General features: G+C 42.3%; 8 protein-coding genes and 1 long non-coding RNA gene across 21 annotated transcripts; 8 read left to right on the top strand and 1 right to left on the bottom strand.

The window, feature by feature from the left end:
- Positions 1-8,511: 8,511 nt before the first annotated feature.
- On the top strand, positions 8,512-17,466 carry hoxb9a (homeobox B9a). Its single transcript, XM_029507920.1, has 2 exons — positions 8,512-9,124; positions 17,231-17,466. Exons 1-2 carry the CDS (start codon positions 8,512-8,514, stop codon positions 17,464-17,466), a joined length of 849 nt encoding a protein of 282 aa, XP_029363780.1.
- Positions 17,467-29,478: 12,012 nt separating this feature from the next.
- On the top strand, positions 29,479-34,757 carry hoxb8a (homeobox B8a). Of its 2 annotated transcripts, none has more exons than XM_029507666.1 (2): positions 29,479-29,911; positions 34,351-34,757. In XM_029507666.1, exons 1-2 carry the CDS (start codon positions 29,479-29,481, stop codon positions 34,755-34,757), a joined length of 840 nt encoding a protein of 279 aa, XP_029363526.1. The 2 variants fall into 2 exon arrangements, with proteins under 2 accessions (XP_029363526.1, XP_029363525.1); XM_029507665.1 differs by having other exon boundaries at positions 34,348-34,757.
- Positions 34,758-39,156: 4,399 nt separating this feature from the next.
- On the top strand, positions 39,157-45,509 carry LOC115047029 (homeobox protein Hox-B7a-like). The gene is made up of 2 exons (XM_029507664.1): positions 39,157-39,724; positions 45,247-45,509. Exons 1-2 carry the CDS (start codon positions 39,157-39,159, stop codon positions 45,507-45,509), a joined length of 831 nt encoding a protein of 276 aa, XP_029363524.1.
- Positions 45,510-53,438: 7,929 nt separating this feature from the next.
- Positions 53,439-61,533, bottom strand: LOC115047031 (uncharacterized). The gene is made up of 4 exons (XR_003840996.1): positions 61,462-61,533; positions 56,352-56,429; positions 54,815-55,038; positions 53,439-53,805 (listed from the first exon to the last, which is right to left on the bottom strand). It is a non-coding gene; the product is annotated as an uncharacterized LOC115047031 (long non-coding RNA).
- LOC115047028 (homeobox protein Hox-B6a-like) lies at positions 59,785-63,550 on the top strand. 2 transcript variants are annotated; one of them, XM_029507663.1, is made up of 3 exons: positions 59,785-60,645; positions 60,876-61,013; positions 62,443-62,574. In XM_029507663.1, exons 1-2 carry the CDS (start codon positions 60,075-60,077, stop codon positions 60,995-60,997), a joined length of 693 nt encoding a protein of 230 aa, XP_029363523.1. In that variant the 5' UTR covers positions 59,785-60,074; the 3' UTR covers positions 60,998-61,013; positions 62,443-62,574. The 2 variants fall into 2 exon arrangements, with proteins under 2 accessions (XP_029363523.1, XP_029363522.1); XM_029507662.1 differs by lacking the exon at positions 60,876-61,013 and having other exon boundaries at positions 62,443-63,550.
- Positions 63,551-67,250: 3,700 nt separating this feature from the next.
- hoxb5a (homeobox B5a) lies at positions 67,251-69,785 on the top strand. The gene is made up of 2 exons (XM_029507661.1): positions 67,251-68,111; positions 69,294-69,785. Exons 1-2 carry the CDS (start codon positions 67,406-67,408, stop codon positions 69,536-69,538), a joined length of 951 nt encoding a protein of 316 aa, XP_029363521.1. The 5' UTR covers positions 67,251-67,405; the 3' UTR covers positions 69,539-69,785.
- A 10,174-nt stretch (positions 69,786-79,959) lies between these two features.
- On the top strand, positions 79,960-132,631 carry hoxb3a (homeobox B3a). Of its 11 annotated transcripts, XR_003841003.1 has the most exons (7): positions 79,960-80,467; positions 91,302-91,644; positions 114,079-114,148; positions 121,393-122,087; positions 125,419-126,293; positions 129,575-129,738; positions 130,339-132,631. XR_003841003.1 is itself a non-coding variant. In XM_029507849.1 (5 exons), the coding sequence occupies exons 4-5, from the start codon at positions 121,514-121,516 to the stop codon at positions 126,288-126,290; spliced, it is 1,446 nt and encodes a 481-aa protein (XP_029363709.1). In that variant the 5' UTR covers positions 79,963-80,467; positions 91,302-91,644; positions 114,079-114,148; positions 121,393-121,513; the 3' UTR covers positions 126,291-128,907. The 11 variants fall into 11 exon arrangements, 10 of the variants coding, with proteins under 10 accessions (XP_029363709.1, XP_029363718.1, XP_029363713.1 ...); XM_029507849.1 differs by lacking the exons at positions 129,575-129,738; positions 130,339-132,631 and having other exon boundaries at positions 79,963-80,467; positions 125,419-128,907; XM_029507858.1 differs by lacking the exons at positions 114,079-114,148; positions 129,575-129,738; positions 130,339-132,631 and having other exon boundaries at positions 79,963-80,467; positions 125,419-128,907.
- hoxb4a (homeobox B4a) lies at positions 85,421-89,622 on the top strand. Its single transcript, XM_029507861.1, has 2 exons — positions 85,421-86,353; positions 87,682-89,622. Exons 1-2 carry the CDS (start codon positions 85,894-85,896, stop codon positions 87,981-87,983), a joined length of 762 nt encoding a protein of 253 aa, XP_029363721.1. The 5' UTR covers positions 85,421-85,893; the 3' UTR covers positions 87,984-89,622.
- A 138-nt stretch (positions 132,632-132,769) lies between the features above and the next one.
- Positions 132,770-137,054, top strand: hoxb2a (homeobox B2a). The gene is made up of 2 exons (XM_029507860.1): positions 132,770-134,036; positions 135,587-137,054. The coding sequence occupies exons 1-2, from the start codon at positions 133,553-133,555 to the stop codon at positions 136,408-136,410; spliced, it is 1,308 nt and encodes a 435-aa protein (XP_029363720.1). The 5' UTR covers positions 132,770-133,552; the 3' UTR covers positions 136,411-137,054.
- The last annotated feature ends 7,125 nt before the right edge of the window (positions 137,055-144,179 follow it).

Raw genomic sequence — 144,179 nt, 5'->3', positions numbered from 1 at the left:
GACGAAGAGTGAGGGGTGGCTCTAGCTTGCTATGTACTTTATTGGGAAGATACTGTTTATGGTAAAGCCTGTTAATCATGTGGTTGCCACATCCTGATGCAAAATCTGTTTTATTGTCTATTTTTATTTTAAAGTAAACATCTAGAGAAACCAAATCCATCAAGATTGGATGGTGGAAATGCACATTTACATCTATATACAGAGTTTTAATATAATTGTCTGGAGTACAGATTGGAAATGTTTAATTTGTTTTCACAGGTTTTGTCCCTAAAATAAAACCTTGGTCATCATAAATTTTAATAAATGGTTAAGTGTGTGTCAGAGAGGGGTCAGATGGAATTTTTCTTCCCTGTTCATCCTGCAACCACTGTAGAGCTGTGATGATGAACCCTGGCCATTCATTTTCAAACATAATATATTTTATGAAGTTCAGCGTGCTGCCATCAAGCTGTAAATCTGTTCTCCTGCTTTCTCTCCTGTGTCAGTGGTGGAGGGTCTCTCTATAATTTGCAGTGCATTTAATAGCACATTAACATTTAACAACCACGGTTCACTGTCTGACTGTGCACTGGTAAAAGTGCAGCCGCCTGTAGAAAGTCTCCACTTTCTCAGCATTACATCTAGCACAAGATGTGGGTTGTTATTGCCATACAGACTGTAAATGAAGCAGTTCACTGTAAAATGTCATTGTGCATTTTATTAAAATTCACAATGGTTAATTATTAGCATTTATAAGTATGTTAGTTTCAACATCAAAGTTGTAATCATGACTTCCAGTGTCACCAGTTGAATGAATGACACTGAATTATCATTTCAACTTACAGAACATAAAGAATTCTATACTGTACCATCATATCACATATATATTATGACATTTTGTGTTATAAGGTCATTAGCATGCTCCATAGGGTTGTAATGTCATTTCAGATCTTATTTGATTACATCCTCGATGCAGTCACTGTAGTCTGAGTAGTTCACAACTTTAGGGGACATTACCAAATATATTAGAATTGTATTGCCTGTGAAATCAGAAGATGGAAATGATCAGGTTAAGGACATCTAAATGTCTTAAGTATACTAGTGTTTAAGAACTTAAAGTTTAGTTGAGTTCAGGTGAGAAATACATTTATTCAAAACTTTGTCATGTTTCACCAAGTCAAGACCAAGTCATTGGTCATCTTGTCTGTGTGCTTACAGTCACAGATGCACTGGTTCTGTTCTCATTTGTATGACTATCTCCAAATGACCGTTCATAGTTCATTGTTCTTTATCGTAGGGAACCCTTTGTTTTAAAAACGGTTTCTACGTAACCCACAAACATGTTTTGTTGGACACTGTTTTAAATGTTTATTAACATGAGATGGATGGTAAACTGAAATATTTAGCAGGTTGAAAACTTCTCATGCTTCTGTGCAGACCTTTGCTGCTCTTGGTTCAGGTTCTCTGGTTAATGCAAAAAATGTATCGTAGTCTTCAAACACAACCTTTGTATTTACATATTTTTAATTTTCTGTAACTTTAACTTAAGTGCTCTAAAACATAGACAACGCCTGCTCTGTGTTTGTCTATCATCCACCATACAGCTAATGTTCATAGGTAACATCTTCGATGATATGCCCAAACTTACAACCAACAGCAAAAACAGTCGTTGCCAGGAACAAGCTGCTTGACAACACAGAGTAGGTGATCTGCTGTCATCAACAAACCATTTTCTCCTCGCGAGGCAGTGCATCAGGCAGAGATTCGGTGACAGCTGAGGAAGTAAACTTACCCCTCCACAGCATTTTTAGTGGCCCTATCAGAGACCAAGACCTAATGAACTTTGGGGTCATTATCAGACTACCAAAACTAGCAAAAACTCAAGGTCTGAGTGAGCAACTTTTGTAGTCCAGCAGGGTCCAGATAAGCATCGGTACCAAGAAAAAAATTGTATTTGGTGTACAAGCACTGCCTCAAGCTGTTTTTCCAGCTATGGAGGATCATCTGGAGAAGGAGTGAAACAGCTCATCAGAGGCAGTTTGTGCAAGGCACTAAGTGGACTCTGGCTATTTAGAATGATCTCATTCATTAATACGGGTAACAAGTTTTCATCATTGCAGCTAAGGGAGAGACTGGTGAAAGTAAATCAGTGTCTGTGTGGTCACGAAATGAAAAGCCCTACAGCTTGAGGCTCTACAAGCTGGTATTGGAGATATTGGAGAGGCATTATGTTCCAGTCTCAGTAAGAAACTTTATATTGGATTAGTAGAGTAATTTTTCCATCTTGACAAAGCCTGCAAAATGCCTGAGGACAATTCTTGACAGTAGCCAGGCAAACAGCAGTGGCATATTATGAGTTTTAAGCAAGAAGCCAATGCTAAAAGCTCTCTTAAATTTAGAACTTAACAACAGCACAGAATATAGGATGCATTTTCTTTCCCCACTACTGTCAGCCTTTGCTGGTTCATCATCTGAACTGTAGTTGGGAAGCAGAGGGGAGATGAGGGAACTTGTCTCTCGAGGAGTCAGAGCCTTGCTTTACTGACCAACAGTCTAAAGTGCAGACATCACATTGCAATGCATGTTCACAGCTATACTGGCAACTTATAACCAACTCTCTCGTTTTGTCTCAATTGCCTACTTTGCACACAACCTATGTACTGTACTTGCTTGTTTTCTTGTTAGTTTTATCTTAACAAATACATATATATCTCAGAACATTTAAAGCGGTAAGGAGATCACCTTGACAAGTCCACTGTGGCTATAGCAATCCCACAATTATCTCCTATGTGCATAATATCTACAAAATTTTGTTGTTGTCTCTGTTGCCAAGCTACAGCTAACACAGAAATTAAAAACAAACTGGTATAAGTAAGGCTAGCTACTGGAGACGATATCCTGCTACTACCACTAGAGGGCAGGAAATTAATGAATGCAAACATGACAAATGTAAAGTCAGTGGATTAATGGGAAAGCTGATTTGAGATCAGATGCACAAAAAGATATTGTTCCCAACACAGTCTGTCTGTAGCTTGTGTCCGTTTTAGCTGTAAATGGACAAACACCTTGTCTTGACTTAATGACACTAGGATAAAACTTGCATTACGATCGTCTTGCTATAATTATGGGTCTTTCAGGGAAATTCAAGGTGTGGGTTTACAAACACTGTTTCCCAATTTAGACTCAATCAAAAAGAATCCCTTTCAGGCATTAAGGCTAATGCATACAATTTCAACTGGTACCCAACTTTTGTTACTTGTTTGGAAACCTTCTGTCTCTGTAAAGGCAGAATAAATTGCATTACTTCCATGTGATGCATTATTAGGACCATACTGCAGGAAGTAGTACTGCATATTAATATCAGATTACAGTGAGGAAGAGACTTTTTCAGGGCTTAGTTCTACAACAGGATAATGACCCATAACTTTACAACAGAGAGAGTGGAAGGCAGCTTCAGATGATGGAAGAGCAGAACAGTCTCCAGACCTAAAAGCCCTGCAGCTGGTTTTGCACAGTCTGCAACAATGTTGGAATAAACTTGTTTAGAAAATGTGTTCCACTGTGGGACAAAAAATTTTCTCACCAATACATTTACTATCATTTTTAACATATACAAGGCAACAAAGGGAAGAACACAAGTTAAATGAATGAATCAAAAATGGATCAAGACCAAACCCTACTCTGTGGTCTAACCTTTGTTTCCTTCTTTTATGATGTTCAAGTATGTTTCTGAGAGTTGAACAAAGAATTTGTCATCTCTCTAGATCAACACAACCAATCTAGCTCTGTAATGGAGCATCTATACTCATGGACATAAAGATAGTGGTTGCTATTGTTAGTTGCTAGTTGATAGTTGCTTTCTGAGCACAAAGGGATTTTGGTTTTCACATTGAGTAATATATTGATGATATAACTTTAAAGACCATACTTATCATACATGTTGGTGTTTTTCAAAATAAAGGCTATTGTAGCGAATAGACTGTACTTTTATCTCCATTGAGACAATGCACACACACATACGCACACACTGTCCATAACAGCTGGGCAGTATGAGAGGATGAGTCTCGGGATAATTCCTGGAGCTGCTGAGATCCTACCCCACATCGTGATGCATTTTTTTTTTTACTTTTCCCTGCTCTCACATACCGTCAGTTAATAAGTCTCCTCTGGCTTCCTTTGCAAAGACAACCTTACTATTTGAGCTGTAAAGCGGCTTGGGGAGAATGCCTGGAGCCTGCTGAAGAGTTTCAGCTGAGAGATGTGATGCTGTGCATGATGAACGAGGCCCAGGCAGGGCTGTTATTAAGATATATAGCTTGTTTCAATCAAACAGGTTATCAGCTCAGGAGCCGTTATTGTTCTGTGCCTACTGATGCTTTTTCATCAAAATAGAAATGGCTAAATTAGTCTTTACAGATGATGATGCTTCCTGATATATTCTGACACTACACACGTTAAAGTTCGCTGTTGTACTACTGGCCTACATTCCACAACAGTGTGTATTCCATATAGACATTTCAATAGATGTTTAGTTATTTTAATTACTATTTTAGTCTTGATCTTACGGTCAGCATGCAATAATGTATTAAAATAAAAAATGTATTAAAAATAAAATACTCCTGTTTTGGTTTAAATGTAGAAACGTGCTGAAAACATCATATTGTAGTCTCATTAAATGTAAATACTTATACTTAGATATAGTATTCAAACAAGTTCACGTTCTTCATCATATTATGGAATATATTTCTCAGAACAGCATATCATTATTTTCATAGGCAAAAAATACGTTTTGTTTTTTTGTTTTTTTACAAGATTCGAATCATTTAATATTTTTTTCTTACCAGCACTGAAAGCATTTGAGAGCCACTGACGCGCGTTATGATTTGCGGAAAATAAGTGAACAAAATAGAACTAATAATCTGCTGGAGCGGTGAGTAAAAATCCTGACTGGGATTACGTTCCCCCTTTCGTCCTTTTCTGTCGCTTCGGTTTAACAGGCCGCTCCTGTCAGTTTCCACCAACAAGCCACGAAAAGCTTTTTCCACACATACTCTCCATATATTTTATCTTCTAATAAAATGCGCCGTGGTTCCGTGTGATATTTTATTAATCCTAATCATTGGCTACAAAATATTTTACACACAAACTTATTTTGCAATCGGCTGCATTAAAGTCTGCCAACTGCAAGCAGTAGACGAAGCTAACTATATTCATCTTTCATTTCAAATAAATTGGAAAAAAATTCAGCTAACCTAGCTGTTATGAGATTTCTCTTGGTCTCCTCATTTTCCTGATTAATTGAGATGGACTCAATTTCAAATTTATTTCGTATATTTCATCAACATAGTACGATAAACTATAAATCTATAATATATTTTATAATATAAGCAGTCCTTTTGGGGGAGTGTCCGCATCCTCAAATATGTAGATTATAGGCTAATTCATATTCGTAAAAACACCCTATGAAAGTGCAATTAAGAATGTCTAATTATGGGTTTTCTAAATCCATATTCTTCAGGAGGAAATGAAGAATCACTGACATGTCAGTATTTGGCATAAACGGAAACGCTGTCTCAGTTATTTTAAGTTTGATGTGAAACAAACCCGCCATGTTACTTTGAAATGTATAATTTACCCCATGAGTTTACTTTTGATTTCTTATGTCTTTTTTAATTATCCAGATTCCTTTACGGTGGCTCACTAGCTTGTTTCGGCAAATTAACGCCAAACCTCGCTACCATTAAATTAAAATAGTTTTATTGGTACCCTGGTTTGCGAACAGGAAACTTGTCATTGTCATTCCTATAAATGAAACTTTATTAGATCTTTATTGATTTGTATCAGCTTGGAGTCTGATGAGAATTTCCCAAAAGTTTGAAATAGATCATCCCTCATGGCATAAACAGCCTGGAGAGAAATCAAAGGACGGCTCCGAGTTAACTGAGGAGGCTGTAATCTGCATGTTACTCTATAGTTCTCATTACTGGCAGCAGGAGCAGAGTTTTTGGACATAAATAACCTCCCTCTGGGCCGTTTCTATGTAATGACTGATGGTAGACTGTGTCAACTTGATGATCTCGAAGTAGCTTACACTTTGAGGTCGACATTCGTGCAACAAGAAAACAATGCTCAAAATATTGCAGAAAAACGATCTGATTCAATCGAGTGACCTCCATTTTCTGAAGGGACGTGCTTATGCAGTGCATCACTTCAGCAGGAAAATGAAGGTGGTTTGCAGATGATGTTTTCAAGCTTCTTCACCACCACTGTCTCCAATTAACGCGCTGTCTGGTTGGCAGCCCAGCCAGCAGGGCGGAGGCCCTCCCGAAAATTAAAATCCCACAGCCTGCGGTCTGAGGAAAGGCCGCGTTGACTGAGAAATATCCCGAGCATCCCTGAGTGGAAAACAAAGTCGGTTTCTACACTAAACATGTCGGAAACGCTGCCAAAGGGGCGGGAAGTGTGCTCCCTTGCTATTGGAAACACGTGACAAACACCGAGGATGATGCTCTCATCGGTGGCCTGAGGCGCTGACGTCACGCACACGTCTACTTAATAATTACACATTTAATACACTAGCATTTAATGAAGCTTAGGCTCTTCGCTATGATTCTTACTGATTCGCTGTGGTCCAGCTGTCCGGATGAGCTGAAAATAGTTCCCATCAAGCGGAAGGACACATGGACGTGGTGGCTTCAAGATCAAAGGCCAGAACTAGTGTTTAGAGGACTCTTGGTTTGGGGTTTTTGTTGTTGCTCCTGAAATGAAAGTGCGACCATCCGCTTGATCGGTCTCCGGTCCAACTCATCATTCCTCCTCAGCTGTGTTACAGCCTGCCTCCATCCTCGTAAATAAAGGCGTTAGTCCCTATGAGCAACGCGTAGTTCATATTTATTCGCCGTAAATAACCGTGTTAGCAGTGTATGCGACTCAGAGCTCAGATTTATAGACGCAGCCAGCAGCCTGCTTTCCCCAAAGACTCAAGCCTCCACGTCCGTGATAATTGTAAAGAAATATACACACTTACAGTCCAGGTGACTTTGTTAAGGGTCAGCATCGAGTCAAATGTCTGCAGTCAGTGCCAGTCCAGGCTGTAGCTGCTCATCAATCTCCTTTTTAATAGCAAAGTCAGGGAGTGTGTCCCGCACCGGACAACACCAGGAGCTCGGGCACGGAGCAGCAGAGCCAGGTGCCCACCTCGTCCACCAAAACGTCAATCGCCGAGAACTCAACTGAACTCCGGTCAAGCTGTACTCACTCACGGCGGTCTGCTCTCCGTGTGAGAGTCGCCCTTTACCCGACCGGCAAAAGGCAGCGAAAGCCTCAGCCGCGTTTACGGTCCGCACCATCACAGGCCATATATCAGTCCTATAAAACCAAAGCAGTCGCCCTCATGTAGAATTTTATTATGGCATTAAACGGAGCCCAAAAAAGTAGTTTGCGCTGTTAAGACAAGGACCATAACTGTGCAGGACCGATTTAATGGCTCTCGTTAACAAATATGACTGTTAATCAGCCAATAAAACTATGTCAGACACTTTGCAGCTAACAGAAAGCTTTCGAGCAGATTTAGAGCGCGGGTAAATAATTAAACGCACCTTGGTGAGAATTTCTCTATCTATCTTGTCTTGCAGACGGAATAAGCCCGTCTCTGCCGCTGCTGGCTCGCATCAGTATAAGACTATTGACCTTATACTAATGGTGTTTTAAATGCCAACTCGCTGATGCTGAGATTGATTTAAGTGATTGCTTGTGCACAGCTCAACAAGAGTAGATAAGCAGAGGTGATACACCCTTGTGCTCCAGATTGAAATGCAGGCGCATCCATTTTGATTAAATAAGTAAATAAATAATATATAAATAAAAACACTGACGTTACTGGAGTTGTTTGTCAGCCATTGTCTCCGCTCTGCATTTCACGCAGACTGTCTAGACCAGGCATATACGGGCTTCTATATTTCTACCTTGACAGCAGCCATAGATACACAGACTGGGTCCTCGGTTGAACTGCTCATTTTGCATATTGCATATAAACAAGACAAATTATTTAGAAGAGGGGCAATCTATTAAAGAGAGAGACTGGGAGACGGAGGGAAATGGAGAGCGAGAAGCAGGGAGAGAGGGGTGAAAGAGTGAGTGGGGAAAAAAGGGGGGTTGAAGGTTGATTTACGCTCCATTGATGCTTTATCAGGCTCGAAGAAACAGTCCGGCCAATCAGTTTGCGTCTCGCGCAAAGTCCCGACCTCCCCACCACCACCACCGCACAAACACACGCAAGCACGCACACGCATACACACACACTTCTGCACGGTGCAGGACCGTAGGTTGTATCACTTTCTTTCACTATAGTGAGCAAGTTGTTTGGGAGGAAGGGGGCTCGAGGAGAGAGAGAGAAAGACAGAGAGCGAGAGACACAGAGGGAGGGAGGGGGGGAGCGAGGACACAGTAGAGGAAGAGAGAAAAATCTCCTAATGTCTCTCATCTTGTTTTCTGTTTAGTGAACTCGCGGCGTTTCACAGATAATGTCCGAGAATGTCAATTTCTGGGACTTTGAGCAACTACTACGTGGACTCCATTATAAGTCACGAGAGTGATGAACTCTCAACCCCGGCTCGCTTTCCCACCGTCCAGTATTCCGGGTCGAGCTCCGCGGCAGCCGCGGGCGGAAGGCAGCCTTGCAGCGCTGCGCATTCAGAGCATCCCCATCCCGACTCCTACCCATCTTGCAGTTTCCAGCCGAAACCTCCGGTTTTCTCCTCGTCCTGGAGCCCGTTTAGTCCGCACCACAGTACCAGTGGCGTCCCTACTGTGTACCACCCTTACATCCCAGCCCAGCACGTGCCCACCGCAGACACAAGATACCTACGTTCATGGCTGGACTGCGCGCCGCGCGGCGCCGAGTCTGTCCCGGGCCAGGGCCAGACGGGGCAGGTCAAACTGGAGCCTCAGCTCGGCCACCTCGGTGGGGAGATCGCACCCAAAATCGGGGGACAACTCCAGCACGAAACCACCACATATATCTTGGAGTCCACATCCACGGCAGTGCGCGAGCTAAACCACCATCCAACAGCTATCCCGGGAGCACGGTTCGACGATAACAAGGACATTTGTGAAGGGAGTGAGGACAAAGACGGCATGGATCAAAGTAAGTTATTAAAACAGGAACTAGCGCGCGAGAGGGAGAGCAGAGAGTGAGAGATTGTGAAAGCTTTTAATGCCGCCATAAAACAAGAACAAAGGGTAGGAGAGTCGAAGTGACCCCACCTTCTGCTCCCTGCTTTCACTGCGAGGTTTGGCCATCTCATCCTTCCGCTGAGAGCCGCTCCTCTCTACCCATGTCTAATGTTGAATATCAGTATCCTAAAAGTGTGTCTTTTAGTTGTAGCTTTCTAACGTTGAGCGCGCGCGTGCGCGTGCGCCCACACACACACACACACACACACACACACACACACTCTCCCACTCACAGACACATATAGACTGACTGAACAACAGGACAATTCTCTAGATAGTTAGACCAGCACAATACAGAGCCAAATTAATAAACAGAACACAACCACAATCAGAGTACATTATAATTTGTGTTAGATAATGTTGTCAAGTCATGCCAATATTAGTTTGAAAGTAGCTGAAATTGCTTGTGATTTTTAGTTTAAATAATTTTTACAATTTGCAAATTAAAGAATAAAATTCGGTCGGGGGAGGGGTCGATTATTCAGCACTAGTGAAAAATAAATGGTTAAGGTGGGAAAAGAGCAATAAGAAAAAAATTCATAGTCAGGTATTCAATCTGCTGCCCTTCATCATCTGATCTTCATGTCTCTTACCTATTACCGGCACATGCGCACTTCTGCAATGCCTGAAAATGACATTTATTACATATATATATATATATATATCTATATGAGGTAGGTTGTAGGAGCCAGGACCCCTTCGGTCTTGTTTAATATGCGCGACGTGCTGCGAAAGCTCAGTGTGCTGAGCAGTGCCACTGCCACACACTCTAACTATAGACCCGCAGGCCTCCTGCTCTCCATGCCCACCAACATGACCTACCAGTCATTATGTACACATCCCCAGAGCTCTGCGCTTAATATGGACACCGTGGATTGTCTTTCACTTGTCATCCAGTAAAGTCAGCTGTAGCCTACATCATGATCTACTGTCGGACACAGACCCTTGCTGTTACTGCTCTGCTTTTATATAAAATCTGGTCCCTGTGTTAAGTCACGGATTGGGACAGGCCCATCTCAGTTGCTTTTGGCCCGATCCTTATTGTCTTATTTCTGTAAAGCGGCACATTCCTGTAGCATTGAGCCGTAAACACAATGATAGGGATAAGCCACCTCTCTCAGCGTCCATCAGCTGAAATCCTTCCCTGTATATCAGCTGTATTGATGACCTGTCCTCTTTTACAAATAATAAAGAACATTAGAGCAGTCTAACCGTGGATCAGAGAACCGGCGGCCAGGAGCCGCAGAGAAGACTAGTCCTCCACAGCTCAGACGCCTCAAGTCAACTTGGCTCTGCTGTGCAGGTCCCAGTCAGAGCGAAGACTCTTGACTCCAAAAGCTTGTAGATCCACTTGTTATCGTGTAGAGCATTCAGTGGCACAAGGTTGTGGACCAGAGAGAAGATGGACTGGGAAAAAAAGAGTTCAGTTTTTTGTTTCTTGGACATGAAGCGTTTATAACTAGTAAAAACATTAACTGTATTAATTTTGAAAGTGTTTCAACAAAAACAACAGCAATAAAAATAAAGAATTAAAAGAAATAACGTTTGAAATAAACTCATCTCGACAATCTCATTCTCAAAATACAGTCTATAGACAATTCAGGCCTGGATACCTTATTCAGACTAAATCAAACTAATATTGACTGAATATTTACTCCATGATATGTCAATGTTTCATATTATTATGGTCTGCAGTGTACTGTTCCCACAGACACGGGAGAGTTACTGTTTTATTCATCTGCTCTCCTTCTAATAATAATAATATTTTACCTGTCATGAAGTCGCATCATCTTGATTTAAAGCTATAGACGGGTTGGCCACTAAGACACTAAGGTTTACTCTGTTTTTCTGTCACCCCTCGCACGAACAGCAGCATTTAATCCATCATGAGCTGGCAGTGATGGTTCAGTCAGAGCGTGGTGACTTATTTCAGGCAGAGCGGGAATATGCCCCATTAAAAGATATTCATCGGATTTTTCAGAAATATTATTTCTTCTGTTTTTTTAACCCGGACTGGATGTGAGCAGACTCTGTTTCCCTCCTCTAGCCCGGCCTAATAAATCGAAATTTCTGCCATGGCAGTCTGATCCATGTGTCTGAGCGCGTGACCGTTTGATCCCATGCGCATGCAAGGTGTGTGCAAGCGCGTGCACAAAAAACGAGAGAAGGTACCCCTACACTGGCCTTTTCAGAAAAAGAAATACAAATTTGAAACATGCACAATCATCAGGCTGCACACGTTGTCGCTGCGCACACACACACACACACACACACACACACACACTTCTTTCTCAGTGTTTTTCTCTCAGACACATATGCATGCAAACATACACAGTCACCTTAATACAGCCTTGAGTGAGCTATCCATCACAGAGGGCTGGTTCAGGGGCTGGATGGAGCCCATCAGCCTCCAGTTTGAATTATTAGACTTTCCACCAGTAACACTATGTATCCCAGTCTGGCTGGGTCCTAGTAAAACATGGTCTGTTCAAACGGACCAAACTCTGAGTCTTCTCTATAAAAAGAAAAAAAAGTGTCTATCTGAGCCATTTTAGGCTGTCAGCAGTTTTTCTTGTGGGTGGTTTTTGGATGTATTGCCATGGGCTAGTTTGGAAGGTAGTGGGAGTTGCACAGGAGAAACTGAATACTATATCTATTGTTCACATGGCAGCCATTTCAAACACTGGGTACAGCCATGTCCATGTGTTTGCCACACAAAATAACTATCATTGCTTAATGCAAGTTTGGTTTTGTAACTGCTGGTACCAACAGTTCACATGAGAAGAATATGTGTGAACCTGAAATAATTTGGTCAAAAATACACCTTATGGTCTGAGGGATGTGGCTGCTTTTAATTGGTTAAGATATGTTGTTTTGTGCGACATTGGCAAAGTTATACAGTGTTTACATATCTAATTTGTAACAATATGACTTACCCAAAACATTACTATCTTGCCCTGACAAGTTACATTTCATGTATGTTTGAATCAGGATAAAGTTAAAGGTCCTATATCATATAAAAGTAGACCTTCTGTTCTTTTATTATAAATCGGTTCCAGGTTCTTTATTAATACCAGGAAAGTATCAAAGAACGCAGTCCCAGAAAAATGCACACAAACTGAAGCAGTAGCACTCAAAGCTCACACAAAACCTTCCAGCCCTACGAGAATTTTTCATTTGAAATCTGCAATGTTTTCATGTATTCAATCAGTTGGAAAACAGTCAGGCGATCAGAAGAGAGGCTGTGACAGAGAAGCTTGACAGAGGAGATGTTAAAATCTACTTAGATTTTGGGGGGGGGGGTTAAACCACAAATATCACTTTTTATGGATATAATACTTAAGATAAAACACATTAGGTGTGACACATGATGTCCACCCAGTAGACTGCTATCATTTTCAGACAATAAATATGAAGATACAGTCAGCAGCTGCATAGCTAAGTTTAGCTTTCCTTAGTGTATCCTAAAGACGGGAAACAAAAACAGCTATGCTTATTAAAGCTAATAATAGCCACCAATAAGCACATTTAAACCTAATTAAATGACATATTATATGATCTTTAGTTAATACTAAAAAGAAGCACTTTTGCCAAGAAAGTGAATTTTTCCTTTAATGTTTAGCTACATTTTAGTAAGCTACTGTTTTCCAGTAATTCTCATTTATTTGAATAATCTTGGTAAAATAAATCATATATCTTTATATTGTTTATATCATTTGTGATCTTCATTGGGAAAAAATTGAGTGCAAAGTTTCTGTGATGTTAGCCACATGACTTAAAGCCCAATTCACTGAATGACAACTTAACACAAGTATGAATAATACATATTGGCATAAATGAAATGTGCACTGCATTATTGTTGGTCCTCTGGATTTCATATTGTCTGAAGGTCATATTTGTAGTGTTCACTGGACTTGCAATGAACAACATGCATTCTCAGACCTTATACTTGGGAGCTAATGTGAGAAATTTTGCAACATCACAGGATTCTTCCAAGTTCCTGCTACTACTACCACTGAAAAAGAATTTTGAACAGATGGTTGATGATTAGGTTTTTCTGTAAACAAATATTTTAGTTTCTCTTTGCTTCTTGCATGTTGCCAAAGAGGAACACATCCCTATAAGGATTTAACTAACACTTAAAGAAGTAATTATATCCACTTCCAAAATTAATGAGTCAAAGTACCAAGATCACAATTTGGTTTGAAGACAAATTCTGGGAGCCTGTGCTAGTGGATTGAATGTGGTGAAACTGGTATTTCTTTAAATTCTGTTGTCTCTACAACATTTCTGCATGATGTATCCTCCCAGGAAGTAGCGGTCCAGCTCTGGCCTGAATTTTCCTTGGCAGGAATTGAAAATGATTGCTGCTTGAATAATATCAGTGGAATCTTACCTTTGAAATATCACATCCATTGAAAAGCAGCTTCCAGCTACAGATTCTCTTTGTGTTACTGGTGCTGGGTGACCATCCAGAATAAACTACAAGGTTGCACTCCAGTCTTTGTGCTGCTGCTGCCGGGCAGAGCAAGAAACTTATTACCCCTGAAGTTTATTAAGTTATAATGCCGGGTGAACAACCCCATTAATTGGCGTGTTGCTGCTGCTGGCTGGGTGAGATGGGGGTGTAAGGGTTGAGGTGGGTGGTGGATAAAATACGACTTTGGGAAATGTAATAACGTGCCTTTGGGATATATGAGAGGTCAGTTTCTGGAACTATTAGGGTGAAATTGCAAGGGAGAGAGAGAAAGAGAGAGAGAAAAAAAGATGGGATGTGATATTAGTCTTGTAGCCGTTTCGGTTACTGTTTCCATGCATCCATCACTATGGTTTCACACATACACACACAAAACACACAACACACACACATTCACAGGCAAAGGTACAATGGCGAACAATAGAAGACATCATGCTGCAGGGCCATAGGCTATAGTGAGTGGCTTAACAAGAATATCAATCTTTTTGTCCATGTGTGTGTCCATGTGACATCCAGGCCAGTTGTTGTCTCTATAGCAACATGGATGCAGCCTAGATAGGGAACTTCAAACTGGAACCACATAAGCTACATGGATAGAGCATCACCAAACTCATCACCCTCCCCCCATCGTCGCCACCCTATCCCTCTTCTGGTTTGACACCCAGGGTGACAGCCATGGTTGCTGCGTAGCATTGAGGGTAATGGATGGTGTTGGAGATGATTGTAAACCCAGGGAATGCAAAGCACCCACTTTATCGTGCGACAAAAGCACCGCACATCTCCACCCCACGCTCCACCCTCAATCCTCACCTCACCTCTTTAACAGGCATTATTTTGTTCTGAGATTAAATCGATCCCATACATACTGGCCATGTAGCAGGAAATTGATTTCAGAGGGTATTAAGGACGTGTTTACTGATGATGGCTGCTGACTAATTCAACTCATGGGAACAACATAGAGGAGGCTATTTTCTGTCAGAGCCGTTCACACAGGGACGGAGATAGGCTGGGTGTAGTACAGATTACTGGCAGCCATCTTAGTCCTACAATCCAGCTTCAAGCCTGTAGAAATTACATCAGCAAGACTATCAGAAATACTCGTCTCATTTTGAGTCTGTGTGTTTTCAGTGTGATACACCATTGAGTCAATGTCATTGTCAATCCACAGCTTCCTTTTTTGAGGCCCCACATACAAATAACAAGAGAAATAAAAATGTCCAAGCAGGTTAAAATTATAATTGAACAAGACAGCATTTTACCTTTGCCAGTCAAAACTGATAGTGGCAATATTGAGTTTTCTCAATCAAAATTGATCAAAATTGTAACCATTACATTTTGTCTGTTGTGTTTGTTTTATTACCTCACACCTTTGAAACACTGTCTCATCATGTTTTTAATAATGTTTTGACTTACTATCCAGACTCTTACAAGTCAAAATTGTTTAAAAAAATAGGAAAAAAGAAGAGAAAGTAAGTATTGATTTTTGGTCACTTTGACAATAGGTCAATCTTAAAATGAATAGATAGATTTTTTTTTATGAATCCTATTTTTTTCTTTTCCTGGCAGACTTGATCCTCCTTCAAAATTGGAAGGTTGCACTTGAGCCTGTAGCAGAATCAGCTCAAACATAAAACAGTAATGCTCATGGTGCCTCTGTTTCCAACTGGGAGATAAAAGAACATTATCGTGAATGTAATGTTTAGCATGCTCAACTGGCAGCAAGATATTTGGAGTAAAATTTAAGACAGACCCAACATCAGTTAAGGAGAGGACTGGGTCTTCAGGTAGGAACACATTAAGAATTCTCCCTGCATGACTTCAAAAGGTGCTGAAACTCAGTCTCTCCTCAGTAACTCATGAGCAACAAGATCATCTCCTCCACTGTGGCTCCATGTAACACTGATTTTCCTGAAGAACCAAGGCAAACCTTTTGGGCTAAATTTTACACAAACTAATGTAGATGTCACTTTTTGCAAAACTGGCCGCTGTGGTTTTAGTCTGACCTCCATGACCTCAGGACGACTTGAGTCGTGATTCTGCTAGAAGGTTTTGGGTTTTGTTTTGTTTTTTTTACCAGATGTAAAGACAGGATTCTCCTGTCAGAGTCACATTTTGGCTGCGGGTTAGGCTTGGAACTGCACTGTTAGCTGAAATTGTGTCACTGATGTAAAACAATAAAGAAACAGAAGCAAATAAAATAGACAGTCTGCTATTGGTTTCTGCTTTTCATCATCTTTGATGATGAAAATCTTTGATGATGAAAAGCAGAAGATGAAAGATGAAAAGATGATGATGCCTGCAGAAAAGCAGACGTTTTTAATTTGTCACATTTGCTGAAACTTAATTTTAAGAAGTGACCACACCCCTCCCCCCTTTGAGGAAGGGAAAGTAGAGCTTAACTTGTTTATATTGTTTTGGATTTCAAAAGTCTTCGGCCTGCCTGTGTGTTGGCTCCACTGGCTGGGATTGACGAGAGGAAGAGCCTGACCACCACATGGGGTGACTGCTCAATGGTTTCAGGTTTTATTTGGAATATGTAAAAGTGGAAATCAACCAGAACCCCTTCAGTCTTCCTGAATGTGTTTTGGGTTGTTTTAAAATGAACACATTATCTAACTGTATTTGTGATCAGATTTTATTTTTGTCCTGCGCTTTATAGGAAAGTTCAACTCAACTACTTGTAGGCTTAGATGGATGAAAATGGGTCAGAGTTAGCAAAGTGTTTCATAACTTTTTCATAACTGCTTTGGAGGAGGTCTGAATTGCTTTTTGCACCAAAGCAGACTGAACATGAAAACTCTGCTAATTACATCCGTCTAAAAGCTTTAAAGGGGTGGGGTGTATGGAGTGTGTTTGGAGTTGGAGTAGGTTGAGTAAAGAGAGGACGAGACAGATGGAAAAAATCTCATCATTTAAAATGTTTTAATATTAATAATGAGAAAGATGAAAAGCAACCAAATTACAGGGGTCTCTTTACCGTATATGTGTAATTACAGTGTACTTAATAATCCACATATAAGCAACAGTGACCCCTAGGTCACAACATGTGCGCTGAAAGTCACCTTCAAACGAAAAACTCAGAATCCCCCAGCCCCCTGTTACTCAAGCTCAATTAAGTCTTAAGTAATCCATCAGAAAGCATAAAATTCATTATTATCTTTTCAAACAATTTTCCTTAAATCGTGACTTAATTGAAACAGCGCTTGCTTGTAGCAATTCTTTCAGCCTTTCAGTTTCCATTTGTGCTATTTCACTCTCCATCTGTGTGTTGCATTACCAGGTTGTATGTTTCACGCGGTGTTGATTAAAACGATTATAGATCCATTTGTGTATCAATCGCAGTCCTTCTAACACCATAAATCTGGTTTTACTCACCAAGTTGTAGCGGCGGGTTTCTGTGCTATTGCAGTTTAAAATACCCCAGTAATATTTCACAGTGTCTTTTCAATGTCAGATGTCATAAAAGAATGGCGTCTGAGAAACTGCACGCGCAATTATTATGATTGATAATTAAACGATATACCTTTCCTCTTTTTCCAGATGACCCCTCGGCCAACTGGCTACACGCCCGCTCCTCCAGGAAGAAGCGCTGCCCCTATACAAAATACCAGACTCTGGAGCTGGAGAAGGAGTTCCTATTCAACATGTACCTCACGCGGGACCGGCGGCACGAGGTGGCGCGTGCGCTCAACCTGACTGAACGGCAGGTGAAGATCTGGTTTCAAAACCGGAGGATGAAAATGAAGAAACAGAGCAAAGAGCAACCTAAGGACTAGCGAGCCTCTCCTGTGCGCGCAAATACAGACGCATGCGCGCGACACACGCTCACACTGTATACCCACATAAAGCCCCCGTTTCTTGTTTCTCAAACAAAATATGGCCTCCCCGAAAACTGCAAGAACAGCAACACACACAGATACGCCAACTCCTTTAAATTTCTTCTAACCTTCAGGCAGGCCCATGCGAGCTTCAGTCCAATCACAGCATCTGTAGCCTACAACTGATCAATTGCTTTATTGATCCTAATGCCGGACGTTAACGCTGAAGTTCGAAGACTGGAGAGTCTGGAGCTTTGGAATCATTAGTGTTTGTGTTAATGGAGGATTGGTAAAACTGGACTTCATCTCCAGGACTCAATATAAAACTGTGGACTGTAATATTTGTTTGATGAAGTTGTGGCTGCCGTGCGTCTTATGTATTCATATTTTATAGCGTTATTATTATGCCTCTTAATCAGTCTTTGATATTTGGTAACATTATGTAAGGAGAGAAGACAGCAAACCTCTCGAAGTAGCTTCAATAATGTATTGGGGGGTGTGTGGCGATGGGGGGAGGGGGCACACAAGCTACACTGCTCTTCGTCTTATTAGTTATTTATCTTTCCGTCGCTGACACCGGAGTAGCGCGAAGGTGCTGAAACCGGGTTTTCATGTGGTCATTAATAAGCAAGAGGGGCCCGAGGGGGTGAATGAGTGTCTTCATCTTTCTCTTTCTCCTTCTCCTCTTCTCTGATTTCGCTCACTGATGGCCGAGTTTGATTAGAAGCCGGCCTGACAGGCGGCGTTGATAGAATCAGCGAGTCGCCGTTTGTTTCCCGGTTGTCGGAGTAAGTAATGAGCAGATATCAGAGTTCAAGGAGGAGGGTGGGAAATCATCGAGGTCGTGGGTCCTGGGATCCGATTAGGCTGCTTTAGATATTGTAGACTCCCGCCCCTCAGCTACCTCTCCCAATAATTTACACACCGTGGATATTGATGGTTACCCATCCACGTCAGGCGAGCCACGAATCAGCAGGGTTTATCTGAGTAGAGACGTGAGCCATCAGGCTTTAAAATGGGCCTCAAACACCAGATAATGTGAACCCAGATAATATCCATTTGAGTCTTGCTGACCCACCACTTTGACCTGAATTAGACAATTACCAACCACACCCAGTCCTCCCGCATGCCCCAGAACCGCACACTCACAGACCGCATCAGACCACTCAGTCAGTACAAAACTTTCAGCTGCTATTTTTTTTTTTTTTTCGGATCTTTGCTGTAAAGATAAATGCTCAGATTCTGATGCGCGATCTCCTCTCTGTCGCCATCATCTATTCTTTATTCAAATGGGTAGCTGCGCTGCATTTGAAGAATGAGTCAGCTCTATTTTTCTAAATACAGTATATTGTACTATCTGCTATGCAAGTTGTCCATCATTATTGGAAACGCAGCGCCCGTCTCCTCTAACCCTTTCAAAACACAACCTGGACCTTAACAATACTGACAAACTCCAGTCTGACACATTTTGATCTTCTTGATTTATTTGATTTTTTTCCCCCAGAGGTGTGTTTTCAAGATTGTAGTATATAAACGCGTTATTAATTTATCCACGCACATGGTGATCCCGCAATAAGTCTACATTGAACATGTGAGGGGTTTCTGTAGATAGAGGTGGAGTTTTTCTGATCGACTGAGAGATCAAAAAGCCGTGCTGGAAGGCCGAGCGACCGGGGCGTCATTCGAAGTGTCGGCGCAGTTAAATTGCGCCCGATGGCAGTTTTATTGTCGCATCATAAACAACACTTTGACTTCACGACGTAGTGAGTGAGGAAGCTGGGACTGCCAATACAAAAAGGAGCTCATGTTTACGGTGAGCCTGAAGCTCAACACACTGCAAGAAAACGCAGGCCACCAGACAAGACACAAACCATTTCAAAGAAAAAACGTCATAAATTAGACAACACATGCTTTGCATTTATTGGCAACAGAACGGAAGTGTTTGACGGTGACATCAAAAAAAGTGTGGAGGGCACTTGCATGAGCAAATTATAACACATCAATGCGCATTTGTGGTTAAATTCGCAACCGCAAATGTGAACAAGTGCGCCCTGGTCGGGTTTATCCCTCCATTGTGCCCCCCTGGAAACATTTCCGTTGTGGCGTGAGGCGTGATAAAACATTATCAAATTTGGCTGAAATGTTTCTGTGAGTTCATGTTCACTCTTGAGTGAACGGGCCCACCAAAAGCCGCCTTTACATTGATTTAAACAGAGAAACGGCTTTCACCTAGCATCAGCTCTATCTAGCAGTAAAAATGTTTACATAGTTCTCGCATGCCTCGAGTCACTTCGTTTCAAAGATGTTATTTGATCGTTTAGCTCTTTGTGTGTTCAATCTGTCGGAGGTGAATACTTAAAGTTAAGTAAAGGTTAAAGTTAAAAAGACTAAGTAGAAGTTCTTGATTGGAGATGTTTCTAATTTATTGTATATAATGTTAGTAATCTTGCATTTCTCATTAGAATGAGTTTTACTGTAATAATAGAAGCCTTTTTTGTCATGTTGTGTGGATTCTGTTTCATGTTGTTCCGACTGTTTGGATGATCATGATATGTCTGACAGCAGCCCGATGAGCTCTTTTGTAATTCAGTCAGAGTTGACTGGAAAGACTTATTATAAATGATCTTTTTTTAAAATTGTTTTTATTATTTCAGTGATTGACTCTGTTACCATATCCTCTTTTGATTTCTTCGTGTTTCCTGATTCGATATTTTGCTCCCTTGAGTTAGGGACAAAGCTTCTGGAGTTGTAGTTGTTGTTGTTATTGTTGTTGTTGTTGTTGTTGTTTGTTTGTTTGTTTGTTTTGTTTTGTTTTGCTTTGTTTTATTCTAACGGACGCAGATCCAGAAGTCTTTTTGTTTCCCCCTCCGCTTTTAATGAGACAAATCTGATCCATGTGGCCGCAGTAAATCCACCATCCGCTGCAGTCTCAGAGCTTCGCTCCCATGTCTGATGTTTCAGTCCTTTCTTGTATGTTCTTTCCCTTGTGTGTTGTTTCTTGTTTCTTTGTGCGTCGACACTGCAGATGCTGGATTCATATTAAAGAACCGACTTTACAGTACGATCGTGCGTCATTTGAATACATCACTGCTTCTCACTACTCATTTAATGTGGGGTATCGGACTGGGGATAATTAATAATTTATAGCCGGAAAAGACCATTCACATCACTCCTGTCACAGTTATATGGTCGCTGCTGAGCTCTCTAGTCGTCGTGGCTGTGTAGGGATGGTTCAGAGAGAACAGCTCAGCTTCCTTTTAGTTTCTCTTTTTTCATGCTCCTCCAGATTGAATCTGCTCTCTGGGAAGAGACAGGGAGATTGAAAGAAACGGACGAGCCAGCATGTGTTAAAAATATGTCTTTTCAGTTGTACACTGATGGTTAAAGGAGAGAGGCGTCGGTTTGGCTGCAACACCAAAAGACTGTCATAAACCCCTAAACACCCCCTACCACCACCACAACCACACACGCACACACACTGACACTCACACTCACATACACGGAGAGAGAGAGAGATAGAGAGATGATGAGTGCATTCATTAGATGCGTCGTCATCCGTCCATTAGGAGCTTGTGAAGCCGCTGAGGTTCCTGTGTTTGTCTCTGCACCAAATGACCCTGATAGACACAGAGTCTGCAGGATCCCTATTTCCTCTGAGGCTCCTCACATGACGGAAACATTTGCAATACTGCAGTCAGAGTAAAGTTGGACGAGCACAAGTAGGAAGTCAAGTCCTCTTGCCTGATGTTCGTACGAAGGAAGAGCACCAGAGGCAGCGGAAATTTCGAGTATATCACTATTCTGGTATTGATGTTACACTAATAGATATCACGGACATGTTAGTGGCAGCCTTTAATTTGCAAATACAAAGTAAAAACTGTTGGTTGAATTTTGAACTGCTGCTGCTGGTGGTGTCTTTGTGGTTGTAGCTGAGCATTTCAAAAGTGCTGAGGTCAAATTCCTCATTGTGCAACCCCACCCCCTAAGAGTTTTATGACTTGTCACCAAAAATCTGGTATTTTAATGTATTTTCAACTGAATGGGTGTCTTTTGTAGCATTTCTCCATCTTTGTTTTTATTTTTCCTCATAATTTAAAAGATAGGGAATGAAACTGAAACAATTTGCAATTCCAAGTATTTCTACCTGAACTGTCTTCAATTCTGTCACAGATTGCATGTAGAGTTTTGATACATCTTGCAATATTAGTGCTGGCACATCTTTTTGATAAAATTATTTTCACAAGCAAAAGTATCAGATTAATCAGGTTGTAATTCTAGAGCTGGCAGTGTCTTTCCAACACTTAATTTTAACATCTTAATTAGTCATTTATAAGCAGGACACACAATTAGTGTGTAACACACTATAAAAAGGTGGAAGAAATATGGGGTAATTTTGTTAATCTTCATTAATATAAGCAATAATAAAAAAAAAAAACAAGCATCGACTTTCAAGCAGCATTAAATGGATGTATGATAAAATGCTGTCATGTACAGTCCCTGATGCAAATGAATCACCATGGCTTTATAAATCATCTATTTACTCTTTATGCTGTTGTTCTGTTATGCAAAGGATGGTTCAGGTTGTTATGTATATATAAGGTAAAGCCTACTTCATTACAGCAATATTTTATAAATCATAAAGCTGTTTTCAACTGTTTATGTATGGGTCATGGCTGGCTGCAAATGCAGTGATCAACATCAAGACATATTTTATATTTGCTTTATATATCCACATTTGTTATAAAGCATTGTTTGAGTGAACTAACTCACTGTTTAATGTGACCAGTGACGTTACAGTAAGGTGTAGTTGCACTGCATTGTAGCAGTGGTGTTAGTAGTAAAACACACAATGCTGACAGTGAAAGCAGTGTAAGCTGCATCAGGATAAAGAGGCAGAAATGTGATGAGCACAGCTGAGTGTAGTCTCTCTCCTTCGCCCTGCTGTGCTGGGCCAAGCCAATGAGGCCTCAGGATTAAAGCAGATTTAGGCCCAGGCCCCAACAAAGCCATCCCATAAACCATCTGTAGAATTACTGCAGATGATTGTGATACTTCTCTGAGGTCTAGCAGGGGTTGGAGCTTCATTAATTCCAGAAGCCCTGCTCCCTGCTGCAGGCCTCCCCCTTAATCCTCCATCCCAGGGAAAGAGGGGAGGAAAGAGCTGAGAGCAGGAGCCTCACACACTAACACATGTTCATGTCAAGTTATAGATGTGCAGTTATGGAGGCAGAGAAACACCAGAGGGACATCACGGTCACACATGAAGAACAGGCAGGACTGGTGCTGTTTTGGGTGAAGTGAGAAGTAACTGTATGTTTTTATGTTGAAAGAGTCAACGAAAGACCGAAGGGAAGGTGTAAAATATTTTTTTCCTCTTAAATGAAAATAATTAAATATGTATAACAGTACAAGTAAATTTTTAGGCATGTGAGGCCCAGGCTGCTACCATGAGCCATATTAATTTTATAATGATAAAGGATAAATCTAGCTGTAATATGATGTGGAATTTGCACCAGCACAAACATGTACATATTTACCCTGATACTTGTGAAATTAGCCCTGAAATATGCTGATCACTGGTCTGCAGTATTGCAGCATTGGTGGATGTGTTGTTGAGACCATCACACAACTGTCTGTGTAGACCTCAAATCCAAATCTCTGCTCTCAAGAAAAATATTTCATAAGTAAGGTGATTTAGCCATAGGAGTTGGGGCAAATTTCATCCTTGCAGAGATATTTTCAAAAACTGATTGGGAGAGGATAAGCCACGTGCTGCTACTGCTTCTGCTGGCAAAATTCATATTTCAGCCTGAGGAAATGTAGCCAATCCAATATGTCTTCACTTTATCTTCTCATATTAAAACTGAGTCCACAGATAATAACGGGCTTCAAAGGCACTCTGGGTAGATTTTGGTACAGCAGGCCCAGAGCAGCTCTCCCTTGTCCCCCACTCTGAATGAGCTGTTTTACAACAGCACAGCTTCTATAATTCATCAAGCAGCAGAGAATATCATTCATATTCATAAATTTCCTCAAAGAGAGTTATGGTCCCACTGATACAACCCGTTGTATGGATCAGATCACATCAGCCATTCTGGACTCATTAACAGTTGGACAGGAAGCCAAAGGCTGATGCAGTTCAACACATGTTTCAGCTGCCTCTGTCTGGGCATGGATACTACCACTACTACCATCACCACCACTACAACTAATAACAATAATTTAAACATTTTAAATTTATTCTAGTTGGACAGAAAATTATTTTATTAATAATATTTTAATAACATGTAAGATTGATTATATGGTCATCAGAATCATTACTCTAACTAATATGTTGTTTAGAATAATGACAAAAATGACATTTCAACTTTACAAAAAAGTTTAAATAAACAAAGATACGAATTACTTAATATATAAATTAAAATACATTTATTTTATACTAACTTTTTTCACTGTACTACTACCATTAATCACATTGTCATTAATACTTCAACAACTAATAATAATAATAATAATAATAATAATAATAATAATAATTCGCTTGAAACAGAAACTAATTAAATACAGCCAACAACAGAGTAAACAATTCCTCTTGCCGCAGACGGTCTCATTTGATCCACCGTGAAGTTCGCCCCAGTTGGGCCATTACTTGGAAAACCGTTAAAGCGACGGCGCGAACACTACGGAGGCTCCGTTTCCGACGAGCGATTCACATCCATCTGCATTCACAGTAGTTGTGTTTCATGGCCACAAATCTCAGATGCTTTGATTTCTTGCAGCGAGTCAGCCGGTGGAGCTTGACAGCAGAAGCGAGCCTTCCCGCATTTATTTCTCCAGTAATTGTAAAAACCACAAGTGGACTGAACCGGTCACATCAGGCCGCCGGGGTTTGTTCTGTTTGTTTTTATTTTATTCTGCTGTGGAAAAAAACGGATAGTATTCGTCCCTTCGGGCCAATAAAGCTGAAGCAGCTTTCTCCCTTCTTCCTCCTCCTCTTCTTCTTTCTCACGTCAGATGTTTTGCACACTTTGTATTTTCACAAACGGAAACAAACAGCAAGAGAGGATGTGCTGCACGCACCGGGGGGGGGGGCATGATGAGGGATGCGGGAGCGGATGCGTGCGGGTTGAAAGAAGCCGCCTGTTGTGTCAAGAGCGAAAAGGAATAAGGAGAAGGAAAAGGGGAGAGAGTAGAAAAAGGATTCAATGCGTTGCGGTGCAATAAAAGAATATGACGGCAATAAAAGTTTATAGCGTATAAATTTCTGAAGGTTAAGAACTAAACGGGTGTAAAGCAAACACGCCGAAAGAAGGAGAAGGGGAGCGGGAAGATATACTCAGAAAGAGGAAATATTAGAGGGAAAGTTTCAGATTCCCCTGCCCGATAATTTATACGTTGGTTATAGTGGGAATTTAGAAAGCTGAAAACAGAGGCAGAGCGCTTCTACTGGTTTCCAGGTATTAGACGGGTCTGACTCCATAGAGGCGGCTGGATGATGGGGTGGCCACAGCCGGCCAGAATATGACAGGAATTTGTGTTCAGAGTAACCAAATCAACAGCGCTGGGATTCTTTCTGCCCTTTCTATTTCGTGCCACTTTTGTGTTGTAGTTGTGTGGAAGAGAGGGTGAGACTGCTTCCTGCTCCTCCTCCTCCTCTTCTTTTCAGCTTTGGGAGTTTTATGGTTTTGTTGCCGTTTGGCTGTATTGGGGGCAATTTTGCCGGGCCGTTGTGTGTGTGTGTGTGTGTGTGTGTGTGTGTGTGTGTGTGTGTGTGTGTGTGTGTCCTGTCTGAATTCCCTTTGTCTCTGTCAGATACATCCGTACAGCCGGGTCCCAGCTCCTCCTCCCCAAAAACACCCAACACACACCCAGACAGCACAGCAGGCCCCCCCTGCGTGTTAACATCTTGTCCACATGATGTTGAACCTTCTGCTGAAACATACAAGAACTTTGCAGCGGGGATTGACCTCCAATGCATCTGTCTATCGGTTTTGAATTGAAATCTGCCCACGGAGGTTCAGATGCCCACAGGGCTGAGCCCAGGGTGTGAGCTGCAGTGCCTTCACATACCAGCATCAGACTGTACAGCATCAACTGTCTGCATATCACTTTACACTTCATTTCTCATTCACGTTTGTGTTATGAAATTGTTTATAATATCAGAGATGCACATGCACGTGAAAAATTGTGTAAATCGTGTATAGTACATCAAAAGATAGATTAATAAATACCAAAATCTATGATTGATTGTTTTTATTGTGGTCTTTGGGAGTTTATTTTTATACACGCACACACGTTATATATAATTATGTGTGTGCGTATATACATATACATGTATGGTAATATAACATAAATTCTGGCCAATAATGGTAACAGCTTTGAGACTAAGGTTATCGTATATAAATCAATAATTATAAATACTTATAAACAATAACAGTAACCGGGGCCAAATCCCTGGAATTGGGTGATCAAATATTCATAGATTTTTAATAATGACAAAACAATGACAAAAGTAGACAATCCAACAAATACGGCTTTAAAAGAACAAAAAATTAAAATAAAGACATCTCCTGAGAATAGTTCTCAAGCTATCTGCTGATAGAGTAAAAAAAAAAGATTTGGTGACCCACACCAGACAAAGGATTAAGCTACTTTTAACAACGACACATTTAGTTAATCCTTATTTTGGGGCTGTTGATTTCATTTGCTAGATAGAGCGCACATTACGCCTATCGCTTTTTTTGTCCACTATTTGTAGTTTCTAAAGAGGCTCACACTTCACACACAAACTTCTCCCCCTGAGGCTGTACTGAGACAGGCCGCTTGATGGCGCGCTTGCTCCACCGATAAACCTAGACTACCTTTGTTGACTTCATGGGAGAGACGGACTGGAATGAAACTCGCCGTTTTCCTCCTTTGAATATCTAGTAAATCGGCATTTTTATTCAAATAGTGGCATGATTGTGCAACTTTTTTGACTGTGCTTTTGAGTATCCTGACGTTGAGGCAGTTTGGAGTCGTTTTGCATACTACTTGGGATAAGGAGGAAGGACTGAGGCCTTGGAAAATAACAGCCTATAGGAGTTTAGGATATGTAGAGGTTGACAGGAAATGTTTATTTTCCTGGTATAAAATTCACACGCACCTTAAACTTGCAGGAGTGAGAGGACGGTGTTTTGGGGGTTTCTTAAGGCAAAACGTGAATGCAGATAGTTCTATGGTACCACTCCAACTGTGAACTCCAGACACAACGAAATCCGATGTTAAGATGTTTGAATCAATGCGGCCCCGAAGAAGACGTGACGCACATAGAGGTGAACAGGGACCTTTCGACCAGTCTTCTTGCTTTACATGCAGGAGACATTGTAATGAGCTGCTGTTTTCTTTTAAAGCTTGTGTGTCTCCAACCATCATGGAAGCGGTTTGCCATTTGTAGGAGTGAACTGATAAAACGCGCCTCGAATTCAGTCTGCACGTCTAGATGTCTAGACGCTGACTCGGACCCCTGGAAGCTGGTCAGAAAATGTGACAATATTCTTTTGGGGTGGTGGTGGGGTTCACACGCAGACAACACATCACACAAGAAAAACCCTTTATTGGAAGTGTAAAACATGACCCAGTGAAGTTTCAATGATATTATATTCTAGGTAATAAAGTGGGAAAATACTGCGGCAATTATTCCTCAGAAAGTCCGAAGTACAATCAGCTGATTTACTACAGCCTTTAATTCAAGCGTGGGCTGCCAATATTTGGGACTCTTGTGCTGTGCTGTATAATCTAAATAAATTTAATTCGAGTAATGACATATCTATTTGAATGACTTGAGCGCGCGATGGCTCCAAAAACCAAACAGTATTACACTGGCCAAGAGATGAACAGATTCTTTGAACAGGCTGTACTTCCTGCGGGAGCCCACATCACGGATCCATCATATCTGATTGATCGGTAGCTTTCGGGCTGTGGTGGAGACAAATTAAGTCTCTATAAAAGAAAAAATAACTCCACGATTGAACCTTTTTGGGCTAATCGCTGCACTTCAGGCCATCTTGCTTTTTACGAGCCCCGGCTGTTCTACAAGGCCGAGCTTAACCTTCCCACAACTTATCCCTCGTTAGAAAAGCCCTCCCTCTACCTCAGCTCGAACAGGGAGGACCATAATCGTATGGAAAACAGGGTGAAAATGACTATTAAATAGTGGCCAACGATGAGGCGTTTACGGCCTCCGGTCGAGCAAAGGGCGCGTCGTAAAAGAGCACTTTTTGTTTCTCTGCTGCGCGGATGTAAACAAGCAAACACTGCCCCTCCGCTTTGTGGAGCTTTATAGTTTGGTAAAGCGTTTACGGCCCCTTCCTCCTAGAATATTACCCACCCAAGCCCTCTTTACACGTTTATGGAGATCACATTTATAAAAAGTATACCATGATCAGAAAGCGTTTGTGCACAGCCCCGTAGCTGCCTTCAGGAGAGAAGAAAGGCGAGGAGGGGAGGGGAAGGGAGGAGGGGGAGAGGAGAGGAGGCTCCAGTTTCTCAATTTAAGTTTGAAAACCTCAATTACATTACATTTATAGGCTGTTACTTATTTAAACCTGTAAACGTTAGGAAACAGACCCCCCTCTCCCTCCAACCAGTGACAGCGTCGCAGGTTCCCTGACATTTTCAGGCCTCTTTCCCAAGCAGCCGCTCTCTGCTTCGAGGATTCATGGGGAGAGCAGAGAAAGAGCAATTAATGACACAGAGATGCTCTAACTCCCCCCCCCCCCCCCCCCACCACCACCACCACCACCACCACCACCACTACCACTCTTTCCATCCGACCACCACTACCATCAACAACCGACCTCAATTTCATCTCAGCTACAAAATAATAAAACCTCTATCTCCTTTTGTTGTTGTAAGAGTAGGTTGTGTGCGTGTGTGAGAGAGAGAGGGCGAGAGAGAGATTGCTTTTTTGATCAGATACAAGGCAGCAAACCTATCATTAACCCCTCCTACTCCTCCTGTTTTCTTGCTTGATGCTGCCTATACGCTTTTTCAACCCCTTCTCCTCTCCCTCTTCTCTGTCTTCATTCTTCACTCCTTTCTTATTGTGAGTGTCGCGTGGAGCTCTTCGAGCCAACGCCAGGAGAATATCATCTAGCCTTACAGGCGCGTGAGGGTAAAGGCGCAAAAAAGAAGAAAAAAGTGCAAGAGATTTTGTGTGAGGGGTTTGCGTGCGTGCGTGCGCTCATGCACGTTTGTCTATGTGCCTAGAAAAGCCAATGAGACGAAGAGCTGATAATAGATGCAAATTATCCCTGAAACCGACTCATACACACACACATACACACGAGGGCAAGGAAGAGAGAGAGAAATAGAGAAAGAGAAGGAGAGAGCGCGCGCCAGAGAAAGCCAGATAGAGAGAGGGAGAGGGCGAGAGAGAGGAAGAAAAAATATGAAACAACTCATTTGCAGAGGAGTAAATCACCGAAAACCCGTTTGAGGGAGCGACAGGGCTCCGCTTACAGCGTTAACACCGGAATTGTGATGCGCACGAGCCCTTCCTCCTGTACTTCTTCTCCTTCTCCTTCCTCTTCTTCCTCTTCTTCTTCTTCTTCTGCTATTTCTTGTTCTTTGCCCGATATTTTATGGAATCTGTGTGATTGTTCTTGTTGTGGTGGTGGTGGCTGTGGCTGTTTCTGCTCTGGGTGGCTGCCTTTACCGTTATTCACATCGCAACCGGCTCCTCTCTTGTGGCCGTAAGAGGGGAAACACCACAACAACGGTCACCGACACCGGCGGCGGACCTGCCTCACTCTTTCTCTGCCTCCCTCCCCTTCGGCTCTCTGTGTCGGTGTTCCGTTGCCTCAAAGCGCACGCCAGAAGCAGAGAAAGATTGGTGAAAGCCGCAGGTCGCCTCCTACAGCCCCTGTCTGACTGCCGAGCTCAACACAAACTGAAACAACAAATAACAAAAAAAAAAAAAGAAAAAAGATGAGTTCATATTTCGTCAACTCTCTCTTCTCCAAATATAAAAGCGGGGACTCGTTACGTCCGAACTACTACGAGTGCGGTTTCGCGCAGGACTTGGCCGGCAGCCGGCCCACCGTAGTGTACGGCCCGGGCTCCGGCGCAAGCTTTCAGCACGCTCCGCAGATCCAGGACTTCTACCACCACAGCGCCTCCACGCTGCCCAGCAACCCCTACCAGCAGAGCCCCTGCGCAGTAACTTGCCACGGCGAGCCGGGCAACTTCTACGGATACGACGCCTTGCAGCGGCAGACGCTTTTCGGGGCCCAGGACGCGGATCTGGTCCAGTACAGCGACTGTAAGCTGGGAGGCGCCCCGGGGCTCGGCGGCGAGGAAGCGGAGGGGACAGAGCAAAGCCCCTCGCCGACGCAGCTGTTTCCCTGGATGAGGCCGCAAGGTGAGGAAACGGAGAGGCTGTTTTGTTTTTAATCTTTGCCTTGTTCACAAAAGCTGGGAGAAGGTGAGTGCCCGTCAGGAGCACAGGGAATACAGCATCCCTGACCAAGACACTGGGGTAGAAAGATAAAAATGGTTTTAAAAACAGCCTTTCAAGCTGTTTGTTTAGCGCTTCCTGTGTTCGAGGTGGGATAGAAAAGCTCTTTTATGGTTTTATTGACAACACCAAAAGTTGTGAATGACTTTAAGGCTTGACTATCCCCGTCATACAGTGAAAGAAAGGAGAAGGAGCTGCTAAAAAAACTTCATGGTAACCCACTACACACACAAATGTAACTAGATGCATCCGCTACATTTAGTCAAGCAGCTCTGACTTGGGTTAAACTTTTACTGCTTCTTTTTTACGACTTGTCTGTGGTCTCTGGGACTGGTTGTTTGGCTACATGGTGGTCAGTTCTCCACAGCTCCACAGGGTTAAAGGAGGCAGTGCATGTGTGTGTGTGTGTGTGTGTGTGTGTGTGTGTGTGTGGGTGTGTGTGTGTGTGTGTGTGTGTGTGTTGTGTGCGTGTGTGTTAGGGGTGGGGATGGGGGGCATTAAGTTAAGATGTCTTGACTCGAATTGAGCGCCTTCACATTCACAGTGTGTGTGCTCTGAACTTACAGGCCTGTCTGATCCGTCAGCTCAGATATCAGGATGGTCCTCCAAGCTACGCCACCGTGCTGTGCTTCAGATTTAAGATGCTCTGCTTCAGTGTCTTGTGTGACACACAGCTTGCGAATAAGGATCAGGAATGAGTGGTCTCACTCCATCAGATTATAAATCACAAGCGAGCAATGCGGGTTTAAAAAATTATTTGCATTATAGCTGGGTTTATTATTGATGGGTTAAAGCAGGACCACAATAAAACTGATTATGCGAGAACCAGAGGCAGAGGGAGAGAGGGGGGAGGGGGAAGGGGATGTCAGTGAATGGATTGAAATGTATAGTAGCCTATTTTGTTTGAGCCCATATTTCTTGTGTTTTAGTGTGTGTATGTGTGTGTGCCCGTATATGTGTTTGTGTGCGTGTGTGAGTGCGTTTATTGGTTATATTTTTGGCTTTGTTTTTATTTCTGTATTTTCTGAAGTGACACTACAGACCAGACAAGGTCTGCCAATGACTCCATAATTACAACCATATTATAATGATACAATAATTAAAAGAATAAGCAAACATTAAACCACTTCTGTATTCACTCGAAGACGGTATCCTTTACACACCTGCTAAACTAACGGTAATAATAGTTTATCATTCAGTATTTACGCGCGGTTGCGCCATGCTGCTCCTCTTTTTGCCTGTGTTGGAGGTTTCCCTTTTGTGCAGCCTGTAAATTGCTATCATTTCCGTCTTTAAAGCCGCTGTTAGCGGGTATTTCCCTCACACCTGCCCGGGTGCCACAGCTTTAGGTAGAGTGGCCACACTCATGCAAGCACTGGGCTAAAAACGACTTCTTAAGCGGTTAATCGCTTCATCACCGACTGTGACACAGGTTTTTCCGTTGATTTATAGTTAAGAAAGTAAAGATGGGCTTAACGGCAGTGCATGCTTGTGTGCAGTCGGCTTGGTCATCCGGGGGCTGCAAAGTGTAATGAAAACAGGAAGACTTCGTCCGAGGAAGCATTGTGAACGCGGGGTTACAGCCCAATGTACGAGGTGCTTGGATATTGTCCTTACTCTGTGTCAGGATTTATCACTTATAATAGCAGAGAAAGGTGGAAGGGTTTTTATGGGTGAAACGGGAGGATGGGGCACAGCGGCGGACGGTTATCACGTTTACCTCGGAAATTCCCCTTTAATGAGGCGGTACATTTCATAATTTGTATTATAAAAAGGATTCTCTTCCTTACGCCTCCACACTTTTATGTTATAATGTGAGTGGTGAGGGAGGCTCCTGCTCACTGAATATGTCTGGAATACTCCCGGAGCTGGGGGTTTAATATGGGAATTTCACTCTGAACTCATGAATAGGAGCCCAGTTTATGACTTTCCCGGAGCGGTGTATGACTTTCTTAGTATGACCTCAAAATGAAAACAGGATTAGAATAAAAGCCTGATTGGTACGCGGAATTAATATATTAGGTGCTTGGTGCTTATTTTATTGGCTTTGTAAAGGTTTCGTGTGCAATGGGTTTTACAAATGTTTCACAATCCCGCGACTTGTATTATTTAAAAAAAATAAAAAACAGCATGTAATCATTTTTGCCCGCCTTAGAACATGAAAGTTCCAAATAAACGAAAATGGAAAGTGTTTATTTCTCGAAAAGCTGTTTGATCCTCCTGCAGGGCGTGCGGTGTGTGACGGCTGTGATGTTGTGAACTACCCGAGGTTGGGGGTTACATTTCCCATGCACGTTCGCCCGAAAAAGAAAAAAAAATCTCCAGTTCAAAGCGTCCGTGCTGTTATTTTATCCAGGAAAAAGTTCGCCATTTCCCTTAATTCATGTCTGGTGACAGCAGTGAATGTGGCGCCCAGTTCCCTCCAGTCTCTGCAGCACGAAATCACGGCGCCAGCCTTGTGACAGATAACACATACAAGACATTTACATCACTTACAACTTCGTGTATTTCCATAAAGACTCCCTTGTCTTGCTCCTGTGGCTGCTTTAACATAATAGCAGCTCTGCGCCCATAGATGAACACAGAGGAAATCCAGTGGGATCAAAACAGCCACAGCACCTCGGGACCGCAGTTCGTGGCATAATGACGTGTAATACACGCTGACGATGCTCCCACCGTTTACCTGCAGACTTTATGACCAGCTATAATGTGATGGCTGGTGCAGCTCCATCAAAGGCTCTCCTCTATTTCTTTATGTCATCCTGAAACTTTTTTTTCTGGAGAGAGGTGGTGTCAATACCACACTACACTACACTCAATTATGCACAATCAATAAGCAACAATGAACAACGAATGGGGATGTTCTGTATCAACTGCCTGTAGCAGGCTGCTGGTTCTGTGCAACTTTTACAGGGCGCATTGGTGGTTTTAAGTGAAGTTTATGTCACAAAATCCCAGTTTTATTTATTTATTTATTTTTTAATTAAAGTGTCTTCATGTTCCCAGAGCTGCCGTCCAGACTGGAGGGGTCGGGCCGCTGTAAACCGGTGTAATTATCCTTGTGTCGCTCAGTGTGATGCGGGCGTAGAGATGACCAGAGGTTTTGTCCTGTCCTGAGAAGGTGACTGATGTTTCACAGACACAAACACCTTTCCTTCTTCACGTCTGTGAAAAAGCTAAAGTCTGTTTATTATGCAATATTTTGCACTATATAAAGGATGCACAGGATATATTATCATTTTATATTACGGCATGTTAGTTACCTGTTGGTTCCGGTGAAGCCGTTCGAAAAATTATATAATAACTCTATTTATTTTTCATTGTTTGAACTGTTCCTAATTAAAAGTCTTCGTTCGCTCTATCATGATCTTTGTTTCGATGCGCGATCATTCTTTTTCTCTTTTAAAACTATTTAATATCATCAAATATTCATGTGAACTTCAGTGAGTGCTCAGTAGATGTGTCTTGGTTATATAAGAGTTTTCATGATGACTGCAGCGGCTGATGGTGCAGTTTGAGATGATACCTGAAGAGCAGTAGTAAAAAGTCTCTCTCTTTCTGTCTCTCTGTGTTAATTCATCCATTCACCTTCTACCGCTTATCCGTTTCCGGGTCGCAGGGGGTGCTGGAGACGAACAACCACTCACGGGCAATTCAGAGTCAGCAATTAAGCTAAACATGCACGTCTTTGGACGGTGGGAGACCATCGTATGTGTGTGTGTGTGTGAGAGAGAGAGAGTGTGTGTGATTTACCTATAAAAAATGGGTTTTGCCAATATTAGGTTAATTGAACTTGGATAATTAATTAATTAAATTCTATATGTAAAGGTGAAGATTTTGTGCATTTTGTTCTTGTTTTTAATGGATATCAATTTTAAGACCTTTGGGGCTTTTTTTATAATTAAAACTCACCTCTCTTTTTTGATAGTTGTGTGTAATGTTTATATGACCAGTCTAACAATGCTTAATTACTGATTTGCTGAGAATTAAAATAAATCAATTAATAAAATTGACGATGTCATGTAAATCTGGGATTCGTATAGGGTTTTATAGGCGACTATAAACCCTTATAGATAAAGCTACTGGAGGAGGAAAAACAAATGTATTGGATGTCTCTGTTTTGATGACGTTATGAGAGTAAAAAGTGGTCAACAGTTCCATAATGTGAAGTTGGGTATACAGTATTAAGCTCGGTCAGGTAACCTGTTGGCCTCTTAAGGCAATATTAGATAATGAGTGATGCCTTTGAAGATGTAAGAAGAAAATGTAAGAATGCAGATCTGTCTCTAATAGCCCCCCTCCTCTATTATTTTCCCCTTTCCCGCACACCAACTCCCCAGTAGCTGCGGGCAGGAGGCGTGGCCGGCAGACCTACAGCCGCTACCAGACCCTGGAGCTGGAGAAGGAGTTCCTGTTCAACCCTTACCTGACCCGGAAACGCCGCATCGAGGTGTCGCACGCGCTGGCGCTGACAGAGAGACAGGTTAAGATCTGGTTCCAGAACCGGAGGATGAAATGGAAGAAGGAGAACAATAAGGACAAGTTCCCAAGCAGCAAGAGTGAGCAGGAGGCTGTGGAGAGGGAAAGGAGAGAGAAGGAACTGCGGGACGGCGGAGGAGGAAGTGGAGGAGAAGGTGGTGGAGGTGGTGGAGGAGGAGGCGCGGTGGCAGTGGCGGGCACGGCGGGCACGGCGGGATCACAAGCCCCAGTCAATGAGGATTGCTGCGAGAAAACCCACAAGCAAATGTAGGGGTCTAAGAAAGAGGAAAGTTCATTTGGGGTGGGGGGGGGGGTGGGGGGGGGTGTTAAAGAGGGAAAGATGGGAGGACGAGGAGGGTATGAATGCTGGACCAGAAGGGGTGAGGATGGGTGGGGGCTGCGTTTGTCTTAATTGAGGGCATTGGACGACCCCGCTTGTCTTCACGATCCAATCCATGCACAGAAACTCGAGTTTCCAAAATGGAGACTGGTGAGCGGACCGGAGGGGCCTTGCGCCTCTGACTGCCAACTGTAGAAACTGCGGCAAGAAAAAAATGACGCAATGAAGCAACATGAACTTTAAAAAAGAGAATTGATTGGGGGGGGGAGGTGATCAATATGTCAAACAAACATAGTCTAGCCTACTTTAGTGTTTAAAACAAACAAACAAAAAAAAAAAGAAAAAGTAAAAGAAAGACAGACAGAAAGGGAAAAAAACGATAGCTTCATTTCTTTGTGGAACAATTATCGTGGAAACATTTCTATATTGTTAGAAGTTTATCATTAACAATTTTATCTTTGGCAGCTGTATAGTTTTTAAGTTAAAAATGATGATGGTGCACTTTTTACTGTACTTCTCACTTATATGTTGTTGTTGTTGTTATGGTAATGATTGATGATGACGATTACGTAGCAATTAATGAAATTTCCAACAACATGAAACTGCCTATTTATGCCATTTTAGTGGGTCGGGTCTCTTTTTTACACACTCTAATTGTTGTTTTAGTTGTTCTTTTGATCGATAGTGTTTGTTTTATGTTGTCATCCTTTTTCTCTTTTTGGGTAAAAAGCATGCGCACAGTTCAGATTAAAAAAAGAGAGCATTCATAAAAATAAAAACGAGGAAAAAATGCAGCAAAATGTTGTTTTCTGAATTTAATGTGAAGAAGAAGAGCCAGAGATGGTTTAATGACATATTTTACTCTTTGAGATCAGGACAGGAAAGATTTTATTAAATCAGAAGGAAATGAAGTATTAGTCAATTAAAAAAATCAAACGGTGATCGATAATTGAAAGGAAGAAGTCGATGCCCTTACTTACTTACTACTTACTGACTGACTTATTCTTTCTACACTCCATGCTATTTATCCTTACCCTCTTCCTTCTCCTTCCCCCTCCTCTCTCTGTCAGCACTCAGACTGAGAAGACAGATCAGTTTAGCAGGCCAATCATTTAAGCCCTGACTCGGAAGTCCCTCCCACCCCACACACAATCCAAATCGTATCCAAACATCACTTTATTTATGGCCTGGTCCTCCACCTCTAGTTACATTATTACCGGCCCTTACACAATGCCTTCAATCATCATCACCATCACGACTTGAGGTCGGATTGTTTCCATATGGGCAGATCAAACGCATTGAGCATGCACAGTTACATGTTCAGATATATCTTAATACTGTGGTCACTGTAGCTCCTGACTTCAACAGGACCCTCCGATTTGATATGTCGCGGATGTGTCTGATTAACTATGGAGGGGTAACTATAGGAAACAAACTCAGTGGGTGGGTTTGGGCTCAAACCTTTAATATGAGGTCCAACACCTAACAGATGCTGCCAACTTCACTCTTGCTGGGTTTGTTATCATCCGTCAGTTAGAAAGTGAGTGTATGACTTTGAAAGCTTGAAACCCTCTATTCCTCTTTAGGGTCAGTCTAGTTCCAAAACACTTTTACATGAAATCTTATATCTCCTACTTCACTATCACCTGTCATTAGACCCCCCTTTGTCTGCTATATGTACATTACTTTCAAACTCCTTCAGCCTACAGTGCAGGCTCTCTGCTGAATTATTTAACATGAGACCAAAGTAGAGGGAGCTCTCACTCAGTGGAAAGCTCCCTGTGTAGACACATGGTATCAAACACCTGTTCATAAGATGATTAGTGCTGCTCCAGACCCGCAAACTGAACTTTTGGGTGAAAATGATGGAATGCCAATTCAAAATTACTCAAACTGTTCAGTTGAAGCTTTCTGGTTCAGTTTAATGCCAACATTATACTTTTAACATGTAACACACCCAACCAGACATTTTCAGGGAGTTACAATGAGAGTCCTGTGCTGTAGTAGTGCAGGACAGGGTGAAACATTTAGGAGCCCCTATGGCCAAAGTTTCTTATTGGATCCAACCCTATCATAATGAATGCTACACAAAGGGATTTCCTTGAATTGATTTTTGCTTAAATAAAGATTTTGCACCGCATGGTAATTGCAAAAATAACAATATCCAAAACTAAACATTATCAATTTGAAAAGTTGGGAACACATAGTTTTGTAGATCTGTTACATAGCCGTCATGAAACTTAGGCTCAGTCTTTCCACCACTTAGCCCAAAATAAGGCGTGCAAAGGAAGGTGGAGTAGATTCACAGTGGACAAAAAAGTGGACCTCAACAGGGAGTTTGGTATGTATTTTAAACATGATTATTCCATAACTTTGTGAATACAACAACAAAGCTCTCTAAGGATATAGCACCTATGTAATGAACCAACTCAGGTTTTTGACTGAAAATCATTGCATCTTATTTTTAAGATTAATCCCATGCAAACTTTTCACAGAACACTGTCATATCATAGAATAATTTCATATATTTCAAATAAATTTACACATTTCACATTTTTCATGTATTTCTAACAGTTTATGTGGTATCATCTGCAGGGTTACAAACTAAAGAAATACTCCTGCGGATCTCATTAAAAAATAGAGACAAATCGTTAAGGTATATTAGTTTGGATGGCTTTCTATTTAAATAATTACATATAATAAAAAACTATAATTTACAGGATTGTAATTGCGCCAATTGTTCAATAAAAGTATCATCAATAAAACAACAATGAACCAACTGGAACATGCTCAATTGGGAGGTTTAGAGGCAAGATGGATTAAAAAACTGATGTTAGCCCTAATTAAATTAATTTAAGGGAACATAAGGATTTGTGAAGTACAACAGGGGTTGGTTGCAACTATTATTCCTCTAATCAGTAACAGGCTGACACTCAATTAGACCATTGCCCAATCTGAAAAACAGAAGACATATTCAATAGCTACTACTGCATTTGTTATGTTTTTATTAACTCAAAATTCACTCAGAGGTATGAAAATAATCTTTTCATAATAAACCATCCTAATATTGTTTAGATTTCAGAAATTCTTTAATTAAAACACACTGAAGCTTGATTTGTTGACTTTTAAGAGTAAAAGAATAGATACCATGTGTCAAGGTCAGTGTAGCTTTAATATTATGGTGGTCACAACAGGAAAGAAGTAAATTCACAATAGTTTTAACACATTTAGATAACAATACGAAAAACATACAGCCTTTGTCCTACATCCCAATAAATGAAATATAATTGTAAATTTGAAGACAGAAGAAAGTATTCATTTAAATCATTATACATTTATTTGTACTGGGTATTACAGTGAATCAATGTGGACTCAATTGGGTTATGATCTATGCAAGAGGACTTATTACAAAAAAAAATAACGATACTATAGTATTGTTGTAACACATTAAAGTGTTTATTATGAAATTATGCATTTATTTCAAAATCTTTTGCAACCAACTCTGATCCCTGTTGCAACCATTTCCACTGAGATTTGACTCAGTTACAGAGTCTGAATTCTTCCATTCCAACAAATATCGACCTGTAAATGTAATGCTCATTAAACGACAAAGATCCTTTGCAGGCATACAAGTTTAATACAGGAAAGTTTGGTTGGTATTAGTCCAGGTGGTAATGGAGAGTTTGCAACAGTCCCCTACACTGAGAGCTCGCTCTGCCGTAGGACGACGTCCTTAACATGGGTGGCCTCTCGATGAGTCTAATGAGTCAGGATAAAACAAGGGAGTCCATCTCCTCTTTTAGTCCTCTCGGCAACTTTACGCACCATTCGTTTCAAGTCCAATCAATATCACATCTAATGGTGTTTTCTGCGTGAAGTGGATTTCACCCGCTTGCAGACAGGCCAAAGAGGGGTTGAGGTCTGAGCTGGATGTTGTGGCAGCCTCAGCCGTTTTGTTTTGCAGCTCTACATACGCTCAGTGATTAGTGGACACGTTCCGTGCTGCTGCGTATTGATTGTATAATAAAGACTACCTTCTTTGCTGTGTATACTTGTGCGTATTCTGCAGCGGTCACTCCTTGTGTGTTACAGACAATTTCTCCTATTATAATTCTGCATCTGGAGGGGCCCAGCTCAGCTATTGGACGTCTCGATGTCACGTGAATCCGTGATCACGTGTTTTTGGGGTAACTGAAAGGAGGGGAGGAGATGAGTTTGGGAGGGGTGATTTTTGTGGGTGTATGTAATTCTTTACACTCTTTATTTACACGCCAATAATTCACCGCCGACATTAAACCGCCCCAGGTCTACAAATCAACAGCGCCAAATTATGAGTTCCCTGCAGTTCGCCAATGCGCTGTTTTCCAAACACCAACAAGCCGCTGCGAACTGCTCCTTTCAGCTCTTCACTGACTCTTCAACTTCTCCCTCTCCGTCCTCCTTTGCTTGCCCTGCCGTATCTTCTTCTTGTGGTCGTATTTCCAGCGGATATCACCATCATGTTTCTAATGGAAGAAGCAGCGGAAGGCTCCCTTTCCCTCCCCCCTCATCTTCTCCCTCCTCCTCCTCCTTCCCCCCATCCTCTACTTCCTTATGGTTCCGTTTGTCTCTTTCGGGAAAGAACGGGAGCAGTGGGGGTGCAGAGCCCAGCACGAATCCTCCGGGCCGTGAAGAAAACTGGAGTGGAGGGGCGAGCAGCGTCCCGGGAGCCGGACAGTCGTGCTCCTCCCTGCAGACATGTGCCTCCTCCACACGGCTCCCCAGCCCGCCTCAACTCTGCTCGTCGGCGGCCAGGTTCCCCGAACGGGCCTGCAGGACGCATGGACACCCGGAGCAGCACCAGCAGCCCCAGTTAAGCCACGAGGGGCTCCAGATTTATCCCTGGATGAGAAGCTCAGGTGAGGACAGATGAGAATATGAGGCCTCTCAGGTGAGTTGAGGTAAGGGAGGGGGCGAGTGTATTTCTAAGAATAGGCCAGCGGTCTGAGTATGTGTGTGTGTGTGTGTGTGTGTTGGGGGGGGGGGGGGGGGGGCATTAGTTCGACCGAATAATTATGTTAAGCTTCCTTAAAGTGTTGGTCCGGTTGCGCAGCGGCCACTGGCGGTAGCTCAACTATGTCTGCCTCCAGTCCCACAGTCTGTCTCTTTTCTTTCACACCCGTCACTCTTTGCAGGTCTTTTATGGCTCAGCAACCTCCATAAAGCCATTGGCTAGTTTAAGACTTGGTGAATATTCATAAGGTAGTATTGTTTTAAGAATTGGAAGGGTGTCTGTAGTATTATACAGAGTTGTTGAAAGTGAAGAAAGTCTCTCCCGGTGCTCACATGGTTCTGTTTGACTCAGTTTAGCTCAGTCCTAGCAGTCCTGTGTCTGTCCTCGCTGGCTCATGACACTACTATTGTACAACCGTACCGTCACTACAGTCAGCTGATACTATAAACACTATAAATTAGCTTTGATCTGTGAATGCCTGCCCTCTCTGCACATTGTAAAAGCGGCTTTGTGCGCCAGCAGAGGGCTGGCTGTTGAATGGATGCGGGGCCTCAGAGCCTCAATGTACGACAAGCGCTCACACCACAAAGAGCATTTTTATGCCTGCTTCAACACAGTGAATGCTGGCGCGTCAAAACTGTGAAATGCGCAGAAAGTGAAGGAAAAGTTGGTGCTCAGAGGTTAGGACTGAGATTAGCCATACAAAAAAGGCTCAGTAGAACGAACTGCATGTTTAGTTTTTGGTTTTTTATTGTTCATTTGTTTGGTTGGTTGGTTTTTCTCTGCTTATGGAGGAGATCGCTAAGACGCTAATAAGGAAGGACCTGGCTTTTACAGAAACTATCCCACTCTCTTTGTGTGTACGTGCGTGTGCGCATCATCGCTTGTCTTTTGAGCAATTGTGAAGTTAAGAAGAAGAAATTAAACCATAAAATATAAAATTTTATTTGTTTGCTTTTTAGGGTCATAAAATCAGACAGGGCAACTGATCACATATTATAAATTAATATTATAATCATAGGAACGATTTAATAAAATATAAAAGACACATTTGTAAGCTATTTTCCCTCCTGACCGTGATATGAGTAAACATGTTTTACAGTTGATTACAGGTTAACAGGCTATTAAAGAAAATTTGACTCATTATTAATAATTCCTCTAATAAAATGAAGTAAAATTGAACATATGTAAATAAATAAACACAGACAGAAATGGAGAGCAATAATAATTAAATGATGACAGAAAGTGATACGTTTTGTTCCCGGCTCACAGTGTGTGTGTGTGTGTGTGTGTGTGTGTGTGTGTGTGTGTGTGTGTGTGTGTGTGTGTGTGTGTGTGTGTGTGTGTGTGTGTGTGTGCGCGAGAGAGAGAGCGAGAGAGAGAGATTGTGTAAGTAACGAATTTATGGAGTTTAATTTAGATCCGATCGCAGCTCAGTGAGTCGGCAGGGAAAAGTAGAGTCCCGTATGTACCCGTCACTGCCGCCGAATAACACACAAGCCACGTGATCGCTTATTAACTGAGAGGACCGACTCTCGTAGGGAAGAGCGTGTACACACAGAGAGCTTTTACACAATCAGTGCGGGTTTTTTTTCTCCAGCTCTGTCTGTGTGTGTGTGTGTGTGTGTGTGTGTGTGTGTAATGTCGGCGTGGTGTTTCCGACTGTTGAAAATTTAGATTTCAGACCGGTTTCTTATTCTTAATAGTAATAGTGTAATGGCTGAGTCGTTCGCTGATGTGATAATATCATGATATTTTCTCCAGTTTAAAGTTTATTAATGGAAAACAGGAAATCAGGAAAATGCAGCTGTAAGTTCGATTGATACAGCTCACATCCCTTCAAACTATTTGGCTCCATCAGAACTGATTTATTTATCCAACTATTTAGTTAAAGTATTTTTCCAACATGGAGATGCCCATTCAATGGAAAAGTTCTGGTAAAGAGGCTGGATCTTTGACATGTTGCTCTTTATTAAAGCTGTACAGCCAGGTCACAGACTATAAAACACTGAATAATGGTTTTCACCTGATTGCTCAGATCCCTTTCTTTATTTTTCTGATGAGATGTTAATATCATCATCAATATATTGAGATGTCTAATATAAAATAGGAAGCTTTTAAAACCTTTTTGTGTTTAATTCACTACTAATACAATTAATGAAATTATCAGATGAAAAAAATCACAGCATACTCAAATTATGCACAGAAGCAGACAGCTTTCAACACTCTGCCTTCATTTGTTGGCATAAAAGTGTAAGAACATTGGAATCAATGGCGACCTGCAGTGAAGAGTGTAAATTATCTTCAACCCAAATTTCCAGAAAAATGCAGAAGGTGTGACCTCAGTCTCCACATCCTGTTCATATAGGCCAATGTTCAGTGTGTAATAAAGGTCTCATCTGCAGTGTCAGGTTACAGTCAGGACACTGGCTACAAGAGAGCCCTGTAGTCCACAGAGGGCTCAAAAATCAAAATTGAATAAATTTTACTCAATTTCTCATTCCTTTGTACAAATCAAATCAAATCAAATCAGATTTATTTGTATAGCGCCAAATCATAACAAAGTTACATCAAGGCACTTTACATATAGAGGAGGTCTAGACCAAACTCTTTATAAAATGAAGATATGGGACCAGCAGGCGTTGCAGGAACATGGGATGGCGATGAGTCACCACCTGCAGGATGAGGACAGAAAGAGAGAGGAGAGGAACTGGGAGAGACAGAGACTTTGGGAAAACATGGTTAGCAAATGCAGTACACATGCTTAGAACTGGGAGAAACAGTGATTGTTAAGAAGCATGGTTCTTATCAGCGCATGCAGGGGGGAAGGAGGGGGAGAGAGAGACAGAGAGAGAGAGATGCTCAGTCCTTCCCCCAGCAGCCTAGGCCTATAGCAGCATAGCTAAAGAGTAGAGGACTTTTAACATTTTTAACATTTTAACTATAAGCTCTGTCATACAAAAAAGTTTTAAGCCTGGTCTTGAAAATTGCTAATACTGGAAGTTGGTTCCATAGAAAAGGAGCCTGATAACTGAAAGATCTGCCTCCAGATTTACTCTTAGAGACTCTAGGAACCACAAGTAAACCTCCGTCTAGAGAACGGAGTGGCCTGCTAGGACAGTAAGGAACTATGAGCTCTCTGAGATATGATGGAACTTGCCCATTAATAGCTTTAAATGTAAACAGAAGGATTTTAAATTCTACTCTATATTTTACTGGCAGCCAATGAAGAGCAGCTAACACGGGAGGGATGTGATCTCTTTTCCTAGTTCCTGTTAATTTCCATCCAGATACCAGACAGGCTGATACTGTTTGGCCAGGAGATTTCTATCAGATGAGGGGGATGTGTTTCCAAAAATTGGTCATGAACTGTCTCTGATTAGCATGTGACATGAAAACTTCCTGCTGCCACTGATGATTGAAAATGTGAGAAGACACAGCCTGTAAGTTGCTGCTCAGATGAGCTCCTGTATGATCCTTTGCAATGTGAGGGAGCTTTATGTGTTTATGAGCCTTCACTAAAGAGTAGCTAATGCTGTTAAAGTCCAGGTAACAGTTACAGATATCAGTCCCAAAATGTTTTGAGGTTGGCCACTGATTTCTGTTACTGAAACAACTTGCATTGTGAGCTGAGTTTACTTGGAAGAGCTGAATCCTTTGGGTTCAGATGAGACGTAGCAGTTAAGCCGCAGTGTCCCAGAAATCCAGAAATCTAACTTTTATCCTCCTGGAAGCGTGGAACAGAGGGGGCAATTTTCCTTTCTGCAGAGGAATTGAGTTGAGACGTTTTTGTGGCCTGCAGATGACCTCTCTGTGGTGAAAATGCGACCCAGTTTCTCTTTAACCTTCAGGCTGTGTGTGACCTCGTGAAGACAGGAGGTCAGCTTGGTTTCTGTGGTCCCTCTCAGCATTGACCTGAGCACATTTGACATGAAGAGCAATAGATTTTTTTCCCTTTAAATCTAATTAGTGATGCTCTAACATGTCTGTTGTACACTAGCAGCCTGACTGACGTACCTAATATCATCCATTCAGGGAGTTTGCAGTGGGGGCGCAAACACAGTGGTGACAGCTTGTTCCACTCGACATTCCCCAATTGAATGCGCTGCATGCTTATCTCTCACGGTGTGTGAAGTAAATACTGAATAGTGACTCTAAGAATAGCTGGAACCACAGTTTGAGCACAGCATTTATTAACTGTTTTATGGTATTTACCCAGCCACTAGTGAAATGTGTTGGCCAGGAAGTGGAGGTGGCAAGAAGTGGCCACCAGGTGTGGACTGCAGTCCACAATAAAGTGTCTATTCATTCCCTGGTCACATCCCTCTGATTTCAAGCATTGCAATTATTCATTGATAAAACAATTATTGATACATTTAGAGGAAACTTCTATTAAATTTGGATCACAATTTAGTCACAGTTAATTATTTTCTATGATGCTGGCTTAAATATATATTTTACTAATGATTCATTAATTTCAGAAATTTTTTTATGTTGTTTTGTGTGTCTTTTGATAGCAGCTGCATTCTTTACTATTTTTGATAGATCTAGTTTGAAAATTTCATCAGTGAAGTGTCAGGGTATTCTCAGACTATTCTCAGAGTTTCCATATTAAGATATTTGAGTTTTGATTTTCTGAAAAAAATCATTACACATAATTGTTTATTAGTTGTATGTATGCATCGTTATTTCGTTTTATGTTTTAAAATATTTGAGGAATTTTGCGATTGATATTTTTGTTCTATGTACCAAAAAAGGGCAAAAATATTAAACATCATATTAGCGCCATATCATATCAGCGCTAAATCATGAGAACAAGACCCGAGAAATTTGAGTTTGAAATGAAACTGTAAATCACATATTGATGGAGATGGAGGATAAAATCTCAAAGTTGTTTGAATATGATGTAGTTGATGTATTTATTTCCAGTGAACTAAATATTTACAGGTTCATCTGACCTCCCGCTGAAACCGATGTCTTTAATTTCCCAGTAATGCGTCGTTGTGCTGATGAGCTTGGAAGCACAAAGTGCAACTCTAACTCACCTACTACATTGTCATGGATACATTTAGGATTTTATCTGCTTTGCCATGGGCGGCCACATGAATACTGTTAAGTGAACATGCAAAGTGAAACTATAAACGTCTAACCCAGGAGATCGGGTTTTGTAACAGCCTTCAAAATTAAGTGGGACATGATCCTGATGTTTGCAAGAAGTGAACCCCTGTTTAGACCTGATCCTTCTCCTCAGGGTACGGACCCAGCAACACCGAGGCATGGTTCTGTGGAACATTACTAGTCCACGGTGTGTGTGTGTGTGTGTGTGTGTGTGTGTGTGTGTGTGTGTGTGTGTGTGTGTGTGTGTGCGTGCGTGCGCGCGGGGTGGGGGGTTGTTCACATTGGGTATCAGTGTTCTTGTCTGAGCAGGTGCCGACAAGAGGCGCGGACGTCAGACTTACACCCGCCACCAGACACTCGAGCTGGAGAAGGAGTTCCACTTCAACCGGTACCTCACGAGGCGGCGGAGAATCGAGATCTCGCATTCGCTCTGTCTCACTGAGCGGCAAATCAAGATCTGGTTCCAGAACCGGAGGATGAAGTGGAAGAAGGAGAAAAAGGTGTCCGACAGCGGTTCCCCGGAAGCAGCTCTCCCAGCGGCTGATGAGCAAGAGGAACAGGAGGATGAATAACAATGGGACTGGATACAGTTTGTCAGCTGGTAGAACGTTAGGCTGTGCAGACGAAATACTAAAAGATCGCCGTTGCTCTGCTTCAGAACATTAGTCTCATCAGGAAAACTAGTGAAGAGGTGTGATATAAAATCGCTGAAAAAACATTCCTCATCTGTTCCAGATTGTGAAGAGGAAGCGCGCTCTGTAAGTGATAGGCCAACAAGAAAGCCATTTAAACTATGTAACATCCCATATTAGATCATCTAAGACACAACAGAGAAACCAGAGCGCCCTTAACATTATCATACTCAGTTTCGGGCATCAACTGTGTTTTCAGTTGTGTATTTTTATTGCTCTGATCTGCAGCAAAAAGATACAGTTTTGTTTGTGTAATGGAAGACTGCGTATAATCCTAACAGTGAACGGATGCAGTGATGGGATTTCAGTGACTATATTTCTTTTGACCCTGAGTGTTGGAAAAACCTCTACGTTTCTGATGGAGGATGATAAAAAGGATAAAAATCTAATTATTTCGTCTGCCAGCACCAATTTCAACATTAAAGCAGCCTTTAAAAAGTCTTTAAATGACCCACTTTAGCTATACTGTCACCAGTCTGCACTTTCGTTTTGAGTACGAATCCAGACTTGATTCTGTGTCTTTAGATGCTGGTGCAAAGTTACATGATAAACAGGTAATGCTGAGAGAGCTAATATATTTAAACAATGTGCAAATTGGTCAACCCTTATATCTTTGATAATGACTTTCTATCAATTGCGTATTTGTTAATAAATGGCTCTGTTGGTGTTCAAATGTGTCCTTTTCTTCTATGTAAATAATAAGAAAAAAATAACTGCAGTAACATGTCACAGCATTTTGAAACCTCCGTATTTTCTGTTTCTGTTTAAAAAAAAAAAACAAACTTATAACACACAAATTATATGACAACAACAATTGTCACATGGCCAGTCGTCATTTATGGTCTGAGACATAGCTTTCAACATGTGGTTTCTTCAGGCTTTATTGTGTGTCTGGAGAAAACTTTGTTTCATATTTGAAGCGGTTCCTAACATCCACCCAGTGCTGAGGCAGAAAGTAAGTAAATAAACTGGACGTCTAGATACTGCTTTATTATGAAGATCAAGCCTGTAGTTTACTTGGGTTACACATAACACATTATTTCCATTGTCATCAGTCATTCTTCACTCATCTCTGACTTTAAAGACTCTTAGTATAATCAGCTGCCATCCGACACTCCAGACTATCTGTAAATCTAAACCTCGTGAATTTGTCTCCTCCAGTCACAAGTAAAATTTAAATATTAGATTTTCATGTTGACCTTTAGATTACCAGAATATCTGCTCCTATTCATGTGTTTAAATAATGGAAAAAAAAGTATGGATTAATTAATTATTCCTTAGGTGTATTTTTCCAATGTTTAATTCAACAGCTTCACATTAAACTGAACCCCCAGGCTGAAATCACGACTTTCTCAACACACTTTCAGCTTGTCGACAAGTGTAAACAAAAGGCTTCATATTTATACACAAAGCAAATGAGCAGCCGTCAAATAAGACCATGTTTTCGATCAAAGCGAAAAGGAACATCTAAATATAACCATTTAATCTGATCGTTTCTGACAAATACCAGAAGCGTTTGGAAAAGCCAAGGAAATACGGATTTCTTTCAACTTTTTTTTAAGGCTAATATAATTTTAATATTTTTTATTCTTAATATGTTGTATCTTTTTTTCCTGAGACCATTATTCAAATGAACGAGTGCATTCAGTTATCTATTTTCAGGTGCATCCAACTCTGTGATTACACATATTCAATGCTTGGTAACACAACACACAAATATCTTCACCCTGCTTTATTAGGTGCTTGTACAATGCGAATAATGTGAAGGAATATTAATAATTATCTTGAAAAAGTGAACAAATATTTGCCGCCAAAAGAGCATATCTCCTGTATACCCGCAATAGTGTGAAAGCATCAAAATCTTTAACCTAACCGGATAGAAAGTATTTCTGATTTCAAGTAACTTTCCTAAATTCCATGTATTTATTCAGCCAAAGTGGGTTGGAGGAAAGGGACTTGGTGTAGGTAAGAAATACGACATCTGTCGAATAAGTGCAGGGGAGCATATAGGTTTGCACTACTGCTGGGGAAATGATATAATATTATTTTGAAGCGAGCGTGGAGAAAAACCTACATGTAGTTTAAAGCAAAAATTTTGAAAAGTCTTTGACGTCAGTCTGGGAGAAAACCACAGCAGCGAGCTCACAGCATAAACCTTCAGCTTGCGGTTGTGCCAGAAAGACCAACGTGTGCTCCGATGATGCTGTGCGAATATTCACCATGTCCCAAGCAAATTTCCAGGAGACTGTCTTGCCCTGTGGATGTCCTCGACAGACTGGAAAATCAGAAAGACCATGTAATGTGGTGGAGAACGTCGGTGAGTGGGGGGATGTTATGGCAGCTTCTGATGTCTTTATTGCGCCCATGAAAAGGCCGGAAAGCCCAATAAAACCAAGAAACAAACAAAGACACTAACCGAAGGATGGAGCGTTCCGTTTTGTACCTCCTGCTTTATTTTTCCATTAATTTTTAACCCGGGACATGAACAGAGAGTAAGCGTTGGATCCGTGTCTCTCCTAAGCAGACACCGTGGTTTTGGAGAGACACATGTGGGTCATTGAGAGTTTGAAATCAAGGTTTCCGGGCTTCAATAAGGTCCATGCTGACTGGATCTGCATGCCGTCAGTTGTGGAAACGGGTTTGGTGTGACCGGACAGACTTCAGCTTGAATTGGGAGCTCGACAGTGTTTTTATAGTCCACTCCTTTGGGCTCCATTTTTTTGGGGCTCATAGGTTGCATTTGTGAATGTTAAGTAGATCCAAGTTAAATGCAAACAGGATTGCGGAAAGCAACAAGAGAAGAAAATGATGTCAAGGTGACAGCATAGGCTGGCTGTAAAACTAGATCTTTTGTTTGCAACTGTAGCCTTTCTATCGGGAAATTGGAAAATCGAGGAAGAGCGGTGTAATTAGAACATTATTTTGCATCATTTCTAAACTCTACCAGAACAACGTGATCTTATTGAACGGCAATTTTTTTTTTTACAGAGGACAGACCCACACAGAACATTTGAACATAAGCAAGACAAGGAAAAGCGATTGATTCAGGTGTGATTGCAGATCTCTTCTATAAGATAAATTCGTCTGAGTGTGGGGGTGGTCTTCTGTGTAAAGTAAAAAATGTCTGCATTATGTATTCGCAGTGGCTGTGAGCTCCCTGCGGTTCCGGGCCTTCAGGCCGTTAAAACTGTCAGCGTTGCCGCATTGCGAAATCGCTTTTACTCACGTCCAGGCCCACAGAAGAAATTTGAAAGCGCAGGTGATGCTGCTTTGTCCGCAGATCTTCATCATTGTCATCATCATCACAGTCAGGTTTGAAAACATGCAGGGCCTGTTAACTAGAAGGAATTATCTACCCAAAAGTGCAGCTACCTTACTATGGAAACAATTAAAACAACCTCAGCCAAGACAACTACAAGCTGAACCTATAAAAAAGATTCCTTTGATTATAGCCCAGTCAAATAAATAAATAAATAAATAAATCACATTTTCATCTACATTTTCTATCTCAAGCTCTCACGAGACTGCTGAGGATTACAGACACACAACTTCCCAACATGGCACACCTCAGATGTATCTTATTCAAATTGCAATAAAGGTGAAGATGCCATGGAAATATTCGTTCTTCCACGTTAAGCGTGATTTAATTTTAAATAAACGTCATTCAAAACAAAACAAAAAATAAATCTTGGTTTTATCTGAAAATTCATCTTCATAAATAAACTGGTATGATTTATTTTATTATTATTTATTTTTGTGAAGGTGAATGAAAAGCATTAATGGACTAATCACTTATGTTGTTCATTTAGCCTACATACAACTTCACCATAACAACAGAAAAGACAGAGAAGAAATGGAAAGCAGAGAGGCTGCTTCTCCTCAGTGTTAAGCAGCTACTTGCTGTGTTCAGAGGGCTGAAGGGGAGGAAAATGGCGGCGGAGAGAGAAGGAGCAGTTCCCTTCTAACAGCACTCCATGAAGAAATGCAATAAATTCCTTGTTGTTTTATGAAAATTTACAACTTTGTGATACAATTTTATGAGTGGCCGCGCGCAGGGATTGGCCGACGGGCTGGTCATGTGGACGCGCTTAACGTGAACATGAACTTTTTATGATTTCCCAAGCGGCTATATTGCCGCTGCTGCACTCTGCTCCGGCCCGAGCTGCTGCCTCTCCTACTCTGCTCTGCCTGGGGCTCGCGAGGCGTTGCACGGAACCCGGCAACTGCAAGGAAATTAACGCTCGGCTATAATTAAGCGGACTAGTTAATGAGAATCCTAGTAGTGACTATGGAAACCGGCTCGGGGAAACATTGACAACAAGCCCCCCAACCCCACCCCCCTGCCCCCACCCCGCCCCTCCTCTTCTTGCTCTTCCTCCTAGCTATGGCTCCGCGCTCCATCTGGTCTCGTGCTGCCGTTTACGCTAAATCTGGGGACCGAGGTGTGGACAGTTCAGCTGTGATGAGGCGAAGAGGGGGCGAGCCGCGGCGTCCAACCCGGAAAACCCATCCCGGAAGAAAGCCTCATTATTTCTGATTTCAGTCCGACATTTTATTCAATTTGTCACTTGTCACCGCGAGGATGGCAATAATGTGGAGATGAAGATGACGACGGTGTTTTGACGACCGGCTGACAACGGGGGAATGCAGACCCCACCGCCAACCGCCCACTTCCCTCTCCGAATCCTCTTCCTCCTCCTCCTCCTCCTCACCTCCTCCTCACCTCCTCGCGCCGCCACCCCTCCATCCAATTATCATCCATCCATCCGGTATACACACTGTAGGACTGTCTCTTGCCATTCCGGGGTGCCTGGCTTGCCTGCGTGCGGGACGCCGGAGTAAGCTGCAGGTGTGTGGGGCTCGTGACGGATTATCAACAAACGGTAAGACCCGTTCATGCACGTTCCTTCTCTGATAACCCCGCGCGCGCCGCTGCACACGCACTGCAGGAGCAAAACAAGAATTGTGTGATTGTGCTGCTTCGGGATGATGGATTCAGGCTGTGAAAGAGCGGCTCCCTCCGGGTCAGGCTGCATGATACATAGCTCCGATCAACGGGCTCTAAATGCCTGGATTAGCCGGGTAAAGGACATCCCATCAGGTTGAAATCGGCCGTCTGACATCCGAAAGATTATCTCCAGTCTTGTTTCCCTTCTAGCCTTGCATGGTGTATGAACGGAGGCTTCATGTAAGGGCAGGTCTGTCGGGTTGGTTCAGTCAACGCTTTGAAGTCATTCATTTTTTATGTTTTTCTTTGTGGTTGTGGCAGCTAAAGCTGCTAATATGTGCACTTTCGTGTGTGTGTTTGTTCTTTTGTGCTATCGAAACGTGTTATTTTAAAGCTTTACTTCCAGAGCACAGCAAGAGCTTCCAGGTTCTTTCAGCTGACTGACAGCATTCGTGTGTGTGTGCGTGTGTGTGTGTGTGTGTGTGTGTGTGTGTGTGTGTGTGTGTAGACACAAGAATGTTTTTCTGCCTCGGTCCGTCCAGCCCACTTTTATGACTTTGCTTCCCTTCTCATTTCCTCCCTGCGGCGCTGGGTTTGTTTTTTACCCCACAGCTAACTGGTCAGGACCAACAACCCCCCTCCCAATATAACCCCACCAAACAACCCCCCACTTACATACCCTCACAACACATCTGTAGGTCTGTCTTTCTTCTCTATGGTCTCCAATTTGTTGTTGGCTCAAATATCAAACACCTCTCACCATACTGATGGGAATCTCTGCACCTCTCACACACACGCATGCACATGCTGGTGTTTCTTTATTTTTGAGGACAGTTGTTGAAATCATAATTTACATTGCCTGGCCCTTCTTCTTACCATAGGCCAAAGGCCCAGTCTTAGCGCTCTCTGAAATCAGCTCTTTGAAACTGTCCGATGGTCTCCACCTACCCAACTCCCCTCTGCAACATCCCAACATTGAATATTAGTGCTCGACGAATAGTTGTTGGATGTGGTTTCCTCTGGTCGTATTTAAGGTGGAAGAAAAACATTCGAAATGTCAACACCAACATTTTTTGTACATATATGTCATTTTGATCAAATAGACAGCACTTTGTTAATTCTCTTTTTGTGGCACATTTTATTTGTGATATTTGTATATATTTTATATAAGTTTAATGCAAATCCATTTCTGCTTGTTGTCAACACAACGCAACAAAAACATTGACACTGAAAAGGAAAGCAAGTTAAGTGACGTGATTTCGTGTGATGGCTTTTAAACACAGTCCCCTTACAGCCATATGAAGCTTTCCACGTGTTCCGGTTCAGGCCAGGGCTATGGTTAGTTTAATCGTTGGAGAAATTAGGTGACAAACAACAAACACACATACACACACACACACAATGACTTTAGGACATAAACACTGATATAATCATCTGGCATTGCTCAAGATTGTTGTGAAAGTTATATTTAAGATTATTTGTACAAGCCGCAAAGTTTTCGTTGAGTGCTTGTACAGAGATTGGCCGTCATAGAAATCCCGTGTCAAACAATCCCTCTGGTTCTCTGTCCTCGAAGAATTGACGTGAAAACCAGATTAGATCTTCCGTATTTTAAACTGAAGATTTTTTCCGAATGAATCCAAAGAGCACACACGCAGGAAGTTATACTGAAACAATTTCAGACTCAAAATTTACCCACTATGTAAGTGATTGTGGACAAGCGTCAACACATTCTGCTAAATATCACTCACACTTCGAACTGGAGACAGTTTACTCTTTGTGATGGAAAATAGACATCTAACCAACGACAGGCCTGAATACAGAATGAAACTGAAATAAATTACATATAATTTAAAATAAATAGTGAAATAAGTTAATATATAATAATATTCCGAAAACATAGGTAAATATCGCCTCAGTCGGACTAAATCATTATTTTTAAATAAATTTAAATGTAGCTAATAGGCCAATGGCAGATACAGCGTCAGTCGCAGTCGAAGCTGCTTTAGCTTAGACTCTGGCTAAAAAAGGCAATACTGGGCCTTAAGAGTGATGTAGCCTGTTTGATATCAAATTAGTGTTTTATTTATGCTGCAACCTGTTAGTAAACAGAAGAATGCCCTTATGGGACGTGTCTACATAAGAATTTCAGTGTTTGTATGTCCAGGACTAACTGTCTCCTTAATCTGCTCCCTGGTATGGGGGCATTATGCTGACACGTTGAAACAAAGGACTTTTAGCAATAAGACCAGCGATTATATTAACTGTACTTCATGAAGTTAATATTAAAAAAGCAGTTCCTCGCTTTATCACAATGATTCCAAACACGTCTCCACTCATTCGGCTTCTGTTTCTTTGATGCGCTCTATTGTGTGTTTTAGGCCTAAATTAGAAGAGTGAGAAGAACAAAGAAACACATTGTAACGCCTGCTAAAATCAGATTTACTCCTTTATTACTGACAGCATTCAGGTATTTAATTCAAACATTTTATTTAATATAACATATAAGTATATCAATATTTTTTCAGATAATCTACCCACATCTACCCAATTTATTTATATATGTTATTGTTTCTAAACATATATCAATAAACAACAAATAAAATATAATTATTATATCCAACTTATATAATAAATTATATACTCCATTATTATGATGATAAATATCATTCACATCTTATACAGTTTTACTGCCCGTTTCTGGCAAGTCTGTCTGATTTCACTGGAACAGCAGCAACAGTGTTAGTATCACATGTTTTTGTGTGCATTCACTGTCACGGAGCCAGGTAAAGTTTATAAATCAATTTATTTTATAATCAAATATTTGTACATTCAGATATTGATGTATCAACACATGGACTCTTATGCCATCAGTAGAGATAAAAACCAACCAAAATCAACATCTGCAGCTGAGCCAGAGGCTACAAGTCACAATCTCCAGTCACGCGTTCAAAATGAGTTAATATATTTATATTTGCAGAACCACTTTTTAAAATAAAAGTATTACAGAGAACGCAGAAAACAATATCATAGCCAGAAGAAAAAATAAGGAAGACCTGTTCTATGGTAGAGACGCTGCTCCTACCTCCTGACGGTTTACCGGCCGCGGTCCAGAGACCAGCAGCAGCGGATTCATCTGCACCCTGCCTGAAGCCGCTGCTAGTCGGCGGCGGGGGTCCCGTGATGAGCCGATCGGTGACACTTTGGTGCCATCTAGCGTCGTATCGACTATAGTAGCAAGCATTAAAACACACACACACACACACATATATAAGGGTTTCTTTTTCACGGCAATGTCCACTCCTCACGGACTCTTCCCCACGAACGCTATGTTTCCTGCTAAATGTCTCTTTGTGTCAGTTGAAAGGTGCGATGTGCTGCTAGTAACATGGACGCCGGTCCGTGTGACTGTGTGTGAATGTGCGTTTGGTCTACATTGTATTAGCTGTTGACAAACCGATGATGTGTCTGCCACTCTCCTTTCTGCCTTGTGTGGAATGAAAGCAGAGCAGTGCTGACGAGAGGCGGGAGTGTTTATGTGTGAGGGGAACATTTTGCCTTTTGTCTCGATTCTTGTCGGCTTCCCTCCGTCTGTCTTTGATGTGAAAGGAGAGAGAGGCAGATTTGTGGCATGGAGAGAAAGAGACGGCTCTCTCACCCTCCAAGGTTAGGCCTGGTTGCTGTTACACTGTGGGGAATGATGCATGGACAAAGCCGTTCGCGCACAGCAACAAAAAATGGCCTGTGCGCGCGCTTGCATTGTGCCCAGGGAAACAAGATCTTAGGTTGTTAAATTTGGTCGCCGTTTCAAAACAACCAGTGTACATAAGAGTATAGATTGTGATTTAGATATGAATCTAAAATATTAACTTTGTCCTTGGTCTGTGATTTCACCTTCTGTAGCACAGAACCAGGTGATTGTGTGTTCATTTGTCATGTGGAGGGGATTGTGGGAAGGGGGTGTTGAGTTTAATTTACGACCCCAGCATCATCTGACTTTAATCCTGCATTCAAAATCGTCTTCTGAGTATTAAAATCCGGTGGAAAATCGATATTTCCCCTATCATGTTTCAACTGCGATTGAATTTTCTCAGTATGATATAATAATAATAATAATGTGGCCAAATAATACGATCATGTTTCTAAAAATAGTATAAAACCGAGGTATTTAATATTTGACATTTTTATAGATCAATTACAGATGTTAATTTTTTTAGGAATAGTTTTAATAACTTACTATGATTCCGTGCTGCTGCGTGTGCGCATGTCAGCTTTTCCTCCTGTAGGAGAAAAACAAGCGGCGCTCCCCGTGATGCTGCATTTATCCGCCCGTTAATTTTTAACTCCTCCAGAGGCCCTTCTGCAGCAGAGGGCTCGCGCGCACCGATAAAAGACCGGTGAACTGACCCTGGACCAAGCTCACGGTGCCGTGAAGAACACAGTAATCCCTGCTCGCAATGCCTGGAAACGATTAATACATTAAAACACAAAAACACTGGTCAGACATTTTCTCTCTGTTTATCATTAACTAGTGTAGAAGAGGTTGGTGAACACATACATTTTGAAACGGCACACACACAACCTGCACTGCTAGAGTAACACATACAGAGTAACGTAAACATGATCTCACTCTTTCTCTTCTCTTTTTACAGAATTCTTTAAACATTTTTCTGCCATATGCTAATTAAAAAGACACACATAATTTAAAAAAATGCTGTTATTTTACTACTCAACAGAAAAAAATGTTGCTCTCTATATGTCAACTTGTTTCCGTTGAAGAATCAAAAGTCCGGAGGATTCCTGGTTTTCCATGAGTCGGAAACACCCAGTCCTCAGGTTTGACAGTGATTATTGACAGGAAATAAGCTGCTTATTGTTGGCTTGAGAAGTGCGGCCCTTTAAGTCTCTGTGCTGCTTCAACTCAACTTGTGGCCAAACAGGGAAAATATCACAAGTATTCTTCTGTAAAATCCATCGCCAACTTTGAATCTTAGTAGAGTTAATAATTTCACAAGGCTTGTTAATAATACTGAGTGAGAATCAGGCGGTTTGAGCATTGCAGTGAACCACAGATGAACTGTACAGTGCTCCTGTGTGTACACGCACTTGTGTACGGTGCATTATTTTTGTTTATCTGCTGTCTGTTGTGGGCCTGTTTTTCAGTTCGTCACCATTCCTCGACTTTACAAGGAGTCATAAACGGTCATAAAGCCATAAAAGTTTCCAGCTCTCTCTCTTACACACACACTCACACAGAAGCATGTGGTCAAAAGAGTCATAAAGCTATAAAGTAGCCTACTCACTTCTTCAGCTTTAATTGTCTCTGTTCTGATCTCAGGAGTTTCTCAAATTCCTGGAGTTCCACAGCTACGCGGCTTTGATTTACTGCAGAGCCCCAAAGCTCTGATCAAAAACTGAGACGCAAATGAACGAATAGAAATTCTTACACTTGTTGCAGGTTGTAGTTATTTATATTTTCTCCAAATAATACTATTCTAGATTTTTAATTCAATAATTTATATTTATACCGTGTTCCCGTCGGGTTTCTCGATTTTTTTAATACATCTTAATATTCCTAATATTATATGTTTGGCAACTAATGCACAGACGTGCAGACTGTGTAAGGTTTAATACTCGCTGAAATCATGTAAAAGTTAAAATCACCGGCACCAAATATGTGTGAGGTGCAGCTAAAGGAGGAGGCCAATCGAGAATAGACATCAGTATTTCACTTTGAGAAATGTCCCAGGTCTTCTTTCATGAAATTAACGTACCGGACACACTCTTCGCTTCTCACTGAACAGTTTCCGCACAAGAGCCTTCTTTTTTCTGCTCCAATTCTCTCAAAACACCTGCAACGACACACAGCAATGAGAGTATGGTGTGATGAGTGCGGTCACATGCACAGCAGTGAGTCATAATGTTGCCTTCAGGTTCTGCTCAATCAGGCAGCGTTTACATGGTTAATATTTAGCGTGTCAGATAATATGCAGGTATTCATACTGTATCAAAACACAGCCTATAGACCTACAGTCTCGTCTTACCTGACCATGTAAAAAGAGACCTACGTTGTTTGGCTTAAGTTGTAGGCTGCACGTCCATGTTGATGTAAAAGCTTGTAGTTTGTTATTGTAAAATGTGAAAAGTACAGTTACCCCTTATAAGATATGTATATATTATTGGGGTGTGTGTTGTAGGCTATAAAGTGTATACAATATGTTTGATTAGAATTAAATGTGCTAGCATTTACAGTTCAGCTACATCTGCACTTGTCATCAAGTTACATTGCTTTCTGATGCAGGATTGTATAAAACACGTTCGGTATTTAATATCCATATTGTAGTCTATGCCACTGAAGCATGTTGCGCCAACATTATAACAGCTTAGCATTGAGAGTTATAAAACTTCATCTGCAGAAGACACACTCAAATGTCAGCTGCAATCATTTGAAAGCTACCGTTAAATACAACATATTAAACAGTTTTTTTAAACGTTATATCAATCCAAGCTACTGTTGCTCAAACCTGGCTCCAGTGTTATTGCGTCGACACGCTGGTTGGTTCTAACTGGATAAATCAGAATATCACACTGATCTGTCAGATAGTAATTTTTACTCTCCAGGCAGCTGAGCGGGCACCAACGGTATTATGCCAAAGCCACAATTACGTTAAGACAGTGCTATTTCATGGAGCTATATATAATAATAATAGTATTACCTTCCTGTGTGTGTCCCAGGCTGTAGGCTATGCCTGTCCTGTCCCTGCTGTTAGTTCTCATTAATGATTAAACCACAGTCAGCTCCTACACAAAGCTGCTGCTTCCCGTTCCCACAAAGCCGAGAGGAAATGGAGCGTCCTGCCAGGGCGCGGGAGAGAGAGACCCAGAGACTGAGAGGGAGAGAGACAGAGATATGGGGAGGGGGGTCTCCGTCTGTCTGTGTGATCCTGCACTGAAAAAAACTTTAACTTATCTGTCTCTCCGTCTCTCCGTTACTACTTTTAAAACAAGAGCGGGTACATGGATGGAGTAATGTAAAAGTAAAAATAGAGCCTTTGTCCGTGTTTTTCATAGGGACTGTCTGCACTCCGAACAGGCAGACAAGTTCGGGTCTGTGGGGAAACAGAGAATGGCACAAAGAGAGAGACTTATTTATGGCTGCGAATTATTTTACGACATCGCTGACACATAAGCCGTTTGTAAGAGCGAATGAAAAGCAGGCCGAGTTTGCTGTCCGGTCATCTCCCTTTCCTTTCCTCCCTTTCGGTTTTTCCGAAGAAGAGGGGAAAGAACAGCTGTGTATCAGTTATTTTTTTATTTATAAAATTAGAATTTCTGTGCGTTCAAAGTATGACACTAGTCGCCTCGCAGAAATAGCTAGAAGTAGAAAGAAATAGTGATGTGTGTGTACGTATGCGCGCGTGTCTGTGTTTGCGCTGCTCCTCTCTTATTTCACATCTTGATTTTATGTATAGCTGTGATAAAATGGTTGTGCTGTAATTACAATTAAGCCACCTCAAGATGTTTACCAATTTAAATATTATCCACCCCTATATATTTTGTTCTTAATTGGCATTTGTCTTCGTTAAGATAATATTATCATGTAACACATTTACGAAAATCGTTACTTAACAAAAACGTGTAATGTAAATAAAATAATTTGAGTTTCAGTGGACAATTTAACCATAAAAATTCAATTGTCACGTCACATACAGCTACATAACTTTATTTTTCTGCACAACACCTAGCATATATATTCAAACATTTAGTTTGTTTAATAACATTTTATTTCATGTGCTATTGATATCTGTTTTTGGTATTAAGTTACGTAAACATGGGGGATTTAATCGGCCACCTAAGGTAATAGGTATTTTGTGTTATACATATTATTACAATTAAATTGCCTATTTTTATGAATTATTTCTATCTTTCAATCTGTCATTCCGAAATGATAATCTCGGTTTAAATTCTACGTGTAATTGATAAGTTATCAAAAATGATGTGTATTTCTTGCATAATGTATCATTTCAGCAATAAGCTGTTTCACTTGAATGATGGAGGGTTTGAGGCGAAAGGCTGCAATCAGTGTCTAGAAAATAAAAAAAAAAAAAAAAAAAAAACGGAGGAAACTTGAAGACTGTTTCTTTTCTTGTCCTCATTACAAATTTCAGTCCAATCAGTGTCTCAGAGGGAAAAACAATAATTCACTGCAAGCGCTAATGAAACGGGACCAACTTCACCACAGCCTGGGTCTGAATCAGTGCTACAGCTGACATTCACCCATTTTTCACCCATCCTGAATCATAAAAACATGGGTAGCTATCAGAGTGTGTTTAGAAAATCTCTTCCAGATTATCATCTACTCATCCGGTGGAGAAAATAACGACAACGTTAAAGTCTGTGGTGAGAACAGGACACCTCCTCACAACGACAGAGGCCATAAATCTACCAACCAACCCAAATATAAGCCCACAATTACAAATGTACAAACACTTCAATTATGGACGTGCGTTGCTCATAGGCCCACTCACAACTGCACCACACACGCATTTTACACAGGCACATTACCCGTGCACGTTACCGGCTGTGATTTATGATCACCAAATTCATTTTAACGCCGTCGGTATTATCTGCAAAGCACCGGGAATGGGCTGTGTGTTTTATTATTCGGTTGCCTCTGGTGGTGCAGAAACAAACCCGCCCCAACCCCTCCCTCGTGCTCTCTGCCGGAGGGCGCGCGTGCGTGTATGAGCTGTTGGGGTTTTTTATGGGTTTAACAACAGAAGGAGGAAGACACACAGGGAGAGAAAGAATCAATTTAACGCGCGGAGGATTCCGATGTGATTGCGCAATCTCACCGGGAACCGGAGGAAGATTAGAAAGAGAGATTGAATGAGAATTAGAGCGAGAGAGGGGGAGCGGGAGACTGAAGAAGGGAAATATGGAAGGAGAAGGGGACCCCCACTCCCCCACCACCACTACCACCTTTTCCTCTCGCCAACGAAAGGAAGAGGGCGAACTAATGCCACACAGAGAAGCTCCCTATTGGTCAGTCTGAGGTCAGCTGGTCCTCCCCCTCCCTCCCCCCAATATCTCTCGTCACCCCGTCCTGTCCTCCCCGCACACAAACACGCACTCACAATATCTCTGCCCCCCCTCCCACCCCCTCTCTCTGTCCCACACTGGCACTCAGCCACCCAGATACCCCGTCTCACCCTCAGCCTCCTCACCCCCTCCTTCCAATCTGTGATAAACTAAGTGATAGCAGCAGCCCGTCGGACTGTCGGCTATAAAACACAACAAATCATAAAGTGCAGGCAGGGGAAGGCAGAGGTAGGAGGACGGGAGGGAGAACCGTTAGCTATTAGCCGTTAGCCTCCTTCTACTCCTCCTTCATCGCGTGAACGTTGTTGTTGTGTTTGTTTCGTGCCCTCCCGTCCGACCCTCTTCTTCTTGTCTCCTATCTTCTCCCCCCTTTTCTTGTCTTCTGCTCTCTCCCGATGAGTTCCTATTTTGTCAACTCCTCTTTCCCGGTGACGCTACCGGGAACTGGTGGAGGCGGCCAGGCGGCGGAGTCGTTCCTGGGTCAGATCCCGCTCTACTCGTCGGGATACGCCGCCGATCACTCGCTCCGGCACTACCCGGGAGCAGCAACCGTTACTGCTGCCGCTGCCGTGGCTTACGGTGCGAGCGCCGGCGGCGTGCACCAGGAAAAGGCGTACCCGGCTTCAACCTACTACCAGCAGGCGGCCAACGGAGCGTATGGCGGGCACCGGGCAGCGGCAGCGGCGTCGGGGGTCGGTGTAGGGGGTGCAACCGGAGCTTGCGACTACGCCACAGCCGCCGCAGCGGCAGCCGCTGCGGCCGCCGCTGCTACAAGTTTCTACCGGGACAAGGAGCACCCGTGCAGCCTGGAGGAACACCAGCTCACGCTGAGCCAGGACGGCATGCACCGTAAAGCGGAGTGCGCGGGTCTGAGTGGGAAGGGGCTGTTCGGTGAAACGATGGACGACAAGCAAGCGGCGTCAGCCCCCATTTATCCCTGGATGCAGCGGATGAATGCGTGCAACGGTGAGTGTCTCCTTCTTCCTCTTCTTCTCCTCTTTCTTGCATATTTTATGATCCCCGTCATAAAACTGACGTTTGTTTCCGCTCCTAGCCCCTCTGCTGTCTTCCCTTTCTCCGTTTCCTCCTCCTCCTCTCTCAGTAGCTGCTTTATAGTCCCCTTTTGTTGGCCTGTCAGTCAGTCATGTGCTCGGTATTTTATTATCCGTCATAAAACGGGTGTGTTTGGATTGTAGCTCCTGTTACTGTACATGACCTGCTGACCGACGGAGCTACCGAGCAGGAGGAAGAGTCAGAGAAAGGCGCCTGTCACAGGCTGTTGTGGGTGAAAAGAGGGAGCAGATGTAAGAAAAGATAAGTGAACAAAAACCGAGGTGCAAGCAGCCCCTACTATTAAGCAACGTTATCTGTAACTGTCTCTATCCCATTGTTTTTATTTTGATTTTTCAATGCTAAGACAATCTTCTTCCGGGTTCGAAGTCAGCATCGAAAACTGGAAATAAAAATTTAAGAAACCCTCAACACCTGTCAGTGCAGAGGAAAACCTGTTCTTTTTAAGCACTGCTGCTAGACTTTCCTGCTGCTGAAGTATTTGAAGCTATTATTTTTTTATCATGACTTTTCCTCTGTTATCTCCTGCACTATTAACCCTGCACGCCTAGGTGTTTCATAACCAAATAGATTAGATATTACAATCAGGCCCGCAGACGCTGTTGGGAATGAGAATAAGACGCACAGGGCTTGTGGGGAAATCACATTTAGTCAGTTTTAACTTGTTTTATAGTAACTGTGGTGTGAAAAATTAAACATAAAATTACCTACCTACTAATCTGCAAACCTGAGTGTCTTTGTTAAGCGCAGAGAACGGCCTCTTGAGGGTGAAGTGAGTCATGTTGTACGAGGCCACTGTTAAACACATCCCTGCAGGACACACAGGGTTATGACAGATTAGCAGGGAACTGGTCCGTCTTAAAGAGAGATATCAGAAATAAAATCGCGACGCGGGTCTTTAAGTGGCGGCCGAAGACGTAAGGGGCAGTTGGGGAAGGAACAGAGGGGCAAAGCGACCCAGAGCCAGCCTCCATAATCCGGTTTATCTGACTTTGTATTTATGGATGTTTAGATGGTGATCTGTATCCTGAGCTCACCATACATCCTCTACCTCTCAAATCGATGTAGCATCTGAAACTGCTAAACTAAAATATTTCTTTACCACGGTTTCCAAAATTCTGTTAGTGTGAATGAGGGGAGCCTAGCGAAAACAAACATTGTGTAGTAATAATAATAATAATAATAGTAATAATTAGTTTTTTGTTAACATTGATGTTATTACTTTTTTGTTGTTGTTCTTGCTAAAAAAATATTAGCAGTTGAAATTATTTGGGGTAAATGTTGCTTTTCATACACACACACATACACACACACACACACACACACACACACACATTCCGGTGTGTGTATTCAGGGTTTTTATTATTATTATTATTATTATTATTATTATTATTATTATTATTATTATTATTATTATTATTATTATTATTATTATTATTATTATTATTTTCCAGGTAAGTGGTTGAAAACACAGATATTTCGGGTTTGATAAATGCATGATTAAATCCTAACTTCTTTGATTTTCATTTGGAAGGCGGGGTACAGAACAAACAATATGAAAAACTGCTATTAAAATTAGAAAATGTAATTAAATCAAAACGTAATTTCCCTTGATGGAATACAAAAGCTTCTCTCCGTCCTGCAGGTTTGGATTAAATGTAATCTAGAGTATCTATTGCTGTTTATTTTTAGGAACCTTCGGCAGCCCCGGGAGACGCGGCCGGCAGACTTACACCCGCTACCAGACGCTCGAGCTGGAGAAGGAGTTCCACTTCAACCGGTACCTCACGAGGCGGCGGAGGATCGAGATCGCGCACGCGCTCTGTCTCACGGAGCGGCAAATCAAGATCTGGTTCCAGAACCGGAGGATGAAGTGGAAGAAGGAGAACAAGCTGATTAATTCATCTTCCTCCTCATCCTCCTCGTCTTCATCCACAGTGAACGGTGTAGAGGAAGAGGAGAAACGGACGAACTGAAAGAGGAGAAGAACAGACATAAACTGATGCGAGAGACACAAAAGAGGAGGATGGATGAAAAGATTTGCTGGTTATACCTGTCCGTCCCCATCTCAAAGTTCGTCCAGACGTTAGTCTGATATGTAAACCGGGGGAAAGCAGAGTGTTTTCTTTTATTTCCTCTTTTAACTTGAGGAAGAAAAAGGCAGAATAGAATCCATTTGTACAATGTTGCGACGCGTCTAAAACTGCTCCTACAGGCTGGAGGAAGACTGTGGAGAGCAGATTAAATGAGGAATTTGGGCAAATAAATGAAAATAAAAAAACAAACAAACAAACAAACAAAACAACAACAAAAAAAACACATATAATAATAAAAGAGAAATTAAAACATAAAAAGTGGAGGGGTTGATGGTGGTGCAGGCTTTGACATTGTATTTGAAAATACAGTAGAGAAATAAGCCGCTACATAACGGTGACACAATGTGCTGTTGCATTCCAAGAAAGCCACCTAACTCCTCATTGTACTTAGTTTCTGTTCTTGTCAAATACAATTCCCTTCTGTCAAGCACTTGCTTTGAAGCTTGAAAGAGACAACGCTGAGCTCCCAACAGCCCAGCTCTCCCTACGAACAGTTTTTTAATCCTATTTTGTAAACGTTTTGTGTGTATTATACCTTCAATTACGCGTGCAAGCGAGTTCGGAGTGAGATTGAAGAGGGATCTACCTGAGAGTTGTATGTAGCATGTGTTATATATTTGAAATGTATAGAAATAAACATGGAGAAATCACTTCAATGTGAAAATAATGTAATTGCGGATGTGGCAGGGTTAATTTAACCTATCCGGATAAACTGGGGGTGGGGTTGTGGAGGGGGGGGGGGGGGGGGGGGGGGGGGGGGGGGGGGGGGGGGAGTAAACCTACTGATGTTATTCGCCAAACTACCTAAAGCGTTCAGGAAAGTGTATATTTTATGTATTTTTACATTGTCTCTTTATGTTAGTGTTTTGTCGAGTAATTATGTAAACTACCTATGAGAATAGTTCAATAAAATGCGAAGAAATGATTGGAGAGAGAATGTTTTTTATGTATTCATCGAACAGCGACATTTTGGTCTGAACATGGAAAGGGTTTTATTTTGTGATTTAGTGGCGCAGTTACCTCAGTGCTCCGGACTCATAAACCTTTTAGCCTCTCACTTGTAAGTGTGAACAAGGCTCGCGCATATTTATGGCAGGACAGGACAGAGCCCGCGTAAGCTCTAAGAGTAGAGTCCGTGACAAGGGGCGCGAGCTACTGCTGACGGTGGGCTGAACTAATTGATGACCAGGCCCAGGAAGAGAAAGTTGATCTGTCCTCGAGCTGGCCAGTCAGACACGTCACACATACACACACTTCACCCAGACAAAGTGGACAATGTCCTCGTGACCCTTTGAACTGTTGCCTGTCCCCTGAGTGACCGGCGCGCGAGGTCCTCATCCATGCCGTGGAGGGTTTGGGTTTTGTGCAGTCAACGGGGGTAACACAAAATGTATTTTTCTTTCTCTGACACATCCAAACACGCACAAGAGATAATGACAAACTGCTTCATAAGAGAATCACGCGGTAATGCTCCTACTATCCGTATAGACTTAATATGAATAAAGTCGACAGATAGAATACAGAATGAACTAAATGTTACTCAAATGTTAAATTATTCAGTAATAGGTATTTTAAAAGCAGCTCATTGTATTCAGGCAACAAAGGGCACAACTATATAAAAATGTGTGAGTGTTTATGAACAGCACTGTGGCAGAAGGAGTCCCAGTACCGTGCATGTTTTATTAGTTATTTCATAATAGCATGTAGAAAAACCCAGGCCAGCTGTAAAGCCAGCTCATCCATTGCTATTCCACAGCTTGCACTGAATAGATTGAACTGGAGTAGACATTAAACCAATAAAAGCCTGATCAGACGTGGGACATGGCATCAAGACGGTGGATGACACTTGGCAGGAAATAGATAGAACCACACTGAGAAAATGAAACATTTTCAGCAGTTAGTAAAAAGAGGCAGTATGTTTCCACTAAATGTTTTATTTCAGTACAATAACCCATTATCACAACTTAGTAATAATAAACTTTGACTCATCTTCAACTGAAGCATTTGAACTCTACTTTGTTGAAGTGTGAACAGTGGAACAGTAGAGCGTTCGATCCAGCCATGCCATGGTCACCAGTTCCCCTCCAGCTGTAAGGTGAACTATATACTGGCAGATGTTCTATGTTAAACACAATGGAAATGGTTTCATTGAGACTCAGAGGGACTCATTTTACCAACCAACACTCCAACCCGCCTGCACACTCTGTCTGGGAGAGGGCTTTTCATATTTTGGGCAAAGAATTGTTTATTTTGTCTGTGATTTATATTGATATTGTCAACATTAACCACACCTGCTAGAAGTGAGATTGGAAAGTGTTTAAGCTGCTTTGTTTCATACTGGGAGTTAAGTTTGAAAGAGTTTCATTCAACCACAAGCTTGATAAAATCTTCACCTTAAAATCTTCATCTTATATGATGCTTTTCAAATTTCTCTAAGACTGAACCACCTCAGTAGCCTCTTAATATCTGTCCTCAGTGTGATTCTATAGATCACAATAATAAAATCTGCTGTCTGAGCAGAAACCAATTCAGAATGCAAAACGCAAGTTTAAACACTTTGTTCGGAACAGGGGTTCAGCCTGGGAGCCATAGCGCAAACTGGGTAGATGGCAAAAAGGAAGAGAAATGCAGGGTAAAGGATACAGAAACAGGAAGTAGAGACATGATGTCCAGATGAAGACTCAGATGCTTTGTAGAGAGCCACTGACCTTTCTTATCTGAAACTGTGGAATTTGTTTGGCTCATAATGGTTAGTGCGTTGTTTCATGGTGCAAATATTCAGTGGGACTGTGGAAATCTATATATAATGAGGGGAGTGTGTTGAGATATGTGTGCCAACTGGGTCAGTGCCTCCTCCTGCCTGTCCCTACATTCCTGGCACACTTTGGTCTCAACATTTTAAAGCCCTCTCAATCTTTTGCTTTTAGAAACAGCACTTGGTTGATTTAAGCGTTGGTATCAAAACTCTTGTGGGTAAAATAAAAAAATCCAGTTTCTGTCCAGTGGATTTTTCATAATCCTCCGTTGCAGCTTTTTTGTTTTATCTACTCAGTTATTTTAGGATATTTAAGATGATTTCCATTCCAGCTGCTCTTTTCTCCTATACTGATGTTCCTGTGTGTGTGCGCAGTGAAGTGTCTGAAATGTGGCCTGCAGCTACACACACACACTTCCCACAGAGCACATTCATTTGTAACATTTCACACACAAAAATCTGGAATTCTTCATCTGTCCCATGTTTAAGCTCGTGTGCATCGTGTGTGTTGTGTGTGTGTGTGTGTGTGTGTGTGTGTGTGTGTGTGTGTGTGTGTGTGTGTGTGTGTGTGTGTGTGTCAGAGTTGCAGTGAAATACGCATAGCAGAGTGCACAATGAGGGCCTACTACAATAACACACGCACACTCAGACACACAGAGGCACCCTGGCTGAAATGCATCCCAACCCGAGAATCAACAAATCATAAATCAGGAGATTTCCATCCAGTTTGGACGTCACAGATCAGGTTTACCATTCCTCCGCAGCTGGAGGGAGGGAGGGAAGATGAGCGGGACAGGCAAACGTGAGAAAGAAGGAAAAAAGAAAGAAAGAGAAATAAAGATCCACATACCAAAAGAGTTACTTGATCATGCTCTCGGTGAATGTTTGGTTAGAAGCTAGTGAAAAATTACGAAGTTGTTGATTTCGGATGTTACACGTGAGGTGGATTAACTGGATAAACATGGGTCATCGAAGCGGGGGGTTTGCCCCTTCATCGCACTGAATTTCTGATCTAACTGTACACAACTTTAAAATGGCCACATATTCGTGACGTCTGATATGATCAATCATTAAATGATAGTCATAATTGTATTTTTATATTGAATATTATTGGTGTTGCTGCCGCTTTTCTTGTGGTTTGCAGCATCCTCAGTTTTGTGTGTCTGTCTTGTCATTATTAATATTTATTCAATTGTTTATGGCTCCTGACTTGCAGCCTAAGCAAAGGTCAGTTCACAGTGATGAGACGCGGTGGGGGAGAGAGAGGATATTTTATTTCAGCTCCCTGACTCTTTTACTATCTGCTCTCCCTCTGCTTCCCTTTTCACTAATGCAATAAATTATGTTTGCAGTAGGTGGCGCTCTGAGCTCACCGCGACACCTACGGGAGCAGACTGAAGGGTGACGGAGAGTGAGAGAAGGTGGGGGGCGCTTCCCCGCCCATCCCTTCATCATTAGAAACCTCAGAGCATGAATTACCTCTCCAAAGTCATCGGCGAGAATTTACGACTGGTCAACAAAAGCACGTGACCCCACCTCCTCTTTCTCTCCGTTTCTCTCTCTCCTCCCTCACCTCACCCCTCACCTCCCCCATCACACACACACACACACACACACACCACCCCACCCCCATATTTGGACGGCGCATACATAGCTAAAAACGAAGTACAGTGCAACGCCATAATTCACTAATACATCATAAATCGTTGAAAGTACCCGCGTTATAACGACCAAGAGAAATCTAACAAATCAAGCGCCCCTTTAGTACTTAACTGTAAGACTGCAACTCTCTAAAACAACCTAAATGAGCTCTTACTTTGTAAACTCGTTCTCGGGGCGCTATCCAAATGGCCCTGACTATCAGCTACTAAATTATGGAGCCAGCAGCGGCGCAATGAACGGCGGGACGTACAGGGACTCGTCCTCCGCCACAATGCACCATGCGACGGGCTCTTATGGCTACAGCTACAATGGCATGGACCTGACCGTCACCAACCGGGGAGGGGGGAGCAGCAGCGCAGCCAACTCTGGAGGACACTTCGGAGGCGGCTCAGTGGTCGGGGACTCCCGTGGCTTCGGCTCCCTGGCCACGGACAGGGGCTTCAGAGAGCCATCCGGCTGTTCCCTTGCCTCCGCCACAGACTCCCTCCTGTCATCCGGTGGTGGGGACACCAAGCTGAGCGCTCAGAGCTCTTCTCCACGCTCGGAGCAACCAGGAAGCGGTAATCTCAGCTCTCCAAATCTGTCCTCCAACTCCTCTGGTGGCAGCGGTGGCGGAGGCACGATACAGCACTTCACAGAGCTGGACGATGCGTCGCCAGAGACCGACGAGTTGCACCACAAACAGGACGCCGGCCACGGCAGCAACCCACCCTCCAGGACCGGACACCCGCAGCCCCAACAGAAGCAGGAGGGCGGCGCGGCGGGATCAGCCGCTGGCAGCACGACGGGTAGCGAGGCTCAGACTCCACAGATATTCCCCTGGATGAGAAAGCTGCACATTAGCCATGGTACATGCTGCTCCCCTGTTTACAACATGTATCACAGAGCTTTCACAACGCTTCTTAAACAAATTCTAGTCTAGTCTGGATATTTTCACAAAAGGGGCTCGTGACAGTTTAGTTGTTGTGGAAGCTACACGGAAAACTACGGTGCCCGAGCCTCTTTGTATACCCTTCAAAGATTCAGCAGGACTCGGTTGTTATGGCAGTGATACGATTTGAGTAAAATGTCTGTTTGACTATAGCTGAAAGACACTTTATTAGTCAAGATTCATGGTTTTGTCTACACCCCACTATGTATTTTTTCATCTGCGTAATGTAATATTTTGATGGCTGTTAAAAGTAAGACAGAGGGGTATTTGAGTCTGATAGAAAATTTATAACGTGTTATTTTGCCTCGTGGTTTTATGCATATAGGATTTTTGAATTTTTATATTGTTAGTAAACAGGGCAGTTGGCCACTCTCCGGTTAACTCTCGAAAGTTTGGTGTCGGTGTTTTTTCAGGGCATCAGGGGCCAATACGTTCTACATTTCCCTCCAGTTGAAGCCTGTCACGCCAGGGTTGCCTCCTCTGCCTTTTCTCCCTCTTTTTTATTTTAGAAAATTCCACAAAAGCGTCATAAATCAGTCATGGGGAGAAGCGAGCCGGGGAGCAAAACCTAGCAGGCTGAGCAGCACAGACAGAGCCGGGTGGCGAGGGAGGGGGTGGGGGGGGACAAGAAAGAGAGGCCATGACGGCTTTGGAAGCTCTTGCTCCTTTGACAAGTGAAGCGTTTTTACGTGTGGGAACTTTATTAGGGAGGTGATGCAGGGGACGGGGCAATAAAACCCTGAAGGGAGCTGGACAGAGGGGGAAGTGGGAATATAGAGGGTAGCAGTGGAAAAGAAAACAATGAAATTGCAGGAGTAAAATGTGGGAAAGAAGACCACTGTTGGTTCAAATAAAACTAGGTGAAAGCCTTCTCTCTCTCTCTCTCTCTCTCTCTCTCTCTGTGTGTGTGTGTGTGTGTGTGTAGTCTATAGACGCAGTAGGTGCCTGAATCTAAAGCAGTATAACGGTAGCTGTCTATCCAATTGTATTTTACAGTGTACTTGGTTGCATTATAATGTTCATAGTACTGTTTCTGCTCATTTCCAACCATCCAGCGGTTCATGTCACGTTTTGCATTCTGTCCGCTCCAAACCTTCAGATATGACGGGCCCCGACGGGAAACGGGCGCGGACGGCGTACACCCGCTACCAGACTCTAGAACTGGAAAAAGAGTTCCACTTCAACCGGTACCTCACGAGGCGGCGGAGGATCGAGATCGCGCATTCGCTCTGTCTCACGGAGAGGCAAATCAAAATCTGGTTCCAGAACCGGAGGATGAAATGGAAGAAGGACAACAAACTGAAAAACATGAGCCTCGCCACCGGCAGCGCCTTCCAGCCATGAAATATTCACCCACGAAAATAAAAATAAATGAATAATTTAAAAAGGCCGAGGTTAATGCCATGCACAGATATCCCAGGAGAGAAATGAAAGACAAAACAAGAGAAAAAAAGAAAGAAAAACAACAGAAGCCAGTAGAGAGTGGAATAAAAGAAGATATTTATCCCGCAGATTCCAGCTCTACATTTCAAAAACACTTCCGGTCATCTACCAAGTACTGTTCAACAGCGCAGCACTTTTTATTTGTTCTATGTGTTGGTCTTTGGTGTTTTAGGTCATTGCAAAAAAAAAAAGACTGTGGTACTTGCTCTTGTAAAAAAAAACATGGTGTTCTTGTATGTTCTTGTCGTTTTCAAAATTGCTGTCTGGAAGAAAGGAGTCAAGGATAAGTATGCTACCTAACATTTCTACCTACATCCTATCTTACAACCTTGCTACCTATATGCTACCTGTTGCCCGAGGTATAAGTGTCGTCTTATGTGTCAAGTGCGATGTATTGAATTTGACAGTGCTTTGGAGAAAATTTCGCATGTGAACTCTTGTTCCAAGTTATTTACTACAAATTACATATGTATAGTTCACCCTCCACCCCCACCCCTTCCTCACATTCGTGTCAATTACTTTTCATTGAGGCAATTTTCCAATTTAATTGAGGAATTGAAAGTGTGTGGGTGTAAAAACAGACTAGACACCTGCCTACTTCTCCGTAATCACTCATAATGTTGTGCATAACTCTATTATTCAAAAAGTGTATCTGCATATTATTGTTGTCGTAGGCTAATTGTTGAATTCATGTTCAAGAAGGGATGTATATAGATATTGACATTTTTAAATGTACCCAGTTTGTAGTTGCAGTGTGTGTGTGTGTGTGTGTGTAGGTATGTGTTTGGGTGTATGGGTGTGTGAGATTGCTTGTGTGTGTGCGCATGAAAGGGGGAATGGCTACCGTCCTGTGAGGCCCGTGAGCTTTCTGCCAGTTAGCTTTTTGTATTTGTTTGTAACTTGGAGTAAAAGAGACAATGAATAAATAAATAAATAAATAAATAAATAAACAAATAAATATTAAAATAATGTTCTTGATACTTGCCATCTAAACCAGAGACATGTCTAGCTGTACCGGTACCAAAGTGCAATACCAATGCCTGAGCAGGGTCTGGAAACAACTGCAGTGATAGGGCCTAAAGCTTTAGAAACCTTCCGCCAAGTTTTGACAAATTGTTTGTGCAGGAAACCATTATAAATGGTCATATTTCATACTTAAATCTGTGTCCAGAGTTATCAGTCAGATAACGTTCGATGTGAACTGGCAAATCAGTCTGCTAACTGAGAAAATGTGCAAATGCAGTCGTACGCAAGCTGTAGGCCGAGGTGGGTATGGACAATGTGAGTCTGAGTATTTTCGCTAAACCTGATGCAAAACGAGTTCAATACCTGTAATTTTATTAAACGAATGAACACAGCAAACATTCACTCCATCTTCTCTCTCTCAGGCCTCACTCCAGCGCCACTGAGCACCAACTTTTCCAAGATGACAACCTGAGGGACCTCCAGAGCGTCACTCTACCGAGCTCACAACTGCATAAACTGGCTAAAGACAGTCACACATAAACCCGCTCAAAGAGCCACACACGCATATGAGTTCATCTCTGCGGACCAAGCCTGACAAAATGTGGCGGACAAATTACCCACTTTACTCTAACTGCCTCCCTCTCCGACCCAGCGGCGGCGACATGCGGCCAAATCAGGTTACTATTTCCCGGTTTCCATCCGTAAACAACCAAGTGAACTTTTAAACTCACCGAATGATGCTCTTGCAGCTTCCCTGTTTCTGAGCTGATGGAATGAGGGTGGTGCGGTGGGCCTGGGGGGGCTCTCGGAGGTCCTGCTCCGAGCCTCATCTAGACACAACCACTATCTCCTGCCTCCTCTGTGTGTATGTGTGCCGAGATATATTTTAAAGCTACCCCTTCTGCTTTGGGCCAAACTATAAAAAGAAGGCAGCTTTGACATTTACATGTCAAACGGATGAGGGTTTTTATCTCCAAGTTGGATCGTAAAGATTGTGCCTGGCCTCAGACTGATACCTCTCACTGGCTCTCCTTTGGTCACGTGGAGTCCATAAAGTTAGTTTTATGGTTTGGGGGAGTTGACAATGTACTATATATTTCACATTTAGAAAGCAAGTGACGGTTTAACGGCTTCGCGGGGATCCTAAAGGGGTCAGTAAAGTAGAGACAAAGCGGAGAGGGAGGGAGTGGAAAGGGTGTGAGAAAGAGAGCAGGCCACTACGGCTGCTGGATAGTGCTCCCGTTCATACGTGGAATCCGGCGAGCTCCAGCCGGGTGCCGGTCTGGACGCCTGGAGAAACCGACTGAGCTACCACACAGTAAGTAGAAGACTTCCTGTGGATGGATGGGGGGTGGGGGGTGGGGGTGGAGGGGAGGAGGGGGTGAAGGCTGTGTATTGTGTCATCCCAAAGTGTCGCTGTATTAAAACTGGCGTGTTTGAGATATTTGGGAATTGTAGTTCTGACTGGACATGACCGTGCGACGGCGGCGGCGTCAAAGAAGAAGCTCGAGTGAGCCTCCATATGTGCATGTGCTTGTGTGTGCGTTTTACTTGCGTGGTAATGATGATGGCGCACAGGAGGCTGGCTGTATGTGGTGCTCAGTGTGAAGAGTGGCTGGCAGTAATCAGAGAAGAGTTTACATTCATAAAGTGGTTGTATCAGTGTGTGCATGCGTGTGGTCTCAGGCTGCTGGATTTCGCTGTCAGTGTGTGTGTGTGTGTGTGTGTGTGTGTGTTTGTGTGTAGACTAGAGGTTAGCAAAGTAAAAATAGTGAGATTTGGGTAAATAATATTAAGTTTAAGTTTCACCATCAGGTTGTTCCTCGGATTTTAGTACGTGTTGTTGGAGTTTGAATAATAGGCTACCTCCAGTGAGAGGCCGGTAAATCGACCCTCAGAAAAAGTTGTGAAAGTTCTAAGAGCTTCCATGTCCCGTTTTCCTTTTACGCAGAGGAAAAAGGCTTTCCAGAAAGAAGAGTTGTAAAAATGTCCATACTTGCTTTTGGCCTAGAAGCAATAGACAAGGACACACACACAAACACACACACACACACACACACACACACACATACACAGAGCGCATTCACACCCAGGGAGAGTGCAAGAGAGAGTGCCTGATAAACGTCCTTGGGTACAAGAAAATCTTTGTCCGTCCCTCGCCCTTGTGTTTTCCAGGCAGGATGGGTGTGCGTGAAAAAAGCACAGTGAATACAAACATTCCCAAGGCTCACGATCAGAGTCCTTGCCGGTGATTTTATGTCAGAGCTTTGACCTGACTTGCTCGAAACACAGATACCCGCGCGCGCACACATTGGACGGCCTACATGCTCAGCTCCAGCAATTTTCCTTTGCTCAGAAATAAAAGTTCTTTAATTAAACACAAACGAGGATCGAAACTCCCAGTCACTAACAATAACAAAGATTACAAGGCTGTTGTGGTAAATGTATTATATCCATTGAGTTTAATGAAAGCAGGGAACAAACACTGAACCAAGTCATGTTGAAATTATTGACACAACAGCACACGCCGAGCTGAGCACTGTTCATTATTAATGGGAGCAATACTGATGAGGCTAGGGACACACCATCTCCTAAACAACCTAATAGGCTTGTGAGCCAATAGTTGCTATCTAAAACAGGTTGGCCCAGTTCAAAACATAAGCCCCATTACAGTCCTAATACATTCTGTATGTGTGAACACAGGGAATTACGACGATTATAATGTAATGATAATGGATTATTATTATTATTATTATTATTATTATTATTATTATTATTATTATTATTATTGTTGTTGTTGTTGTTGTTGTTGTTGTTGTTGTTGTTGTTGTTGTTGTTGTTGTTGTTGTTGTTGTTAGGGTTACAAATAATAATAATTTTCAATAATTATTAAATCAACACAAAACAATAGCAGTCCAATGCAATTGTTTCCAAAACAGGCTGCAACTGCTCGTTAATAAAAACACGCCAATTACCCCATTGTGACGTTTTGAAACAGCAGTGGGGTTTTATGGCTAGAACGCGGATGCTATCTCTTTATTTTGAACTGAAGCTGTCAAGCCGCCAGGCCACCAATCACGACTTCCTCTGGCTTGCACGTGCGTCCCTTACACGTTAGACCTATAGGATAAATTGTTTAATGTCTCGGACTCTTAACCTACCGGCAATCTCAGAAAGCCCGCGGAGTTTCAGGGTTTAAAGAAAGGTAAAATATTTGCAACCCATCTGCCCGACCCCCTTTTAGTAGACCATCTACGAAGCAGTTACGTCACAATAAATTAACAGAGTCCAGTGTGTGATTGTTGGCATGACAGCCTTAAGTAGTCGACAGATGCAAAACATAGAGAGAGCTACAGTTCAAAGCAGTGGATCCGTATTTTTGAAGGAAGCAGCGGTTTGTTGACGTATTTAATTTTGAGTTGAAATGCGGATATTTGTTTGATTTTGTTTAATGAAGTTCAAATAAGTGCAAATTGTCGTTTTGTTTTTTGTGTTACCAAAATAACTCTCGCAAATGAAATGTCCTCTATTATTTGTGGAGATATAAGATATATAAGATATCTACAGTCTGTGCTTCCAGTATTTCTACTGAGGCCCAGGTACTGCATGTATGGGTGTCTTTCTCGACGCACAGTTAATCCACAGTCCTTTGCTCTGCGCTAATGAGGAAGGATTTTGCTTTCGAAGTCCTTCTCCGCTGTCAAACTCTCATCCATTATGTTCATTTGATCCAATGCATTTCCAGGCTGGGGATTCCTTGCGCTGGCCTCCGCCTTCACAATGATTTTTCACCTTCTTCACAAGACGTTTCTCAGAGTCATGTTGGGGATGCCATAAATTATTTGCACACCAGTGGGGAACGCGACAGAGGAGCGGCTTCTTCTCCGGAAAGTTTTCTTCTCTGGTAAATAATAGAAAATAAATTAATTTCATCCCAACAGATAAAACTATTAGTTTTTCTTGAATAAAACAATAAAAAGTCAGATTCGGATACTTGTAAGAACAAAAATCTCCCTTATTATAATATATGATAGTGGCAGGTCATCCGTTCTGTATAAATTAAAAAATTATTTGCCCATAATAGCAACACGAACTGTTTGAGAGAAAAAAAAATTCTTAAAATCACGTTATCCTGAGCTTTAAGCTGTTCTACTTATTTTTATATTTGGTTACTGATGATCCTAAAGTTGACGGGACTTATTACAGTATTGTTATTATTGTTGTTATATTATTTTTGTAGTAGTGCTGAAAATGATAACAATCACAACATTTATAATAATAGTATTTTTTGTGGCTTAATTTCTCCGTCGTGACAAAAATGTGTTACAATATGTGGCGTGTGTGTGTGTGTGTGTGGATGTGTCTTCTGGGGGTGGGCCTTGGAAGAAGTTTAAGTTCAGTAAACAGGAAGGCGGAAAAATTCCCTATTTCATTTTTCATCAACTTCCTTCTGTTAACGATGATTAGAGCCCCCACCTCACCTACCCCCTACCCACCTAGAAGACATCCTCAGTCACACACACATAGGCATACACGTGACACAAAAGAAGTGCAGTGCCGCGTTTTGACATGGGAAGAGGCTGCAGCGGCTCTGCATGGCCTCTTTTGTATTTTGCTGTGTGTCATTGTCATCTGTTTCCCGTTTATGTACTCAGGGTAGCTCCAGCCTGCCGAGCCACTTCTCTTCCCCATTATCTGTACAGTATGTATTATGGTGTATTATGTGTGCGGGCTTTGCTGCTCCTTTGAACCTGTCAGGAGGCGCTGAGCTGGGCCCATGGCCTCTGTGTTGGTGATGATGAGTGGGGTGAGTAAATACTCAGACTTGCCCGTTTTTTTCATGGCAAAGGTGTGTGCTTTTCTGAGTGCGAGAGATTCGTGGGCTTGGAATGGGAAAAAGTGGAGTGGGTTTTGTAGTGTTTGGTGGATTTGTTGGCAGGGCTCGAGACAGCTGGGGGACTGAGGCGCTTATCTGGTGCCTTTTATGCTTTCTGCCACAATTTGATCTTTTCACGCGATTCCTTTAAATTTGGATTAATTTCTGCGCTGTTATATTCCCACAGGAGCCCTTTTTGTGTAACTACACACACGTACATATGCACACGCACACACACACTGGGTGAGAGAGAAAACGAGAGAGAAACTCGCACTCATGAGCGCGCTGCTTGTGATTGCTTTACCTTTAAATCGGCATTTGCGGAGCGTTAATGTGTTCCTGCATAGTGATAAGGGTGAACGGCGCGGCCATGCTTCATGAATAATGCACGAGCAGGAGTCAGCGAGAGGTCAGCAGACAAGCTCGAACCGCGCGCAGCACGAGGACACGGCGGCGCAGGCGCGGTAGAGGGAGCAGCGCTGCACTGCCCTTCATACGCGTGTGTTTACTTCACCAACACTGGGGAAAGGAATTAACAGCTGTCCGGGGTGATTTATCTGTCACTGTTTCCCATTTCCTCCTCAGAAGGGAGGGAAGTTTATCTCATACAAACGAAAACTTCCACACACGCACATAAGCATAGACAGACAGACAGACAGACAGATAGACAGATATAGATTTTCTCCCTTAGCCTACACGTATACCTTTATTTACCGCTGCTGAACGTAAAGGAAAACAAGCATTTTATTTTGAACCGTATTTCGGATAGCCTATGTTTGCGTTTATTTGTGGTTCTTTTTGAATGTGGAACAAAAGCTTTGTTTGTCCCGGCTAAGCATTTTGACAGGTCATCAACCATGCAAATATTTAAAGTTACCGAATGTAGGGGAGGGTATTGTGTGTGTGTGTGTGTGTGTGTGTGTGTTCACTATAAATTTTGTCGATTTTATTGCCAATATTGCCATTTTGTTACCTTGCAAGGTAATAGTCCCTCAGCAAAAAGGGCAATACGTAACTGTAACTGACTCAGGATGTGGGCCATGAAAGCAAAGAGAGTAGTTTTATTTTATCTATGCGTCTCTCCTTGTTCTTCTACCCTCTGTGAGGGCAAGGCCAGGCAATGCTTTTGCCGAGCAATCACAACAATATGCGTCTGCGGATGTTAGGGGTTTTGCTCAGTTCTGAAGAGATCAACTTTACTTTACTTAACAACTTTATCATCATCAACAGCGTCTTCATGACGGATAAATCTCTCCAATCAGCCAGAGGGAGAATCACCAAGGCTTTTATACTTCAGCGTTATCAAAAATCATTGAAGTTAAGTGGACGTTGCCAATTGATTACACTGTAGTACTTAGCTTTTGTTTTTACATAATTTAATTTAGACTGATACAATTTATTTGAAATGCTAGCTTTTGTTAACCAAACTACATTTGTTGCATTTCTTTAATGTAGTTCAACTCTTGTGTCTCGCGCCCAATAATTTTCTATGTAGCTGTGCTTTTAAATTATCTTTCTTATTGAATAAGGTGCTGTTGTATTCAGCAGCAGCCGCTCTGGGACGTTTTTCCTTCCCAAAACGAGAACGAGGGCGATTCAGTTCAGTTCAGTTCACTGTAATGCACAGCTCTATGGCCTCAATCGGTGCTGGAGGACTATATTTCACCGGAGGGTGCAGCTCTCCTACGTCGCCACCAGAGCCCGCTTCAGACCAAGAGTACAGCATGCACCGAGCCGAGTTCCCCCGCTAGTCCGTCTGTACTCCTACCTCCGTCGTTGCACTCGCCCTGCTGCCTGTTTGATTGCTAACCGCCGATAACCTGTAACAACCTCCCCCTCCCTCCGCCCGCTAAAATACACAACTGTCAGACCTGTCGCCGTCCGCTGAAGATGAGTGATGGTGAGTTCACGGACACACATGATTATGTGTGAATTGCCTAAAGATAAAAACGCCCTTTTAGTGAGGCGCAGTTGGTAACAGTTAGCCTCCTTTGGTTGTTTGTGTTGTTGCTTATTTCGAAGAAAACTGAGTTAAGAACACACAGCTGAAAAGCAAGAGAGCTGAAACACACTGTCAGGCTTGGTCTCTCTCATTTACCCCGGTATTTCTGCCTAAGGCCAGACGAGGACCACGACGATTCCAGGGTTATTATCAAGAGAAAAGTCTGCCTAGATGTCCAAGCTACCAACTGGTCCAAAGCGCTGAGTTCATGGAGTTGAAGGGTCAAAAGTTCACCGACGTGCGTGAGTTCCGCCCTGGCCTCCCCTCACTCACTCCACTCCAGACCAATTGCACTATGTCAAAGGCAAAAAAGTTGGAGAATGGGGGAGGGAGGGAGAGTACGAGGAGCAGAGGTATGGAAGGGGAACAGATGAGAGAAATGATAGCAGGAGGCAAAGAAGAGGTGAAGTCCTGACCTTCCCTTCCTGTCTCTGGTAACAAAAGCAGAGCCCCTCCTGTACACAGAAAGACAGAGAGAGAGAGAGATGAAGGGGAAGAAAGGCAGGAAAAATGGAGCGGTTGGAGGTGGTGGTGGTGCAGCGGAACGTGTCCAGAGACACAGAGGCGAGTGTTTTTTGAACAATGTGTGGGATACAGGTGTTTGGCTACACATTGTATTCACACTGACTAACATTTGTTTCCTATAGGATTATCATTGTCTTCTGATATTTCAGCCATTAACACTTTTATATTTACAGTTAACTACAGTTGTTGCTCTGCTCCAAACCTGTTTACAATTATAAATATCCAAAGCAAAAACATAAAATAAACCTATCCCTTATTTCTACCTACTAGAAGCTACCAACATTAATTGTTGGTGTGTATGTCTACCTCTTGATCTCTGTGATTAAATAAATTATTGTAGCTATTATTGTAGCTGCACACACATAATATTAATTGCAAAGTTATAATGGTATGCCATAGAAACAGTAAACACTATTATGACTCTAGTACTGTGTGTTTGTAACCAAAATAGAAAGTGAAGTGGCGGTTTTATGCTTGGAGCTCACAGCTGTTTATATAACTGGTTTTGCAAAGCATAGCTCTTCCTCTCTCCACCCTTATCAACAAACCCCTGTCAAAAATAAACTCTTATCTCTTTCACCATCCCTAAATTATTACTCTGCTTATTTATGTCCCAGTGAGAGATTAATGTCAGCCACCGTTTACTAGGCCAACCTCCAACTCTTCTCCATCGACACCCTTTCTTTCGTTCGTACTCTCTTTCAATTAAATATTTCTCAAAAAGCCTACACCAAGTGAGAACATATGGAAACAAAGAAAATGTGTTTAAATAAGCCATGGCCCTGTAATCCGTTAGATTTGTCACATTTCAACCCACAATTATTCATCATCTTTCATTTTATTTAATTTGATTTATGACGTAAACCTATTAACTCTGGGCAGCATGTCCTGCCTGACCCAGTTTCCCCCTCATATACTAAAAATGTAAGGAGGGAATAATGAGGTTATGATTCCGTCATTGTCCTGGGTTCATCCTGAGTTCATCAAATGAATTTCTCTCTGTCTTCATATATATAAACATATACATACACATATATATGTATATGTATATGTATGTATGGATATTTGTTTTAGCCATATGCTGTATTTATTTGTGTTCATTTATTTATATCCTACACTAATCAGCTTGTTATTGATAGGATGTGGAAATGTAAGAGGGAATTTTGAGTAACTGGTAAGGAGAAGTGTACATATGGCTGCCATTAACTCGGTTTGCAGTGGATTAACATCAATACAAATCCACCTGATAGTCTACTCTGATACCTATGTGTCCATAAAAAGTTTTTTAGTTTGTTGCTACCAATGTTCACGTGTGGGAAACTGGAGTGACCTCACAGTTACGCTATGGCTTTGCTTCTTAGCTCGCATAGTGTGCCATTTATATTTATTCCAACAACAAAAGGAAAAGAAGAAATGATCCTAGAAGAAAAGGCAAATCTGTGTGAGAGAGAAAGACGCCCCCTCCCCCTTATCCCTCCTTCCCTCCTGCTTATCTGCTGACCATTTTTCTTCAAAGTAATGACTCCAACTCAATTTAGTATGACGGAGAGAGAGGGAAGGGTAAAATACCAAATGACAGAGAGAGCGGATGAGAGAGAGAAGGGAGTGAGATAGGTGGAAATGGCAGAAAGAAAGGGTGTGGAAAGGGGAGGGGGTGAGGGAAAGGGCTTGGCTGAGCACGGGGTGAACGGGAGGTCAGCGCGTCTCACCAATATTAAAATGTGTACCGGGGATGCTTGGGTGACACGCCTCGCCCGTTAAACAAAGAGTGTGCCAAACTGGTAGATTAATTTGAAAACTTGAGTCCATGCACACACACAACACTTAATGCCTTAAAGAGCCACTGTCTCCACCACAGCCCAACTCGATGCTCCTCTGCCCCAACCCGCTCCATGTAGCCCAACACCGAGAAACGGGGGGACGGCCACCGATGAGAGGTTCCCTCTGTCATTTATCGCAGCTTTAGTCGGGTTTTCACGCTCGAAGCGGCCGGTGCTGTTGAGCCAACGTTAGGGGTGACGTGTTGGCTTTTGGATTATCACCGTTCAATCGGTTCTAACGTTTCCTCAAACGTGGAGTCTGAGCACAGGTCTAATGTTCGGCAACGGTCATGCTGACGCTTTACCACTGAGACCGGAGGGAGCGTACAGGCGCTTGCACGTGAACGAGAGTGTCTGTGGAAATGACAACGACCATTTTAAAAAGATAAGAAGAAGAATAATGAAGATGTAAAAACAAACAAACTGTGGCGTCGGAAGACGGAGAGAGAGAAATGAGGTGAAAGCGCGCCTATTTTACATGGAAGGAAAAGGAAAACAGTGGAACATGCTGCCGATTTCTGGATATGAGAAGGAGCCAGAAAAAGAAAACGTAGGCTCATGATGGAAACAGCGGGGAAAGATGTGGAAATCGGTGTGAAGATGTCACGAAATGGAGAGGCGGGTCCTTGAGTTACAGAGAAGTGAGTACACAAAAAATAGAAATCGATGTAGAAGAGATGCTTCCACATTTGCATATAAGTTTGTGTGTGTATGTGTGTGTACGCGCGTGTGTATGGGTGCGCTTCCCCGCTTTCTTGCTTATACCATGTGTGGCAGGTGTTTTGTCCATGGTGGGAGGGAGGGTGGGCGGGAGAAGACCACGTGAGTCTGCAGCAACAACCTCCCTCCTCTTCCTCCTCTTCCTCCACTCCGTGCCTCCAGCGTAGTTTAGCTTTATCGGTTAATATTTTGTGCATGTCACAGTGTGTTTCCTCTATTTACGCTCGATTTGCCCCACTGTACCTTCACTGTGTGCTGATTAAGCCTCACGGGGCTGCAGACATTTTTGCTGATAGTTTACATTCTTCAACACCATTTTATCCATTATCTTTAGATGTATAGAGGGATAGATCAGTATAGGCTACTCCAGGTCTGGCCTGGGGAAGGTGAAAGGTCACTACTTTCTCCCTGCTTAGTCTTAAATTTTATTTATCAATAGTCTTAATCTAATTTAATTTCAGAACTGTTCCGTAAATGTTTGTGCTTGTAGAGCGTGCCAGTTGATTTTATTACCTATATATTGACAATTATAGCAACAGTCATACAGAAACTAGCTGCTGAAGCTGCACGTGTTATGAAATTGTTTAAAAAATGTGAGGAGTAATTGGATAAATTGCAAAGGTTTGGACTCGGCACCAGCTTTCTTTTGTGACCATATGTGTGGTTTTCTGTAGTTGATGTACTCTGTGTGAGGCCTGTGCAAAATGAGTCTGTATGAGAGCGCCAGTGGTTTCAGCTGTTTATTTCCCTGGGCTGTTAATGCGCTGTTTCTCTGATGAAACGTTTCCATCCTACTGGGAGCCTTTGTTTCTTCAATACAAATGTTCTCTTCACCAGCAGCTCTGTGTGTATTGCTGTGTGTTACTATCAACAACATACATTTGTAATTAGCAGTATTTTTCTGTACGTTTTTGTATTTTGTTCAGATTTTTGAATATCGTGAGAGACTTCGGGTCGAGTCTCCCACAACCACACAATAGATGTTCTTCTAGAAAACACCGATAGATTAATCGTGCCCACAAGGAGGAAGAGGCCTCTGTCCGTTACTTTGCATCACAATAACCGGGGCTTATTTTTCAAACTGCACAAAGGAGCTAAAAGCACATTTCTCTTCTCGTTGTTGTCCCTGCAGCTTTTTCAGATCGCTAATATTTCAGAGCATTGACAAGTCCGATGGCTGCAGATAATGAAGCTGTTAACCCTTCAATATGTTAATTTTCATTTTCTGAAGGTGCTTTTACATCAGCGCAGGCCTGCTCATTGTAAAAAAAATAAAAAATACAAATACATATGATATATATGAACACAAAAATCTAAGTATAGTCATTCTATTGGTAGGGGGCTTTAGTTATAAAAAGATTAAGGAACTTACAAAGGTTTATTTTCCCACTATTAGACCCTTTTAATCGATTAAATCTACGGGCTACGAGTGTGAAATCTTATCTTATGTTACCGTATGTGTTTGCTGGAAATAATATTCTTTTGACAAAAGTTTAATCCTGGTCCGCAGTGGGAGAAGAAGCAAAGAGCAGCGTATTCTTCACCAGTTATTGTGTTTGTGTTAAGAAGCTGAGGGACACTTTAAAGTTATTTATTTTCCTCCACTTTCTTCCACTGCTTGCACATTTATTATTTTATTTTTAAATACCTACTCTCTCTTTCTTCCATCTCCGTTTGAGCTGTAAACGGAACTGATCCGTGATAAAAGTCACGTTGAAATGACCTTTTTCCACTCACTGTGCCACTACATGTCATCCAAGTGTAGGGTGACAGTTGCTCTGATGATTTGACCTGAGGCAGCGGCTCCCCTTGTGCTCTCAGAGCAGGCCGGCCAGGTTTTTCAGGTGTAGCGCTTCACTGATGAGGTGGTCTGCAGATTCAGGTTCGTCATATTTACCTGATTAAAATGAAGAGACACCTGCATATGTTCGCAAATTGTATCAAAATATTAAATTTAATAAGAAACCGTAGCATTTATTGTCTTTTAAGTTTTAACGATATGCTCGGATTTATAAATATTTTTTTTAGGTAAAGAGGCAAACCAATTTGTTGTTGTTATTTATTTTATTTTATTTGTTTTCGATCTTCTGCATATTTTAGCAGAATGTGTCTGGAGATAGAACTGCGAAACACTCCCAATAACCTGAATGAGTGCTTCTGATAAAGTGACAGAGGGAGGGGAAGTGCTGCAGTCAGACTCAACACACGTTGATAGATACCTGAGATGACCCGCAGCAAAGCGGGAGGTCAAGGTGAAACATGCACACACCTGTGAAGAATAGAAGAGAAGATAATAGCATGAAGAACCACCGGGTTGTGCCGTATTTGAAGTAAATAAAACTAGTACAAAAAATTTAGATGTAGTGGAAGAAGATTAGTGACAGTGAGTCACACACAGCTCTGGTGATGTATGAGCAACTTTTGAAGGAAACGGAGAATAGCAATATTGCCTGAAGCAGAAAGGGCGAATCAGTGGCATAAAATCAATGTGGGAGCAGCAGGAGCAGAAATTGTGATAAGGAAAAAACATTAAGAGCTCAAAAATACGCCATTACCTTATGTGCATATATATATATATATATATATATATATATATATATATATATATATATATACATAAGGTAATGACATTCCTATATATATAGATATATACCATGTTTATACGATTTTTTTTTCACATTTCATTTTTCATTTAATTTTATTTAGCTCGGCCTTAAGAAAGAAGGAACGAAATACATGTTTTCTTTTTTTTATTATTCCGTTAAACGTACAGGGCATTTACCATCATGAGGATGAAGGGACATGGATTCATTGCTGCATCCATTCTTCAATAACATAATTCAGAACTATTTTTGATTAGGCACTGTTTCCCTGTGCCAAGAGCCTTATTTCTCATTTCCTTAAATTGTTTTAATATTCCGTTAGGACGGCCAGTGACTGCAGCTGCCTTTTTCGCATTATTATTATAATTATTATTGTTGTTGTTTTCATCATTATTTTTGTTGTTATCACGATCACGTCCACCATCATCATCATTATTATTTGTTTTGATAATGTTTTCTTGCCATTACCATTGAGATTTTAAAGCTTCAGCTTCTGTTTTCAGAATTACGTCGGAATAAAACGGGCTATTTGTTTTTTTATTTTTTTATTTTGTTATTTTGAACGGTCAGCATTTTTTTCGTCGTGTTTCATTTACATTGGGATGAAAAAAAATGAGAAAGATGGGATACTCTTTTCTACATTCGCATGACTTTCTGATGCCTAAAAGTGAACATTCTAAAAAGTTGAGACTATGTTTACTTTTCTTTCTTTCTTTATTTATTTATTTTGGCAGATTATCAGTTTAGTCGTCGTACTCGATTTACAGGAAACGTCTCAGCTTTATAACTTCATTTCTCAGCAGCGCTCAGGGGGGTCAGGGATCAGAGACAGTACAGATTGATGAAAATACTCTTATGAAAACAGCACAGGTCTGTGGATGGTGTGGACGGGCGCCTCCAGAGAGACCCACTGTCTTCTATATCTACCCTGTAGATCCGGATTTGTGTACAAATCATTAAAGCAATCACAAATTCGCTTCTAGGGGAGTATATAGTGGATTTATACGCGACGGCGGCGATGGATCCAATACAGGCAGCAGAGGCCTGCAGCTATTTTCATCAACTTTATTCAGTCCTGGCTTTATACGTGCGCTCAATTCGTTTGAATAGCAGTTGACTAAAGGTAGAAAACAGAGAACAAAAATGTGTCGTTGCTGGAAATTTCATCTACCTTCATCAGCATTGTAAATATAAGGAGATTCCATTTAATTTTTCGCAGGTCTTATTAAGTCTATTGTTTGAATGATTCTTTAATGCCCGTCTATCGTCTGCTTATAATTTTCTATCTTAAAAACCAACTGCAAGCTTTGGATTGCACTTTTTGTTTTTAGTCATTCTGTTGCAAAATGATACATTAAAATTTCTAGAAACAAAGGACTTCTCAATCAACTCCATTATCTCCAACATTTTGCCAATGATAAGCTAAAGAAGGTTCACAGCAGCTTCTCCTTTACTGTTCTACTCTTTTGTATTTTTCTGTTTGTGTGATTTTTGCTTTGTTGTCATGCTGTTGAACCCAGAAGAAATTGCAACCAGTGGGCTTTAACTGTGGTTAAAAGATTTTTATTTTTATTTTTTAATAAACTCCTATAAGAGAAAATATTGGACACTCTAAGGATCGAAGTGTGGAAGCTTGTGCCCTTGTTGTTTTGGTGTTGTGTCTGGTGGTGTGTGTTTGACAACAGGGGGAAAGTGACTTACATTAAAATGGAAAACGGAGCTGAGGAGGTTTCAGCAGATTGTGAGACAAGTTCTCCACAGGACGAAAAACAAAGAGCGGGGTAACAGTGCTCAGTAATTCACAGCTCAAGGGCAAAAAGCAGCTGCACTTGGGGGGGGGCGTGCGTTAGGGCAGAATTATCATGCAAGAGGAGTGACATGGAGAACGCCTGTTGGAACAGCGTGGGTTTTTTAAAAAAAGAGGGAAACGGTGCTGGACCTTCATTCCTAATGCAAAGGGCTGCTGGTGATTTAGGAGACTGTGTAACCTGAATTAGTTGATGAATTTTCTATCGATCCTAAACAAGCCAGATTTATCTCTGACACTGTGCTGCTGCTGCTGGGTGGCGCCGGAGTCAGGACACTCTCCCACTCCCTGTTATTAGCGATTTACAAAGAACAAGGAAAAAACTTTGTCAAACATGTCGCTACACCACCCAATGTACACACAGGAGGTGGTGCAGCCGCCAACTTTAAACCACCCACTCCCCCTTTACTGCTTTCTTTCGGCTCTTTTTTCGTTTTTGTTAAGGACGGATGAAAACATCTGTACAGGAGCCGCCTCTGGTGCTCGTGCACGTCCAGCGCGGCCTTGACCAAAGCGGAATGCAGCGTATTAGGACGCGCGTTGCTATTGTTGTGATTCTCTGCCGGCTTAGACGGACATGCGTGCCGACATGTGGAGGAGAGTTGGACTGTGCAGGGAGGACGGTGCATATGGAGAGAGACGAAATAGGGGGGCCGTGGGGGCCGGGGGTTATTGTAAGGCTGAATACCCTCAAACTGAGGCCATATGATAATGCGCGTGGCTCAGTGTATGCTTAATCTTATTTCCTTATCCGGGGTTTGTCACGGAGGCCTGCCATTGGCCGGCAGCCGTCACGTGGCTTCTTAACTTTGTTCACTTGACAGAAAAGTAGGAGGGTTCAACGGAGCAGGAATAACCGAAGAGTAAAGGGATGAGATATAAATTTTAGTTATATATTTTCCGAGTAGGTACAATTCCACAAAAAAGATTGAAATTAATGGCAATGAGCTCCTATTTGATAAACTCCAACTATGTGGACCCGAAGTTCCCACCTTGCGAGGAATACTCACAGAGTGACTATCTGCCCAGCCACTCTCCGGACTATTACAGCTCTCAGAGGCAGGAGCCTGCTGCCTTTCAACCGGACTCCATCTACCATCATCATCAGCACCACCCACACCACCAGCAGCGAGCCGAGCCGCCTTACACGAATTGCCAGCGCGCAGCGCAGCCCGCCTCGGTGGTCATGTCCCCCAGGGGTCACGTCCTTCCTCCGGCCGCGGTGCAGACTACCCCAGTGCCGGAGCACAGTCACCGCTGTGACTCGGTGACACCCAGCCCGCCTCCGCCTCCGTCTTGCGGCCAAACGCCCCACAGCCAAAGCACTTCTTCCCCTGCCAGCACTCGAAAGGACCCCGTCGTTTACCCGTGGATGAAGAAAGTCCATGTAAACATCGGTAAGTGCTGCATGCAAACTTTCTTTCTATCTCTCTCTCCCTCCCTCTCCCTCTCGCTGCGCCTTTCTGCCTGCGGTTGAAAGCCATGCAGTCACCTAGATGTCCACCATCTGAATCTATGACTTCCCCTCCCTGTTTTCTGTTAGAAGTAGAAGAGTAGCCCTTGGGTCAAGATTTACGATCGTCTGTTTGCAGGGCCAATATAATTACACCCTCCATAAATTTTTATTACACCTCCGAGCTGAGGTGCCTTTTGAAGTCCGATCTCGGGCTCGTCTGCTCTAATACCTCGCCTTATGACAACTCAGACCGAGCCCATAAGTTAGATTTTATGCTTTGGTAATTTGATTTTAAGTGGTCGGGTTGTATAAACGGTGTGCTTTACTCTGCCGAGCCTTCCTTCCCCACTCGTTGTTCCAGGGGAGGGAAAGTTTTATGGCAGCTGAAATATTCATGTTTATGGAGTCGGCCGTAAAACACCACTGTAGTACCGAGGAGCTCCACTCTATTACGGCTTCTCTGTAATGCTATAATAGACTGTTGTGTGCGGGGATAATGGGGGAGCGAATATTCACACAGCGACAAAAAAACACTTTGCAAAGTCACCGTAACGCGGCCCCTGCACGCGGTAAGAAACCACGTGCACTCTTGGGAGCAGTCGTGTCTGGTTTTCGCTGCAGCAGTTGAGTTGAAGCTAAAAATGCAGTCCTGTTGTAGAGTCGGAATGTGTGGAACTATCATTGTTGAATGTAGCGCCCGCATGCCCCGCGCCCCCCCCCTCCCTCCCCCACCATCACGTTTACTCTCCACCACCACCACTTTATACAAGACAATGGCTCCGTCCTCACACTCGGTCTGTCCATTAAAAAGGAAAAGGGAGCTGCTCGGCACCCAGACCTTGGATTTTGGGGCGGTCCTGTCATGCTCGGCGCGCTCTCTAACCTTCAGAAGCAGCATTGGCCTCGATTTGCCCCCAAATCACAACATTCGGGCACCAGCTCCAGGCTTCGGCTGGACTCTCACCGCCGCCGGGCCCCAAATGACACCTGATATATTGTAAATAGAATGCTGCGTTTCCGCGAAACGAAGCTCAGAGTAGCTGTGGCAGTTGCGTTTCCAATGAAAAATGTTTTGTTTGGACGACTCTTCAGGTTCAGTCACGGGTCAGATTTTATTTCGCTGCATATATATATATATATTATTGGAAGTTTTTCCGCCGGTTATCCGTTTTAATCAGCACGTACATTATTATTGTAAGATGATGACAACAAAAATATATATTTTTTTCTTAACATGTTGATTTTTTTTTGTTTGTTTTTCTCCCACAGTGAGTTCAAACTACACAGGCGGTGAGCCGAAACGGTCTCGGACGGCCTACACGCGCCAGCAGGTTCTGGAGCTGGAGAAGGAGTTCCATTACAACCGGTACCTGACGCGCAGGCGCAGGGTGGAGATAGCGCACACACTGTGTCTGTCCGAGCGGCAGATCAAGATCTGGTTCCAGAACCGGAGGATGAAATGGAAGAAGGACCACAAGCTGCCCAACACCAAGGTCCGCTCTGGGACAAACAGCAACACAAACTCCCAGTCCCTAACCGGCTCCCAGAACCGCTCCACCGGACCACTATAGCCCGGTTCTCTGGCTCATTGTCTTTGACGTGTGTCCTCCATTTTCCTCCTAACTGAACGCCCTGTAACCACCGGAACCTGCACTTTGGACCGGAGTAACACGTCGAAGGGAGGGTGTCTTTGTCCCGCTTGGCCCTGATCTGAGCTGATGTTACACACATCATATGATTTCGGAAAGTGGAAAGGGAGATTTCTCATTCATGACAAAGAAATTATCAAAACAGACGAAGAGGAGAGAAGAAAAATGAGGCGGTTACATATTAATTTTAAGCCCCCTCGCTCCCATCTATCTATCGATCATCGATAGATCGGTCGATCTCCCTCTGCTTCTTTGCTTTTTAATATTTTCTTTTTATACTAATTTCTCTCACACACTCTCTCCTCTCTCAGTCAGGGGACGGAATAGTGGGCTTAAAAGAATGTGCGAGCGATTATGTGTGTGTTTCTTTTTCTTCTTTCCTAAACTTTTTTTTGTGAAGATGGAGCCTTGTTTTCATCTTTAATCATGCCAAACTCGGGCCCCATTTGTCATGTTTACTCTGCGGGTACAAAGCAAACGGGTGTACCTCCAGCCCCACCCCATCTACTCCTCTCTCTCTCAACCGCTACCGATCACCCTCACCCAAACACTCACAAGCACGTGCAATAAAAAATTAAACTCCCATTTCTTCCATAGAAGTTCTCTCTCTCGCGCGCGCACGCGAACACACACGTCGTGAGCTCATAACTGTCTATAACCTCCCCTGCGATGCCGAATGACAGCAAACCCTAGTTTCCTGTCTCGCTGTTTAACTTTAACCGCTGACACTTGTGTTTAATGAGGAACTTGTAGGTCTTTTAGCTTTCATTCCAGCTATTTTTAAATCCATTGTTGATTGTAAAAAGATATAAGATGACATCGGTCCTCCGAGGAAACAGACTTACAGGGTGATTCAAAAGAAATAACGTCGATCTGAGGCTTTTTTCCACCAAAAAGAGTTTATAAAGCTTCCTGAACAACAGAACTCATCATTAAAACAGAACACACGGTAGACACAACACTATATTACGTAGGGTACTACTTATTACCTCAGCTATACTTATATATTATTTTTTTTAATAATCTTATTTTCTTTTACTCGTTGAATGAAGTGACAGCTTTTCGAGCTTTTATATTTTTTTAAATTGTGTGACAAATTATTCTATTAATTATTATTACTTGCAATACATAAAAACGCTATTGATTTCCTGTATGTGAAACAAAAAAATATTTAACTATAAGTAATTGTTCTAGCAAGAGACATTCAGAAGAGTACGGAGCTTTTCATTGCATGTATGAACAGTGTTGATTCTTTTTTTTTTCTCTTGAGTCCTCTACGCAGATCCTCACGCAGCATCCTTTTTGTCATTGGTCTTTTCCTTATGTCACTTTTTATTCGGCTGTGTCTTCCCACATTTTTTTTGACATTCCAAAGATCAGTTTCTATCCTTATTGCTGGTGGCAATGATGATGATATGATATGTATGATATTGTTAGACATGTGTTACCTCCTCGGTATGTAATTTCCTCCTCTCTGTGGTCATGCCTACCCCAGTGTCTTACCTTCTTATTATTTGTAAATAGTCCATTGAAATTTAAATAAATGGCTGTGGAAGCGTCATTTTCTGTCATTTCTTCTGTCAGGTGACGATGACGACGACAATGAGCCTTAGGTTTCTAATGTCACCTATTTTAGTACAGGTTCTTATGTTAATTATATGTTTATTTATTTTTCTTCCAAAGACTTACTTCCTCTTTGCTTCACCAAAAGCATCAGTGCTTTTCTTGGCTCCTATCTTGCAGGAGACTTTTTTAATTGAACTTGCACATTCTTCCTCGTGACCACACAACAATAAATAATTTCGATTCCATTGTTGGTTTTGCCTAAAAACGCAAAGCAGCCTGATTTGAGAAATCGGGGGCCCGCAGATGATTAATCTTTCCTCAGCTCTGACTAATCCTGGTACATTACGTCTTGTAATCTCGTTTTAAATCACAGAACGTCCCCCAGTTTCACTCCCATTCTCCCTTTAATTTAACGGCTGCTCAGACTCACATGCACCGGTCCCAGTGTGGGACATCCCCGTCCCTTCTTTTTCTGGTTGTAAGATTTAAAAAAAATACAACAAAAAAACACATATATATATATATATATATATATATATATATATATAAACCCTATCTCGGTTCGTGGTCTTTTAATGCCTTAATAGGAATAATTTTTGCTCAGTTTCTCCCTTTGGTTGTTTTGTGGAGCGGTGCTATGCGCGCATGTGTGTTTTATTTTTTTATACATTACAAAAAGGGAGCAGGCCGCCGCCATACCTCAAACCCTGACAAGCAAATAGATAATCAACAAGACGAATGGCTTCTTTTGTGAGGCGCGGCTCCTGTATTAATTTTCATTTTCTTTTCTTAGAGCAGGTATCGAAAAATATAGAGCAAGAGGGGGGAGAACGAGAAAATGGCATTCCTCTCGATGAACTTTAAACAAAAAAACTGTGCCCCCCAAATTGGTCCGTTCGTATTTTTCGGCCCAGAGAAGATTCCCTATTACTTGTTGGTTGATTTCTCCCTGGGCTTGTTGCCACAGAGACTCCCTCTGCCCATTTATCTGTTTTCTTCCTATTCATGAAAGGCTTCTCCAGCAAAACCCGCCTCCCTATCAAACTATACCCCAAACAGACATAGACACTGCGTCAAAATGCGTAAACTCTTACACATAAAGACTGGGTATTTTTATTTATTCCATTTACATTATTCCAGGAAGTCCTATTGAAATTTTAAACACAAAAAGACAATGATGATTATCAGTAAATTACTTTAACACCACATATATACAATGGTAATTTATAGTAATTTATATGTATTGAGGAAAATATATATTAAATAAACTTCTCCTCATAGGAAAAACTATATTTGTCTGCCACACAGCGAATGCCCTATATGTGCTCACATTTGTGCCTCCCTGAGCTGCTGAATATTCCCAGCCAGAGTTGAAATAAATGATTTTCCGAGTGACAACTCGCACAATAAAATCCACCAAAGCAGCCTGCTTCTTTTTAGCCACCTTTATCAGCCGGGGCCTTCTGCTGCTTCTGTGAATGGGTTCAGAGTTTTGTAAGAATGGCCCCCTCCTTTCCTCATCACCACCTCTCTGAAAAAGTTCACAGCCATTATTTTCTAGACAGGGCAAGAGGGGGACGGCACCTCAAGAAAAATGCGAGAATTATACAAGAAAATCATTAATCACGTGTTCTTCTTTTAACACTTCTTCTTCTTCTTCTTTATTGTCACCAGACAGCCATACACAAGACCCCTTCTGCCAGGAGATACAGAGGGCAAGCAACACAGACAGACAGAGGAGAAGAAAAAGAAGACGTCTTGGAAGACCCCCCCCCCCCTCCCCTCCACACATACACCCCCTCCTTACACACACATAAACACTCATAAACACACCTCCCTTTTGTACGCATCAGCAAGCTATTTTTACACCCCAAAAGTATCCTACCACAAGAGAAAACTTTTTCTCTTTCATTTGAAAGAAGAAAAATCCCTCCAAAGAAACCGCAACAAACCAGTCAGAGTCTTCGCGGCGCTGAAGAAGATGGCCCAGTGGTCGCAGGGAGAGGTGGCGTCTAAGGTAAGAGGCCTGTGAATTTTGTCTTCTGTCTCTTCTCTGTTTTGGCTCCTCAGTGCAGGACATAGTAAATGTCAGCGAGCCGGCTTTTTATGGTTTTATTGCCCCCGTGAGCATATGGCGAGGTCAGGCGAAGGGGGCATTTACTGCCGTGGGGGCTTTGATTTTCGCGCAGGGACTGCTTCGAGCAGCGTGTTTTTGTTGCAGTGTGTGGCAGTATGTGTGTTTTTTATGTAGTGGCCTTTTCTGGGTTTTCCTGAGTTTGTGCAACTGTTTAGGCGCAGCCGTTCTGCGGTTTTGTCACTTCTTATCTCACTTTGGAGGCATCTGTTTCTGTGCGGATTCATTTGATGGTGCACTTTTATTTGACAACCAGCACAAAGCTCAGGGATGATTCAGAAATGCTCTTACTAATAAATGGCAGAATTCTCGTGTGAATAATTCTTCTTCCAAAGGGAGCTCATTGCGCGTTTCGTCTTGGCTGTGTTTCCGTGCTCATAAAATGTTGCTGTGGTTTGGGCCTATAGAGTTTAATGATATACTGTTGCGTGTTGGCCAGGTGCAAACAAGCTACAGACACTTGCTGCGGGAATATGAATAATATGGCACCCAGCAGAAGGGGGGGGGAAATTAAAAGAACTGGGTGAGCGCTGGTTAATGGATACTCTCTCGGTTGTGCTCCGAAACAATTTGCCTGGAAAACAAACGATCTTCCAAGGCTTTCCCAAATGAACTGCGAACGATCGCAGGTCGCCGTGCGCGCTCAGGCCTCCGGTATCTGCTGAGCCGAGCAGCAGCATCCCGGCGAAGCGTACTCACTACTCTTTGACCCCCCACCTACCAGAAATCAATTCGGCCTTAATTAAAGATAAAAGGGCAGCGGTTCTGGTGGAGGGGCTGCGACTCTCCTGAGGACGCGGCCCATGATGTGTTGCGATGCGTGGAGAAGAGAAAAACAAATGGTGTAAATACAAGCGGTGGTTGTAAAGAGGAAGGCAGAGACGCTGAGATGGAGGAGGGAAAAATCGATGGGCATGCTGGAGCAGAGAGCAGCGCAGTGGCCAAGCTGCGACCACAGAGGGTTCAACCAGGGGACAGGTTTTTCTGACCGATGAGGTCCACTGGCACCACCCTCCCAACCCACGCTATTCCAACCCCCACCAGTCTCGGTCTCCCTTGACCTCGCAAGGTTTCTGGACCCTGTGCTCCCTCGGACATTCCCAGACCTCCGGAGCCCGGGGCCACTGAATCATAACAACCCGGGTCCAGAGCACTGTAACCCCGGGGCACAGCGACGATATCTCTTCTCTCACGCTCACAGACAGACAGACAGACAGGCCAACCACCTGGTCAGGGGTCAGTTTCAGGCCATTGCTCCCTGTAACTGAAATGGGATAATGATGATGACGCTGAAATGTAACAGACTGATTGTCTTTTTGCTTATTTGCATGTTTGCATTTTGCCCAAACCTTTATTTCGAATACTTTCTAGTCAGATGTGTCATGTCTCACTTAAAACCATGACTCATAATGCAGGATCCTGTGAGGCATCATAATGTGGTGAAAAGGGGTTTGTTAGGCTGAAAATAAGAGCTGCCTGGTGTTGGGCAGTATTTGGACAGAAATGTATACAGAGCCTGCACCTCATGATTGCCTGCTAGAAATCTGCCTGCTTTAACATTCAGGCCTTTTCCAGCCATGTCACACTCATCATTTTGAGATGATTCACAGTACTCTATGAGTAAAATAAACTGGAGTATACTGCTGTTCATTTGACTCTGTGAACTGTTGTTGACAAATGTTGGGTTTGTAGATACTGGTCATTTTCCTGCCTGGTAATTTGACCTATTGTAAAGAGGGAACGTGTGTTGGGGACCACTAACTAATCAGTGGAGCAGTGGCAAATACTGGCCAGTCTTTTCCCCCTTTGCCATAAAATGGTTCCTACACCGTATGCTTTAAGGCCTCATACTGATGTAGCCTCTTGTCTCTTACACTGATGAGTCCTTGTTTACATTTTTCTTGTTGAACAGTAAAGCTCTGTTTGCATCCAGTCAGTATTCTAAGATGCCAGACTGAATAATGTGGGAGATGTGCATTAAAGGGGATTTCAGTCACTTTAATAAGTGTGTGACTTGTGTTTTGTGCTGTCATAGTGGCGCCTAAATGTGTTTGTGAAGCATATGGTTTTCAGACGATAAAGCACTTTTTTTTTCAACCAGCAAAAAGCAGAAACCACAACATGGTTTTAAGTGCTAAAATCTCTTCACATTGACTCCTGGCTATTCTTTATTCACACCAGTCACACACCAGTCCCTGAAACTACTATCTCTCTAGTTGATGTATTGCATTTATTCTCACTTCGGGATTCCTTGTGGAGTCTTGAGAAAAAAAAAAAAACAACAACAACAAATAGTCAGGAAACTGAAAAGCCTGAAAGGAAACAGGCAGGGAAATAAGGAAAACCACCAGAATCTTAGACAGAAGATTTGACTAAGGCAGCCTGCAGGATAACAGTGGACAGGTGAAGCCAATGAGAAGGGACAAAGGATTCCTGGAGAGGTCAAGCTGGAACCGGGAGGCAGAGTTGGAGGGTGACGATGAAGGTGGCCTCTCACTAGATGGAGAGCAGGATACTGTAGTCCAGTGTAGATGGCCATCAACAGGGGACCTGGACTGCCCAACGAACATATCCAGACACAATGGAGGCAAATGACTGGGGCAGGGGACGGACAGCGACAGACAGCGACAGGCAACGTCAGCCGATTCAGTCAACAATTAGTTGGTTGTTTCTGGGGACTGGCAGTCTGCCAACCAAGACTGTCCACTCAAGAGAAGGGACTGGCGTCATATAGGCCAACTAGAAAATCAGGAGATGGTGAATGAATATCAGGAACTGTAGCTCAGGAGCCACTGTTGGTCAGGCCCTTTCATGAACCGACAGGATGACTCATGACACAGGTAAAGGCAGAACATCAGAGTTTGACCTGACCCCCACCTGGGTGTTGATTGTGGTACTGGACAGCAGAGACTTGGGGTTGCTGGGCAGCTGAGTCTGTGTTGTGCCAACAGGGGGATTCAAAAAAAATTTCCAAATCTTCCTTCTCCTTGCTCTGACTCCATATATCTTAGGGCTGGCTGGGATAGATGCAGCAGATCATTCACACAAATAGTATCAAAGTAAGAAGATCTAGAACTAAAAGGCAAAATAAGGGGGAACTAAATCAGGAAAAATGAACAGGAAACAGGCAGGAAGAAAAACAGGATTCTCTGTATGGATGACATGAAGGAAGCAGAACCAGAAACTGACACTGCTCTGATAAAGAAAGAGACCGAATAAACGAGAAAGGCAAGAGTAGCAGTGAACAGGTGACACGAGTTTGAGTGGGGCAGGCAATTGAACAAGTGGGAAACACACAAAATGGGAAATAAAACAGAAAATCCAGACTGAGTCACACAAAAACATAACTGTGAAAGAATAGAAAGTAATCCATGGTGTTGCAGTTCTACAACATTTGCGCCAGAACTAGAGTGGAGAAATAGTTGGACATTGAAGCCAGACACTTGGACATTGTATGTCCTTGCCACGTGCCTGTGTATGATAACATGTTTGTTACTTCTATAACACTCAAATAATTTCGCTCAAAGTACCACAAAGTATCCATTAGGAAGAGCCCATTTGACTGTAATTAAAATGCTCCATGACACAGGAAATTTTGACCATGGCTACCAACAAGCTTTATTGTGTTTTTTACTATGTGACCATGACAAAAAAAGGCCCTCAAACATAAAGAAGTGCGACAGTATTTTTAGAAACCAAGCCATTTTTGTGCATGAGTCTTGCATCTGCCATACACTGTAGTTTGTTAGTTCAGGAAACAGTCACAGAGACAGAAAACCTATATGGTTGTTGGAGGAATCCAACTCTACCCTGACAATAGTAGTAGACAGCAGACTACAAAGCCTGATATGTTTATGTATTTTGCCCTTGTATTCACTTTATATTTTGTGTTTGTATTGAAGAACAACATATTTTAAAAAGCAGCTTCTGCAGGTTTAAGAGCAGGAAGAATTTTACACCAAAACTCGAGATAGTACAAACACGTTCTCGTGATGTTCCCCAAAAATAAACACATTCAGCCTTTCTGACTGTAGCTCAGGTATGGTGGATATGCGTCATGCTTCCGTGGACAGGTTTCGACAACTCATTAGATTTAAGTAAGGGTGACCTTGTCTCTGCGTTGTAACTCATATTCTACATCAGGAGTAAGAGGACCTAAAATACACATGCAGTTAGTCATCCTGCAAAAGGTTTTGCATGGCATGTTTTCTAATAGTTGGTCTGTAGAACAAGAGGAGATGGTGCCGGTTTAGAAGCAAAACAAAAATACGTATATATTCCAAGATATGCATTATATATACTTGGAGACAGCAAACAAAATGGTTTTACTGCGAAACATTGCACTCAGGTGAAGTGGCAGTGTGTTGCTTACCCATGGAAATGAAAAGTTCAAGTGTCAATGCCACAGCTTTACACCAAAGTGATTTATACAGAAAAGCAATACAGTAATTTGTAAAGTTTCTCAGCCTGAAACCTTGAATGGAGTAAATCTAATTTCTGCTCTGAGCTCACACAGGTTCATTAAAAACACTATTGTTAAATTAAAAACCCTGCTGCTCTACTGATGCACAGAAGCCAACTGTGTTCTTAGTGAAAGTAGATGATGAGATAGTAATATGAAGTCTGTTTCTGGCTCTGAATGTTGTTTTTTCTGTAACTTTACGACTCATCCTGATGCTTTCTCCTTCTAAAAGGAGATTTGGTTTGGTAAACTCTGTAGGATTAGCAGTTCAATAACTGTGAAATAAAAGCATGATGCAGCGGGAGTCCAGCTGGCAGGCAGCTGTGAGCCAGCTCTCTGACCTGTAGTTTTCAGATAAACTGCTCCTGTTTTGCAGTTTGCTGTCACCTAGATGTTTGGAGCCTTCAAACCAGCTGATGGGCCTATGTTTCAACCCCAGCTTTACACAGGAACCAGCAGGCATCACACGCACAAATGCAGACTGCTAGGCATGCACTGGCTCTCTCAGGCATCAACTACATTTTAGTGTTTGCAGGTTCAGTGAACACCACAGAGTATAGTATCATATAGTATCAAAAAAGCAGTTACACCAACTCTCTCTCTCTGGCCTGGGAGTCCCGCAGTTGTTCGCTAATTACCAGACAAATCGCTCTGCGTGCCTTTTTCTTTCCTTGGACTTGTTGCAGCCGCTTTGCCGAGAAATTTATTATTTTGGAGAACGCAAGGAGCCGAAGAGGTCATGGAGGCGCGCGGGCTGCAGGAGGAGGTCGTCACTGGAGATATATGGCTGCCAGGCTTTTCCTACTGCATCTTCTGTGTGTGTGTGTGTGTGTGTGTGTGTGTGAGAGAGAGAGAGGGTTAGGGTGAGCCATTTAAAAGTAGACGTGTATTAAGTATTAAAGAGTGAATTCCTGGTGACCAAGTTATTCAATGCACAATGTAGTTAATTTTAAAAATTTATCCTACTTTTTAATTTAACAAACTAGGATCCTCATACAACGAGAACGTGCTCACGTGCTCTCGATTTATCTGTTATTGAACTCCATGTCTACATCTAAATGTATTACTGCCCACCGTCTGCTCTGCCCTGGAAAAAAAAAACATGGTTTTTTAATACAATAATTCATTTCCCGCATTTCTTAATCTCTAATCTGTAGGAGGATAACTTCAACAAAAACGCTTCAGCTATATTAAGCATGATGGCATCTTATCGCCGATGAAATAACAATAAATGCAAACGCCTGATACATAAATCAGACACTTGCCCATAAAGACTGCTTTTCTCTGAGCTGCCTTCATTTGAGACTGAGGCTGCTGCGTAGGACTCTGTCAGTGATTCCGCAGTTGTTTGTTACAGCAGAGCTCATATCCATTAGATATGAATGATAAATCGGCTTCCGTGGCCTGCCCTAGTAATGGCGGGTCATTAGGCGAGTTTATTCATACCACCGCATAAAAGAAGCTCGGTGCCCCTCGTTACCTTTCACTTATCAATACCTAAATGACAAAGACCCTAGCTCCTGTGTGATAATAACAACCTGAGACACAAAGATATGTCCAACATAGCTGGTCAGTGGATTATATTTAGCAATGCGACGAGTGATTTCCCTGCTGATAAATATATTTTAACAAACGGAAAAAACATCACACTCATGAGGACAGTGTGATTTTTTTTAAATCTTCAGATCATTTAAATTTTAAAAAGGAAGAAAAGAAAAACAGTCTGTAGCCAAAGGAAATTTCAAGATTCGCCCCAACATATCACGGATGTTTGTCCCTCATCTTGTTCGATGCCCATCATCCCTCAGCCAGTGTAAAACTCATCAGGTTGAATGTAGGTGAATGCAAATGAAAAATATTTAGCAAAAATATTTATTTTAACACGAACCCACTGTTAATTTATAATTTGCATTAAATTACACTTTCGATTAATTCTACAACGACATGGACGTGTATGAGATAAAACATTGTGCCTGCGTGATGGAACACATCCAGGGGCTCTGGGTCATGTTGTTGTAAGTCTAAGGTTTATAATCAGTCAATAACCGGTCTAAATTTCTAAATGTAAAACATATCAAGTGTCATTGATTTGCACTGTAATTCAGCACGCTCTCCACTAGCTTTTATAAATTAAACAATGACACTTCCAACTCTTCTCAGCCATTAGACATGGCAATGTTCTGACATGTCTGACAACAGCTTCTTAAAAAGATCGGTATTTCCTATTTACAAGGGCCAGCAATTTAAAAACAAGCTGGATATCCAGTTCAAAGGGGAAACAATACAAAAAACAAAACAAAACTTAATTGTCCAAATGTTATTGGCTATTGATTTTGATTGGCCCTTCAAGTTTAGAGGCGAGACGCCGGGGGTGTCGAGACAGAGGGTGCAGCTCCGGGACGGGGAAATACCTCATGTCTCTCACAGCAGAGGAATATATTTCAAGAAGCTGACACGCGCACGCTGCCTTCTCAAACAGATTTACGAGCTGCAGTAAAAGGCGCAAAGATGTTGAGGCTCAGTAAATCAATCTATGGCCATATCTTTTTCTCAGATCAGTTTGCATCCTTAATATTAATACTAGAAATGGACACAACATCATCATCATAATTTATTATTATTATTATTATTATTATTATTATTATTATACAACCTTTTGTGATGTAATACGATACCACTTCATCACGCCTTGGACACTTTAATTTTACGGCCATTCTACATCTTAACAAAGAGACATTTTCAGTTTCTCTCTTTTTATTCAAAGCCTTGTTAATCATTAACGAGGAGGAAGAATTTACCTGTCCTAATCCATCATGGAACCAGAGACCCCCGTGATCGCACAGAACTCCAACATCACTTCAATTAGCCTGCTGGCTTTTATATAATACATGTTGAAATAACATTTTGGTTACACAACCCGCCGTATCACGTGAGTGACTAGTCCTTTTGTTTTTAGGATATTAAAATAATTGCAACAATAATTGTGAAGGATTACGTTTTTTGTTCTCTTGGCGGTATACTGTGTAATAGCCATAAGCTTTGGGATCAGACTCTGGTGAAGCTGCAGGGTCACACTCCTCCAGCTCTTGCTCCACACAGCCGGTGCGTTTATGCTTCTGAAACCGCTGTGTTTCTGTGGCTGTGCCAAGTTTATGGCGCTGATTCGCAATGCTGTTGTCACACCGGTCCAGGTCTCCGCTGCGACTTATCTTAGCTGTTGTTTCACACTGTGATTGCCATAATTTATGGCCGTCATTATAGACGTCATCATCACCGCCGCAAATGTTTGATTTCAATCTTTTGGCAAAAATCTCAGGGAACCGCCGCGGTGCTCAGAATGCAAGTTCAAAGGAGTTATATTTGCGTTTTTACTGCACAAAACAAGTAATAAATAAACGAGCATCACACCGTTTCACTGATAATCCATTTAGAGCTACATTTGTTTCCTTCTTGATAATTATTTTTTTCCCTTTGTCATCGGGGAATTAGGATATATTTTTAGAACCAACTCTAAAGTGGTTTCTGATTTCACCAGCAAGAAGTTCTGACTAATTACATTCGATATTAAACTATTTATCTAGATCCGCAATTGTATCAGACTGGCTGGATAAAATAGGAAGAGAAAATGGCTTTGGTTTTAACGACACACTGATGAAGACTGCGGCAGCTCGCCGAGTGAAAGAGGATCATGTTTACCTGGAGGCATGGGGGTTCTAAATTCTCTATGAGGAAGAGTCCTGAAGCCGCTGCGGCCCATTGTTTGACCTTGAAGTCTTTCTTGTTCGTCCCTCGGCAGCCAGATCTGCCCCGGCATTATTTTCTTGGAGTCTCGAGCTCCATTGTTCTGCTTTAGGCTCGAACCCTGGAACAGGGAGACGCGGTGCACCAAAGGATTCCGGGCTATTGTTATTGCCCCGCACGGCCTCACGACGGGGATTTTTTGGTCTCCTCGTTTGTTTCTTCATTAATCTCACTCTCACCCTCTCTCCTTCTTCTTCATCTTTTTTTATCAGTGTTTCTGTTTGTCTCTATCTGTTTGTGGCAGCTCTCACGCTCCTTGTCTGTCCGTCCTCCGCTTCTTAAATAAATGGCTCCTTCTTTAAATGAATTACAGTTTGAGCTATAGCCACAAGAAAAACTTGTTCTTAGGATAAATAAAGTGCCATTTGGATAATTCAGTCAAAATTAAATATTAGCGCCTGATCAAAATTTTCACTCAGACGTGGAGGCCTGGTCTGCTTCATTTCGATGAATTATAATCATATTTAAGCAATTTGGGGGTTATTCGTTGCCATTGACTCGCTTGGCTGGAGTCGGTGTTTCTTTTAAATATTTATTTTTGGACGTGAGAAATAAATGAGCACCGTCACAATCGAATATTTCCCTTTGCTGGAAACAGATCCGCTGTGATATAAGACGGGACAATGTCAGGTCCGGGATCCCCTGAGCTGAGGAGGAGGTGACATTGAGGGATAACGAAGACAGAATCTGCGGCATGCAGTCATTTTTAAAAAGAACATACTTGGTGACAATCATCTTTTATCTCTCTTTTGGAGATTCCCCTACGTTACCCCACAGTATACAGCATTAACACACAGCTCACATTCCCACACTCCATAAGAGCAGCTGAGAGGTGAGAACAACTTCTTTCACTGTTTTATCTTTATTTATGTAACTCCATCACGCCGAACCCCTGTCTGCACGCCCGGGTCCTGATCCGTTCCCCCTAAACTAAGACCCCCCCCCAACACACACAAATACCCCACACCCCCTACCCCCGACCAGCGTGTCACGTGATTCATTAAATAATTATTGCAGAGGATAAAGAATAGAAATGTATTCGTCCGGGATATAATAGTAAGGCATGGTGCTCCTCCAGTGTGTGTGTGTGTGTGTGTGTGTGTGTGTGTGTGTGTGTGACGTGGAAAATTCAACTGTCTTTAAAAAAAAATACACCCCCCCCCATGGCAGCGAAGAGAGGGGGAGAGAGAGAGAAAAAAAGAGAGAGAGAAGGGGGAGAAGAGGAGACACTGAGGAACGCCAACAGAGAGAGAGAGAGAGAGGGGAAGAGAAAAGAGAGAAGGAGGCTGCAATAAAACAAATTTGGACGGGCGTGCGTCTTGCGGGTCGCTGTGGACACCGTGAGTATTGCGGAAGGAAGGGTACTGCATGGGGGAAACCACACATCTTCTTCCTCATCTTCGTTGCCGCGCTGCCTTCGCCCAAGTCCCTCTCATTGAATCATTTTAACGTCGCGGTAAATATTCCCCCAAAATACCAATCTTTCGTGTTTTCTCATCCTGCATGTTGCTGTGGTGTTGTTTACACATGACCCCCCACCCATCATCATCAGCCATTGTTTATAGGTTGGAAGCCTAGCAGCCGAGCCGAGAGAGAGAGTGGGAGGGAGATAGTTGGAGAGGGAGCCGGGGCAATGCAATGTGTTAGCCGATGGCTGTTTATAGTTAAAGAAGCACTTGGATATTATTCTCCATCTTTCTCCCATCACCTCCTGTCTGTCTCTACATCTCTCTCTATATGCCTGACTCTGTCTATCCCTCTCCCTCCCTCTCTCTTTCCCTCTCTCTGTCTCACTTCTTTTTCCCCAGCTAGCTCCTTCTGTTGATTTATAGTGAGACAGGGTGTCAGCGTGCGGCCGTGGCTGCCATTGTGTGTTTGTGAGGTAGTGCTGTTGTTTATGGTGGGGCCCGCGATAAATCATGTTTTTCCTCCGCTGTGGGAAGACGGTGGGAAAAAATTACGGTTGATGGACCGATGATGCACCGGAACTAGGAAGAAGAAGGAGAAGAGGAATAGGTCTGTCGGTTCTCCTCTTTCACAGTCCCGGCTCTGTCTTCTGCCTCGCTCTCTTCCTCTTCTGAATCTGCTGCTCTCTTCCTTGATGCCTTCACACACACACACACACACACACACACACACACACACACACACACACACATACGCCCCCGTTTTTTTATACTTGATTGTAACTGGGGGCGTTTTGCTTTTTTCTGCTAAGTATGACAAGTTGCTGGCTGCAACTCCGGGTCTTGAATTACTGCTGCGACCAATTAAAGGGAGATTTGTTTAAATCCGGCTCATCGGGTCCACCTTGGCCACCATGAAATCTCATAAAAGAACCTCGCGGTCAGTGAAAGCTGCTCTATTTGAGCAGCTTGTATGAGCGAGTCCAAGCTCAACTCAGGTAGCCAGGATGAGCAGCTCCGTGACGCCAGTTTGAGTCCATGCCTTCTGCAGACACAGTCGGGGCCTGGCTATGACTTAGATGCATCATTAAACCGCTCATCTTGGCTTTGGACTTTACATTCAGATGATTGTATTAAAAGCGCCAGAAAATCAAGTTCACTTAAAGTAGAAATTCAGACTAACTTTATTTTTTAGAATTTGTGTTTTCTTTCACGTAGAAAGAAATTGTCTTCTTTCTATGTGCTTTTTTTTCTTCTTCTTCTTCTTCTTCTTCTTCTTTTGTGATGCTTGTTGGAATGGATCTGGGTGCCATTATTCATGTCAGCACTCAGCGGCTCTGCTTTAGCTCAAAGCCCTCGCCCTGAATCAGACCTTTTCTCCTTTTCTTTTAATGTGGTAAGGAAAAGAAGATGCAGAGCGAGGGTGAATTTTCCCCTACGTGTTTATATTCTCACGTCCTATATCAAATGTTCTTATGTTTTCTTATTTACATTCTTCCGCTACAGAAAATCAAACGTAGTGAACACAGTGAATTGGTTGTGGTATTTTTAGTCATTCCCATTGGCAGTAGAAGGTAGGATGGGCTGAGGGGGTGGACTGGAGTAAATGTAATTTCATCGGCTAACCTCATAACTCACTGTAGTAGATGACGCTTGTGTGTGTGTTGTATGTGTGTGGAGCCAGCTGGTAATATATGCACAGTGCAAAGAAACAGTGAACTCAGCATCAGTAAAATTTATTACATAAACACAACATCAGCTTCCGAAACATAATTCTCAACAAATAATCCAACGATAAGCTCTTTAATAACGACGACGACAACAACAACAACAACAACAACAATAATAATAATAATAATAATAATAATAATAATAATAATAATAATAATAATAATAATAATAATAATATAATGAGGTGTATCTTATACAGACAGTTGGATGGATGGTCGTATATTGAACAATTCTTTTACTGGGGTCTTCCACTCCCCCCACCCTGCACCCGCCGGCTCGTCTCCCTCCCTCTCCGACCATCTCTATCAGTGTAAACCTTAGTGTAACCAAATTAGAGCGGCTGCGCGGCTTCCTATCACATAGTAATTGCAGAAGGAAGAAAAGGCAATGCTTTTCAAAATGGGTATTTCTTCTGTCCGCCGCTCTGTCAAAAACAATATGACGGCTCATTTCTGTGGACAGAGAGACATATGGGTAGAGAGAGCAAGGGGAGTGACAGGATTTTTTCATATATATTTATATATTTCGAACTCATATCTAATTTGGGTGACATGGAAGCATAGGGCCGCCTGCTGCTAACAAACACACCAAAGGAAGGTTGGAACCGAGGTGAATGTTTAGAGGGAAGCACACTTGGTCTAAAATCACACGTTACTATAACATTGAAACACTCCTGAGTCTAAATGTAGAGAATAGGGGGTGCATCTTATCTTATTCCAGGCATGTGTCCACTCTTCAAGTGTGTTTTGTCTGGCGAGATAGGTCAACATCAAACCCAGCTGAAATAGTTCAAATATTTGAAACGGTGTTGAGAAATGATATCGATGCCGGCCTGACATTCATTATATCTGCTGCTGCAGGAGCAGGATACTAGCCGATGTGAGGCCTCTCCGTGTTAACAGCTCACTAAATACACATGTACCTATAGCTGCTGTTTTAGCCTGCAGTTGAGATTCCAGCTGTGTAGAAGTGTGTTTGTCACACATAGGGTGGTGGCGGTAATGTGTTACTGGAATGTCGTCAAAGAATCCCCCAGCTGTTGTGACAACAACACCAATATATGAAGGTTGAATGAATGTTTACACCGAAGCCCTCTTCACGGGAAGCATTACCCTCTCTATGTGACGTCAGTAGAAAAAAGGAGGCCGATTATAACACGGGTCACTGTTAAGTCTTGCATATTTTTCGTATGAAGTTGCTCACTGGAGGGGAATCATTGGAAGGAAGATTTTAATATCACCTTCTTCAATCGCGCTTTATTTATAAAATGTCATGCAAAATCAGTAAAGAAAGAAAAGGCTTCTAATTTATTGTTTGATCGATCAATAGATTGGCCCCTTTAAAACCAGATGAAGTCTAGTTATTAACCCAAGAGTAAATGCAGACCATTCTGCTCTGTAGTCTCTCACTCTCTCTGTTGTTGAGGTTCTCTCTTTGCGTAGAATAGAACACTAAGATGCTGAAAACAAGAGAATGGACATTTGTGCGAGTGGTCAAATACAAGGTCGAATCTAACCCACGCGTCTGGAAGAAGCACACAAAGCTTTCTTCACACAAGGCGCATATTCCTACTCACCACTGCCATGGCGGCCATATTGTCATCTTCATTGCTTTAGTTATTTAGTTATATCCTATTTTAAACATATGTGGCCACAAGAGAATATATATCAAATGTTTTGTGCGGTCATCACATTGAAGCGCGTGTCCTCCACTGATCTAAATATTGTAGCAGGCCGAAAGCAGAGAGACAATGTTCAATAAACATAATAAAATCATCCATGAGACTTGTTCATTTTGCTCCACTTCACCCTTATCTAACTAATAAAACTCATCTGAGATAATTTGACAGCCAGGCTTAACATCTATAATAGTCACTCAAAGACTAAACAGGTTTAATTTCTCGCCGATTTAAAGTGAAAAGGAAGGAAGCAGGAGTCCAACTAGAGCAGGGATTATTCGGAAACAGCCGAACACAAATCAGAGAAGTACACTGCCTCATAAATCTGTTGCTGGACATTAACAAGCCAAAGATTTAAGTAAAGGGGAAATAATGTTCAGCTAATATGAACGATTTTAAATAAGCCAATCTGGAGGAATATTTGATCTGTTATTAATGCTTATCACACGATTAACATAAATATATATAAAATGTATGATTATTATTATTATTACTACCACTAATACTAATAATGATAATAATAATAACAACAACAACAATAATAATAATAATAATAATAATAATAATAATAATAATAATAATAATAATAATACTTTTTTAGAATTTAACCTGTAGAATTAATAACCTTATCTTACAGGCTGCAGATGTCCAGTATTCAGTTATCCCAGCGAAGCTTTTTCTCGCCTCTCGCGGTGATGATACATCAATAAGAGTGCTCGTGCTAATGCATAATTATCGGTGATTTGAAGCGCGAAACTATATCCAGAGTTCGTAAGCAGCGACCATTTCATCTTTTCATCCGGCTGAAGAGTGGAGTAGCACAAAGGTGATTAGAAACCGCGCTACGGAGCTGGAAATGTTTCGGCGTGCAGAGGAACAAGCGTGGGCTTTTCACTGTCCGTCCTCTTCCTTTTATCTTGGAGTAAAAGAACAAAAATTAACGTCGAAATAAAAAGCGCTTCCATGTAACTGAACATATGTCTTTCTCTGTCTCTTTCCCCTTTCTCACTAAATCTCGCTCGCTTTTGTGTGTGTGTGTCAGTGAAGGCATGTATGCGTGGGCCGATAACACTAATAGCCTCCTACACTTAAACAGAGATAGACAGCTAGAGCGTGAGAGCCAGGTGCATCGTTTCGCATTATTTCATTAAAAAATGTTAATGTTCAATACCGCGAGAACGGGAGACACCTAAATGTCGACATGTGTTTACCATGCATTGAAAAGTTACATTAAACTGCTTTAATAAATTTAATCTAATTTAGCATTAAAAAAGAAAGAAAGAAAGAAACAGAAATTACCTAATATTCCCCAACGAGATTGTATCTTGGCCTCAGTGTGGCTTAACGGGTCAATCACACATATGTGTCCGAAGGATGAAGTCTTCCCTCATCGAGTGAGAGAGGTTGAAATCAAATTTGGGTTCCAAAAAATCTGAGTTTCTGATTATTTTTCTTCGTTTAGAATATCTATGAAGTCGTTCATGCCTTAATTTTGATGTATGCGAGATGTGAGTAATGGAAAGCTTCATGGTGGCTTCTGACGGACAAGTCTGTGGCTACGGGCTCCATTCTACCTGTGAATGTGAAGCAACCACACAAGTTTAACATGGCGGAAGAAGCCCCCTGTGTGGACTCAGATCAAATCGCTGCGGAATGTCTCCACTCCCAGCTCATTCCTCACCGTCCTCTCTGATCGGACGCAGTTGGACTCCATGTAATAATCAACACCTGGCCCTGGCGCTGGCAGGTCGGACAGAGGGGTCATGCTGAACCTCGCTAACCTCCTGGCTGCACCTCAACTAAAACCCCCACCCCTCTTCACCCCCAGCCTCATTGGACAGGAACAAGAACCAGAACCCCCCCCTCCTCCTCTTCGACTCCCGAGGATTACACGACTTGTCTAAGCTGCCAGTCAGCAGCCCAGTTCAATAATAGTTCATGGTGTCAGGTCCGAGCAGACTGAGGGAAAGGAGCCATGGACCCATAAAAGGTCCTCAAATGGAAATCTACAACACCTTGGTGTGAAAAGGTAAAGAGTCTGCAACGCGCACGGGGCACATTAGTTCACACAGTGGCTGGTTTTTTAAACCTAACCAAAGGTAAGCAGTGGAAGGGAGGTAGAAGGGAGAGAGAGGCAGAGATAGAGGAGGGGAGCCTGAGAATACGGCGTGACGCTTAGCCCAGAAAAAAATCCCAGCAGAAGAAAAAGGGTTTTACTTTGGAGACTCGCTCAGTCCACAGAAGCTCGCGCTGTACCCCATTCATTCGCCTGCGTGCAAGATGCCGGCCTACTGTGTTGGTCGGTCTGCAGGGCTAAAGAAAGCGGCAGCTCCCACCGTGGAGCTGGCCAGGCAGCCCCGGCCCACTGCCCGGTGGCTTTTGCAGTAGGGTACATACAGAGGGGTGGGGGGGCGCGCTCACGCTGTGTATTTTTTTAGGGTAAAGTATCACCGCTAGCCCCAGACAGAGTGGTTCCCGTAAATCTGCGCAGTAGGTATGTTTTCGTGGCTTGAGACTTTCGTGTTATGTTCCGCGATATGCTGTGCTAGATGGGCCAGAGTGGGAATACGGAAGGTTACAAACACCAGGTTTAGTCGACATGGAGCCCGTTTCACATCCGTTTCTCACTCAAATACAAGCTAGAAAAAGGTAAAGCTGTCGGACCCAATGCGCGTAATTACGCAGTCAGAATCAGTGAAAATAAGTCCGAGGTTTTCCAAGTAAGGTTTCGGTGGTCGTATTCTCTCCAGCCGGCGTGTCCGCCCTCGGCCAAAACGCGCTGCATCCAGGGAAAAAACTGAGCACCCGCAGGAAACCCAAGAGGAGAGACGCCGACAGAGCAGGTATGGTCTGCTGGGATCTTTTTAGCTCCTTGTCCCGGTGTGTGTTCGAGGCGTCCCTATCCCACGCGCTCTTCAGCTCCCCATGCCATTAATTATCTGTTGTCTTACCGTAATGTGTCTCGCACTCACACGGTGCTAGCCAAAACTTTTCTCTTTCTCTCTCTCTCTCTCTCTCTCCCTCTCTCGCACTCCGTGTGTGTGTGTGTGTTTGTGTTAGAGGGCCGTTGAAGACAGATGCCTCAGAATAGGTAACAAACAGGGGCGACGCGGGTGCCTTGCCATGCCCCCCCCCCCCCCCGTGTGTGTGTGTGTGTGTGTGTGTGTGTGTGCCTGTATCTCTCTTCTCTTTCTCTCCAGTCGCTTTAAAACCGGCTTGCTTACAGCCCGGGATGCAGTGTGGACAGAGATGTGCGCCTGGTAGCCTCTGGGCTACACGCTCATGGCAGGCAGAGAATGAGTCGTATTGAATAGGGACCTGACGGCAAGGTGTAAAGAAAGAAGATGCATGTGAGCCGCGCTGTGATTTATGATAGTGTGAAAAGATTGCATACTCTGGAAGCCGCCCCCTCCCCTCTCTCGCTCACTCCTATCCACAAATTGTCACGTCCATTTCTACCACGCCCCCCCTACCCCAACCCACAGCAAATGACATAGCAAAAACAAATAATTTAACCATGTATGAGCAAGCGTACACAATAAGGTTATGAATAAATGCTCAATTGCAACTATTTACATTTGAATAAGTGTATTTAATTCTAAGCCTTATCCACCCTTATTCTCACCAGATGTAGAGATGGATTAAGGAGATTTGAGGAATTTGAAACCATCTTGTTGTATAATAATGCAAAACATATGGCCATTAATATACATTTTACCGACTGACCATAATGTTTTTATCGTCTTGATTCCTTTGTACTGGGGGGACTAGATGTCAGGGTTTAAATGTTACTCTAATTGGTCTCTATCGTGTTTATTAAATTAACTAAACACAAGTCAATTCAGCTTATTTGGTGCTATTTTTTTTCTGAATGAAAATCCAGTATCTCCCAAGAAAACAATTATAGCCCTATAAATTTGTTTGAATATTTTTACATTTTATTTTTCATTTATTTTTTTTTGTTGTTGTTGTGGAAGCTTGACCTTGGTGGTTTTTGCTCACTTCCAGGTATTGTGATTTTAAAGTCAGAAAAACCCACCAAAATTGCAGCATAGCCACAATTTGATAGATTTTTTCATACATCACTGACAAACTATGGGCAAAACAGTCATCAGAGTAAAATATTGGGGGCAGGCATGCCCAACGCTTTGTCAGTGTTTAAAGGCTGACAGGTCTGGCTGAGATGCATGCAGTCGCTTCCTTCTACTTTAACAGCCTTAATGCCAGGCCTATCTGCTGATGGGCCAACTGGCCTGATTGTATTACAATCACAGGCTTCTTAGTCTTACCCGTGTGTCATAAGAGGAGCATGTTTTTAGGAAATGGATACCTGCCTGTTGTACTGGTGCGGGTTGTTTAAAACTCATCGTAATGAGGCCTCAAAAGCAACATAATAACAACTTAGGCAAATCGATCACTAAGCCACTGCCAAACCACAAATTACTACGAACAAATATTACATAGTGGTACTTGCCTTGCATGCACTGAAACACCAGTGCTGCAAACATTCTTTTTTGACCAACATGTAGCCACAGGCATTGGCTGTCCTCAAAAACAACATCCATCTTTGGTCACATAGCTGGATACACAATGACAAACTGACTGAAAAGACAAACCAAATAACCTGCAATACAATCTGAGAGTAAAACATTGATGCATGAAGCTTTATAGTAAATTCCCAAACCCCCTTGTGGTGCCATTAACTGGAGGGTTTGTTGAGCTTTTACATGACAGCCCTTTGGATAGACAGCATACTGAACCTTTAAGTCACCATCAGCATTCATTTCTTTTCTAGCCTGACACAAAATTAGCCAGTATAATTACAATTCATATGCTCAACAAGGTTTTAATATACCAGACATTTCCTTTGATGATGCACAAGATTAAACCTTTTGAATCTTTGACCCTGCACACACAATATCAGTGTTTCAGTATTTGGTATTTACATGTGGGGCACTGTTATGTCAAAAGTCAGGCAGACCTCATTCTATAATCTAATACTGAGTATGCGCGCAACACACACACACACACACACACACACACACACACACTCCTAAGCAGTCAGTACTTGTTCATCCCCTGCCTGATAGATTTGGGGAGATTGGCACTTTTCATTGCCCTGGAGCAGAAAGGACAATTTGCCCCCACTCTCACCATTATAGCTTTCTTTGAGCAAACAGTTAAAGATTAGCATCTTTGATAAAGATTAACTTTCTATCAAAGGAAGCTGCTGATGGCATGAGTTTCTGGTTCAGGACTCCTGATGAAACAGGGTGAGCACTGTAGGGAGATGGGTGACCCTGCCTGCAGCAAAAGAGAAGGGGTGACATGGGGCTAAAATGTTAGCTCACCAGATAAGATAAGCTGTAATAAAAAAAGATAACACATTGTAATGCAGCCCAGTTCACAGAATAATAAGCATTTCTATTAGGTTCAAATTCATAAATAAAATGCAGCATTTTTTTATTTCAAACCCAGTGAGCTTCGAAGCAGACCTCTTGTTAATCATTCAGTAACATTCAGCTCTGATTGTTGTCACAATCACTGAGACCATGAACTGGAAAGAAGACTGTCTTCAGCAGCAGAAACTTGTGGCTCTACTAGGGTTCAAATAAGTCTTTTGTACACAGCATGAGCATAATGCCTTAGTTATGTATCTACAGCCAGGAGCAACAGACTTTATAAGTAGAGGATCTGTTCAGATTCCATGAGTCTGAAAGAAAAGAATGTGTTCACCAAAAGACGAAGAAGCGTATCTTAACAGTAGACCTACGCAGTTTGTTTGAAAAAGCTTCAATTCACTACACATCACAACATTTTACTTCTCAAAATAATGTTACTATGTTTATTTCATGTCTAGATTTGTACAAGTATATCGCAAGGTAAGAAGGAATGGATTTAAATTCAAAGATTATTCCAATAATATATAAAAAAAAAAAAAAAAGGGTAACGGTGCATCAAGTGTTTATCTCTCTCAGTAGTGCATGTCATCCATCTGAAAAACAGTGCTGAAACGTTTGTGTCATCCACCCAGAGTAGGAGTGGAGGAGACGAAACACGTTGCAGTGCTGGGTCTGTTGTCACTTGGCTATTAGGTTGTGTGTGTCTCTGTGTGTGCGTTCAACCTCATTACGCTTAAAGGAAAAGCTTTGAATGGACTTGATGAAAAATGTCTTTTTAGTGAAACGTGTTTACAGACTGCTCTGTGAGTAGGGTTATGTGGTGGGAATGGGTGCTCTGGTGGCCGGCTGAAGCACAAGTGCTACTGTTTAAAAATATTCTTGAGCTATACTCTAGTAGCCTACCTATTTTAAAATAAATATGTAAAAAAATGTTAAAATTCTTTCATGTGTTTACAGTGGGTAAATATTTTAATAATAATCATGTCACTAAAGAGCACATGCTCTTTATTCGTTATTTTCATTGACTTGTTTCCAGTTGAATTGAGACCAAAACATTGAGTTCAACTGCTGACATGGGAGAAAAAATTATTCTCCAAACCAAACCAAATTCTCACTATGGAGATAATTTGAAATGGATGTCAGAAAGTTCTTGCCCACATGATTTCAAATTGGGAAATTTGGTTCATATGATCAACAGATAAATTGTTTAAGGCTGATTTATTTTTTCAGGTATTGTTAGTATCAGACGTCATTATAAAAAGTCGAACCTTTCACTTTGTACATCTGGCTGTGCTTCTCAGTATATTAAAAGTGCATTACCAAGAACGTCTAGGAAGCTTCATGTCACACAGTTAACTTGAGCCCCTGTAGGCCTGTGACTGCATTTACAAGCAAGAGAACCACAAAGTTGTCCTTTAGTTAATATGGTGTGCATTTCAACACATAGCCCCAGTCATCTGACATGGGTTATAAATAGAGTGTAGACTATTTCAGCTGTGACAGCTAGGCACAAATACTCTGAAATAATACCAGGAAGTGATTGACTTATAGACAACCTTGGAGCCAGACAGCAGTTGCACATGTGAGCCTTTGTGCTGTATTCCTGAAGCTAAGGAAATCATGTGTAAAGTTTGTCAGTTCACATTATTATGTTGATTCTGTGTTGGTGTAGCCATCTGGGTCTGTTCTCTACTCAACAATAAGAACTGGAGTGGTTTGAATTTGACATTTAATCAGAAACTATAGATATTTTATGTTTAGTTTTTTGCTTATTTGTGATTTATTGGTTGAAATTGAAAATAATAGCTACATGACTATTTTGCCTATGGGAGAGTTGAACCATTGCTCATTCAGGTCAAAGGGCATTTTTGGAGCTTTGCACCAATGTTCCTGTGTATGCACTCCAGGACTTTCAGCTCAGTGTTAATACCACAAAAGCTATACTTATGTTGTCTATGTTGTTGTTTTGCTGCTGTTTCTGATGTGTTTTGATCAAATGTGAGGACAAAGAAAAATACAGCAACTTCAAGATGACGCTCCACAGCTGTCTATTTACATCATGCACAAAGTCTTTGATAAATATGGAAAGCTGTTGGTGTGTGTCTGTGTGTGTGTGTGTAAAGACAGAGATAGGATCAGAGAGCAGTGATAAGGTTAGTTCAGATCACTTAAATTAAGCAACATCATCCATTGTTGGTCTAAACCTCTGATTGGTTTACACCTGTACAAAAATGTGGCAGTCTTTGAAAAGTATAGGTAAAGAAAAAATCATGACGAATACAAAGTTGTGTTTCTCCAAGCATCTCCAACCTTTCTGCACTTTAGAAAATTATGCTTTGAGTTTTGTTTTATTTTACTTCAGCGCCCCCCACCATTCCCAGTCTCCTCTTCCACTCAAAAATTGGCTCATCAGCTCTTCTGGGGCTCTGGAGGCGGCCTCCTCCCTTTGTCTCGGCCTATAGGCTAGCTGGCTAAGCTAGTCGGCCTCTTCATCACTTTCTGGCCAACTTTAGACTAGTCCACTTGTGCTCCGGATCCAACAGCCCACTAACCTGCAGGGTTGGAGGGGGACACAGGGCGGAATCCCCGGCTGGTGCTGTGATGGGCATGGACAGCAGCCGGAGTTTTGTGTGAGTGCATGGTGGGAAACAATAAGTTGAGAGCAGCAGCAGTGGTGTTGTTGGTACGGCTGGTACGGGCCGGGCGGTGGATTTGATTTATCTGTTTAGCGTAAACTGTCATGAGCAGCCAGGGATTTTATTCCCGTTGTTCTATAATAACAATAGGGACAGCGCTTCAAGCGGCGGCCGCGGACTCTCCCTCACCGGACCTTCACTGCGCCTCCACCTCCTATGGATGTAGCCCGCCGGGAGTGTGTGAGCGGCCCTGGGAGTTCAGGCCCACACGGCGATGACCGGGCCCTGACACCGACTGTGCGTTGTTCAGTCCGAATTTTTTTGAAGAAACCGTTCTTGTTTTGATCACCGCTTTTTGTTGACTGAAAGCGTTTATATTCGTTAACATTAAACTTTCCCTCCCATTTTATTTTATTTTGTTTCATTTTATTTTATTTTATTTTGTTTGGTTTGGTTTTATTTATTTATGTATTAATAGGCGTAGTTCCCTTTGAAATTAGACGTAACTTTGTTCGATTATACTTCTTTATTAATATAAATTCTGTCTTGTTTGTAATTGTAATATTAATACTCCACTTTATGTTAGAGTTGCATCCGTTGTTACTTCTCTAAAATAATTATAAATTAATTGAACAATTTAGCATTTTAAACACCTTATTCCGCACACTTACACAGATACATGTTATTTTGTTGTGTTTGTATTATATCGTGATGGGGGCGTGTGACCATTACTTCCATTGAATTCTTCCAAATGAATTATGGCTCCTTTTAATCTCCTCTCCCTTAATTTTTTCCGCACTGTTGAAGAGAGCGGCGTCTTTTCTGCTCGTTAAACTGAAATAGTTTCACAGGCAACTCAGATAAAAGCCTTGCTTTTGTTTCTTTTGTAAACGTAGGTAAAATGTAATCGGATGTGTAATATGATAACCTGGATCAATAAGATCTGAGATCACTTCCACCCAGCCTTCATCATCATCATCTCTGCTCTTATTGCTTTTATTCGGAAAATTTCACCGAGAATAATTTAAGGTCACAAATACCTGTCAGCGGTTTCTGCCTGTCCTGGCCGCTCGATACACTACAAGAGCTCTGTGCTTTGTGTAGGATTTTACCAAGACCTTGATTGCATCTCGCTTTTCTTTCCTCTCCTTTTCTCCCTCTGTTTATCCTTCTCCCCCCATCCCACCTTCCTGCACTACAGTTTTTCTTAGGAGCTTTCTGGAAGCCGTTACCTTCCATCGAAACATTGGGGCATAAAAGGAAATCTCTCGGTGAGTTGCGCTGTTGTTGACTTCAGCCCTGTTCTGTTAGAAAACCCTGTGCTTGCCTGACCAATTTTTAGACCTATGAGATTTGGAATATCTGGCGACTCTGTTTAAAAACCTCGTAATCGCAATTCAACTGTTAAAACAGTTAAAAAATATGGCAGATGAGCAGATGTTTTTCTTTATTTTTAAGTTTATTCGTTGATTGTGAAAGCATTAACTCTACGCACCGTACACGTTTTTTTTTTCTTTTTTTTTTTACACAATATTGTTATTATTATTTTAATGTTACGATAATAATAATAATTGAAACTTTTACAAAAGCAGACTTGGCGTGAACAGATATATTACTCCGGGGGGAAAATGTATTTATCCGATGATTTATTTTATGTACACCGCTGAAGCTAAAATGGTGCATGAGTGTGCATGTGTGAAGTAAAGTAATGTAATGACACGTGCTCATGTAATATAATCCAGAGGTGTGAAGGACAGTGTAATGGTGGGTCCAGCCACAGAAGGAAGCTTAGCAGGGTCGGTTCATCATCTCAGAAGACAGTTATTAAAATATAACTTTGTAGATGCTATATAGACGCTAATGCTAGCAAGTAATAAGAGCAGTGATAGCTATGAACAGCAGAGGAGCAGATTCAGAGTTGCGGAAATGCTCAAAGGAGGCTATTTCCTGTCAGTTCCCATGAGGGAACAAACATCACAGACACATAATTCAGTCATTTTGTATATTTTAGACTCGACGCAGTTTCCATTACGCTTGGTGACACTGCGGGGAAAACATATTGTGAAATCTCCATGTCAGAGGGAATTCCTTAGTGTCATCCTCAGTGGCCTTAAATGTCTGGAGTCCCAGAGGGGAAAAGGAAAGAAAGATAGAGAGGATTTCCACAGCTCTGCAGGGCACAGAGTTTGAGTTGTGAAACCCAATATCCGTGACTCAATCCGAAACACGGAGGCGCCGATGCGCGTCTGCCATCCAAAGAAAATAAAGAATAACTGCCATCCTTTACAAGCACCGGCGTGCTTTTACGAGTCAATACATACGTGTAATCCGCACGGCTTAATTCTCCATACGCACCTATCTTCCTACTTTCAGTGGGAAAAAAAGACATAGACAAAAGAAAGAGCCGATTAGCGCTTTGGTTAATGAGTAATGAGCTTTTTCAGCAGCAGTGAGCAGATCTCTCCATCTGCACAAAGAGCTTTGAAGGAAAAGTTGCAGTCGGACACATTTCAGGCTCCCACCTCCCACCTACACAGAGCTCATCCTCTCATTCCAACAGCCCCCAGCGAATGCTATCTGTTTTAAAGTTGGGCTGTTTATACACATACACACACGCACGCATACACGCCCGCGCTCGCGCACACAAGCTGCTGGGTGCGAGAGAACTCATAAATCTTGCGTAGCCATATACGACAAGGGGAAACGTCCTGAATAATAAAAATACAGGCAAGCGGGAGAGAACGCTGTGTGTGAGGGAACATTTTAAGATGCCTTCATATTTATATTTCCATTTTGGTCTAACCTCCCCGTGTCTCTTTTCCTCTGCGGTTTCTTGTCATTCTTGCTTTTTTTTTTTTTTTTTTTGCCAAGGCTACTTTACCTTCTTCTTCACACGTTGTTGCTATTCCTCCTATCTTTTCCCCTAGTGTTTAAGTCAAAACACAGCCAAGAACATCTGCTCTCTACAAATGTTTCCTTCTAAGTGGAGATTTAAAGGCCTCAATTTCCCTCATGGCAGCATCACATATAGACCCAGGCCATTTTCTTTTTCACTTTGGTGTAACCCTAACCCTGAACCCTTTTTTCTGAGCATAAATAGCAGAAATGAAGGAGGAATTTTTTACATTTTACCTATACAAACTGCATGTTTAGTTTCTGCAGGTGAACTGCAAATTCGAGAGGGAGAAAAAAGTGTGTCATGGTGAAAAAAGAGCATTAAATCATTTCATGACATTGCTAGAAACAGGTGAATAAAAAGCACATTTGAGTCTAAATGAAATAATATCCACAAAGAAACTAAAATGAAATGCATGTCTTCAATGGACTGTAAGGGCTTCAAAAACACCCGATGGCTTATATGAATCAGACACTGAATGTGTTGTAATCACTTTTAAAGAAGTGTGTTATTGCCATGTCCAAACTCAGTGTAAGTGGCCATGAAGAGAGAGGGCATGGAAAACAGCCACAGGACATGTCCTCTATTGTGCATCCACCTCTCAAGCTGTTAATGTACCATTTAACAACATTTGACTTAGGTTTAGTCAGTGGAGAAATAACCCATCAGAAACTAGTTCTTATTCATTAGCAAACTGCTGCTACCAGGTTGACCAATTAGAGATATTTCATATATCACAGGAAAAGCATCATACACTATGCAGTAAGTTAAGAACAGTCATTTATTTATTAGATTTGATTTTTAAAATATTTTTCTCTGCCATGTTAGACTATGAACTTGGTTGGCCTGTTGATGCAAAATAGTTTGGTTTTAGTTCTAATTATTTTAATTTACATCATCCCAGCTCAGTAAGTATATTAGGTTAACTAATCCATCTAACTAAGTGCACAAGAACATCTGACCTCTTATTGTAAAATGAATCTGCAGCTATTAATACCTATTGCCTGAGGCCACATATCTCTGTCCACTATGACCCACAATAAATAACAGCCAGTTGCCATTGTAGACAGGCGCACTCTCAGGGGCATGTAGCATCTAAGAATTAGAGAAAAAAGGAAAGGCTTTTATAATTTTTAATATGGAGGGATAACTTAGTTGCATAATTATAACCAGAAATACTTTCTGGTATCTGTAGCCTTGAGGTTTAGCTGAAAGCCACCTGAGGAGTTGCAGGTTACATGTTAACTGAAGTGCTGTGAGAGGAGTGACGTTAGGAGTAGTTCTTTCTGACCTGACCTCTTTCTGACGTGGGCCAGTCGCCTGTGTGCCTGTCTGTGGGGCCAACATGTTTCACTTCCAGCCACTGAAATTAACATAATTTGTGAGTGACGCTCAGCTCTTTGATGGGGGAATCAAGAGTCCGACACTCAAGCCCCGTTGTTTCATCCGGTACACCCCCCGCCAGCGTTACTTGTACCAGGTCTTTTTGTCAACAACATCAGAGGAATACTGGCTATGCTACGACCGCCAAAGCCTCCACTGCCAGGAGCTGTCCCTGCTTCTACCAGCCGACTGGGGTGAGCCCGGCACCCACTGCCTGCCAGACTCCGGGGCGAAGCGGAAACTCAGACCCAGCACAAAAAGGAGGACGCCGGAGGAGTGAAGCAGACGACTCGAAGGGACGGAGAGACATGAGATGAAGAGGGGGAGAAATTAGACGGATGAAGAATCCAGGAATGCGATGGGGTGACATTTCGTGGAGGACTTGCTCCTCGGAGGCTGTCTGGCTGACTGGCTGACTGGCTGGCTGCTGGCTTGCTGGCTGGCTGTTTGAGCGACAGAGGCTAAAAAAGAAGGAAATTTGAGGCCATTGTTATCAGCCAGCAGCGGTGCAGGCACTGCTGGTGCTGGGGCGGAGGGTGGAGGTGGTGGGGGTGGGGGGCGCGAGCAGGCAGCAGGCAGGCTCCCGGTACGCTCGTTCAGCTCGTGTGCTAGCTAGCCTGCCTGTAGCCTAAACCGAACCCGTCTGCTTCTTCTGTTCTTTGATATCGAGCCCCCCACCGACGTCTGAAGCACGGTCATCCTTCTCATCCGTCTACCGTTCATGCCACACGGTGTCCGGTTCGCCGCCCTCGCGCAGCCCGCTGTGCCGGCGCTGCCGCTGGCTCCTGGAGGTGTTGTGGTGGTGGTCGCGAGCAGTCGTGCTGGTCTGGAGGAAGCACCGGAGGAGTAGCAGGGAGAAAAGAAGAGAGCGGGATAAAAAACTGACCGGATTCCTTATATTTATTTATTTATTTTCTTTTTTTTATTATTTAATTTTATTGTTATTAGTTATTGTTATTGATTACCTGGTGAATGTGCGTGGGGGCTAATCTGTGATGTGGTGCTGCTGGGTCCGTGCCGAACTGGACCGGGACCACCGGTGCTAACGAAGGTAAGGAAAAATCACCGGGAGGCGAACAGGCCAGCCGGTAATGAACGAGCTCAAACAACAAACCAGAAATACAGAGCGTGTTTGTTCGCTGTGCAGTTTGTGAACGGCGGACTGGCTGGCTCAGTGATTTATGGCCCAATAGACTTCAATCCCGGTTCAAGAAGAGTTCACAATGCTTTAAGCTGTCGCAGATACCCGCCGCAAGTAGCCCCCCTTCCTTCGGCCTTCCATCTCTGTCCTCTTCCTTTCTGTTTTCCCCCACATTTCTACTCCGCTTCTGTCCATACATTCTCCTCACATATAGTTATTCGTATACAAAGCAATGGCATTTCCCCCCCTCCCCATGGGCAGCCCCCGTTCACAATATTTAGCCCATATCTGACATTTATTTCATTTTCTTACTACAATGTTTAGATGGTGTATTCCAGCATAATTTCATTCATACACACAAGACAAATTTTTCAGTGATATCACCGTTAACTGAGATCATAAACATAACAACAATAGGTTTGATCAGGCCAATCCTTCATTGTTTCAGGGCACAGCTCAATATAATGACCCCCCCCCCCCCCCCAACACACACACACACACACCACCCCTAGTGTTAATAGGATAAGGAATATGTGGATTGCCCAAGTTAATGTATTCTCTCTCTGTCTCCCTGCCTGCATAGCTTTTTATGGCAGGCGCCATTTGTAATTTTATATCACAGGATAAAGCACAGACACTGGACACCAAGACCGACCTCTGTGTGTGTGTGTGTGTGCGCGCGCGTGTTGTTTTTGTTTGGGTGGCTCTCTCTCTGTCAGTATAAGTGGATTATTCAGGGAGGCGTCTAGTAAAGTTGGTGATTGTATTAAGCTCTAGTCCTACAAGCTGGTGGCAGAGACATTATGTGTCTTGTTTAATGGCGAAACAGCGATATGATTTAATAACATATTCCTCCTACACTCTCTGCCACGACCCCCCCCCCCCCCGCCACCACCACTACCACACACACACACACACACACACACACACACACACACACACACACTCCTCTCTTCCTCCCTCTCTCTCCCTCTCTCTCTCTCTCCTTCCTTGGGAGACTATTCCTCAGAGTAAATAATTAGGATTCCAGCTTGTCTACCAGAAAGATAAATGGCTGACATGTGTGATGTGGTGAGAGCTACAGAAGGGCTGGTTTGTCTAATCTTTAAAAAAGAATAATAACGGTGTAATACATTAAGGTCAGGAATTAAAGGCTAATTATAATATTTCAAATAAATTTATCAAATTCCTTGATAAAACACATTCGGTACCGAGTTTTCGTTACAGTTTTATTTTAATTATTTATACATTTGTGATTTTTGTTGTGTTATTTCAGGAGAAAGATTCGTTTCTCTCTATCTTTCAGTTTGTCTTTCTCTCGTTATCCATTTTTTACATGTGTATTTATTTCTGTGCCATTGGGAACATAGGATTATGCTTCCTACGACATAATTATGAATGACAAAAACATTTAGTTCACAAGTAGATACACAAATGCCAGATTTTATTTATGTATTTATTTTATTTTTTTTATTTGTCACACAGGGTTTTGTAGTTGGGGCCTCAGGTCGAACACCATCCCCTTTTCTGTATTGTTTCTGTCTTTTCTTTGGGAATTTAGCGTCAGTGTCGTGACTCTATCAGGGGCAACGGTCGGCCCGTGCAGCTTGGAGCTGATCCCGGCTCCAGTGGGCCTAACAGCAGTGGAGTCTGAGCAATTGTCCGCGGCGCTAGCAGCACATAGCTGCCTGTCTCTCAGTTAAACGCCTTATTTGTGCGGAGGAGAAATTAGTGCCAGGTGCTCCTTCGTCAGGATCCGCCGGCGTTTGGCGGCCACAAGCCCACACCGGCTGAGGGCTCTGATAGGGAGCCACGCTGCTTTCTTCAACTCTCTTTTTTCCCTCCGGAGCCCACAATAGAGCACTCTGCCTGCTCGAACCTCATGGATCACTGACTCATAAGGCTTCTTGCTTTCCTTACCAGTCTATCTATTTCTGGCATTTTCTGTCTCACCCCAGTGGTCATGTTGAATGATTTTTTAACTAATGTATTTTTTCTTTAATTTAAAATAGACCTATTGGCATACTAACCAAACAACACCAAAAAGGTGTGTAACTGTTTGCTTTCAAAACTCTGTCCCTAGAATTTCATGACTTAAAGACATCACGATTAGGTCTGTTTTTATTGTAGAATATTTACAACATCACTGTCCTCAGCATAAAGACATGATTTATACCCATCACCTTCCCCGTTTGATTAGCCCTGAAGTCTTCATTGTTACACCGTTTCGAACTTGTGAACATCTCGACGTCGGATAATAATATATATTCATATGTTTTATCTGCGCTGTGAAAAAAATTCTCAGTGATGCAAGAGCCGCCTGATATTCAGCAGCAATGATGGTTTCCGCAGATAGAGGCTGAGCCTGAGGATGAGTGAGGTACCGGCAGAGCAGATGGAATACACTAAATAACGGCCTGTGTGAAGGCCGAGGTTGACAGAAATAGGTTACCCACATCAGTCACAAGGAAAACACACTCAGGCCACATCCGCCATTACACAACAGTGTGAATCACATGACACAATGTGGTAGGATTTTATTGGAAAAAAAAACGAAAACGAATGATGTCGAGACTTAGTGAATCAGTAAAAATCAAACAAACAAAAATGGTGCGTAGAATATTAACAGATTTAAAATAATTCTGATCAGAGGTGTATAAATTCATTGTCGAAACTGACAGATTCGTGAGATTAACTGCTTATAAATGTGAGTAATTACTGACAAAAATGAAAAAGCGCAGCGCAATACTACAATAATGTAGCAACCACCATCTACCAATATTAATAGTAACAGTTATTTTCTTATTTCTGCTCAGGTTTGATATTAAGACTAATGATAATAATGATCAATTTAAACCCATCTCAGCTGAATTATTCTCTCAGTATGTGAATTAAGGAAACGTTTAACTGATACTGGGAGCACAGTTCGCCCTTCTTGTGCCCCCACCACCAGAGCATCTGCAGGCTGTGCACTGGGCTCAGGGGGAGGGGGTGGAAGAAAAGCAGTGGTTTCTATTCATGTCATGGCGCCTTTCATTGAAAGAAGATGGATTTATCGCTCTTATTTCTTTATTCTGCCTCTTGTAACCTTTCAGGTCAGATTGCAGGGGACCGTTGGAGAGACGCTGTCACGTGACCCCCGGTACCAAATGGTCTTCCGGCAGTGGTTTTCAACAAGGACCGGAGCACAAGCAGACGCCGCCACTTCTCTTAGAAATGCAGAAGACAACATACTACGACAACTCCTCGACGCTTTTCGGTGGCTACTCGTCGTACCAAGTGCAGGGGGCAGCAGCGGCGGCCGCAGCAGCCGCAAACGGTTTTGGGGGCTACGATGCCCCGGTCCCAGTGTCCCACCACCAACCGGCCTTCCAGTCGGCAACCCATCTGGAAGTGGATTCATACCAGCGCTCTGCCTGCTCTTTACAGTCACTGGGCAGTAACAGTGCTCACCAGCAGCAGCAGCAGCTAGCCAAGACCAAGGAGCTGAATGGCAGCTGCATGCGGCCCAGCCTGCCACCTGAGCACCACCCCGGCTCCCAGGTGTCCCCTCCACTGCCCCCCAACCCCAGCAGTTGTAATACAGGAGCTCAGCAGCCAGGGGGCAGTAGTGTAGCCTCCTCAGCCTCCAAATCAGCTCCCAATAAGTCGTCTAATTCCTCCTCCTCCACATCCTCCTCCTCACTTCCCCCCAACCCGACCTTGGCCAAGCAGATCTTTCCCTGGATGAAAGAGTGTCGTCAGACGACCAAGCAGAAAAACTCTTCACCAAGCAACAACTCTGGCAACGGTGTGTTGGATTACACCTGTCTCTGTCTTTGCTTTCACTTCACCCACACAACAGAATAGGCTTAACAGAATAATTATTTGTCCAGCAGCATTCTTAGTTTCTCGCTTTCGTTATTACTTTTTTCGGTTCATTCTCTTCTCCATCCACTTCTCTCCTTTATTTTCTTCCCTCATTAGCATTTTTTTCCTATTATCTCACTTCCCCACCCCATCACCACACTCCTCTTTCCTCACCTCTCTTATCAACATCCTCTTTCAAGCCCCAAATCCCCAGAGGATTTAAAAGGTTTCTCAGACCATGATGGCAAAAGTTTCCACAGGCACTGGATGAGACAGGGAAGTGACCACAGGCCAAAAGACAAGCTTATTATTATTTATCCGTGGTTGGTGGGTTCTAAATTAACTAAAGTGGCTGCTGACCTTGATTTACTGAATAATCCATATGTGTAAGCCGTAAATTACAAGCATAAAAGTACATCTATTCAGTTTTAAATTTTAATTCTTAATTTGAGCCTTTGGGTGACTTTAAAAATCCCCTGATATGTTAAGCAGCCAGGAATAGAAGAGGTCAAAGGACAACGACAAAATAGACCTGTCAGACTTTAGAGGAGTCACTTAACACTTAAGTCCAGGACCAAGAACAAATATGATGGTAACTGAACTAGTAAAATAGTGATTAATAATAATACAATTATGGATCAAATGAACAAATGCTTTATGCTGAATAATTTGGTGTTTTTCTGCCTCTGTTTAGACCATTAAAGAACTTCTCCCTTTATTTCTCTTCATCTCATTTCATACAACGTGGGACCTTAAAAGAGTTCCCAGTGTCAAATCTGAAGTAAATGGACTTGAAATAGTTGGATGTGATTGAGGAACCTCCAGGGCATTTTGTCTTTGAGCTGACTCTCATCAGTTACAATGAGGAGTCCATTACAGTAACAGTACCACCATTTAGTGTTGACCAGCTGCCAGAAACCTGCAGCCAATAGTCCATACACCTTGATCCATTTACATTCTCCACTCCACCCTGCACTCTTCCTCGTTTTCAAACGCTCCACCCTGTGGTTGGGATATGCCTTCCCATTGCTCTCTTTTCTCCCCTTCCTGGCCTCTTCCCCTCCTTTTCATTCATGCTTGGGAAGCCACTGAAAGAAGGAAGACACTAAGAGGATACATTTAAATGAATAGTACAATGAATAGATTTTCTGAGAGAGGGAGAATGACAAGCAGATATTTGAAATTAAAAAAGCAAAACAAAACACTGGCGTGATAAATTTGAATATTATCTGAATGAGTGAGCAATAAAAAAGTCACATATTACTGAATATTATTTGTATTGGTAGTTATCAGTAAGAAAAAAAATGTGCTGCACTAATGAATATGAGTCTTGAAAAGTCTTCCAGTTGACTGAACAAAGCACTGAGAAGAGATTAGACTGGCTATTGATGAGAATTTTAAACAGTCACTTAGAGAGTGCCAGTGCTCTGTGAGACAGATGGCACGGTGGTTACTTACTGTCATCTTTTTCTCCCTGACCAGAGAAATAAACTCTTTCTACTGTTAAGAGAAACACAAGGTTTTAGAGAGTTGTTTTGAACTGTGCTTCATCATAACATTGCTGCAGTATTGCTGCAGATATAAAACCTTTACCTAGAAAATTGTTTTGTCTTGGCCTCAAAAATTATCCAAAATGAAGGAACTGCTTTTTTCTCTCTTTTTTCTTCTTTTTTTGATAATTCAAAGGTAAACCATCAGAAGGTTTGGTCTTGTGGTACTACTGAAATTCCTTGATCATATCAGCATCCTTTTTATTTGTTTTCAGTGTAAATGAAATGTTAAAATGACTACCCAGCAGAATTTCTCACGAATATTGGAATTTCTTAATATGACCTGATACAATGAGTGTCTCTTCAAATAATGATGCAGACATTGCTTATAATTATATGGTTACCAAGGTACAATGAGAAACATGTGGATTGTACCAGTAGCATTTCTTCCCTCATCGCCATACTTACTATAATGTCACTCATGGCTGGGTTAGGCTTAGCACTAAAATGACTCGCTTAGGTCTAACAACAGAAAATAAGTAAAATATTAAAATAGAAACAACATGAGCTTCTCCTGTGTCATATTCCTGTATTTCATCAACCCAACCTCAGTTCAACATGGATTTTTACTCCTCAATTGCAATAGCTGGCTAAATGATCATCCAGATTCTTTTTACATATCAAACGGGTCATGGTGCTCAGCCTGGTCAATTAGGAAGGACTAGCCAAAAGCCACAACCTACTGCAAATGGATGTCATGTTAATACATTTAGCTTTAGACAGGTGCTGATTGTATAGTCATTTGAAGGCAGCAGTTTATGGTGCTATTAAATTGTGTTATTTTTTTTGAAGATCTTTCTATTATTTATCCTGGTTTGTTGTGGCTTGTATTTTTTGTTAATATTAGCACCAGATAATTAACACTCATCACAGCAGCGTGTGAACAGGAGAATACCTTATGGGTTTTTCATTAGATGATTATCTTCCTATTGAAATTAAAGTATCATTATCATTTTCAAATAAATAACAATAAGAATAACATTTCTCACATCTCACATCACTCACACTCAGAGGGAGTGTCTCACAGTGAGCCAATGTAGAAAGTCTCCAAAGGTGTCAGGAAATTCACATGCCACAAACAATATTTGAATCAGATCAAGTCAAATCAAATCAAGTAAAAAAAATAATCATATGAGCATCATCCAAGACACACATCTTCCTTCTCTGGGCAAGTATGTGTTAAAAGTCAGTATTTATGACAGAAACATGTTGAGAAGTTTAACTTTTGCTGGTGAGCTGACTGAGGAGAGTATACATTAAGTGTATGTCACGCTCATAGTCCCTGTGTTACAGGTGCTGTTGCTGTTGGGGGTATGTCTTTACAGCCAAGATCTAATTTAACTGCCTTTGGCCAGCAACAGGGCCTTGGTCTCTTAATAACTGCCACTGTTATGAAGTGTTGACAGCTAATATCATGAGATAATTCAGGCGGCCTGTCTGTACCCCCCTCTGCTTTATTAAGAACCTGAATGATTTCTATTTCCTCCAGCAAGAAGCTTGATTATGTTGAACTGTCCCTTCCTTTCTGACTGTTGTTTTTTTACGTAATCTTTTTTCATGTATTTTCCTCTTTTGGTTGATTTCACCCTTTTCAATTTCTGGGTTTTAATGTTTCCTCGTGTTTCTTTTATTGTTTGTTTTTCTGTGTGTATTCTACATTATTTCATGCTCCTTATATGTTTCTCACTTGCTGTGTGTCTACTGTATGTTTTCTGTCCTCAGCATCAGGAGGAGCTGAGAGTGGGAGCAGTGGCGAGAAGAGTCCTACCAGTGGGTCGTCAGCATCATCGAAGCGGGCTCGCACAGCATACACCAGCGCCCAGCTGGTGGAGTTGGAAAAGGAGTTCCACTTTAACCGGTACCTGTGTCGACCACGGCGTGTAGAGATGGCCAACCTGCTCAACCTATCTGAACGCCAGATCAAGATTTGGTTCCAGAACCGGCGCATGAAGTACAAGAAGGACCAAAAGTCCAAGGGCCTGAGTTCTAGCTCTGGAGGGCCCTCTCCAACTGGCTCCCCACCCTTGCCCATACAGTCTTCTGCCAGCTTCCTCAACTCAATACACTCCATGGGAGGGGGAGGTGGGGGAGGAGGTGCAGGCTATGATGCCCCATCTCCACCCTCTTTTGGTAAGCCCCACCAGGGAGTTTCTTACTCCATGTCCACTGCCTATTCTAATGTCCCAATGAAGGGCTGCCCTTCTCAGCAGAAGTATGGAGCCCCAGATCCGGACTATGGTGACCCCCATCCCCACCACAGCCTTGTACAGGCCAACAACACTGGCTATGGGACTCCCAGCAATATGCAGGCCAGTCCAGTCTACGTAGGAGGTGGCAGCTATGTGGAACCGATGCCTGGTTCGGGGCCGTCCATTTATGGGCTAAACCACCTTGGTCCCACGCCACCCCATCACCAAACAATTGACTACAATGGCGCAGGGCCGATGTCGGCCGCCAACCAGCACCATGTGGGCGGAGGGGGACCTCCAGGTACCTGTGACCCGCCCACACACCCGACGTATACTGAGCTGTCAGCGCACCACACCTCGACTCAGGGCAGAATCCAGGAAGCACCCAAGCTCACCCACCTGTAGCAGGTTTGGAACAAAATGAAAATGTAGAAAATAGTGAATACCACAAAACAAGTAACATGACGTGACTCACTAACAGACTAACTAAGATGTGGGGACTCTATTGTTACTGCTGCAAAGGGACAGCAGGAAAGACAAAACAAGACAGACAGGAGCCATCCTATGGTTTGGCCTGTGGCCTACAGTCACAAATCAGTGTTATTTTTTAGCCAGCCCCGCAATAGCAGCATTTCAGCCAAAATATTAACCATTCTTCAAATATAAAAAGATAAAAAAAAATTAAAAAGAAAAAAAAACTAACAGACACAAAGCATACACCCTGCAGTGAAGAATTGGTTAAATTAGCAGTGTTTGAAGAATGTTTGAAGAATTTTTAAGCCATGGACCAAACGCACTGACTTCTTTCCACTTCTTGAACATAACATTCTCACACAGGAAATTAGGAAACTTTGCATATCATCGCTTTTTAAACAATCTGGCTTAAAAACCTTTGAGCAAGTAATGATTAATTTCAGACCACTTCAAAAATCCTGCAAGGTTGGATGGTGGACACCACAAAGTTCCAGTTTCTGTGTGTACTTCTCTGTGGACTGAGCACTTTGTTACTTTCACAGTACTGATATAGAACCTAGACAGGATTGATAATAAGAGAGTACATGGAGTCCTAACATGTGTATACAATATCAAGCCTATAAGTTACGAAGCAAATTAATTTGCAGTATAATTATATACTAGTGAGCAGACCTCACTGCATAGATGTTTTTACATATTTCTGGACTTTTCCCAACTATTTTTTGCATGGATGGATCAAATTGCAGCAGGTGTTCAGCTTGTGTGTAGTAAAGAAGCCTATAATTGGTCTGTTAGAGCTGGTATGTGGTTTAAAATTGTACTTTGATAATAAATTCACCCCCTAAGACAAACACGTACACAGACAGCTCTCCCGCATGGTAAATGAAATAGTTGAGATTTTAATGGGCAGTTAACGAGGTGGTTAGATTTATGATCCTGAGCTCTCTCCCCTCCAGGCAACACATGCTTTTGTCAGCCAGGCTGAGCTATGTGGAAGGCTCAGGCTCTCAATCAGCTGGAGAGGAAGAACAGAAATATATAGCTAGAGCTGGCAGCACTCGTCTTTTCCTGTTTCACAAAGCCCATAAAAACCCTTGGATGGTCTTCCCCACACTGTCTCTTTTTGTCTCCTGTTGTACCTTTTTTCCGTCTACTCAGACTGTATCACAAGCAACCCACTTACTCCTGTCTGCCGCTGGAGCAGCCTCTGCCCCCTGCCCCCTGCCCCCTACCCCCTCACACACACATCCATCACTCATGCACATGCACTCACCACCACTCCCATCACTCTAACAGGGTTTATGAAGCTACAAGCTCAGAGGCTAAACTAGCTCACATAGACACACACATGTGTTAAGCTATGTTAGCTTAATCACACCTTCATATACACACAGCAATGCTAAGCTAGCTTCCTTTCATTGACATACATCCGCAGCTGGGATATGCCAGCTGCTGACATCTTCAAACAAACATGGAAGAGAAATCTTTAATGTTCATATTTTAGCACATCACTGACACAGGGTAACTAATAAGAGTGGAGAACACTATTTATTTAAGTTTGGGTAAGTCATTGCCCTCCTCTCTTCTCTCTCTCTTTCTCTCCCTCTATTTTGCTCTCTCTTTGGAAGGGTTCACTTACATTCGCGCTACACTAATGCGTTAAAGTCCCCATTTTATATTTTGTTTTGTTCTCACATATCTTGACTTTTAACGTGGATACAGGGTATATATTTGAACAAAAATGCATGTCCCAGAAATCTGAGCTGGTGTGCATCACACATTTTCAAAACAACTGGAATGTCCAAAGAGTTGGTGAGAACAGTTTGGAATGACAAACACTAAAATCCTCACAGAGTTTCATCCCTGAATTGAAAAGTGAAAGCAGGTTGTGCTCACTGACACTCTGGAAGTTAACCAGTGGTTTTTAAAATGCAGATTCATACAAATGCTTTTCACATCTGGGCATCATTGTTGCACTTAGAGTTTACATTTTGATGGTTAAAGGAAAAAAAAAATTACTAATAATAAAATCTTATTTTGAAGATGGAAGGCCCTCCAATCAAAGCGTCTTTCATCAGTGTGTTCAAGTGAACATTCATATCTAAATATTTATTTGTTATAGCCAGTTTAAAAAGACTTTCTGTTTTGTATTATTATTTATCCTTCATGTATTTATATCAAGAAAAAATACTGTACTTTTTTAGTATTTACCTGCTATGAAAGAAAAAAAAAACGTTGTGTTTCTTCTTGTCCATTGTACTGAAGTTAAATTTTTTAGTTCTTGTATTTTAGGAGAAAATAAGTAGTTTTTATGTTCCTATAATGACCCTTGTACATAAATGCCTTGGCTTGTACAAGGAAAACAGCCAGGATGGGGATTGGTGACCCAACCTGGCATAGTCAGAAGTTAGACAAACTATTAGCTGGAAAAAAGAACGAGTCTTTTGGAAAAGAAAAACTTCTTTCTTTGTTATTTGTAGCTCCCTTTTCTTTGATTGTTGAGAGAGTTGTCTGTCAAACAATTCTTAATAAAAGGTTATGTTATTCAGAGCTATCGTCAGTTTTGTGAAGGACTTGACTTGTTTGATTAATCACTTTTCCAATCATTAAACAACAGACAAATCCATAGGTCATTGTGCCACAGGTTATAATGACCCATATTTTGTTACTAGGTGAAATCTAGTGATCATAGTGATGATAGGAGCAAAGCGAAAATGGCTGAGATGTAGTGCGTGGAATGACAAGTTCGCATCAGGAGTAGGTTGGGCTGAATGGATGGGTCAACAACACACAATAATGTTTTTTGTTTCTATTATCTATGACTGTTCATTGCTGTTGTTGAAACCATTACAGAAAAGATCATCTTGGGTTAAGAAAGCACTTGTTTCAACCCAAGTATCTTTTCCCGAATCTAACTGTTTTATCTCTCAAATAGTGGCACACCTACTAATCCTCTAAATAAGCTGCATAACCTTGACATTACAAAAGGGTTTAGATTAAAACAAAACTTCACCAAATCAATTAGCTGACCTAAATCCATTAAAGGAGCTAGTTGTAAGATTTGCTATTACATAGCCAACATTAGCATTTTAGCACCAGTTAGATTTCTAGATGCATGTTACAAGTTCAGCATCAAACGTCTTTCTTTTACTCACCAATATTTGTCTCCTTCTTGTTTTGATTCTACTTTTATCCATTATTTTCCTCTACTGAAGTTAGCATCTTAACCAGCTCGCTCCAGCCTAGTTGGACCATCTCATCACTTTCCCATACCAACCCACTGCAGCTAGGCTGCCCTGAAGGAGTAATGCTGCTCAGAGGACTTTTTGTAACATTGTGCACTGTAAAGTCAACCATGGCTGAACCTCTTGGCTAACTGGTAAGTTAACCGCTGTTAATGTTAATGTTGACTGTATAACAATGACAAAACTTAAAAAGTTTCAGTAGTTGTTTAATGTTGTGCCTCAAAGTCAGATCAAACAGTTTTTGTGGCCACAAAGTCCTTTTCATGAATGTCAGGTTTGGGTGAGGACATGCTTTTTTTTTAAGGAGCAGATCTCAGGACTGAAACTGATGCCATGTAGCTAATACCTCCAGCTGAAAGCATCAGTGTCACAAAACATTCACATTTGTTAAATGTTACGCCCAGGGCTGCGTGTAACATGACAGTCATTAAAAAGAAACATCTTTAGCCGGTAGCCAAACTTCAAACTAGTGTGTCCTCCTGGCTTTGCACAGTGCAGATAATAAGTTAATTGCCAAAGTTGTCTACTTGGCAAATGTACCCGTCACAGCCTTTTATGCTAGTGAGCTGATGGGTTGTGTCACTCGCTTTCCCTCACTAAAGTGTATGGTTAGAAATCCAAGTATTAATTAGCTCAAACGTAATACCCAAAGCTGAAACAACTGTAACCACATCACTTTCTTTCTTTTTCACAATTAGGAATGATATGAGTACAATTTTATCATTTTTTTTCAGGTACCAGTTCTTTGCAGCAAAAACAACAGCGAGGTGGCCCCAACAAACATGCCACCCATGCTGCTTAAGTGTCCTTGAGCAACACACTGAAACCTGATCTGACTTTTGGACTTAATCTTTCACATGAGAAAAATCTATTGCTCAGCATGAGAATTTGTCAGGGCCTCAGATTGTTTGAGAGCTGTGAGAAACTTCACGTAGTTAGCTGCCCTGAGAATAAGGATAAAAACCTTCCGGTATGTTTTATTTATTATTATTGTAATTTATCACTGTATTTATGTTTTTAATGAAATAGTGAATGGAGACCTGTTACAGTAGAGGACAGGAGATGATTTACCTCTGACCCAAAATGAACATAAGTAACTGCTGCCGTGATTGCTGTCCTTATGTTTCTGCCTGAGGAGCCCTGGTGTTTCACGTCACGTGGTTTGTTCGTGCGCTCATGCGCTCAAAGGCCTAAAAGCAGTTTAAAACATCGAACATAAATCAGCCTCCCATAAATAATGGCCGCACTTCCCTTTAGATCTCCGTTGGACTAACAGACAATAAAAACACCAATAAGCAGAGATTGGATCTAATTTATTGCCTCATAAAAACAGACGAAGACCTCAGCTCAGCTTCAGCAATGCAGGCAGCTGAAAACAGTCCAGCTCTGACTGGAGAAAAGGCTCACACACGCTAGCGTCCAAACACGCACCCACACACACACACAAGCACACATACACGAACACGTGCGTTTACAAATTGATACTAAGACCAAATCATAATTGTAGTATAATACGATAAGACAGCTTGAGGTGTTGTCTTCAGGCGGAGGAATCTGATAGAGGTCACATGTGAGCCGGAGTCTTCTTTTAGCTACAATTTGGACTTATATGGATAATAATAATAATAACAATAATAATAAATAGGTCCATAATATAATCCATCGTCTTTACTTAGTAGACTAAGATGAATGGCGTCTTCCCTTGATTATTGTTCTCAAGTTTTTTAGTTTGTTTTTCCTGGAAACAGAACGTAGACCAATCAAACCGTCAAATATCAATTATTAGTAAATTTAGTTTAAATTAAGTTTGAATTATGTTTCTAAAACGAGAAAGAGAATTGATTCCCTGCAACTAACACAAAAAAGTATTGATACTAAACAAAATAAAAATAAAATTATAACAAATTTATGAGAAAGTTAAATGAATAAAAGCAGATAAGTCATCCAAAATCCATGTGTTCAGGAAGTAATCCGTTTCCTTTGCGACGACGACAAAATCAACTCCTCGTCTCAACCAAAAGCCAGAACTCCACATCAACTGGTCATAATTTTACAGAAGTCTATCAATCAACCAATAAATCAATAAAAGAAAGTAAAATAAATCAAAACAAAATAGAGTAAAATAAAAAAGAAATAGAAATAATGAAATGGTTGATTTTGTTAAAACAAACAACCAAAGTGGCGTCATGTGATGCGATGTCTCAGTCAGCAGCTTTGTGTGTCTGTGGGTGCTTAGACCGCCTCGGCCTACTCACTGCCTGAGCTTTCTGTTACGCTTAATGGCCTTCACTCCCACACAAGTTCTACTCAGCCTCTGGACTTTTGTCCGAAACCATATGGCCTGGAAAAGATGTCGGAACAACACAGACACTTCACATTTTTTCTTTTTTAGTTTTTTAAATATATAACATGTATATTTCACGTTTGCCGTTTCCGCGCGCGCGTGTCTTAAAAGTTGTGAGAAAATAAGATACCGAGTCAAACACCAAACACTGAAACTAAAGAACGCGAGGGGTGGGGGTGGGGGGGCTCTCCTTGTTATGTGGGACTGCTGTCAGCCTCTGTGCAGGGAAAGCAAGATTGATCACCGCACTTCTTTTTTCTTTTTTTCACACTAGGGGCCCTCCCCAAAAATATCCCCATCTAAATTCCCGAGGTCCCGATCTTTATAAAAATCTACATGTGCGTCGTGTCAAGTTTGAGGGCCACGGCGGCTCGTCACGCACAGCTCGCTCTCACCTTCACGTCACCTCAGCTGCGGTTTTATTTCACTGCAAGCTTCGGTATACACGGAGCGACCTCGCTGTGAACTCTCACACATTTAACTCCCACAGTCCTCTGGGAAGGAAGGGGGTAGCTCTCTTTGTGCTGAAACTATTTTAGGTTTAAATTATATTTAGACAGTATTTAGCTTTCTCTCTTTATATAGAAGACACACACACACACACACACACACACACACACACACAACTGTAGAAAAGTAGAAATGTAAAAAAAAAAAAAAAAAAAACAGACTTACACAGCCCCGGGCTCCCTATCTTTGGCTGTCGTCTCGTCTCCCCACAGTAAAATCTAACTTTCTGACTGTCTGCTCTGTTTGAAGCCAATCTGCTTCATCTCCGCTACCGCTGAGTAAACATCTCCCTCTGAGCGGCTGATCAGTCTAAAATCCACCACAACTTTTATGTGTGTGAGTAGTGGATTTTCAGCCTCTGTCACACTTTATAAGTTTAATGATCTGAGTGCTGTAAACATTTTTTTCTGAAGTAGCCATATTGCAAACAGAGCTCCATTCACCTCATGTTAACCGTCATTACATCACCCGGAGGATGCAGGGAAACTGTACCGAGCTGCTCTATTGTTCACAGGCCGGGATGCGCCGACCCGCCACCCACAGGGCGCACATGGCGACCGGCCGCCTTCACGTTTTTTCCCTACTCAGAATATACCCCCCGTTAAGAAAAACAATAGAAGCTATCGTTTGATATCGCCTCTTTTTGCCACACCATTTGGTGGAAAAATAATAAGGCTGCCTCTCACAGCAGTCGCTGCCGCCAGGCCCCGGCCCCCATTGGCTGTTTTGGCTCACATGACCAGGAATTGGCTGCAATTTCGTCCCATAGTTCTTCAGTTTAGCTTCCCCAGGTCCCCATACGCTAGTAATATCACCAATATACACAATTATTATAGGGACCGCATTTACGATATAGCGGTCGGGAGCCTGTATGACCGTGCGTTTTTTTTATTATTATTATTTCGGTTTAATTTTTTAAGAGGCCACGTTGTGTGTGTGCCTGTGTGTGTGCGTGTATGTGTGCGTGTGTGTGTGTGGGGGGGTGTTTGTGCATATGTGTTTTGTTTTGTGTTGTTTGTGTATTTTTTTTATCTGGGGGGGAAGGGATTGTTCGGGGTCTCGCCGTTCGAGGGTGAAACCGGTTTGAGGGAGCTATGAATTTTGAATTTGAAAGGGAGATCGGTTTTATAAACAGCCAGCCATCCCTAGCAGAGTGCCTGACGTCCTTCCCCGCCGCCCTGGAGTCATTTCAAACTTCATCAATCAAGGAGTCGACAGTCATTCCGCCTCCCTTCGAGCACACCATCCCCAGCCTCAGCCCCTGCACAACCAGCCAGCCGAGACCGGCTGCTAGGAGCCAGCAGAACCGGAGAACCTCCGCCACTAATGGCCTCCAGACCCACCACCGAGGCACCCAGCTGCCCGGACCGCCTGGCCAGGCCCCTGCCTCGGTCACTGCGACCCCGGCCGGTCCGTTGGCCCACGAGTTCCCCTGGATGAAGGAGAAGAAGTCATCCAAGAAGTGCCCCAAGCCCGGGGGCAGCTCCAGCGGTAGCGGATCCATCATCCCCCCCTCCTCGTCCTCCCCGTCTCCTACCGCCTCCGGGTACGCTTCGGCGGGCATCGAGTCGCCCACAGGTCGGTATGCTGGGATGTGTATGTCTGATGGCAGTGCTAGGCTGTACAGATTGCTTTTAATTTTCTGTTTACATCTAAATCCACCTCAAAAACAACCCTTAATTCATTCCATGCACCGGGGTAGCTGAGATGACTTTGCCTTTTTCTCCCTCATTCTATGTGTGTGTGCGCGCGCTCGTGAGCGTGCATGCGAGTATACCGTGCAGCGCGGTGATGCTGTGTCAACAGGGAAGTCTTATCTACACCCCTGCATTATGCTGCAGTGCTTTGCACACTCTCCCATCATGCATTTAAATGTGCACCATTAACTCCTCACACATCATCGCTGTCACCCAAAGGATCTGTGCATGTGTGCACCAACTTTAAACTGAGTGCAAACCCTCCACTCCAGCACCCTGTTATCTCTTTGCATCTGGAGCTGAAACCTCCTAAATGCGTCTTGTCCACACACAATGATTCTCTGTGCGGAAAGACGCAGGAGGTGTGTTTTCCTCATCCAACCCACATGAGTGCTGCTGGAGCGGGAATCTGTTTACTGGATGTGCGATTTCAGACCAGCAGCAGCAGCAGCATCGCCTTCATATTTTATATTCATAGCACAACTGAGATGGTGGCCATATTGGATTGAGCTGGGAAAGATGGCGATGCAAAGTGAACGGACAGATACTATGTGGAGATGGGGGTTGGGGGGAAGCTAGAAGCTTCAGCCACACAGCGCACACAACACATTATCTGATTTTCAAAGTTTTATGTGATTTGTGGATTTTACAACATTCGTATCAAGCTGTATTTTTTTCTTCTTTTTTACACTCAAAATGCGACTCAAATGTATTTATAAATCATCCTCCTGTTTTCTTCCCTTCTTGTCCAATTTCCTGCCTCATTCATACAGTCACTGATGGTTTTATTCGTGTTTCCGACACAACTTCACATCGATATTCCCACATTTCCCCACACATTTCCTCCCTTTCCCATGATGTATTTATTTTTGTCCCGCATTTCAATAATCAGCCGCGGCCTTTCACAGTGCCCGCTGCGCATCAGACAGGAGGCAAAAATTGGACATTACGAGCATCTGCTCATTCTTAGTATTATCGTAAACAAAAGTTACCAATAATAATAATAATAATAACAACAACAACAACAACAACAATTATAATAAAATTACAGTCATACGTTGGGCTACCCCTGTAACCGAAGAGGGTATTTTTATGAGTGTTTTATTATTTATTAGACTATTGGTTTATAGCGGAAAAGGGCCGAGGGGATTTGTGCTTAGTGCTGCAGCTGTTTATTTCTTGGCTAGAGGGCTTTCACGTCATTAAATTGCTAAGGTTATAAATGATTTTGAAGAAGCAGATTACAATTTGAAATTTCAACGAAATCTAAAAATAAAATAAGATACAAATAAAATTGTTTTTATTTGAATTTTATTTAGAATTTGTCTTGAATTTGTATAGTAAATCCGCCACACATTTATTATTTTTATTAAAATGTATTTATTTATCTAACTTTGTCTGCTTCCTATATTTGTCTATTTATCCCTATAGACCCGAGTCAGGGTCTGGATGGAGGTGGAGCTGGGTCCCGCCGGCTGCGCACCGCTTACACCAACACGCAGCTGCTGGAGCTGGAGAAAGAGTTCCACTTCAACAAGTACTTGTGCCGGCCCAGGAGGGTGGAGATCGCTGCCCTTTTAGATCTGACCGAGCGTCAGGTTAAAGTCTGGTTCCAGAACCGGCGGATGAAACACAAGCGACAGACAACGCACCACAGGGACGGTGGAGTCGGGAGCCACGAATCTAGCGACCCGGGCGGGTTTGAGCCGCTCGAAGGCGCCGACGCCTCTTCCCCGTACTCCAGCCAGCCGTTGGAGGCATCAGGCACTGGGAACGCTACACTTAAGGCCGAGAGCGACGATTCATCATCGGCCGCAGCTGCCACCGCCTACGCTAATGACAGAGGAGACAATGCACTGCCTACGCCGGAGGAGGTAGGCCGTTTGAGCCGCCCACCGCTTCCCGGGGAATCTGGCTACCCTGATCGCGCTGCGACTCACCATTCCCCGCCGCCGTATATAGTGACGAACTCCCCAGACAACCCTGGCCTGGTGGAGCTGACCGAGGCCGGGCCCGCGGCGGTAGTAGTGTCCGAGCAGCAGGACCTCTCCATCACCTCTGCTGGCTCCTTGGTCCACACTCCTACCGCCGCCTCATTAACAGCGCTCCCCGACCTGGCCTTCTTTGCCGGGGACGCCTGCCTATCACCCAGCCTGCAGAGCTCCCTGGACAGCCCGGTGGATTTCTCCGAGGAGGACTTCGACCTGTTCACAAGCACACTGTGCACCATAGACCTGCAGCACCTGAACTTCTGAGGGCCGCGCTGAAGACGGACAGGCCAGTATGGAGCAACAATCGACGGGATGGACTCTGTTCTTTCAAAAGAATTAAAGCTTCTCGGCAACATTCCTGAAAAATTTCTGAGTGAAAATGATGTTCGTTTTGAAAATACTTTTTTGTCTTCTTGTTGGTTTAATTTGGCGGATATAATGTAGTTAAAGAGATATTAAGTAAATTTCGTGGGTTTTTTATGATTGTTTTAAACGTCGAAGGATTTTTTTTTTTCGTTTGAAACGTTGTGGAATATTTTCTCCCTCTTGTCCAAATTACAGGTAATTTATTGCCTTTCTTGTCTCTGATCATTAAGGTTAAAACGATTAACCCTTCTCAGTACGTGTGGATTTATTTCCTCTAGTCCATCCTGGTTCAGCTTCATTGGATCCTTAACTTCTCAGGAACTGTTCACGGAGTCTAGGGGCAGAAAGCTGGACTGCTTTTAGAAAAATATAACCTGAGTTCACTCCCTCTCTAAACGAGACAGAAGGAGAGGGAAGCCCTGCTGATGACCCAAGTTTTAGACGGTAGTTTATTTATTGAAATTCTTTAATAGTAAAAATCCAAATTATTTATTGTATATATATTTTCATAGTGGAATTATGATAATAATAAAATATGCAAACGTTTATGAGTCGTTAATTTTCTGTTATTTTCAGATTTAATGGATTGTAGAATATCATAATAGTCTAATGAACAATGCTATTAATTTTTGTAACCACACACACACACACACACACACACACACATATCTATGTATAATATATATATATTTTTTTACCCCCTTTTAAAAGTACCTTTTTTATTTTCGCTAAAATTTTGGGTTTAGTGCAAATTTCAGTGTGAAATTAGTGGCCCCATCTAGTTTTCCCACACTACACAGGATAAACATGCAGCCTGATATAACCTGCTATGGCCCTGTATGGCACAACTTATGTCTGTTTACACAGAGATAACCCAGACATTCAGAAAGAATGAACTGATAAAAAGAGGAAAAACAGCCTGGGCGCACAGCAGGGTCTGTTTTTTCTGTCACACTTAAGCCTAGCATGGCTAGCCCTCTGCCTCAAAGCAGGGGCTATTGGTTAGCATAGCACAATGCAGTCCTACTGGGCTCATGAGATCCAGAGCTGTTACCACAGTATGACACAAGGCAGCTCCTGTGAGCATGTGACTGTTGGAGTTTACTGTAGCTTTGCTTTACTAATTCTGTGCCATATCTAGAGCGAGTATGGTGAATGTGCGCTGGGTGCCTTTAGTGTGTGTGGATGTGATGCTAACCAGCCTCACCCCCTCCTACAGAGTTAAAATGGCGCTGAAGACAAAGCAGGATGTGAACAATGAGCAGTGGCAGCCATTACAGGATGACTGGCTCACTCTGACAGTCATAGTGTGTGTGTGTGTGTGTGTGTGTGTGTGTGTGTGTGTGTGTGTGTGCGCGGGAGGGAGGGAAAGAAGAAGTCAAAAAGACTGCACATTCAAAGCAGTGTTAAGCCTTATTGATTGACTCCTGTAGTAATAATAATAATAATAATAATAATAATAATATCACATAATGAATGTAATAATTGCTTAATGTTAAATGAAAGCTGCTCCATCAATTATTATTGGAATAAATTGAGAATACTAGAACACATTTACACCAACTCAATTTCTTTAAACTAGAAAGTTGAGATAAATTAAAAATTCATTATGATGTACACTTTGGCTTTAATAAGCCGAAAACACAATTTTATGAAACTTAACTCCCACTGGAGCAAAGTAATCCCCTTCTTTGAACAGAGATGTTCTGCTCTTTTCCAGCTCTGCCTCATTTAATCATTATACAGATCAGCAAATAACATGGGATCCCTGTAAATTTCTCTCACTAATGGTAACACATTCACATATGTATGCAATAAAATCAGCACACAGAGTAAAGCCACAAAAGTAATTTAGTGATAAAACACTGAGGTAAACTGTTAGATATGAGTACTTTGATAAACAATGTCTTTGATTGGCATCTGTGAGTCTCGTTTTTTTGTTTTTTTTTACCCCAAAACAAGAAATTGCGTTGAAATAGTGACATACTTATCAAGATGTATACAAGAGATAAGTAGGTGTACATTCACATAAGACAAGTCATAAATGGCTATAAATACCAATTAATCAGTGGGACTACTACTAATAAATAAGAAGTGTACTTTGGCTCCTGTTCAGCTGTGCTTGAAAATGTATCCGTAACATTTTCTAACTAAAATGTAATTTCCTAGGAAGTGGAGTTAATGTAAAGTGACAATAGCATGTATACTAGTTTGCAGGTTCCTGAAACAGTTAATCTTAGATTATGGACTTAAATGAAAATTGAAAAAAAAAACAAACAAGCAAACAAGCAAAAACAAAAACTATATACCCATAGTGAGATGCTCAGGTACGTAGGGGCTCAGATGGCTGGATACCAAGGTCAAAAGACTATGCACCATCTGAATGAGAATTCAAATTGGTATTGTATCGAAATAAGGGGAACTGGTGGCATCATGAGGATAGGAACAGTAGTAGCCCCAGCAGTGAAACATGGAGAACTCCACTTGTCTATTCTGGTGAGTTTGAATCCAACAGTACAACCAACAGTACATTTTATGTAAATCCATGCACAACACATTGCAGCCAGTTTGCTATTGGAGCCCATTTACAAACGTCATTTGTAAATGGGCTGGTTTTGGCCATCAGGCATGCTGTGCTTTTGGTGAAAAGCAAGAAAAATAAAAACAGGCTTATTAAGATGTCAGTCACATCTCGCCTACTTTTTCAGACTTTTTAGTCCTGAATCTTCATGCAGTTTTTTGTTTTCCTAGAATTTCCAGTAGAATTTCCAGTAGGCAATATTGAGTGGATGAGGGCTTGTAAAACATGTCACACAGAAAAGCAGATATGAAACTAAACAGCCATAGTAACAAGATAATAAGCGCATATACAGTGTGTATTAAATACAAGGAGATAAACTGTAAATTCACTGTAACTCACTCTGTAACCATCAGACTGAGAGTATCGTGTATGCAAAGAGATTACAGCAGAATACGTTTCTATGCTGGGAGACATCTAACCTCCTGAGTGCCTGAATATGTGTGTGAGGGAGTGTGCGTGTGTGTGTTCTCCAATAATCTCTCTCTTCTGGCTGTCACCGCCTGTCAGCCTAGCTGCCATGCTCTGATACACGAACTCCTCCTTTATCTCCTGCATCATCGTCACCATCACTGTTATGTTAGTGTGTTTGTGTGTATGTGATATTGCATAACTCAGATGTGATAGATCACCCACTTAGCAGCAGCAGATTTGTATCATCCCTGGCATCATTGAAACTTTACCCTCACACACATCCACCCACACACACGTACACAGACAGACAGTCAGTCCTGCTACTTTCACATCACATGCAGATATCTAGAGTTGACACATGGTCCAACCTTCAAATCAAAGTGATGCAACATTAAAAGAACAGTATGTGTCTCCTCATGGTAAGTATAAGACTGAATGGGTAAGTGTGGTAGGAACTTAATAATGACACTACTACAAAATATATTACAACATCATCACATATGTTTCTCACATCCTTTGTAGTCTTTGTTTTTGCAATAAGCCTTAAACAGATCTTTGGACCTTATTGGTTCCTTGATGTTGACTGAGCTCAACGATACAATATAAATGGGTCAAATATGGAAACGCAAACCCACCGGGTGACGTACACTGAGAAGTGTTAACGAAAGAGTGAGCATTTTTTGCATATTGATAGATTATGAATTTTTCCACTGATACTTATCAGTAGTTGCAACGTTAATGATCATTGCTCGAAACAACAGGAGTTGTAAGTTATTTTTCTATGCAAAATAATTTTATCAAACCATGTATAGAAAACCTGTTATTACATTAATATACACCCCAATGTCAGCAGCAAACATGCCTAGTAGGAAATATAATTGCTTCTGTTGAAGCATTTGGGAAGTCACAAACATTCTAATAAAAAAATTATAGGATAAAACTTTATATATCAGAGCCAGTAACATATACAAACCAGCTGCTCTTTCTGTGAGTACTAAGTGTGTTTATACTTATTTTAAGGCACTTAGAGAACCTGTTTGGGGTTAAGGAAAAAAAAAGTTACATCAATCCACCACAGATGGAACAGAAAATATTACAAATGGTCTATGAGCTCTCCAATAAAAAGGCTTTATTACCCATATACACCCCATATATATATATATATATATATGTATATATATATATATATATATATATATATATATATATATATATAAATGTGTGTGTGTGTGTGTGTGTTTGAACCAACCAACATTTACTCAGCATTATGCAATATAATATATAATCTACCTCATGCAGAGTTGATTCACATTGGCAGCAGGACCAAGTCATATGTCCAGAATAATCACTCATTTTCCAGTCTCCTGTCCTGCAGAGGGAAATCATTTTGACAAATTGAAACTTGAATTTGGAAACTCATTCTTTTGGTCAGTACCAAAATTTATGAATATAGTTGAAAAGTGAAACATATATAGACAGGTGGAAGAATGTAAGGATTTAAAGTTTGGAATCCATAAAGAAAAACTGACCCTAACTGACCCCTTGTTCAACAGCAGAGAGCCAAGGCCTCAGACTGGAAGGTACAAACTCAAATCCTAGCTGACTGGGAAAACCAACAGAACCATATCATCTGCAAAAAACAAACAGGTTGCTCTTATTTGCTTGTTGAAAACTCATGTCCCAATAGTTCTTGTTTTTATTTTTTATTTTTTTGGGTGGGGGGGGGCGCAGTTCTAACGTAAATTAAATCATTTGCTTCCATTCAACATACCACACTTGTGGTCTTTGAGTTTTACAGCAATGCTCTCAGGTCTGGAGACTTTCCCTTGAAACCTCCTCAAAAATTACCACTTTGACTTCTTTTCCTCTTTCCAGTTTGTTTGTTTACTTGTTTGTTTGTTTTTTAATTCAAAGTGTTTTCATTTTTACCATCAAAGAAAATTTTGCATTGGTATGGAATTCTATGTGTATTTCAGGAGTTTCGCTTCCTCTGATTCTGCTGTTGATTAGTCTGTAGATCTGATTAATATTATTAAATGAGTCAAATTACTGTGTACTTGAATGCTTGTGAGACAGTCATTGCCTTGCAGACCATAATGATCCTGCTGAGATTAGAAACCTTATGGAATGCACTTATGTGTAAGTGAGAGACCAGGCGTAATCAGATCTTTTATCTTTGTCACACAGATTATGGTGAAATCACATTATGGATTTGGCATGAATCAACCACCTTCTAACACATTTCTAATTATTATTCTCATGCCCCTCCCTCATTTCCAGTGTTTCTGTGTACCCTTTCCTTGTCTTTCCTGATGGTTCCCGTTGTGTGTGTGTGTGTGTGTGTGTGTGACTGAGTGGGCCTGCTCCTCCTGCCAGTTCTCATGCCATCTACCTGCACAACTGATGCATGAACTTACTCACCATCAGCTCATCAAGCCCTGCAGTATAAAGCCCAGCTCATCCCACTGGACGCTGCCAATGTGGTACTAACGCTACAGCCGGCCCAGTCTGACAAGTTATATCCTGTTCCTACTTCTGCTGATCGTATTCTTTTACCTAACCCCCCCACCAGTCAGCCAGCCTCGCTCTCCTTAGACATCCATCAACCTAATCTGCATGCTCTGGACTCTAGCTCTACCTTCTCCTGCTCCAAATTCCTTGCATCTTTTAATCAACTCCACCTTTAGTGTCTCCACCATACGGAGAATCCTGCGTTCCAAATCCAGAACCTTTTTGCCTGGGCACTGGAGAAGTGCAACAGGGTTCATTCTACAATGTTCTCTGGTGTTCAATCAGCATCGCTGGCTTTTTCTTCCGCTCAATCTAAGGTATATTATGGGCCTTTTAAGAGGAAGCGCTTTGGCTTGGCAGAGGTGCTAAATTCTAATCAGTCTTTTTCCTCTCTCACCTATGATGCAATTGTGGAGAGAATGAAGAGTTTTTGACCACCCTGATCACAGTAGAAATGCTGGTAAGAGTCTGTTGTACCTCTGCCAGGGGTCTAGGAGCCTGACAGATTGCTCAGTGGAATTTCGGACACTGGCAACAGATTCCAAGTGGAATGATGTGGCTCTGCAAGGAATTTTTTAAACTGACTTAATGATCAAGTCAAGTATGAACGTTCTTGTACTGATGAACCATCTAACCTTGATTCTCTTGCTCTTTATCTATAAGGCTTAACAATCACCTGCGGGAGGAGAGAAGGTTGGTCGATCTGTCACCTTTCGCCCATTTCCACCCTCCCTTACGAGACATGTAGATTATGTTTATGTTTCGATCTGCCCCAACGACTCTTTTGCTGCTTGGTCTCCCCTGGTTGATGCAACATAATCCCTATATTAATTGGGCCACTGGAAGAATAATCAGTTGGAGCTCCTTTTGCCATTCATCCTGCCTACAGTCTCCCTTGTCCCCAGCAGTGGTCCCCATGACTCCCCCTAGTTCTGAACCTCCAAATTTGTCCTCAGGCCTCACAGAATATCACAATTTGGTTAAGTTTTCAGCAGCAAGATTTGGCTCTTTCCCTTCCACCCCATTGCCCATATGACTGTGGGATTGATCTCCTACCTGGAGCTCCTCTTCCCGCGAGCAGACTTCACAACCTGAGAACAATATACAAGAATCCTTAGTGGCTCGAATTCGTCATTCATCTTTATCCCCTGTTAGTGCTGGATATTTCTTAAAATAAAAATTAAATAACATTAAAATATCTATATTAATAATGCACCAGCAGTATTTCAAGCTCTGGTAAACAATGCACTCAGAGATTTTCTAAACCACTGTATTCATCTGAAAATATGTGTGAACACATTTCTCATGTTTGTCAGGTTAACGAAAAGCCTTTTGGAGAATAAGCTCTTTGTGAAGGCGGCGAAATGTGAGTTCCACACCAATACCATCAGTTTCCTGTGATACATCATTGACAGGGGACAGGTGAGGGTAACCAGCACTTGCTCCAGCAATTCCTGGAATTTGCCGATTTACACTACCACTTCATTAGAAACTACAGTACGGTAGTAGCCCCTCTTAACAGACTAACTTCATCCTCTATTCTGTCTTCCTGGACCACATTAAAGCCTCAGACACAGGCGTAGGAGCTGTCCTTTCCAAGCGATCGAAAATTACCCCACTGTGCTCATTTTTCTCATTACCTTTTCCCAGCTGGAAACAACTATGATGCTGGAAATAGGGAATTAATCGCTGTAAAACTCACATTAGAGGCATGGAAACACTGGCTGAAGGGAGCAGAACACCCATTTGTGGTATGGACAGAGGACAAGAACTTGATATTCAAACAGCTAAGCGCGTGAACTCACGAACACTAAGATGGATACTCTCCCGTCAGCATATCTCTGATGATCCTCCCCCCAGCCCTGACATCATCCTCTATGCAACCTTTATGGTGGCAGCAGTTTCCTGGGAGATTGAAATCATCATAAAAGAGGCCCAACAAACACAACTTGACCCAGGGAATGGCCCACCAAACTGCTTATTTGTCCATGACTCAGTACGTTCTTAGGTTTTCCAATGGGCGTGCACATCCCATATTGCCTGCCATCCTGGAATGAATCGTACCCCACTCCTCCTGAATTGACATTTCTGGTGGCCCACCATGGAGATACATTGATGCATTTGTCTCAGCCTGTACAGTGTGTGCCCTTAGGAAAACCTCCCA

Source organism: Echeneis naucrates, chromosome 8, assembly GCF_900963305.1.
Source record: "Echeneis naucrates chromosome 8, fEcheNa1.1, whole genome shotgun sequence".
NCBI classification, from domain to species: Eukaryota; Metazoa; Chordata; class Actinopteri; order Carangiformes; family Echeneidae; genus Echeneis; species Echeneis naucrates.
Note: the sequence above shows the minus strand (reverse complement) of the source record. Positions and strands in the feature narration are given on the sequence as shown.

Coding starts and splice junctions, on each gene's coding strand:
- hoxb9a (XM_029507920.1), top strand. CDS start 8,512: ATGTCAATTTCTGGGACTTTGAGCAACTACTACGTGGACTCCATTATA. Junction 9,125..17,230: donor CAAAGACGGCATGGATCAAA/GTAAGTTATTAA, acceptor CTCTTTTTCCAG/ATGACCCCTCGGCCAACTGG.
- hoxb8a (XM_029507665.1), top strand. CDS start 29,479: ATGAGTTCATATTTCGTCAACTCTCTCTTCTCCAAATATAAAAGCGGG. Junction 29,912..34,347: donor TCCCTGGATGAGGCCGCAAG/GTGAGGAAACGG, acceptor CCAACTCCCCAG/TAGCTGCGGGCAGGAGGCGT.
- LOC115047029 (XM_029507664.1), top strand. CDS start 39,157: ATGAGTTCCCTGCAGTTCGCCAATGCGCTGTTTTCCAAACACCAACAA. Junction 39,725..45,246: donor TCCCTGGATGAGAAGCTCAG/GTGAGGACAGAT, acceptor TTGTCTGAGCAG/GTGCCGACAAGAGGCGCGGA.
- LOC115047028 (XM_029507662.1), top strand. CDS start 60,075: ATGAGTTCCTATTTTGTCAACTCCTCTTTCCCGGTGACGCTACCGGGA. Junction 60,646..62,442: donor GCGGATGAATGCGTGCAACG/GTGAGTGTCTCC, acceptor GTTTATTTTTAG/GAACCTTCGGCAGCCCCGGG.
- hoxb5a (XM_029507661.1), top strand. CDS start 67,406: ATGAGCTCTTACTTTGTAAACTCGTTCTCGGGGCGCTATCCAAATGGC. Junction 68,112..69,293: donor AAAGCTGCACATTAGCCATG/GTACATGCTGCT, acceptor CCAAACCTTCAG/ATATGACGGGCCCCGACGGG.
- hoxb4a (XM_029507861.1), top strand. CDS start 85,894: ATGGCAATGAGCTCCTATTTGATAAACTCCAACTATGTGGACCCGAAG. Junction 86,354..87,681: donor GAAAGTCCATGTAAACATCG/GTAAGTGCTGCA, acceptor TTTCTCCCACAG/TGAGTTCAAACTACACAGGC.
- hoxb3a (XM_029507858.1), top strand. CDS start 121,514: ATGCAGAAGACAACATACTACGACAACTCCTCGACGCTTTTCGGTGGC. Junction 122,088..125,418: donor AAGCAACAACTCTGGCAACG/GTGTGTTGGATT, acceptor TTCTGTCCTCAG/CATCAGGAGGAGCTGAGAGT.
- hoxb2a (XM_029507860.1), top strand. CDS start 133,553: ATGAATTTTGAATTTGAAAGGGAGATCGGTTTTATAAACAGCCAGCCA. Junction 134,037..135,586: donor GGGCATCGAGTCGCCCACAG/GTCGGTATGCTG, acceptor TTATCCCTATAG/ACCCGAGTCAGGGTCTGGAT.